Source organism: Artemia sp. Qi Xiang Cuo, chromosome 4 (assembly GCF_049724085.1).
Source record: "Artemia sp. Qi Xiang Cuo chromosome 4, ASM4972408v1, whole genome shotgun sequence".
Lineage (NCBI taxonomy): Eukaryota > Metazoa > Arthropoda > Branchiopoda > Anostraca > Artemiidae > Artemia > Artemia sp. Qi Xiang Cuo.
This window is the reverse complement of record NC_142797.1, coordinates 14,383,917-14,528,095: the sequence shown is the minus strand read 5'-3', so window position 1 is coordinate 14,528,095 and position 144,179 is coordinate 14,383,917. Positions and strand designations below refer to the sequence as shown.

At 35.7% G+C, this 144,179-nt stretch overlaps 1 protein-coding gene, 1 non-coding gene and 1 pseudogene across 2 annotated transcripts; all 3 read right to left on the bottom strand.

The window, feature by feature from the left end:
• Positions 1-21,875: 21,875 nt before the first annotated feature.
• LOC148952802 (casein kinase I pseudogene) lies at positions 21,876-22,853 on the bottom strand (annotated as a pseudogene).
• Positions 22,854-36,811: 13,958 nt separating this feature from the next.
• LOC148952800 (uncharacterized) lies at positions 36,812-142,714 on the bottom strand. Its single transcript, XM_089087427.1, has 2 exons — positions 142,629-142,714; positions 36,812-37,568 (listed from the first exon to the last, which is right to left on the bottom strand). The coding sequence occupies exon 2, from the start codon at positions 37,513-37,515 to the stop codon at positions 37,156-37,158; it is 360 nt and encodes a 119-aa protein (XP_088943553.1). The 5' UTR covers positions 37,516-37,568; positions 142,629-142,714; the 3' UTR covers positions 36,812-37,155.
• On the bottom strand, positions 62,809-62,880 carry TRNAE-UUC (transfer RNA glutamic acid (anticodon UUC)). Its single transcript has one exon. It is a non-coding gene; the product is annotated as a tRNA-Glu (tRNA).
• Positions 142,715-144,179: the final 1,465 nt, after the last annotated feature.

The window sequence follows — 144,179 nt, the reverse complement described above, 5'->3', positions numbered from 1 at the left end:
GACTTGTACTTACTATATTATCTATAGAGTTGTTCGCGATTCAAGTTCTCTTAAAACTCTAAACAAACAAATCTATCCTGGCGATTCCAAATTTTTTCTTTTGGTGTGCAATCAAGCTACTAATAAACCATATGGATACATTTTAATGGATCTGAATCAAAACACACCCGAAGAGTAGCATGTAGTCACTGATATTTTCAAAAATGAAATTACTATTTATCTACCTGTGAATAGTAAAAACGGTCATTAGTCACTATCAAGACGCTGAAAAGGCTAAATAAAAACATACATTTATTGTCTGTGCTAGCCAATTCAAGACCGCGGCTTAGGAAAGCAATACTCAAACACGGGATGGACAAGGATTTCATTGATATTTTGTCAGAACTTTGTTTAAATTTAACGGGAGACAATGTCCAAGTGTCAAATGGTTCTGGCAAACAGACCAAGCAACAACGTTCATCTGTACGTGCTCGAGCTTTCAAAAGAAAACAAATAGTACAACAAGAAGCTTGCAAAAAGAAAACACCTTCACTAACATTAAAGGAAGAAGATGAAGATTTTAAATCGATATTTGAAAATACTAGCACACCTAGTGGAAACATTGATTTGATGACGACGGTGGTCGGTAGACAAAACGAAGGTGTATTGATATCAAATTATTGTCATCATCATCACCCACTAGTACGCAAAAGAGAAGTGGGAGCTTCCCACCAAGATTACTTTCAAAATGGATCAAGTTTTGGAAGGTATTTATGAAAATATTGGAGAACCAGAAAGTTTACGTTCTCCCACTACACTTGCTCAGGTTACCGGAATAAAAAAGAATCTAAAAAAGGAGTGTTTAAAAAAGGAACCCATTTATACACTTCATCAAAATCATACGACAAGAGGGTGTGAATATCGCAAAACTAAAGCCTTTTGTCCTCTGCATATATAACGAGCAAATATTTTGACTCTAGATGCGATTCAAAGACGTCATAATAAACCCTATAAGTATATTTTACTTGCAATAAGTGTTTTTAGTCGCTATGCATATACAGTTCCATTGCAGACAAAAAGACGCTATGATGTTGCTAAGGCCCTTGAATTCATCCTTGAACTAGATTCGTATTACAAAATAAAAGAGATCGTGGAAGTCAATTTTTAATTCACATGTAAAAAGAGATTAATTGAAATATAACAAAGTGATCTATAATAATCATTGTCCTATAAAGGTGGCATGGGCTGGGCTTTTAATACAACAATTCGACTTTTAATTTCAACGTATTGCACATTGAAAGATACTGTTGTATTTATTCAAGATTTAGATAAAAGTATGTTGATTTATACAGTCTTGATTGCGAGTTCAGAGGAGACACTTCTCCTGTGATTCCTTTAATTTCGCAACCGAACCTGTGTACAAAAACGTGATTAATTCAAGTTTTTGATAAGACTTCTCTTGTGAATTATTTATAATCTGGATACCTGCAATTTTGCAACCTAACCTGTGAATAAAACTTGAATAATTCCTGTCTTGGATAAGACTTGTGGATGCTTTGACTTAAGGTGACCCATTAATCTAGTTAACTTTGTTAAAATAGTGAATATTTAAATTTTTGGCAACTGATTAGTAGACACTAAACTAGATTACTGTTACTTTTCTCTTTACTGTTCATTATTTTGAATTTATTGAGAAACAATTTCTATTTAGTTTTTGAATTCGTAATTTCGAGTAGATCAATTGTTCGTAAAAAAGTAGCCTCCTACACAACCTACTCATAGGGATACGAGTAAGTCCCCATTTAAACCATCTTTGATAGCCATTGCTAGAACCCCCCCTACAGCTGCGACCGTACCAGCGACCTCTTTGACAAGTATTCATACTCTCAACATGAATACCACCCAATGTCCATCCCCCCAACAACTGATACTGAAAAAGATGATGAAGGCTTTAAGATAGTAAACTCGGCTAAGCGTAGAAGACAGAGAACAAAAAGTCCACCAGATTCAGCAATAATACATCTAACTGATACCACGAACAACTCTTCAAGAAATTATTCAACTAGTTCCCCAATCTGATAATTGCTTGTTTACCAACCGTGATCTACCAAAGTTGCGAGTTTCCCTCTTCAAGACCATTCGTTGCAACTTTAATATGAATATAAACGGATCAGGATCCCTAGATATCCTTTTGAACGATCCCACATCAGTGAAAAAGGTAATGGAGCTAAAAAGTGTTGAAAATGTTGCTGTCACAGCCCACCTGTGGTCCCCAAGCCCAATAAAAACAAAGATAGTGCTCTACAATATCCCTAAATCATTTCTAAACTCGGACCTGATGGAAGCATTGATGAATGGAAAAGGTGAATGCATTCCGGTCTCTTGTGTTCATACCCTTGGTTGCGAAACCACTGAAACCTCAAACTTTAAAACTGTGTTGTTTGAGCTTCAAGGACAATTTAATATTGACAAAGTGTTCCTCTTTGGCAAACAAAAATCTTTCAAACCTTACAAAGAAAAGCCATTACAGTGAACTAAATGTCTAAAGCTTGGGCACTCAGATAAATACTGTAGAGAGGATTCCAAAATCTGTAAGATTTGCCTTGGTAAGGACCATAATTAGTCAAATTGTCAGGTTGACCCAGTATGTACTAATTGTAAGGGTAAACATCAGTCCTTAGATAAAGGAAACTGTCCCAAATATAAACAAAGGGCACAGATACTAAGAATAGCAAAAGAGCAGCAACTTCCAATCCCTTTTGTAGCAATGCAAGTCCCAAGGACACCAAGAGTCCCCCGTCCCCCAACAGGCCCCAGGCAACCAACAGCCCCTGAACCACCAACAGGCCCCAGGCAACCAGCATCCCCCAGGACACCAAGAGTTCCCAATGCTTCCCCTCGTGTTGAAAGTTTTCAGAATAATCTCATCCGAGACAAAACTAATCTATGGTTCCCCTTGATAGCAAGTGCCCCCCCAAAAAAACCTGAAGAACCCCCTTTCGGAAAACCCTGCGCAAGGAAAGACATCAAGACCGACAAAGCTACCTGGAATTACTCCCCACAGATTTCACACAGTTTCTCCAAATGCTTTGAAAGATGAATCAAACGTGTACTTTAAATTAGCCAGCTTTACAATTACCTCTATGCTCATCTCCCAATTAGAGTTACCCAATCAGTTGAAATGCATTACTCTGAAGAATTTGGCAAAAACCCACTTTGGCGAGACCATAGTTTCCGAAGCAGAAATTCAAATTGAGAGTGTTTTAAGTCAACATAGGCTGATTGAGTCACAATCAGAACGCCTGACGACTATTTAATGTGTGACTTTTCGTTTTTAACTAATTTATCCCTTTCCAATAACATTGTTTTTAATTATCCCGATATAGATGATAATCAGCATGCCAACCCTATAAGCAGCCCCCCTGGTACCTTAATAAATGCTAGTTGTAAATACCTTGATATTTTCGATTTTGCTACTAATGTGAAGCCAAAACTAGTAAATAATAATTCCCTTGATGTTCTTTGTTTCAACATCAGAAGCATCCGGGATAAGTGGCCCAAGTTTAAAGCTTTAATTTCAATTAATGGTGTCTGCCCTTTCGATGTAATAGGATTAACAGAGACATGGCTTTCCGATAATGATGACACTAATGATTTTTTACTCCCTGGTTACCAAATAATCCATATGCCCAGGAGATTGACTAAGTGTTCTGGTGGTATCTCACTTTACATCCGTTCGAATGTAAATTTTGACAGGCTATCAGAGTGCGAATCTATTTTCTCTACACAACTAAATCTCAGATGTATTTATTCAATAATTGTTAACATAGTTATCGGCCAAAATTCCTGTATACTCTCCTTATTTTATAAACCTCCTCCATTTCCGACCTCATGTTTTTGTAATCTGTTGGATGTTTTTTCTAATTTCATTAATCTACCCCATAAAAAGGCAATAGTTCTTGGGGACTTCAATTGCAACCTACTCAATGTTGGTAAAAATATTGAATCTGACACTTTTTTTGAATCGGTAACCGCGAGTGGTCTTCTATCCACAATTTTTTTCCCCAGTAGAGTCGATCCTGTGAGATCAACTTCAACATTAATTGACAACATTTTTGTATCCACTTCCCTGGGAAATGACCTGTCCTCAAATATAGTATTTTCGGATCTGTCAGACCATTTTCCTATTTACTTGTCTCTACCTTCGCAACCACTACCTCTACGGTCTAGAATTAATATCTCAACACCTACTCGAAATTACAGTTCTGCAAATATAAACCATTTCATCGATTGCCTAAGAACCACTGACTGGTCCGATGTCTTAAATTGTCACGAGGTAAATTCTGCCACAAATGGTTTTGCGTCAAGGCTAAGTGAGATTATCCATTCAACTTTTCCTATTCGTAAACCTATCCGGAAAAATATCCCTATTTGCCCCTGGATGTCACATAGCCTCATTCTCTCCTCATATAGTAAAAACAAATTATATAAGTTAGCCTGTAAGACCCGTAATGATATTGACCTATCTAATTATAAACATTATAAAAACTTATACACTAAACTCATCCGTGAAGCGAAGAAAAATTATTATTATACAAAAATTCTCAATTGCAAAGGAAATCTGAAAAAGATATGGTCCACCATTAATGATATACTTTCAGAAAATAGAAAATCAAAGTCTATACCTATTCGCCTTAAAGACACAAATGGTAGATTAATTGACCCTTTACATGCACCTGATGCATTTAATAATTATTTTTTGAATGTTCCTCATACTGACTCCCGCTCCTCCTCACAGGCTGTATTCCTTTGCTTCAATTTTAGATCCATGTTCTTCTGCCCAACTGATAGCAATGAGGTACTTCAAATCATCGGTTCTCTCCCTAAAAGTTTTACTCCTGACTGTCTTGGATTAAGTAATAAGCTCCTGAAGACCATATCTCCTTTTGTCTACGAGCCCATCAAGCATATTGCCAACCTATCTTTAACCCACGGAGTTTTCCCTGATTTACTAAAGTCAGCCATTGTTATTCCAGTTCTTAAAAAGGGCGATCCAACTGAGATAGGTAATTATCGTCCAATCTCAATTCTTCCTGTTATATCCAAAGTGCTCGAGAGAATCATCTTCAGACGGATGTCTCTTTTTCTGTTCGGCAGTCACCACTCCGTTTCCTTGATTTCTTCTCGCTAAAGTAGCTTTAGGATGAAAGTCTCACCTTCCCATGCTCTAATCGACGCCACAGAGTTCATACGCTCACAACTCGACCTTAAAAAACTGTATTGGACTTAGGTTTGCATTTTCTAAGGCCTTTGACACGGTCGATCATAGTATTTTAATAAGTAAATTAAATAGTTACGATATTCGTGGTGTCCCCCTCTCTTGGTTTGATTCTTATCAATCTGGAAGGGTACAGAGTGTGAGCCTGGGTGGAGTATCCTCTCAGCCCTTACCTGTTCGGAGGGGTGTCCCGCAAGGCTCCATTCTAGGCCCTATTTTATTTCTCCTGTATATCAATGATCTTGTTATAGACCTGGGCCCTTCAGTGTATCCTGTATTATTTGCTGATGACAGCAACTTCTTCATCACTGGCACCAATCTACCATTGGCAATAACGTCTGCCCAAGTCCTTCTCAACAGAGTCCAGGTGTGGTGCCTTGCGAATAACATGACCATTAATAGCAAAAAAAAGCCAAATAGTATTATTCAGAACCCCTTACAGCAAAGACGTTATTCAACCTGCTCTTGGTCTCAAGTACTCCTCCGACGTCCTCCCAAAAGTGGAGGTTGCCAAGTTTCTTGGTGTATTTATTGACTCATGCTTGTCATTCTCTAATCATATTTCTTACATAACAGCAATAATTTTGAGACAAGTTGCTATGATTAACCGTGTGAATTATTTTCTTCCTCCTGACATCCTAGTTACCCTCTATTATTCCTTTATTTTTCCTTACCTTTCTTATTGCGGATCAGTTTGGGGAAATACAAAACGGTCCTTCATTAAAAAACTCAAATTTGCCCAAAAACCCGCCATTAAAGCAGTTTTTCGGCTTCCCCGTCTATATCCAACTCGTGATTTGTATTCAGATTTTGGCATAGCTCAACTTGATCAAATCATACAAAAACTAAATTTATCGCTTGCTTACTCTGCTTTCAACAATAATCTTCCACCTCAACTCCTAACCTATTATAATATTAATAATTCGGAAGCCCATTGTCTCCGTTCATCCAATAGAGCCTTTAAAATTCCTAACTGCGTTTCTAGTGCTGCCCAGCAATCTCCCATTTACAAATCTATTATTCAATGGAACAAAATTCCCTCCAGTGTTGAACTAGCCACAAGTTTCTGCAAGTTGTATAAAAATGTAACAAAACTTGATGGTATAATTTAATATTTCCATTTTTAACAAATTTGCGCTAATTAGCCATGTTTTATTCTTCTATTTCTTTTTTCTCTTTCAGTGTTACTTTAATTTTTTTTTCTTGGTCCTTAACAAGTTATCTTCTAGGATCTTTATTGTTATTAATGTTTGTGTTATGTTTTTATTCGAATAAAATTGAAATTGAATAATAATTGAATTGAAAATTGAATTATAACCACCACCATCAATGATCCTTGTCCAATGTTAGCCCTAATGAAGTTCATCTTAATAACAATAAGCTTTTTCTTAAACAATATTCTAATGAAAAGACGGGGAAGAAAAATTTAAATGTTGGTGATACTGTTCGAATCAATCGAACAAGAAATATTTTTGAAAAGGGGAATTACTTGTGGAGCACTGAAATTTTCGAAGTGTCAAAAGTCTTGGACACTAAACCTATAACATATCGACTTCGTGATATAAAAGATGAAGAGACTCTTGGCGGTTTTTATGACTATGAAATGCAAAAAGTTGGAAATAGTGAAATTTTTGAAGTTACTCTTGCAGAGTGTACCCTAAAAAATACATATGATAGCCTAGGAAAAGAGCGTACGTATTATATAAAAACTAGACCATATGATTGGCCGGTCTTAAACGATCAAAATATAATTGAAAAGATCAATTCATATGAATATCCCTTTATCAAGTTATCATATTAGGAGTTTGGGAGTATGAATGATTTGTTGTCGTGCTATCAACAAAAAATTTGCGTATCGTAAAAATGGTGCCTTTCAATTCAACTATTAAATGAATGAGGGCAAGATCTACATTAGTTCACCCATTGAAAACGAAAATGTTATTCTAAATGAGGATTTACGTGTGGTTCTTGGTTTTAAACATAATATTATCGATGGTAAAAGTGCTGGAAGCGCTAGTGACATGAATCGTGTCATTTTCACAGAGTATCCAGCCGCCTTCTCCTCAGACAGTTGTATATTTCTTTACGCACCCTTTGTCGAGAGATCAAGAGTCGGTAATACCAATGTCCCCTCTCCTACGTGTTTTTGAACAAAAAAACTCCAATTACAATATTCACCACTAAAATATAAAGTACCTTCAATACATTCCTTTCAACACTTCGTATTTAGAGCTCGTCAGTTAACATAAAGAAGTGAATAGGATGATCCTCTAGTAATAACAATTGGTATGGCTGTAATTACATGCCATTTTTGACTCATTCAGTGAAATGGCTAGTAGAACTCAATTTATATGTCCTGGTATTGATTGTTATGTTGCTACTCTTGGACCACGACAGTTGGGTCACAGAATGGACTATTACAGGGGTTGTTTGTTAATATCCGGTTAAGGTCTCGGCGATTGGTGTGCTAAGCTGTTTTACTCTGCACTACCCCTGGGTACAAAATATATTGCACCGGTGGCCCGGATTTTGCGTCCTCTACACTAGATGATTGGGGCTCTGGGAAGGATTTACAAGAAAGTGTTTCACAAAATCTCAGATCCAGTGCGCGATTCCTTGGCGAGAGATTAAAAAAGTTGGAACAGGTTTAAAAAAAGTGCGAAAGATCTCATCACTCATCGGTCTCAATTCAGCCCGTAAGCCTAAAGAATCAAAAAAGAAAGTAAAAAGATCGAAAAAAGGTTTATCTTCCTAGAAAAATGACATATCTACCACATAAGGAATCTCATCCTTCAGTCAACATATATGGATTTACATTTTATTGTTAAAAATCCGACAATGAAAAACCAAGAGCAGCCAAGGGGTTATCCTATGAAAATTGTGTACTACAAAATTTATTTAGACAAATACGTGTCCTCATAAATGGAACATTGGTGAACGCGAGCAATAATCTTTCAAACTATGCAATTTATATACAATTCATGTTGATGACTCCAATGTCTCATAAGCTGTTGAGAGGACATGCACTGGGCTATGAATATAAACAGACACCGACACTAGCAATATTCTTAGAGATGCAACAACTAAAATTTTACATTTAGTTGGGAAACTAAATCATGAGATATTTAATATACCTCAATGGTTGCCTCCCAATGTAAATATAGATATTAAGCTTCAACTCGCACCATCCAATTTTATTTTGTGAAAAGTAATTGGAACTGCACCCGATGTAAGAGTCTCTCTCATTTCCGCAATACTTCATGCATAAGAACAGCAAGTTATGATTTCTCTTGCCGCGGCAATTGAAAAGTTAAGAGCCTCTGGAAACAATATCAAATTGCTCGTGCCTCATACAATCACAAATCAACGCCATATTGATACGGGTACACGTACCTATACTCATTGATCCTTGATCAATGGCTTAAATCCTTTAAAATTCCCATTGGCTTTTGTAAAAAGTGCTAGTGAGGATCACGGACAATTCCTCGCCTAAACTTGAACTGTTTGGACTATCATCGCTTGTATTTAAAGTACATAGGATTCCTCTCCACAATTTATACTTTTATAAATCCTATAAAACCCTATATGAATGGACAATGCAATCCCTAGTTCGAGATTAACAATTATTCGAAAGTGGTATAACCGAAGAAATGTTTGCAAAAACTCTGGGTTTCATTGTATTAGATTTGTCCTGTATTCAAGATATGAGTCCGGACGGGTAATGTGCGTTTAGAGTGTACCTTTGCCGGGCCAATGGAGAAAAGTATTGCATTATTCTGGCTAAATAAATTTCGAACCTATTGGGAAATTATCCCTGATGGCTGTGTTTTATTAGATTGGGCACCATTGACACGAATCAAATAATCAGTGTATTTAGTATGGACCCCTACATGTTGAAATACAAATCCTATTGCATACCTTAAATTTTCCTGGAGCATATTCAACATGCAGACAATACTATTATCATTGTTAATAGCAGTCCATCAAGTGTAAAGACGGGGCATTGGCTATGCATCTTTCAAACAAGAAAGAATATAGATTTTTATGCTCCCCTTAGCCTACCGTATACATTCTATACACCTCACATTAAAAATTATCTTGTGCAGAGTGGAAAATCTACTATTAAAAGTTGGAACCGGGTATAAGATCTATCAGCAAAAAGCTGTGGTTTTCATGCACTATCTTATTTTATTTTTCGATGTCTCAGCCATACTTACAGTCAATTCCTCAAGATTTATGGCTATAATCCTCGATTGAATAACTTTCTAGTTGAAAATACTCTTTCCTACCTCTAAAATGTAAATTTCGGTGCCTTAAAAGTGAAATGCTTTAAAAATGTCTGTAAATTTGTTTATTAATAAAATTCGCATATATACAAACACTGTCTCCTTTTTGATTTATTCTAAAGATTTCCTTCGACTATAGAAATCTTTTTTTCTACAGTCGAACATATTCTAGAAAACGATCCAATTTTCAATTCCAACATGGTAAAAGACGTTAGAAATACACGCTTAGCAACGATCAAGCAAACATTACAAACCAAACGTCTTAAAATAGCAACAGCAGAGAAGTTGTTTGTAAGACTCGGCAACTTTTCTTCAAAGACACTAGAGGTACATTCAAATCATCATGCCGACACATAATACGAAAACATTTCGATTATAAGAAAAATATTTGAGGACATTCAAAATCTCAAAATTCCAGAATGTTTGAAAAACTACCTAATTTTCGATGAAGAATTAAATTGACTTTAATGAAAGGATATATTCACAACAAAATGAATATAAATAGACTGAAGAGACTGATGGAGAAATATGCTATCATTTTTGAACCGAGAAGACATGTGAATAAATGACTAAAAGCCGAAAAAACAACTAAATTTCCCGGAAATCATGGAAATTCCATTTAACTTCTAAAGCTTTTGCCAGAGTTGGAGACATACAGATTTAATAAAAATTGCATCATTAAAAAGCGTAAATTTAGTTTTTTATTGATCAGAGCAGGATATCCCGCAAAGATGAGGTTCTTCTGAAAACCTTCTAAGTAATAGTAAAAATATTGATAATATATTTTGATTCCAGTAAAGTGGAAATTATCTTCTGGTCCTCAGAAGGCATGGGGGAGGGGTGTCAGCCCCACTCATTTTAGTTTCTGCCTGTTTTGAGTTTGAATTAGATATTTATTGATTTCTTATTGTATACCATATGCCGTAGCTATATACCGTATTTTACCTTTAGACTCCATGTGCACCTAAAGTACCTTTACAGCTGTAGCATGAAAGTAATATTCACAGGAGGTATAATTATTAGTGAACTACAGGAGTATTCCATCAATGATGGGAAGAAAAAAAAGGTTTCAGCAACTTTAGTTTGAAAATATACGCACTATTTTATAAGCTATATACCAGAATGAAGCCATATTGTTTTGCCATAAACTGTAATTTTTAAGGATAAGAAAAATGTCATGAGAAAATCAATCGCTTTTTGGACAGGCTTTTATGAATATCAAATGCTGAAGTCTCTGAAATTGTCATTCATGTAGCTCCAATTTTTATCTCTGAAATAAATAAAATGTCAAAAAGTATTATTTTCCCTAGCTAAGTGGATATCAACAGACGTCGCAATATTGCAGATACACTTGAACCAAGTCCGTACCCAGGATTTTCGTTCGGTTGTTCAGGGGGGGGGGGGTCAGGGCTCAAAAAGTTCTTCCCGTGGATTTAATATAACGTTCAATCGTGGAAAGTGTCAGTCCGCACCTTGCGAGCGTGGACACGTCCACTAGGCGTAATTTTGTATCTTTAAGGGGCGGTTTTTTTTACAGTATCGCATAACACCAAGAGTTTTTGTCAAGTAAATTAACTACCTACAAAAAGAAATCTAAACGACAATTTTTCTTCCCTGCAAAAATTTATATGACTATTTAGTGGCAGACATCAATGTCTGTATAGATGACAATCAGGGTTAAGCCTTTCAGCCTATCTTGTACAGTTGCATTTCTTAGCCAGGTTCTAAATGTAGAGAATCTGCTAAATGTAGAGAAGATTCTTTTCGGGGTAGTAGTACTGACAGGCAACGTTGCAAAGACAGTTCTAGAGAAGTTCTAGAGTGAGTTAGAAGATCAGGATCGTCAATATGAGATTTTCTTCCACCTCTTGGTCTTGAGTGAGTCATGAGTCGTTGCTTGTCTCCTCAAGAGCTTCGAGAGAACGCAGAATTGGCTGGTAGAGCTAAAAAAAAACGCATTACTGAATCATGGCGCTCGACCCATCTCTACCAAACATCTCATCCCACTCAAATATTAGTCGACAATCTTTTCAAATTTCAACTGCTATACTGGGGACTCTTGTATTCCTATCATCATTGTCAACTCCTAGAGGTTGCAATAGTGTAAATCCACTCATTTTAAATATTAGAACGTTTTCGAACTTGAATCAATGTAAAATAATTAAAATGTCTATTTGGAACTGTAATATTAAGTGACTCTCCAACAAACCTTTATATCAATGATCATGTGATGCTCGCCAAATGGGGATTGTGCGCTTGCATGGTGAGAGTAGTGACCAGATGGAACTGTTATATTATTTCACAACATATATGATTAAGTAACATCAGATACTCGATGGAAAAGGTGCAATGGGGGTGCTATCAATGATCATGTGATGCTCGCCAGATGGGTATTGTGCGCTTGCATGGTGAGAGTAGTGACCGGCTGGAACTGTTTTATTGTTTCACAACTTGGATGATTACGAAATACCAGATGCTCGACAGAACAGATGCAATGGGAGTGCTAGCTGGTAGGAACTGTTTATAGTTTCACAACATGAATGATTACGCAATACCAGATGCTCGACAGACCAGTAAAAACCAGTACTTGCCAGTACTTGCCGGTAAAACTTATCATGGTTCCAAAGGGGTAGTGGACAGTCGAACGCATCTTGGCCCATCTCTATCATTCAAGAATTTATAATCAGTATCATCCAAAGAATCTCTATTATCCATGACCTTTCTAGTATCCTTTCCCCTTAACGACAAAATTTAAGTGGGAAGGCAGGAATATTCCAACTCGTCAGAAAAAAAATCAGATGAGGATTCAATGAATTGTTTTTGGATGAAACACTTGGCCTGTTACCCTTCAACACTACTCTCTTTCTCTCTCAGTTTATTCGGGGAAAGAGAGTAGATTATGCTATTTATTCAGTGCTTGAAGTTTGTTCCTACCAGATTTCCGTTCGGTCTGTTTAAAAATCCTGAAAATTCTGATACCCGATGACAGAGAGTTCGACTTTTTTCAGACACCATACTGGTCCAAAATCCAACAATTTTTTTACTTCAACCGAAAATCTGAAAATATTTCGTCGCTTAAGAATCTTTTTCTATTCACGAGACAAGATTTTTCACTTGTCTTTCCTACAACTCCTCCCTCAATGGTACTATTATCCTTACCATTCAAAAAAACATTTTTTTGCACCTTATTCACACTCACGTTTATTCTTTTTCATTTCAAACATTTCAAAAAATCCATACAAAATCCATTTTTCCTCAAATATAAATCACATTTTAATTTCTCTTTTTTAACTACACTGAACACGCTTGTCTGCCGTCATATTAGCTTTTGCAATTTTAATTAGTTTTGTTAGCGGAGCATCAACCTCTAAATTATAAGACAGATGTCTCTTTGTTTTTATGCCAGACTTGGCCTCAATACTTGAGGCTAGAGTCACACTTTCGAGCGAGTTGCTATGATCTGTTTTAACGACTTTTAAAGATTGAAAAAAATGCTCCACAACAACCTTCAGAAATGGCAAGGTTAGAAGGAACTGTACAATTCCGACTATAAAAGTGAGCCGCTGGTACCATTTGTGTTTTTATAGAAGCCATGTGACGCAAAAAGTCACAGACATCTGCTACATCTCGGAGATTAAACAGCAGTAAACTCCACCATTCTTCTACTATATTTCTTCCATCCCACGATGGTGCATTATATCTTTATAGAAGACCAGTTTCACCTTTGTCTAAAGATTTCTTAGGGTCAAGGATTTCGCACCATGTAAACAGTTGGTCCTCAAACTTGAATCGCTGCTTGATTTGCTTCACCGCATTCGCATAGATGACTTTCATTTCACGTTAATCAACTTTTGTACTCGGATTTGACTGCAAAGTTTCCTCAGCAGTATCTCCACCTGTAATTTTATTTTGTGAAGCAAAGATTTCCATTTTGAAATATTAGATTGAAATCTGTAAACAGCTTCCGCATATAGAGCTGAAACTCAAGTTAAATCCGAAGCAGTGGAATCTTCAGGATTTGCGACACCCTGTCCTTTAAGTGAGTGGTCCTCAGGTGCTGCTCCCTGATTTTAGCTATTAAGCACATTCCAATTATAAAATCGTAGTTCAACGCAGATCCAAAGAGACAGTTATTGTGTCTCACCTTGGGCAATCAAATTCAGGACTGGGGTGTCCGTAAACTTCTGATGCAATTCAAACTCAGAGCGTCTTTAGGCACTCATGCTGAAGTAATTATATACTGTGCGACAAAGATTTTACAATTGCTTTTGCGATTGTTTGCAAGCATAAGAAGCAACCAAATGAACTGAATGGCTGCTGCACTTGACACATATTACTGATGGAAAATTTTCTTTGATTCGTCTCACAACCGAGTTACCAAATTCAAACATAGTATTACACGTGTCCGCACTAAATCAAATCCAATTCTCTGTAGGTAGATTTTTATCTTAGAACATTGCAAATAAGGTTGAAAATAGTCTTTTCTTTCCCATCAAAACACAAAACCATATCTAGGAGGTCTACTTGTATTTCGAACTCTTTATTGCAGATCAAAACTGTAACAGCAAGTTTTGTTTGACAGCCAAATCAGTTATTTCATCAAAAATTAGAGGAAAAGGCGTCACTCTCAACTGATCACATAAAATTTCATGATAGTGCGATCTTGAAGCCTGTCTGATCACATTTGTCACACTCTGCCTGTCCAGCCTGATCTTTTCTACAAAAGCTCTATGCGGCCAACTTTTCACAAAAGGTACACGAGTTTCCACAAATGAGCAATGAAGACTGTTTTCCACAATAAAAGCAGCAAACTTGGCTTTTATACTTTCTTCTTGGTTTTTGTCTGTGGTAAAGAGACGATCAGTTCTTGTGGTGAGCTTTCTCGAAGAAGCCTCTAGTTTCCTTATATTTAAGAGCAGAAAACCTTCTCATTAAAACATTTGTACTAACATTCAGCGACTTGCAGCCAGCTTTGCCTGAATTTGGCATTTTTCCTTAGTGCCTTCTTTTTCGGGAAGGGCCTGTTCTTCTTCCCTTCCATTTTGTTTATCTTCACCAGTAAGATTTTAAATGTCAGTTTCAGAAGATGACAAGCTGTCCAACATGACGGTATTCCCTGCAATCAAACTTAATAAGTAAAACATACTAATTGTATTATAGCAAAGAATCTTAAAGGCAAACTCTAGAATTGGATCTGAAATTCGTGAAAGACCGAGGTCGTGGGAACCTATTACTCAGGTCACTAGCTGATCAAAAAAGAAAAAGTCAAAAAGTATCAAAGATTTGATCAAAAAGTATCTAAAAAGAATATACATTTTGGGTTTTGTTTGTCCAAGCTTGTAATTTACTGGAATTGAAAGAGACGAACCTCAAAGAATCAAGCAGCTAACTCAGCCTAATACATGCAATGCTTTGATCTTTTAATGATAGTCTTTTAATATAATTCACCTATCTCTGCAGCCAAGATACCAGTGAAACTTACATAATTGCCATTTATAATTAATCGATCCTTTATTTAGTATTATTGGCTATAGTTTGTTCTTTAACATAATTCGATTAATCAGATATTTCAATATATTATATATGGTCTAGTTGTTAGGCTAACTGGTTCTAACCTAGTTGGCCCGAGTTTGATTCCTGGTATGGAAAATTTTTACCTATGATAATTTCTTAAGGAAAATTCATCATTTATATAATGATTACTTATAATACTTCAGTTACAATGCACTACAGTATCGTTCTTTAACGTAACACACAGGAAAAAAAAACCTTTGAAGTTTTATCTGTTATGAAATTACAAACAGAAAAAAGCCATACTTGGAATAGTAAGAGACGTCCAGGGTACAACTTACGATTATGACGTCATTGATCAATCTGGTACACAATTACTACAAAAATCAAATATCTTTGAAAAGATGTAGTAGAAGACATATCAAAAATGCATTTTTTTGGGGTAAAAAGTGATCCAATTTTAAAACGTTTTGTTTTTTAATTAAAAAAGCCACCAGAACTTTTAATTTTTGTTCGATGAGCCCTCTCGCAAAATTCTAGGACCACGGGGTCGATACGATCACCCCTGGGGAAAAGAACAAATTAACAAACAAATGAACACGCATCCGTGATCTTACTTCTGGTAAAAAATATATACAAAATTCCGCATTTTTACAGACAGGAGCTTGAAACCTCTACAGTAAGATTCTCTGACACGCGAAGTCTGATGGTGTTATTTTCATTAATATCTATGACTTTTAGGGAGTATTTCCCCTTTTTTCAAAAATAAGGCAAATTTTCTCAGGCTCCTAACTTAGGAAGGGCAAAACTAAACTTGATGAAATCTATACAATCAAAATCAGCTTAAAAATCCAATTCTTTTGATGTATCTTTTCGTATCAAAATTCCGTTTTTTTAGAGTTTCGGTTATTACTATAGAATCGTGTCGTCTCGTACTTACAAATCGTTACCACGAATTTTTAGATTTCTAGTTACTATGCAATGGTTTGTTCTTTACAAGGTTTCAGTTATCTCCACAACCATGATACCGGTGGAACTTATATAAACCCCAGTTTTAATGAACTAGATTGGTCCTTTAACAAGCCCCCTCGTGACATTTTAGGATCACTGGGTCGATACGATTACCCCTGGGAAAAAAATAAACACTCATCCATGATCTTTCTTCTGGCAAAAATACCAAATTCCACATCTTTCTAGATAGGAGCTTGAAACCCCTACAGTAAGGTCTTCTGATACGCTGAATCTGATGGTGAGATTTTCATCAAAATTTTATGACTTTTACTTTTATGACTTTTAGAAAAAAATATTCTTATTTATACACAATAAATATAAATTAAAGGGAAAATGAGCATCTAACAATTTGACTAAAAAGGAACTAAACCTCAAATCCTTTTTAGTCAAATTGTTAGATGCTCATTTTCCCTTTAATTTATATTTATTGTGTATAAATAAGAATATTTTTTTTCTGGCAGTTTAAGCCAAAGCCCCCTTCCCTGACATACTACTCCGCCGGTCATAATATTTGAAGTTTTGAACATTTGTACTTGTCCAGGTAGCAGCGGTAGCTAGCAACCTAGTAAGAGACGATCTCGTCCAATTTTAAGAAATATAAAAACCCATAACTCCTAAAAAAAAGATCAGATCAAAACAAACAGTTTACCATTACAACCGCCTTGTCCGAAACCCCTGTATAGGAAACTTTCTGTTCCTTAGCTTGAACAGCGAGGGAAATATATTGGCTTGAAAGTCAAGAAAAGTGGCGGCTACTACAACATTCTGCCTAAACGGCACATTTTTTTTTCTTTCTTCTTATCCACAGATATTTTGGCACTGGAACATCGTAGAGAGTTTTTCAATGACTCATTTTAGAGGAAATTAATTGGGTTAAAAATTTTTTGTAAGTAAAATAAATTATTTCTAAAAGAGAATAAATATTTCCACTAAAAACTGCATTTTTGATGTCTTTTCATACTGCAGTGTTTTCAAAGATATTTGATTTTTGTACATAAATCATAATCGTATACCAGCAGTAACATTTGAACCCACGCCTCCGAAGAGAGTGGTGGCTAACACCAGCGCCTTGGGCCACTCGGTCTCTCATAACTATATATGTGAATCCGGGTTGCAGCAGTAGCTAGCAACCTAGTAAGAAAAGCTTACGACTTTTTCTTCTTTGAAATAGTAAAAGACGAACCTCAAGCAATCAAGTAGCTAACTAAGTCCAATGTATGCAGTGGTATGTTCTTTAATAACCTATATAGTTTTTAATCCCATTAATTTCCTTTAAAAACAGCCATTGAATAACTCTCTACGATGTTCCAGTGCCAAGCTATCTGTGGAATTACTTACCTATACTATAATTAAGTGGCGTATAAAATTTAGTATAGGCAAGAGGTCGTTCTTTATTATAATAACATTCACTTATTACGTCACATATGATTATCTTTTAATGTATTATTACAAACAGGAAAAAGCCTACGGCTTTTTCTTCTTTGGAATAGTAAGAGACGAACCTCAAAGAATCAGGCAGCTAACTAAGTCCAATATAAGCAATTGTTTGTTCTTCTAATGATCATCTTCTAATTTGGCGTTTCTTACTTGGTTGCTAGCTACAACTTAAACCCAGATTATGTAATAGGTTGCTAGCTACCGCTGCAACCTAGATATTCTTATTTCTGCAACTATGGGCTAAGGTTCGTTCTTTCATGTAAAACTAGCAAAATATTTTTTAAGTCTGATGAAGATTTAACTAATGTGTCAAAAGTAAGATTGCAAGTCGACGATTTTGTTTTGGCCTTATTCTTAAATCATACTTCCTTATGGTCCCATATGTTCTAGTGGCTAGGATATTTAACTTTCACTTAACAGACCCGGGCTCGATTCCCGGTGTGGGAAAATTTTTAACTCTATAATCTTCGAACATTTGAACCTTTTATAATTTATAATGATGTATAATATAAATACTGTAATCTTAACTATAGTGAAGTTGCCTATGAAAGTTAGTATAGGGAAGAGTTCGATCTTTATTATAAAAATGTCCCTTACTTAGTTTCAGCTTAAATTCGATGATCGAGCCTTTATGTAAAACTTCATGAAATTTATATACTTAAAATCAGCATAAAAATCCAATTCTTTTGATGTATCTATTGATACTAAAATTCCATTTTTTAGAGTTTTGGTTGCTATTGAGACGATTCGCTCTTACTATACAATTCCTTACCACGAACTATTTGATTACAATGGACTAGAGGTGGTTCTTTACTGTAAAACCTATATAGATTAAGTGGTATAACAACAAGGATGACGTTAGTTACAACTTGAGTTCGTTTTATGCTATATCATTACAAACTGGAAAAACCCTACGGCTTTTTCTTCTTTGAAATAGTAAGAGACGAACTAAGTCCAAAAGAAGAGTAAGTAAGTCCAATGTATACAGTGGTATGTTATTCCAATGATCGTCTTTTAATCGGTAATCTTTATCATTATCATACCGTTCCTTGCTCTTTTGTCTAGCCTGCTCAATTGTTGCTTCTCTATAAAGTTTATCATTATGATAACGCTCCTTGATCTTTTGTCTAGCCTGCTCAATTCTTGCTTCTCTGTAATATTCATCATTATCATACCGTTCCTTGCTCTTTTGTCTAGCCTGCTCAATTGTTGCTTCTCTGTAATCTTCATCATTACCATACCGTTCCTTGATCTTTTGTTTGGCTGTCTCAATTTTTGCATGTCTATAATCTTCATCATTGTGATTACACATCTTGCTGTTTTGTTTTGCTCTCTCAATTTTTACTTTTCGATACGCCTGGTCGGTTGAATACCTTTGCTTTTCTCTTTTCAAGATACTATCTCTGTTGTTTGTGTAGTACTGTTTTTTTTAACTTGCGTGCAGCTTGCTTGATTGAAACCATTATGTAAATATGAATGAGAACATTTACAGTTCTGACGCTTCTTATATAGTAATTATGACGTCACGGCGTAAGGATTTTATTTCATGCGTCATGGCGAAATGATATTATTTCATGACGTCTTCAGAAACCACAACATAATATCGTGTTTTTCTATTCACGTCATAGCTCTAATATAAAGCTATGACGACATTCATTAATTATCTAGTAGGGTTTAAGACAAGGTTTTCTAATGATGTACTTTTGTTTTGATCTGAGTCTATTTTTAGGAGTTTTGTTATATTTCTTAGCATTGGACTGATCGTCTCTTACTAGGTTGCTAGCTACTGCTGCAACCCAGATTCACAAATAGATTATTTTTGAGAGGCAGCCTAGCCAAGTGGTCCAAGACACTGGTATTAGCCACTAGTCTCTTCAGAGGTGTGGGTTCAAATCTTACCGCTGGTATACGATTATGTTTGAAATACTGCAGTGTGAAAAGACATCAAAAATGCAGTTTTTGGTGGAAAAATTCATTCACTTTTAGAAATAATTTATTTTAGTTACGAAAGGTTATTAACCCAATTACATTTCCTTTAAAATGAGCCATTGAACAACTCTCTACGATGTTCCAGTGCCGAGCTATCTCTGGAAAAGAAAGAAAAAAAGAAAGAAAAAAATATCCCGTTTAGGCAGAATACTGTAATAGCTGCCACTTTTCTTGAATTTCAAGCAAATATATTCCCCTTGCTGTTCAAGCCAAGGGACAAAAAGTTTCATATATAGGGGTTTTGGATAGGGCGGCTCTAATGGTGTCCTTTTTGTTTTGATCTGACTCCTCTGTTAGGAACTATGGGTTTTTATATTTCTTAACATTGGACGTGATCGTCTCTTACTAGGTTGCTAGCTACCGCTGCAACCCGGATTCAACTTGCGTATAGCTTGCTTGATTGAAACCATTATGTAACCATTAGTTGAATGTTTATGTCACGTATCAAGTATCAAAAACTTAACAAAAAATTAAACTAAATTTTAAATTTTCAGGTATTTTTCTAGTCTAAATTAAAAGATTAAAACTATTGTTCAGACACCATAAATATTTTTGCAATTTATAACTTTAGCGATTCTGAACTAAAAACGAAAATAAAATAAAATAAAATTTTTCAATTTTTACGTCACGTCGGTAATTAATTCATATATGGTTATTAGTACACAATAGGTTTTAGATATTACGTCATGTCACTTATTACGTCATATATGGTTATTAGTAGATAATCGGTAAAATGTTCGTTCTTTATTATAATTATTTGTTATTCAAGCCAAAGCGCGGTAAGTTTCCTTTATAGGGGTTTGGGATAAGGCGGTTCCAATGGTGTACTTTTTGTTTTGATCTGACTCCTTTTTTAGAAGTTATGGGTTTTTATATTTCTTAACATTGGACGTGATCGTCTCTTACTAGGTTGCTAGCTACCACTGCAACCCGGATTATTGCTCAGATATCAAAAATATACTTGCAGTTTACATAATAACTTTAGCGATTCTAAACTGAAAAACTAACTCAGTCCAATATATGCAATGGTGTGCTTTTCTAATGATCGTCCTTTAATATAATTTACTGTACTACCGCTGCAACCCGGATAAAATCCAATGTAACCTCGTATGACGTCAAATATACCACATACCTATTTTATTTTCCCTGTTGCAACAGTTATTATGAGATAGACTTGTCTGACAAAAAGTAAACCATTAGAACCGCCTTGGCTGACGGTTCTAATGGTTTACTTTTTGTTTTGATCTGACTCCTTTGTTAGGAACTATGGGTTTTTATATTTCTTAACATTGGACGTGATCGTCTCTTACTAGGTTGCTAGCTACTGTTGCAACCCGGACTATGTTCCAGCGCTAAGCTATCTATGGAATTACTAACCTATACTATAATAAAGCGGCGTATAAAATTTACTATAGGCAAGAGGTCGTTCTTTATTCTAAACTCCATCTCTTCGACTTAGATTTTATTGAGTAGGATCCATTGTTTAGGGATTCAGGATGTATCATTAAATTGTTTCGAATTTTTCAATAGAAGAAGACTGAAGAGTGAATATTGACGGTTGCATGTCAAGAAGTCATAGTGTCCATTGAGGAGTCACACAATGTTCTGTACTGGGACCCTTACTGCATCTAATTTATGTAGACACCATGCGTTTTATATCATTGGGGAATGATTACGTCATTTTCTGATGATACAATCTTTACAGTAGTATCATTTTGCATGAATCTTTACTTTTTATGACTTTTATAGTTATAGCACATGTTATGATGTCATTTATCATTATGTATGCTAAAACGTATTTTTTTTATCAGAACTTTTATTTGAAATCTGTAAATTTGAAATCTTTTATTTGAATTTTTTCTGTAAAATACAAAAGACATTTAATGCAACAATTCCTTTTAAAATAAGATATTAAACATTCCCTCCACCAACTCTAGAGTAAAAGCACGAAAGTGCTCATGGAAAAGACACCCTTTAAGTATCACATAAACTATTTAAAAATTACGTGTTTATAAGTGGGCAGTGTAGTGGATAGTGTGTTAGATGTGCAATATGAAGGGTGCGGGTTCAATTCTCGGCATAGGTATATTTTTGTGCACTGGATAATTTTATTTCAAGACAAATCTCTGTTAATAACTACTACTAAGAACACAGATACGCAATCTTTTTTCTGTTTAGTCCTAGACTATTGGCCGACAAAAACGATTTTTGTAAATCTATCATCCACCTATACCGATCCTTTGTGTAATTACTATTAAATTTTTATTAAAATTTTCACACATAATTATGACATCTTGGACACCACAAGCTGAATAGTATATTTAAATTGGAAGTTGCCACAGTATAGCTGAGAGTAATCTCCTTCGACACTGAATGATTCGAGATCAATGCACTCTGTTGTAACGATCAATCTTAATATTAATCTTTTCCCATTCATAAATGAAATCATACTGAATATTCAGTTTATCAGCAAGATTTCTGAAGATATCAGTTAGATATGAATAATTTGGAGCTTCTGCAAACTTCAAGTTTCGGCAGTAGTTCAAGTACAAACCAAATTCTGTTGGTATGCTTTCACATAGAGTAGATATGCTGGTGGACTTTTTAGATTTGTATATTTTGTCTAATAAGTCTAATTTTGAAGTGGCTTTTAAGTTTTGCCACGGAAGATCACCCTTCACAAAATGTACCAATACATATCCTAGGGATTCAAGATCATCTCGGCGGCTTTGTTCAAGACCTTCATGTGCATTTAAAGAAGCATACTTAAGATTTCCTATTTTATACTTATTGTGCTTCACTTTTATCTTTAAGTTTCCAGAATACTGTCTTGTATAGGAAAAACTAGTAAGGAAAACTTTTTTAACGTCTGTATAGTCTTTTATACCCATAGAAAAACTACTTGGATGAATGTTCCCATGAATAAAAAATTTAGAATGAACATATTTTAGTCTTTCCAGCATTTGATCAGCTAGAATCAAGACTGTCTTGAGGTTAAACTTCCGACTACAAGACGTAAACAGTTCTTGTAGTGAAGGTCCTAAAATATTCATTACCAATACGTTGTACTCATTCTCCTGACGACAACACTTGACTTCAGGTACACCATTTTTAGTGTCTTGAAGTGTCTTGGAATTATCGAAGTCACGAATTAGCTCGTTTTTTTCCTTAGAGCCCAACTTGATAAGTACATCTTCGTTGCTGTCCATGTCTTTTGCATAGTACGTATGACAAACATCGTTGCGTCGAATTTTTACAACTAGACGATATTTCCCTAAAAGAATAGTTTCATGTTCAGGTGCCTCAAAAACTGCAATTTTATCTAATGCTGGCTCTTTTTTCGTCCCTTTCTTTTTACTCATTTTTCGCATTATAAATCAGACGATATCTTGTCAGTACTTAAAATCATTCTCATAAAAAATGTGTCTAGGAGTTAGAACGTAGTAACAAAAAAAAACGATTTTTTTTATTTTCAGGGTTTTTCTAGTTTTAATTAAATAGTTAAAATTATTACTCAGACACCATAAATATTTTTGCAATTTTAATAATAACTTTAGCGATACTGAACTGAGAACTAAAATAAAATAAAATTATCTTATCGAAAGATAAACGTGTAAATATTTTATATTCATTTAATACGTAATATATAATATTTATACACAATCTAATTAAAAGACGATCATTCGAAGAACATACCATTGCATATATCAGACTTAGTTAGCTGCTCGATTCCTTAAAAAAAAATCTCATTTGTCAACTGAAACTAGAATCATTCCTAAAAATTTTAAATAAAATAATTTTATTTAACTGCAGAGTGCAAAATATTTATGGTGTCTGATCACTAATTTCCATTTTTTAATTCAAACCAGAAAAAAACACAAAATTTTAAAATCAGTTTGGTTTTCCTTTTGCTTCATTAACTCGCTACGCCATTTTTTAACGCCATTAATTTTATATCATCTTAGTTCAAAGTTATTAGTGCATCCTGGAAACAAACCTTTTTGGCTTAATTCGTGAAGTACGTATCTCTATATTGTTGTCCTATTGTGGTCCTAATAGTTTAATTCTTGTTTTGATCTGAATCTTTTTTTCAGGAGTTATGGGCTACTTTAGTTTTTACTATGGGGCGTGATCGTCTCTTAATAGTTAGCTAGCTACCGCTACATCCCAGATTATGGGCTGGAAGTTCGTTCTTTACTGTAAACATTGTGATAACACATCTTGCTGTTTTGTTTTGCTCTCTCAATTATTACTTCTCGATACGCCTGGTCGGTTGAATACCTTTGTTTTCCTCTCTCAATTTTTACTTCTCGATACGCCTGGTCGGTTTAATACCTTTGCTTTTCTCTTTTCAAGATACTATCTCTGTTGTTTGTGTAGTACTGTTTTTTCAAATTGTGTATAGCTTGCTTCGATCTAACCATTATTCTAATCAAGAATGAGAGAATTTACATCTTTGTCGTTCTTAAGTAGTAATTATGACGTCACGGCGTAATGATTTTATTGACGTCATGGCGCAATGATATTATTTCATGACGTCATCAGAAACTACAATATAATTTCGTGTTTTTCTATTCATGTCATAGCTCTAATATAAAGCTATGACGACATTCATTATTTATCTAGTAGGGTTTCAGACAAGGTAGTTCTAATGATGTACTTTTGTTTTGATCTTACTCTATTTTTAGGAGTTTTGGGTTTTTATATTTCTTAGCATGGGACTGATCGTCTCTTACTAGGTTGCTAGCTACTCCTGCAACCCAAATTATAAGACGCAGCCTGGCCGAGTGGTCCAAGACACTTTTGTTAGCCACCAGTCTCTTCGGAGGCGTGGGTTCAAATCTTACCGCTGGTATACGATTATGTTTGAAAGACTGCAGTGTGAAAAGACATCAAAAATGCAGTTTTTGGTGGAAAAATTTATTCTCTTTTAGAAATAATTTATTTTAGTTACTATAGATTTTTAACCCAATTAATTTCCTTTAAAATGAGCTATTGAACAACCCAACCCTCTACGATGTTCCAGTGCCAAGCTATCTGTGGAAAAGAAAAAAGAAAAGAGAAAAAAAAATATCCCGTTTGGGGAGAATAACGTGGTTAAAGTCAATTTTCTTGATTTTCAAGCCAATATATTTCCCTTGCTGTTCAAGCCAAGGGACAGAAAGTTTCCTATACAGGGGTTTCGGACAAGGCGGTTCTAATGGTGTACTTTTTGTTTTGATCTGACTCCTTTGTTAGGAACTATGGGTTTTTATATTTCTTAACATTGGACGTGATCGTCTCTTATTAGGTTGCTAGCTACCGCTGCAACCCGGATTTATAAAAAATTAAGTTTTTCGTAAAAAAAATTAATTAAAAAAATGAAGTGCAAAAGGCGCTAGATCTAGAGATTTACTTTAAAATGAGCCATTGAACAACTCTCTCCGATGTTCCAGTGCCAAGGTATCTGTGGAAAAGAAGAAAGAAAGAAAAAAAAATATCCCATTTGTGGAGAATAACGTGGTTGAAGTCAATTTTCATGATTTTCAAGCAAATATATTTTCTTTGTTATTCAAGCCAAAGGGCGGTAAGTTTCCTTTATAGGGGTTTCGGACAAGGCGGTTCTAATGGTGTACTTTTTGTTTTTATCTGACACTTTTTTTAGGAGTTAGGGGTTTTTATATTTCTTAACATTGGACGTGATCGTCTCTTACTAGGTTGCTAGCTACCGCTGCAACCAGGATACACAGCTCGTTATTATGACCCCGAACTGTTTGATTTATTACTTAAGTTACTATGGGTTCAGTTCGTTCCTTATTGTAATTCATTTAAATAGTAAGAGACGAAACTCAAACAATCAAGTAGCTAACTAAGTCCAATGTATGGAATGGTTTGTTATTTCAGTGATCGTCTTTTAATGTAAAAATATAAATACTGTAATCTTAACTATAGTGAAGTTGCTTATGCAAGTTAGTATAGGGAAGAGTTTGATCTTTAATATATTTTGATCTGACTCCTTTGTTAGGAAATATGGGTTTTTATATTTCTTAAAATTGGACGTGATCGTCTCTTACTGGGTTGCTAGCTACCGCTGCAAACCGGATTGCTAGCTACCGCTGCAACCCGGATTTAGGGCAAGGCGGTTCTAATAGTGTACTTCTTATTTTGATCTGAATTTTTTTTGGGAGTTATGGGTTTTTATATTTCTTAATATTGGAGGTGATCGTTTCTTACTAGGTTGCTAGCTACCGCTGCAACCTGGATTACTCTATTACAAACAGGAAAAAGCCTATGGCTTTTTCTTAATTTGAATAGTAAGAGATGACCTGGCTACAACTTAAGATTATGGCATCATTGATCAATCTTTAACATTAATTATAATCTTATTTTAGTTACTATGGGCTGGAAGTTTGTTCTTTACTGTAATCCCGATAAAACATGCGTAAAATGTTTCTCAATTTACAAAGGTCAGCCTGCATTTTTGCCATCTTCTTGTATTTCTGAATGTAATTTTTCCCTTTGTCCTTATGCGTTCTTCGGTACAACCTCGCAGAGAATTTATTTTTTTCATTATAGCTTTTGTCACCCCAGTATCTACCCATTATTCTGGTAGCAACTTTTTTCTTATGTTTGTTTCGGTAATCTTTATCATTATCATACCGTTCTTTGCTCTTTTGTCTAGCCTGCTCAATTGTTGCTTCTCTGTAATCTTCATCATTACCATACCGTTTCTTGATCTTTTGTTTGGCTGTCTCAATTTTTGCATGTCTATAAACTACATCATTGTGATAACACATCTTGCTGTTTTATTTCGCTCTCTCAATTATTACTTCTCGATACGCCTGGTCGGTTGAAAACCTTTGTTTTGCTCTCTCAATTATTATTTCTTCATACGCCTGGTCGGTTGAATACCTTTGTTTTGCTCTCTCAATTATTACTTCTCGATACGCCTGGTCGGTTGAATAAATTTTCTTTTTTATTTTAAAGTTAATATCTCTGTTGTTTTTGTAGTACTGTTTTTTCAACTGCATCATTGATCAATCTTTAACATTAATTATAATCTTATTTTAGTTACTATGGGCTGGAAGTTTGTTCTTTACTGAAAAAAGTTTTTAACCCAATTAATTTCCTTTAAAATGAGCCATTGAACAACTTTCTACGATGTTCCAGTGCCAAGCTAAATCTAGAAACAAAGAAAAGAGAAAAAAATATCCCGTTTAGGCAGAATGTTGTAGTAGCTGCCATTTTTCTTCATTTTCAAGCCAATATATTTCCCTTGCTATTCAAGCCAAGGGAAAGAAATTTTACTATACAGGCGTTTCGGATAAGGCGGTTCTAATGGTGTACTTTTTGTTTTGATCTGACTCCTTTTTTACGAGCTATGGGTTTTTATATTTATTAACAATGGACGTGATCGTCTCTTACTAGGTTGCTAGCTACCGCTGCAACCCAGATAGGTGTCTATCTACCACTAAAACCCGGATTCAGAGAATGAGGCATCAAACTAAACCCAATATGTGCCATAATTTATTCTTTACTAGGTTTTGACCATCTCTACAGCCATGCTATCGATGAAACTTATATAATCCCCATTTATAATTAACCTGACCGATTCCTTATTTAATTTTCTTAGTAAGTTAACCATTTTTTTATCATGTCTTATATGTAACATATTTATCATCTTATATGTAACATATTTATCATGAGTCTCCAATAGTACAATGGTAAACATACCCGCTTGTCACAAGGGCGATCGGGGTTTGATTCCCCGTTGTAGGGAATTTTTAATTTGTTGACTTTAAATGTAAATTTACAAGCCTACACTATAGTTAAGCAACCCATTCCAGTTAGTATAGGCAAGAGTTGGATCTTTATTGTAATCTATTTTTAGGAGTTTTGGGTTTTTATATTTCTTAGCATGGGACTGATCGTCTCTTACTAGGTTGCTAGCTACTGCTGCAACCCAAATTATAAGAGGCAGCCTGGCCGAGTGGTCCAAGACACTGGTGTTAGCCACCAGTCTCTTCGGAGGCGTGGGTTCAAATCTTGGCGCTGGTATACGATTATGTTTGAAATACTGCAGTGTGAAAAGACATCAAAAATGCAGTTTTCGGCGGAAAAATTTATTCTCTTTTAGAAATAATTTATTTTAGTTACTATAGATTTTTAACCCAATTAATTTCCTTTAAAATGAGCTATTGAATAACCCTCTACGATGTTCCAGTGCCAAGCTATCTGTGGAAAAGAAAAAAGAAAAGAGAAAAAAATATCCCGTTTGGGGAGAATAACGTGGTTAAAGTCAATTTTCTTGATTTTCAAGCCAATATATTTCCCTTGCTGTTCAAGCCAAGGGACAGAAAGTTTCCTATACAGGGGTTTCGGACAAGGTGGTTCTAATGGTGTACTTTTTGTTTTGATCTGACTCCTTTGTTAGGAACTATGGGTTTTTATATTTCTTAACATTGGACGTGATCGTCTCTTACTAGGTTGCTAGTTACTGCTGCAACCCGGACAAAGAAAAAAAAAAGAAAAAAAATATGCCATTTGTGGAGAATCCTGGAGTAGCTGCCACTTTTCTTGATTTTCAAGCCAATATATTTCCTTTGCTGTTCAAGCCAAGGGACAGCAATTTTACTATACAGAGGTTTCGGACAAGGCGGTTCTAATGGTGTACATTTTGTTTTGATCTGACTCCCTTTTTAGGAGCTATGGGTATTTATATTTCTTAACATTGGACGTGATTGTTTCTTACTAGGTTGCTATCAATGAAACTCAATGAAACTTTTATAAACACCATTCATAAAGAACTATACGAATGCTTTATGTAACTTAGGTAATTCCAATTTATAATTAACTATACCGAAACTTTGTATAATCCCTTACTATGGGCTATAATTCGCTCTTTAATATAATTTCTTACTAGGTTGCTAGCTACCACTGCAAACCCGGACCTAATTGACAAATACCATTTATGATGAACTATATGGGTCCTTTATGTAAGTTTCTAGCTACCGCTGCAACCCAGATAATGAACTGATCTGGAAAGGAAAAAACCTACGGGTTTTTCTTCTTTGAAATAGTAAGAGATGAGCCTTAAACAATCAAATAGCTAACTAATTAAAATGTATGTAATTGTTATTCCAATGATCGCCTTTTAATGTAATTAATTATAAAAGGTTTTCATATGCAGCAGTTTCCTTTAAAATTAGCCATTACACTCATTATTATGACCAAAAACTGTTTGATTTAATATTTAAGTTACTATGGGTTACAGTTCGCTCCTTATTGTAATGCTATCACCGTAGATGAAGTCTTGACTTATATTACGACAGAGTCTACTTGACACTTCTTCTATATAATGACTTAGTTCCTTGTACGAGCCCTCGACTTTTAGTAGATTAATATGTTGTATAATCTTAGATTTTGATACTGCCTTATATATGCTATTAATGAAACAGGTCAAGACAGGAAAATGTGGAGCTAGTGCCCTTAGAGAACGCAAATAGCTCCGACATCCCTCATTTGGGCTACAGTATAACGAATGCCCATGCTTTCTTGTGTCCCTGTAATTGATTTCACAATAATCCAAGCCGCCAAGGTAGAAATTAACCACTTTGTCAGTTGAAAATTTTAATGCTATATTATTTTCAAGGATATAAAAAAGAATTTGACATAATTCAATATCCGTCGGATAGAGCTTGCAGATATCAGGGTGACATTGCCAAGTAACCTGCTTCCCAATTTTTGGTTTTGAATGTTTACTCAGATTGTTATAGGTGACTTTAGCCATCATAATTTCCTTGTCAGGTCTAGATTCAGAGCATTTTTCAATAGTTGTCTCGTACTTTTCAGGACATTTTGTTCTACTGCACAGAGAATTTTTTGCCAAATATTCAGTAGAACTAAAAGAACTGTTTAAAACACAGTTAGAAATACTTTTTTCTTGAGTCGGTGTTCCAGGAATTTGTTCTAAACCATTAGTCTTACAAACACATATATTAATAACCCTAACAGGCTCGTTTTCGCCATAATTGAAAAACATTGCTTTTCCTTCGCTGTTGATAGGTATGCTTGTATATATATTTTTATTGCTGCTACATAAACTGCAATTGCTCCTTCCAAAATTAATATACGAATTTTCTAAGAAGTACGCCACTGTATATTCACTGTGTTGTCGAACATTTTCCATTGTATCTATAAACTGTTCCGCAGTTTCCAGTCCATACCTTGAAAGCTTTTCATTAAACTGACAACATTTCTTTTGAATATTACTATGAAGCTTTGCCAAAGCAGTTCTAGCCGACTTTTCAACAGCATCCGCTCTTTCAAAGAGAATTTTAATCTGTAATTTTGAATACTTTTCGTGATCCCGATAAAACATGCGTAAAATGTTTCTGAATTTACAAAGATCAGCCTGTTTTTTGCCATCTTCTTGTATTTCTGAATGTAATTTTTCCCTTTGTCCTTGTGTTCTTCGTTAAAACCTCGCAGAGAATTTAATTTTTTCATTATAGCTTTTGTCACCCCAGTATCTACCCATTATTCTTGTAGCAACTTTTTTCTTATGTTTGTTTCGGTAATCTATATCGTTATCATACCGTTCCTTACTCTTTTGTTTGGCTTTCTCAATTTTTGCATGTCTATAAACTACATCATTATAATAACGCTGTTTGTCACTATCAATTATTACTTCTTGATTCGCCTGGTCGGTTGAATACCTTTGCTTTTTTCTTTTCAAGATGCTTTCTCTGTTTTTTGGTAGTACTGTTTTTTTTAACTTGCGTGTAGCTTGCTTGATTGAAACCATTATGTAACCATTAGTTGAATGTTTTTATGTCACGTTTCAAGTATCAAGAACCTAACAAAAAATTAAACTAATTTTTAAATTTTCAGGTATTTTTCTAGTCTAAATTAAAAGATTAAAACTATTGTTCAGACACCATAAATATTTTTGCAGTTTATAACTTTAGCGATTCTGAACTAAAAACGAAAATAAAATAAAAGTTAATTTTTTCAATTTTTACGTCACGTCGCTAATTAAGTCATATATGGTTATTAGTACACAATAGGTTTTAGATATTACGTCATGTCACTTATTAGTCATATATGGTTATTAGTAGATAATCGGTAAAATATTCTTTCTTTATTATAATTTAAAATGATCCATTGAACAACTGTCTACGATGTTCCAGTGCTAAGCTGTCTATGGAATATAAAGTTTAAAATACAACCGTACCACGAACTGTTTGATTGCTTCAAAAACAAAAATCAAATGTCTTTGAAAAGACAGCAGTATGGAAAGACAAAAAAAATACAGTTTTTAGTGGAAAAATTTATCCTGTTTTAATTTGTTTTAGTTACAAAAAGTTTTTAACCCAATTAATTTCCTTTAAAATGAGCCATTGAACAACTTTCTACGATGTTCCAGTGCAAAGCTATCTCTGGATAACAAGAAAGAAAAAAATATCCCGTTTAGGCAGAATGTTGTAGTAGCTGCCACTTTTCTTGATTTTCAAGCCAATATATTTCCCTTGCTATTCAAGCAAATTGACAGAAAGTTTCCTATACAGGGGTTTCGGACAAGGCGGTTCTAATGGTGTACTTTTTGTTTTGATCTGACTCCTTTTTTAGGAACTATGGGTTTTTACATTTCTTAGCATTGGACGTGATCGTCTCTTACTAGGTTGCTAGCTACCGCTGCAACCCGGAAAACACAGGTCTTCATTATGACCACCAACTGTTTGATTCAATACTTCAGTTATTATGGGTTACAGTTCGTTCCTTATTGTAAAAATAACAGAAAGTTTTCTAAATACGGGCCTGGAACAAGGCGGTTCTAATGGTGTACTTTTTTTTGATCTGATCTATTTTTAGGTGTTATGGGTTATTATATTTCTTAACATTGGACGTGATCGTCTCTTACTAGTAATCACAGACAGGAAAAGCCTACGGCTATTTCATCTTCTAAAGAGTAAGAGATTAGCCTCAAACAATCAAGTAGCTAACTAAATCAAATGTATGTAATGGGTTTTTATTCCAATGATCGTCTTTTAATGGAAAACCTTAATATATTGACCTTAAATATAACTGTACTAGTCTATACTCTATAGTTAAGTGGCCTATAAAATTTATTATAGGCAAGATGTCGTTCTTTATTATAACTTCAGAATTAACAACATAATGTCTTGTTTTTTTATTCACTTCATAGCTCTAATAAAACTATGACGAAATTCATAATTTATCTAGTAGGGTTTCAGACAAGGTGGTTCTGAAAAGTAATATTCAGTTATTATAGGCTTTAGTATTCGTTCTTTACTTTAATAGGCAAGAGGTCGTTCTTTACTGTAATTTTTTATTGTACATGTCTATAATCTTCATCATTGTGATAACACATCTTGCTTTTTTCTTTTGCTCTCTCAATTATTACTTCTCAATACGCCTGGTCGGTTGAATACCTTTGTTTTGCTCTCTCAATTTTTACTTCTCGATACGCCTGGTCGGTTGAATACCTTTGCTTTTCTCTTTTCAAGATACTAGCTCTGTTGTTTGTGTAGTACTCTTTCTTCAAATTGCGTATAGCTTGCTTCGATCTAACCATTATTCTAATCAAGAATGAGAGAATTTTCAGTTTTGACTTTCCTTATATACTAATTACGACGTCACTCTATTCACGTCATAGCTCTAATATAAAACTATGATGACGTTCATTATTTATCTAGTAGGGTTTCAGACAAGGTATTTCTAATGATGTACTTTTGTTTTGATCTGACTCTATTTTTAGGAGTTCAGGGTTTTTAATATTTCTTAGCATTGGACTGATCGTCTCTTACTAGGTTGCTAGCTACTGCTGCAACCCGGATTCACATATATAGTTATGAGAGTCAGCATGGCCGAGTGGTCCAAGGCGCTGGTATTAGCCACCAGTCTTTTCAGAGGCGTCGGTTCAATTCTTGCCGCTGGTATACGATTATGATTTATGTACAAAAATGGAATATCTTTGAAAAGACTGCAGTATGAAAAGACGTCAAAAATGCAGTTTCTAGTTGAAAAATTTATTCTCTTTTAGAAATAATTTATTTTAGTTACAAAGGATTTTTAACCCAATTAATTTCCTATAAAATGAGCCATTGAACAACTCTCTACGATGTTCCAGTGCCAAGCTATCTGTGGAAAAGAAGAAAAAAAATATGCCGTTTAGGCAGAATGTTGTAGTAGCCGCCACTTTTCTTGATTTTCAAGCCAATAAATTTTCATTGCTGTTCAAGCCAAGGGACAGAAAGTTTCCTATACAGGGGTTTTGGAAAAGGCGGTTCTAATCGTGTACTTTTTGTTTTGATTTGACTTTTTTTTAGGAGTTATGGGTTTTTATATTTCTTAACATTGGACTTGATCGTCTCTTACTAGGTCGCTAGCTACCGCTGCAACCCGGATGACAGAAAGTTTCCTTCATAGAGGCTTGGGACAAGGCGGATCTAATGGTGTACTTTTTGTTTTGGTCTGACTCAATTTTTAGGAGTTATGGGTTATTATATTTCTTAGCATTGGACTGATCGTCTCTTACTAGGTTGCTAGCTACTGCTGCAACCCGGATTCACATATATAGTTATGAGAGGTATTTTTGCCTAGTGGTCCAAGGGGCTGGTGTGAAACACCAGTCTGTTCGGAGGTGTGGGATCAAATCTTACCACTGGTATACGATTATGATTTATGTACAAAAATCAAATATCTTTGAAAAGACTGCAGTATGAAAAGACATCAAAAATGCAGTTTTTAGTGGAAAAATGTATTCTCTTTTAGATATAATTTATTTTAGTTACAAAAGGTTTTTAACACAATTAATTTCCCTTAAAATGAGTCATTGAACAGCTCTCTACGATGTTCCAGTGCCAAGCTATCTGTGGAAAAGAAGAAAGAAAAAAATATACTGTTTAGGCAGAATGTTGTAGTAGTCACCACTTTTCTTGATTTTCAAGCCAATATATTTCTCTTGCTGTTCAAGCCAAGGGACAGAAAGTTTCCTATACAGGGATATCAGACAAGGTGGTTTTAATGGTGTACTTCTTGTTTTGATCTGAATCTTTTTCAGGAGTTATGGTTTACTTTAGTTTTTACTATGGGACGGGATCGTCTCTTAATAGGTTGCTAGCTACCGCTGCAACCCGGATTACTGTGGGTTACAGTTCGTTCCTTATTGTAAATTATTACAAACAGGATAAAACCTAAGGATTTGTCTTCTTTGAAATAGAAAGAGACGAACTTCAAACAATCAAGTAGATAACTAAATCGAATACAATGATTACAATGATTTGTTATTCCTATGATCGTCTTTTAATGTAACAGGGGTTTCGGACACGGCGGCTCTAATGGTGCATTTTTGTTTTGATCCGACTCTTTTTTTTTAGGATTATGGGTCTTTATATTTCTTAACATTGGACGTGATCTTCTTTTACTAGGTTGCTAGCTACCGCTAGAACCAGGATCTGAATAATTTTTCGGGAGTTATGGGTACAGTTTTTGGGTAAAAAGTCATCCAATTTTAAAAAAGTTTTTTTTTTTAATTAAAAAAGCCACCGGAATTTTTATTTTTCGGTCGATGAGCCCTCTCGCAACATTCTAGGACCACGGGGTCGATCCGATCACCCTTGTGGAAAAGAACAAATTAACAAACAAATGAACACGCATCCGTGATCTTACTTCTGGCAAAAAATATATACAAAATTCCGCATTTTTACAGACAGGAGCTTGAAACCTCTACAGTAAGATTCTTTGACACGCGAAGTCTGATGGTGCTATTTTCATTAATATCTATGACTTTTAAGGAGCGTTTCCCCTTTTTCAAAAAATAAGGAAAATTTTCTCAGGCTCCTAACTTTTGGAGGGTAAAACTAAACTTGATGAAATCTATACATTCAAAATCAGCTGAAAAATCCAATTCTTTTGATGTATCTTTTCGTATCAAAATTCCGTTTTTTTAGAGTTTCGGTTATTACTTTAGAATCGTGTCGTCTCGTACTTACAAATCGTTACCACGAATTTTTAGATTTCTAGTTACTATGCCATGGTTTGTTCTGTACAAGGTTTCAGTTATCTCCACAACCATGATACCGGTGAAACTTATATAAACCCCAGTTTTAATGAACTAGATTGATCCTTTAACTAGCCCCCTCGTGACATTCTAGGACCACTGGGTAGATACGATCACCCCAGGGAAAAAAAATAAACACTCATCCGTGATCTTTCTTCTGGCAAAAATACCCAATTCTACATCTTTCTAGATAGGAGCTTGAAACCCCTACAGTAAGGTCTTCTGATACGCTGAATCTGATGGTGTGATTTTCATCAAAATTTTATGACTTTTAGTGGGTGTTTTCTCCTTTTTGTTAATAGCGCAAATTTTATCAGGCTTGTAACTATTGAAGAGCATAACTAAACTTGATGAAACTTCTATATTTGAAATCAGCGTAAAATACCGTAAGACACCGCATTATTTTGAAGTATCTATTGGTATCAAAACTCTTTCTAGAGTTTCGATTGCAATTGAGACAGGTTGCAATTACTATTCAGTTTGTTACCACGAACTGTTTGAAAGGCTATTGCATTTCTTAGTCTGGGACGTGATTGTCTCTTCTTAGATTGCAAGCGACCACTGTATCCAGGATTTTACATGTAACTGTACCGGTGTTTATGTAAAAATAGCAGTGTTCAGTTCTATTTGTATATCTACCAGTGTTTACTTATATGTGTAATTGTAGCAGTGTTCCGTCCTATACGTAAATATACCAGTATTTAGTTCTATATATAAATTTACCAGTTTTCAGTTCCATATATAAGTTTACCAGCTTTTCAGTTCTATATGTAAATATATGTACACTATATGTAAATGTACCGGTCTTCAGCTCCCTATGTAAATGTGCCAGGTTTAGTTCTATATTTAAATGTACCAGTTTACAGTTCAATATTTTAATTCTTGCGGATAAGACAGTTTTATTAGTGTACTTTTTGTTTTGATCTGACAGTATTTTTAGAAGTTATGGGCTATTATATTTTCCTCTCTCACTAGGTTGTTAGCTACCGGTGTGACCCGGATTACAAACAGGAAATGCCAATAGCTTTTCCTTAGTTGGAATAGTATGAGACAATCCTCAGTGTAGCATGATACTCCAGATAAAAAAAATTTTGAAAGTTGCAATTAGCTAAATCGATCTCTTATGTAAATTGTTCTCTACTATAATTTCAAATAAAATCACAAACAGGAAAAAGCCTATGGCTTTTCTTATTCTGAACAGTAAGAGACGAAAACCAGAGAATCAGGCAGCTTGAGTCTAATAACTGCCAAGGTTTATTCTTTACTAAGTTCCAGCAATCTTTACAGCCATGATACAAATGAAACTTACATAATACTCAGTTATAGTTGACTAGACTGATCCTTTATTATACAGGTCTTTACTATAGGCAACACTATAGCGTTGCCTCTGACAACCTAGTAAAGGACGAACCATAGCCCTTAGTAAAGATTCTAGTTACTATACCATGTTTTTTTCTTTACAAGGCTTCAGCCATCTCTACAACCACAATACGAATGAAACTTATATAATTCCCAGTTTTAATGAACTCGATCGAGCTTTTATTTAATTTTAGTTACTATGAGCCGGCAGTTTGCTCTTTACTGTAATTTTATTCCAATGATCGTCTTTTAATGGAAAATTTTAATATATTGACCTTAAATATAACTGTACTAGCCTATACTATAGTTAAGTGGCCTATAAAATTTATTATAGGCAAGAGGTCGTTCTTTATTTTAAATACAAAAAAAGGTAAGAGAAAAAAATATCCCGTTTGGGGAGAATAACGTGGTTAAAGTCAGTTTTCTTGATTTTCAAGCCAATATATTTCCCTTGTTGTTCAAGCCAAGGGACAGAAAGTTTCCTCTAAAGGGTTTTCGGACAAGGCGGTTCTAATGGTGTACTTTTTGTTTTGATCTGACTCCTTTTTTAGGAGCTATGGGTTTTTATATTTGTTAACATTGGACGTGATCGTCTCTTACTAGGTTGCTAGCTACCGCTGCAACCCGGATGATCATCTCATACTAGGTTGCTAGCTACCACTGCAATCCGGATTAGGAAACCTGCCGATGTGACTGCATGAGGAATGTCTAGACACATCATCAACCCAATAATTACTTCTTTACTATTAGTTGCTGTAGCGCATTGGCTAGTGAGCTCTCTTAGTGACAATGACGACAGAAGTTCGAGTTGCTCTACAGTAACAAGTGAATACTGATTATAAAAAAGCTACAGACAATTAAGTTAAATTGCATGCTACAAGTAAGACAACAAAAAAGTGAGAACAAGCGGGAATGCAATAAGATAAGTGATAAAATGAACTTCATTTGTAAAAAAAATTCAAATGTTATCGCCTCCTGTTTATTCTTCATATTTTTTACATATTTAGCTCCCTGGTCGGCAACCTCATTGTGCCTAACATTCATATGTCCAGGGACCCAGATTAAATGGAGACTTTTGATCCGTTTTGACGCTCTTATAAGGGTATCTTGAAGTCACCTTATCATTTTCTCTTTTAATAGCGCTTTTTTGCTTACTTTAGAATCTAAGAAGCCCTTGGAATCAGTATAAATAACTACTGAATCTCTGGTCCACTCTATTTTAAAAATATCATCTAAAGCAGTTAATAGGCCTTCACATGACGCTTGATAGCTACTTGTATTGTTAGTTCTAACACAAATGACTTCTTCCCGGTGAGGATTGCAACCGCACAGCCACTAGCTCCATTCACACGGTTGAAAGAGCCATCTGTATAGAGGGCAGTATAATTGTTGTAATATGTCTGAATTTGGATTAGAAGTTCCGAGTTCATTGCCAGTTCTGATTTGGTTAATCTCGGACCCAGTAGCTTTTTTATTTCGTTAGCACGTCTTTCAGCCTTTTTTCTTCTCTCTTTTATTTTGGCATTGCCATTTTTGAATTGGTTTTCAAAGTCTGCGTACATCTGACTCAACCTTTCAAATTCATCACACGAACTAAACATGGTTACGTGACATATACGGGACGAATTAAGGTCACGTATTGAGTAGAAAGAACCTAAAAAAGAACAAAACTAATTTTAAAATTCTTTGATATTATTCTAGTTTAAAATAAGAAATCAAAATTATTGATCAGACATCACAAATATTTTCGTAGTTTACATAATAACCTTTACGATTCTGATCTGAAAACTAAAACAAAAGATTAAATTTCATTTCTTCGGAAATAAAGCCCAAAAGATACACATTTTAGAAGTTGAGCCAAAAACAGTTACGGCTTTTAGTTCGTTGAAATAGTAAGAGACTAGCCTGAAACAATCAAGTAGCTAACTAAATAAAATGTATGTAATGGGTTTTTATTCCAATGATCGTCTTTCAATGGAAAATTTTAATACATTGACCTTAAATATAACTGTACTAGCCTATACTATAGTTAAGTGGCCTATAAAATTTAGTATAGGCAAGATGTCCCTCTTTTTATAACTTCAGAAATAACAACATAATGTTGTGTTTTTCTATTCACGTTATAGCTCTATTAAAACTATGAGGAAATTCATTATTTATCTAGTAGGGTTTCAGACAAGGTGGTTTTCATGATGTACTTTTGTTTTGATATGACTCTATTTTTAGGAGTTTTGGGTTTTTATGTTTCTTAGCATTGGACTGATCGTCTCTTACTAGGCTGCTAGCTACTGCTGCGACCCGGATTCACATATATAGTTATGAGAGACCGAGTAGCCCAAGGCACTGGTGTTAGCCACCAGTCTCTTCGGAGGCGTGGGTTCAAATATTACCGCTGGTATACGATTATGATTTATGTACAAAAATCAAATATCTTTGAAAGCACTGCAGTATGAAAAGACATCAAAAATGCAGTTTTTAGTGGAAAAATTTATTCTCTTTTAGAAATAATTTATTTTACTTACAAAAGATTTTTAACCCAATTAATTTCCTTTATAATGAGTCATTGAAAAATTCTCTACGATGTTCCAGTGCCAAAATATCTGTGGAAAAGAAGAAAGAAAGAAAAATATGCCGTTTAGGCAGAATGTTGTTGTAGCCGCCACTTTTCTTGACTTTCAAGCCAATATATTTCCCTTGCTGTTCAAGCCAAGGGACAGAAAGTTTCCTATACAGGGGTTTCGAACAAGGCGGTTCTAATAGTAAACTTTTTGTTTTGATCTGACTTTTTTTTTAGGAGTTATGGGTTTTTATATTTCTTAACATTGGACGTGATCGTCTCTTACTAGGTTGCTAGCTACCGCTGCTACCCGGACAAGTACAAATGTTCAAAACTTCAAATATTATGACCGGCGGAGTAGTATGTCAGGGAAGGGGGCTTTTTCTCAAACTGCCAGAAAAAATATTCTTATTTATACACAACAAATATAAATTAAAGGGAAAATGAGCATCTAACAATTTGACTAAAAGGAACTAAACCCCAAATCCTTTCTTTTTCCTTTAAGTATTTTATTGAACTAATTAAAGAAAAAAAACCGAAAAGGAAGTTTTTCAAAGAACCGTAAAAATCCATATTAAATTAAAGAAAAGGAGAAAAAATTCCCATAAATAATTCAAATTCAAAATGACCAGAAATTACTATTAAAGAATAAATATTATCCAAAACGAACTGAAGTTAAATAAACAACCATAGCAAACATAAAAAATAATAGGTACTAATAGCCTATAGTTAGTGGAAAAATTCATTCTGTTTTAAAAATAATTTGTTTTAGTTTCAAAACGTTTTTAACCCAATTCATTTCCTTTAAAATGAGCCATTGAACAACTCTCTACGATATTCCAGTTTCAAACTATCTGTGGAAAAGAAAGAAGAAAGAAAAAAAGATGCTGTTTAGGGAGAATGCTATAATAGCTGCCACTTTTCTTGATTTTCAAGCCAATATATTTCCCTTGCTGTTCAAGCCAAATGACAGAAAGTGTCCTATACAGGGGTTTCAGAAACGGCGGTTCTATTGGTGTACTTCTTGTTTTGATCTGACCTTTTTTTAGGAGTTAGGGGTTTTTATATATCTTAACATTGGACGTGATTGTCCCTTACGTGGTTTCTAGCTACCGCTGCAACCCAGATTACTATACATATACCCCCTCCCCCAATTTAAGTTACTGGTATTCATTGACGTAGGAAGTTTTTTCAAAGCGCGTATTTCAGCTTTTGGTTAATATGGATTATGGTTCGCCTCAGAAATTGAACAATATACTTCTATGTACTTTTCATCCCCAACAAAGAATTGATATTTTTTGTACTAAATTTAGGAAACCTGCAGATGTGACTGCGTGAGAAATTTCTAGACACATCATCAACCCTATAATTACTTCTTTAATGTCAGTTGCTGTAGCGCAATGGCTAGAGAGCTCTCTTCCTGACAACTAAGATAGAAGTTTGAGTCACTCTACACTAACAAGTGAATCCTGATTATAAAAAAGCTGCAGACAATTAAGCTAAATTACATGCCACAAGTAAGACAACAAAAGAGCAAGAACAAGCGGGAATGTGATAAGATAAGTGATAAAGCGAACATCATTTGTAATAAAAAATCCATATGGCATCACCTCCCGTTTATTCTTCATGCTTTTTGCATATTTTGCTCCCTGGTCAGCAAACTCATTGTGACTAACATTCGTATGTCCAGGGACCCAGATTGAACTGAGACTTGTGAGCCGTTTTGACGCTCTTATAAGAGTATCTTGAAGTCACCTTATCATTTTCTCTTTTAATGGCGCTTTTATGCTTACTATAGAATTTTTACTGTAAAACACAGGTCTTCATTATGACCACGAACTGTTTGATTCAATACAGTTATTATGGTTTACAGCTCGTTCCTTATTGTAAAAATTAAAGAAAGTTTTCTATATAGGGGCTTGGAACAAGGCGGTTCTAATGGTGTACTTTTTGTTTTTATCTGATCTATTTTTAGGAGTTATGGGTTATTATATTTCTTAACATTGGACGTGATCGTCTCTTACTAGTAATCCAATGTGTGCAATAATTTTTTTATTCCAATGATCGTCTTTTAATGTATATGCAACCCGGATTATATTAAAAATTTTCAGTTAGTATAGGCTTGAGCTCGTTCTTTATTGCAAAATCTTCGAACATTTGAACCTTTTATAATTTATAATGATGCATAATATAAATACTGTAATCTTAACTATAGTGAAGTTGCGTATGCAAGTTAGTATAGGGAAGAGTTCGATCTTTATTATAACCATTTACATCTTTGTCGTTCTTAAATAGTACTACCACAGACAATTTTTACTCCTTTGTCAACCTAAAGTGTAAACAAAACTTCAATAGATGGCTACTTGATTAACATCATTTATGATGAACCATTTCGATCCTTAATTTAATTACGATGAACTATATCAGTCCTTTATGTAAGTTGCTAGCTACCGCTGCAACCTGGATAATAAACTGATTACAAACAGGAAAAAGCCTACGGCTTTTTCTTCTTTGAAATAGTAAGAGACGAACCTAAAACAATCAAGTAGGTAACTAATTCCAATGAATGCAATTGCTTGTTATTCCAGTGATCATCTTTTAATGTCATCTAATAATAATTGACAAACACCATTTATGATAAGTTATATCGGTCCTTTATGTAATACCGCTGTAACCCTGATAACAAACAGTAAAATATTACAAACAGGAAAAAGCCTACGGCTTTTTCTTCTTTGAAATTAACATTGGAGGTGATCGTCTCTTACTAGGTTGCTAGCTACCGCTGCAACCCGGATTAATATATCCTATATGGTCTAGAGGTTGGTATAGCTCTCACCCAGTAGGCTTGAGTTCAATTTCTGTATGGGAAATTTTTTACTTATGATGATTTCTTAAGGAACGTATAAAATCTCTTAATGTAATAAAAATAATTTGTTTTAATTACAAATGGTTTTTAACCCCATTAATTTCCTTCAAAATGAGCCATTGAACAACTCTCTACAATGTTGCAGTGCCATGCTATCTGTTGAATTACTAACCTATACCATAATTAAGTTGCGTATAAAATTTAGTATAGGTAAGAGGTCGTTCTTTATTATAATCGACCATGCTGAACAAAATGGCTATCTCAAAATTTTGATCAGGTGATCTTGGGAAAAAAATAAGCGTGGGAGGGGGCCTAGTTGCCCTCCATTTTTTTGGTCACTTAAAAAGGGCACTAGAACTTTTAATTTTCGTTCTAATGAGCCCTCTCACGATATGATAGGACTACTGGATAGATACAATCACCCCTGGGAAAAAAAACAAATAAACACGCATCCGTGATCTTTCTTCTGGCAAAAAATGCAAAATTCCACATTTTTGTAGATAGGAGCTTGAAATCTCTACAGTAGGTTTCTCTGATACGCTGAATATGACAAAATTTACAATAATGAATAATATCAGTCCTTTATGTAAAATTTACAAACCTATACTATAGTTAAGTGGCCTATATAATTTAGTATAGGCAAGAGGTCGTTCTTTATTATAATACTGAATCACTTCAGACGCTGTTGATTTCCCAATAATAGGAGCATCTTCAATCCACAACACACAGTGTACATGAGGCGCACCTCGTTTCTGATACTCGATACGCCAGAAATGATCCTTAATTTTACCAAACAAAGGATTTGTCTTTGAACATATTCTTATTTGAAAGGGATCTTAGACTCTTCAATTGGTATTTTGTCTTTATCTGCTCACAACTGTCACAATGCATTGTGGGGTATACATCCCTAATGTTAGCTACCTTATCAAGGCTCTCACCAAATAATTTTATTATTGTATTTTCATCCACAGAAACTCTAATATTGCCATCACCGTAAATGAAGTCTTGACTATTATTACGACAGAGTCTACTTGACACTTCTTCTATGTGATGACTTAGTTCCTTGTACGAGCCCTCGACTTTTAGTAGATTAATATGTTGTATAATCTTACATTTTGATACTGCCTTATATACGCTATTAATGAAACAGTTCAAGACAGGAAAATGTGGAGCTAGTGCCCTTAGAGAACGCAAATAGCTCTGACATCCCTCATTTGGGCTACAGTATAACGAATGCCCATGCTTTCTTGTGTCCCTGTAATTGATTTCACAATAATCCAAGCCGCCAAGGTAGAAATTAACCACTTTGTCAGTTGAAAATTTTAATGCTATATTGTTTTCAAGGATATCAAAAAGAATTTGACATAATTCAATATCCGTCGGATAGAGCTTGCAGATATCAGGGTGACATTGCCAAGTAACCTGCTGCCCAATTTTTGGTTTTGAATTTTTACTCAGATTGTTATAGGTGACTTCAGCCATCATAATTTCCTTGTCAGATCTAGTTTTAGAGCATTTTTCAATAGTTGTCTCGTACTTTTCAGGACAGTGTGTTCTACTACACAGAGAATTTTTTGCCAAATATTCAGTAGAACTAAACGAACTGTTTAAAACACAGTTAGAAATGCTTTTTTCTTGAGTCGGTGTTCCAGGAATTTGTTCTAAATCATTAGTCTTACAAACACATTTACTAATAACCCTAACAGGCTCGTTTTCGCCATAATTGAAAAACATTGCTTTTCCTTCGCTGTTGATAGGTATGCTTGTATATATATTTTTATTGCTGCTACATAAACTGCAATTGCTCCTTCCAAAATTAATATACGAATTTTCTAAGAAGTACGCCTCCGTATATTCACTGTGTTGTCGAACATTTTCCATTGCATCTATAAACTGTTCCGCAGTTGCCAATCCATACCTTGGAAGCTTTTCGTTAAACTGACAACATTTCTTTTGGATATTGCCATGAAGCTTTGCCAAAGCATTTCTAGCCGACTTTTCAACAGCATCCGCTCTTTCAAAGAGAATTTTAATCTGTAATTTCGAATACTTTTCGTGATCCCGATAAAACATGCGTAAAATGTTTCTCAATTTACAAAGATCAGCCTGCATTTTTGCCATCTTCTTGTATTTCTGAATGTAATTTTTCCCTTTGTCCTTATGCGTTCTTCGGTACAACCTCGCAGAGAATTTAATTTTTTCATTATAGCTTTTGTCACCCCAGTATCTACCCATTATTCTGGTAGCAACTTTTTTCTTATGTTTGTTTCGGTAATCTATATCGTTATCATACCGTTCCTTGCTCTTTTGTTTCGCTGTCTCAATTTTCCCTTCTCGATACCCCTGATCCGTAAGATACCTCTGTTTTGCTCTGTCATATTTCATTTTCTTAAATCCTGGATCACAAGACATCTTAGTAGCAATCCTTACGCGTGCTCGAGCTTTATTGCGTTTGGTGGCATTTTTATCTCTTTTAAATAAACTTTTCTTATATTTCAGGATGTTAGCTTTATTTTTTGTGTAGTAAAGTTTTCTATTAGTAGAAATTTGGATTGTTCTATTTTGATATTGTTTTTGGTTATTCTTTCTTTTTTTCCACTCGCGTGAGACCATATTTTTTCAAGATTTAAAATTATTAAGCACACAAAATCCCGTGTCGAGTATCTAAAACCTAGCATAAAACAAAACTAATTTTAAAATTTTCAGGTATTTATCTTGTTTGAATTACAAAATTAGTATTATTGGTTAGACACCATAAATATTTTTGCAGTTTAAATAATAAGTTTAGTGATTCTGGACTGAAAACTAAAATAATTGCAATTATGAGACAATAATATGGAGATATGTACTTTACGGGTTACAGGATACAATAATAAATTTGAACTGAGATGAAAAAAAAATTTCTTCCAGGAGACAAAAAGCAAAACTAATTTTAGAATTTTCATGTATTTTTGTTGTTTAAATTAAAAAATTACTATTACTGATTAGGCATCATAAATATTTTTGCAGTTTACATAATAATTTTAGCGATTAAGCCAAAAAAGAAAATTTTGGTTCCAGGAGTTTCGGTTACTATTGAGACAAGTAGCTATTATTACTATAGAGTTCATTACATGGACTGTTTTATTGCTTCAAAATTCAAATATCTTTGAAAAGACTGCAGTATGAAAATACATCAAAAATGCAATTTTTTTGACAAAATTGATTCTACTTTAAAAAGTATTTTATTTTTAAATACAAAAGTGACTAGATGTTGCAATTTCCTTTAAAATGAGCTATTATACAGCTCTCTATGATTTTCCAGTGCCCAGCTAGCTGAGCAGAAAGAAAAAGCGGAAAGAAAAAAATATCCCGTTTGTGGAGAATAACGTGGTAAAAGTCAATTTTCTTGATTTTCAAGCCAATATATTTTCTTTGTTCTTCAAGCCAAAGGGTGGTAAGTTTCCTTTATAGAGGATTCGGACAAGGCGGTTCTAATGGTGTACTTTTTGTTTTGATCTGACTCTTTTTTTAGGAGTTGGGGGGTTTTATATTTCTTGACATTGGAGGTGATCGTCTCTTACTAGGTTGCTAGCTACCGCTGCAACCCGGATTGCTAGCTACCGCTGCAACCCGGAGGTTGCTAGCTACCGCTGCAACCCGGATGATCCCGATAAAACATGCGTAAAATGTTTCTCAATTTACAAAGATCAGCCTGCATTTTTGCCATCTTCTTGTATTTCTGAATGTAATTTTTCCCTTTGTCCTTATGCGTTCTTCGGTACAACCTCGCAGAGAATTTTATTTTTTCATTATAGATTTTGTCACCCCAGTAACGCTCCTTGATCTTTTGTTTGGCTGTCTCAATTTTTGCATGTCTATAATCTTCATCATTGTGATAACACATCTTGCTGTTTTGTTTTGCTCTCTCAATTATTACTTCTCGATACGCCTGGTCGGTTGAATACGTTTGTTTTGCTCTCTCAATTATTACTTCTCGATACGCCTGGTCGGTTGAATACCTTTGTTTTGCTCTCTCAATTTTTACTTCTCGATGCGCCTGGTCGGTTGAATACCTTTGCTTTTCTCTTTTCAAGATACTATCTCTGTTGTTTGTGTAGTACTGTTTTTTCAAATTGCGTATAGCTTGCTTCGATCTAACCATTATTCTAATCAAGAATGAGAGAATTTACATCTGTGTCGTTCTTAAGTAGTAATGGACTGAAAACTAAAATAATTGCAATTATGAGACAATAATATGGAATGTACTTTACGGGTTACAAACCAAAAAAAGTTTGGTTCCAGGATACAATAATAAATTTGAACTGAGATGAAAAAAAAATTTCTTCCAGGAGACAAAAAGCAAAACTAATTTTAGAATTTTCATGTATTTTTGTTGTTTAAATTAAAAAATTACTATTACTGATTAGGCATCATAAATATTTTTGCAGTTTACATAATAATTTTAGCGATTAAGCCAAAAAAAAAATTTTGGTTCCAGGAGTTTCGGTTACTATTGAGACAAGTAGCTATTATTACTATAGAGTTCATTACATGGACTGTTTTATTGCTTCAAAATTCAAATATCTTTGAAAAGACTGCAGTATGAAAATACATCAAAAATGCAATTTTTTTGACAAAATTGATTCTACTTTAAAAAGTATTTTATTTTTAAATACAAAAGTGACTAGATGTTGCAATTTCCTTTAAAATGAGCTATTATACAGCTCTCTATGATTTTCCAGTGCCCAGCTAGCTGAGCAGAAAAAAAAAGCGGAAAGAAAAAAATATCCCGTTTGTGGAGAATAACGTGGTAAAAGTCAATTTTCTTGATTTTCAAGCCAATATATTTTCTTTGTTATTCAAGCCAAAGGGCGGTAAGTTTCCTTTATAGAGGATTCGGACAAGGCGGTTCTAATGGTGTACTTTTTGTTTTGATCTGAATCTGTTTTTAGGAGTTGGGGGGTTTTATATTTCTTGACATTGGAGGTGATCGTCTCTTACTAGGTTGCTAGCTACCGCTGCAACCCGGAAAGACATCAAAAATGCAGTTTTTGGTTGAAAAATTTATTCTCTTTTATAAATAATATATTTTAGTTACTATAGATTTTTAACCCAATTAATTTCCTTTAAAATGAGCTATTGAACAACCCTCCACGATGTTCCAGTGCCAAGCTATCTCTGGATACAAAAAAAGAAAAAAAAAAGAAAAAAAAAGAAAAAAATATCCCGTTTAGGCAGAATGTTGTAGTAGCTGCCACTTTTCTTGATTTTCAAGCCAATATATTTCCCTTGCTGTTCAAGCCAAGGGACAGAAATTTTACTATGCAGGGGTTTCGGACAAAGCGGTTCTAATGGTGTACTTTTTGTTTTGATCTGACTCTTTTTTTTAAGAACTATGGGTTTTTATATTTCTTAACATTGGACGTGATCGTCTCTTACTAGGTTGCTAGCTACCGCTGCAACCCGGATTATTGGTTAGACACCATAAATATTTTTGCAGTTTACATAATAAGTTGAGCGATTCTGGACTGAAAACCAAAATAATTGCAATTATAAGACAATAGTATGGAGATACGTACTTTACGGGTTACAAACCAAAAAAAGTTTGGTTCCAGGATACAATAATAACTTTGAACTGAGATGAAAAAAAATTTCTTCCAGGAGACAAAAAGTAAAACTAATTATAAAATTTTCATGTATTTTTGTTGTTTAAATTAAGAAATTACTATTACTGATTAGGCATCATAAATATTTTTGCAGTTTACATAATAATTTTAGCGATTAAGCCAAAAAAGAAAATTTTGGCTCCAGGAGTTTCGGTTACTATTGAGACAAGTAGCTATTATTACTATAGAGTTCATTACCATGAACTGTTTGATTGCTTCAAAATTCAAATATCTTTGAAAAGACTGCAGCATGAAAATATATACATCAAAAATGCAATTTTTTTGACAAAATTGATTCTACTTTAAAAAGTATTTTATTTTTAATTACAAAAGGCACTAGATGTTGCAATTTCCTTTAAAATGAGCTATTATACAGCTCTCTATGATTTTCCAGTGCCCAGCTAGCTGAGAAGGAAAATCAAGCGGAAAGAAAAAAATATCCCGTTTGTGGAGAATAACGTGGAAAAAGTCAATTTGCTTGATTTTCAAGCCAATATATTTTCTTTGTTATTCAGGCCAAAGGGCGGTAAGTTTCCTTTATAGAGGTTTCGGACAAGGCGGTTCTAATGGTGTACTTTTTGTTTTGATCTGACTCTTTTTTTAGGAGCTGGGGGGTTTTATATTTCTTTACATTGGAGGTGATCGTCTCTTACTAGGTTGCTAGCTACCGCTGCAACCCGGATTGCTAGCTACCGCTGCAACCTGGATAATCTTACTAGGTTGCTAGCTACCGCTGCAACCCGGAACCATATATCAGTTACTATGGGCCAGAGATCGTTCTTTACTGTAACTAGCTACCGCTGCAACCCGGATAAATGATAGTCTCTTACTAGGTTGCTAGCTACCGCTGCAACCCGGATTATATTTCTTAATATTGGACGTGATCGTCTCTTACTAGGTTGCTAGCTACCGCTGCAACCCGGAAACAACTCAAAGCACTATGTATCTCATTTTAAAGGTAGAGCTCTTTCTAATTGATTACAAACAGGAAAAAGCCTACTGCTTTTTCTTCTTTGAAATAGTAAGAGACTAGCCTCAAACAATCAAGTAGCTAACTAAATCAAATGTATGTAATGGGTTTTTATTCCAATGATCGTCTTTTAATGGAAAATTTTAATATATTGACCATAAATATAACTGTACTAGCCTATACTATAGTTATAAAATATAGTATAGGCAAGAGGTCGTTCTTTATTATAACTACTTTAAAAAGTATTTTATTTTTAAATACAAAAGTGACTAGATGTTGCAATTTCCTTTAAAATGAGCTATTATACAGCTCTCTATGATTTTCCAGTGCCCAGCTAGCTGAGCAGGAAAAAAAAGCGGAAAGAAAAAAATATCCTGTTTGTGGAGAATAACGTGGTAAAAGTCAATTTTATTGATTTTCAAGCCAATATATTTTCTTTGTTATTCAAGCCAAAGGGCGGTAAGTTTCCTTTATAGAGGATTCGGACAAGGTGGTTCTAATGGTGTACTTTTTGTTTTGATCTGACTCTTTTTTTAGGAGTTGGGGGGTTTTATATTTCTTAACATTGGAGGTGATCGTCTCTTACTAGGTTGCTAGCTACCGCTGCAACCCGGATTTATAATGATGCATAATATAAATACTGTAATCTTAACTATAGTGAAGTTGCGTATGCAAGTTAGTATAGGGAAGAGTTCGATCTTTATTATAACCGCTGCAACCCGGATTCTAATGGTGTACTTTTTGTTTTGATCTGACTCCTCTGTTAGGAACTATGGGTTTTTATATTTCTTAACATTGGATGTGATCGTCTCTTACTAGGTTGCTAGCTACCGCTGCAACCCGGATTTATATTTCTTAACATTGGACGTGATCGTCTCTTACTAGGTTGCTAGCTACCGCTGCAACCCGGAAACAACTCAAAGCACTATGTATCTCATTTTAAAGGTAGAGATCTTTCTAATTGATTACAAACAGGAAAAAGCCTACGGCTTTTTCTTCTTTAAATAGTAAGAGACTAGGCTCAAACAACCAAGAAGCTAACTAAATCAAATGTATGTAATGGGTTTTATTCCAATGATCGTCTTTTAATGGAAACTTTGAATATATTGACCATAAATATAACTCTACTAGCCTATACTATAGTTATAAAATATAGTATAGGCAAGAGGTCGTTCTTTATTATATGCTAGCTACCGCTGCAACCCGGATTTTAATATATTGACTTCAGATACAACTGTACAAGAGTATACTATAGTTAAGTGGCCTATGCAAGTTAGTATAGGCAAGAGTTCGTTCTTTATTATAAATTTGAACTGAGATGAAAAAAAAATTTCTTCCAGGAGACAAAAAGCAAAACTAATTTTAGAATTTTCATGTATTTTTGTTGTTTAAATTAAAAAATTACTATTACTGATTAGGCATCATAAATATTTTTGCAGTTTACATAATAATTTTAGCGATTAAGCCAAAAAAGAAAATTTTGGTTCCAGGAGTTTCGGTTACTATTGAGACAAGTAGCTATTATTACTATAGAGTTCATTACATGGACTGTTTTATTGCTTCAAAATTCAAATATCTTTGAAAAGACTGCAGTATGAAAATACATCAAAAATGCAATTTTTTTGACAAAATTGATTCTACTTTAAAAAGTATTTTATTTTTAAATACAAAAGTGACTAGATGTTGCAATTTCCTTTAAAATGAGCTATTATACAGCTCTCTATGATTTTCCAGTGCCCAGCTAGCTGAGCAGAAAGAAAAAGCGGAAAGAAAAAAATATCCCGTTTGTGGAGAATAACGTGGTAAAAGTCAATTTTCTTGATTTTCAAGCCAATATATTTTCTTTGTTATTCAAGCCAAAGGGAGGTAAGTTTCCTTTATAGAGGATTCGGACAAGGCGGTTCTAATGGTGTACTTTTTGTTTTGATCTGACTCTTTTTTTAGGAGTTGGGGGGTTTTATATTTCTTGACATTGGAGGTGATCGTCTCTTACTAGGTTGCTAGCTACCGCTGCAACCCGGATAATTTAATTACGATGAACTATATCAGTCCTTTATGTAAGTTGCTAGCTACCGCTGCAACCTGGATAATAAACTGATTACAAACAGGAAAAAGCCTACGGCTTTTTCTTCTTTGAAATAGTAAGAGACGAACCTAAAACAATCAAGTAGGTAACTAATTCCAATGAATGCAATTGCTTGTTATTCCAGTGATCATCTTTTAATGTCATCTAATAATAATTGACAAACACCATTTATGATAAGTTATATCGGTCCTTTATGTAATACCGCTGTAACCCTGATAACAAACAGTAAAATATTACAAACAGGAAAAAGCCTACGGCTTTTTCTTCTTTGAAATTAACATTGGAGGTGATCGTCTCTTACTAGGTTGCTAGCTACCGCTGCAACCCGGATTAATATATCCTATATGGTCTAGAGGTTGGTATAGCTCTCACCCAGTAGGCTTGAGTTCAATTTCTGTATGGGAAATTTTTTACTTATGATGATTTCTTAAGGAACGTATAAAATCTCTTAATGTAATAAAAATAATTTGTTTTAATTACAAATGGTTTTTAACCCCATTAATTTCCTTCAAAATGAGCCATTGAACAACTCTCTACAATGTTGCAGTGCCATGCTATCTGTTGAATTACTAACCTATACCATAATTAAGTTGCGTATAAAATTTAGTATAGGTAAGAGGTCGTTCTTTATTATAATCGACTATGCTGAACAAAATGGTTATCTCAAAATTTTGATCAGGTGACCTCGGGAAAAAAATGAGCGTGGGAGGGTGCCTAGTTGCCCTGCAATTTTTTGGTCACTTAAAAAGGACACTAGAACTTTTAATTTTTGTTCGAAAGAGCCCTCTAACTATATGATAGGAATGCTGGATAGATACAATTACCCCTGGGAAAAAAAACAAATAAACACGCATCCGTGATCTTTCTTCTGGCAAAAAATACAAAATTCCACATTTTTGTAGATAGGAGCTTGAAATCACTACAGTAGGTTTCTCTGATACGCTGAATATGACAAAATTTACAATAATGAATAATATCAGTCCTTTATGTAAAATTTACAAACCTATACTATAGTTAAGTGGCCTATATAATTTAGTATAGGCAAGAGGTCGTTCTTTATTATAATACTGAATCACTTCAGACGCTGTTGATTTCCCAATAATAGGAGCATCTTCAATCCACAACACACAGTGTACATGAGGCGCACCTCGTTTCTGATACTCGATACGCCAGAAATGATCCTTAATTTTACCAAACAAAGGATTTGTCTTTGAACATATTCTTATTTGAAAGGGATCTTAGACTCTTCAATTGGTATTTTGTCTTTATCTGCTCACAACTGTCACAATGCATTGTGGGGTATACATCCCTAATGTTAGCTACCTTATCAAGGCTCTCACCAAATAATTTTATTATTGTATTTTCATCCACAGAAACTCTAATATTGCCATCACCGTAAATGAAGTCTTGACTATTATTACGACAGAGTCTACTTGACACTTCTTCTATGTGATGACTTAGTTCCTTGTACGAGCCCTCGACTTTTAGTAGATTAATATGTTGTATAATCTTACATTTTGATACTGCCTTATATACGCTATTAATGAAACAGTTCAAGACAGGAAAATGTGGAGCTAGTGCCCTTAGAGAACGCAAATAGCTCTGACATCCCTCATTTGGGCTACAGTATAACGAATGCCCATGCTTTCTTGTGTCCCTGTAATTGATTTCACAATAATCCAAGCCGCCAAGGTAGAAATTAACCACTTTGTCAGTTGAAAATTTTAATGCTATATTGTTTTCAAGGATATCAAAAAGAATTTGACATAATTCAATATCCGTCGGATAGAGCTTGCAGATATCAGGGTGACATTGCCAAGTAACCTGCTGCCCAATTTTTGGTTTTGAATTTTTACTCAGATTGTTATAGGTGACTTCAGCCATCATAATTTCCTTGTCAGATCTAGTTTTAGAGCATTTTTCAATAGTTGTCTCGTACTTTTCAGGACAGTGTGTTCTACTACACAGAGAATTTTTTGCCAAATATTCAGTAGAACTAAACGAACTGTTTAAAACACAGTTAGAAATGCTTTTTTCTTGAGTCGGTGTTCCAGGAATTTGTTCTAAATCATTAGTCTTACAAACACATTTACTAATAACCCTAACAGGCTCGTTTTCGCCATAATTGAAAAACATTGCTTTTCCTTCGCTGTTGATAGGTATGCTTGTATATATATTTTTATTGCTGCTACATAAACTGCAATTGCTCCTTCCAAAATTAATATACGAATTTTCTAAGAAGTACGCCTCCGTATATTCACTGTGTTGTCGAACATTTTCCATTGCATCTATAAACTGTTCCGCAGTTGCCAATCCATACCTTGGAAGCTTTTCGTTAAACTGACAACATTTCTTTTGGATATTGCCATGAAGCTTTGCCAAAGCATTTCTAGCCGACTTTTCAACAGCATCCGCTCTTTCAAAGAGAATTTTAATCTGTAATTTCGAATACTTTTCGTGATCCCGATAAAACATGCGTAAAATGTTTCTCAATTTACAAAGATCAGCCTGCATTTTTGCCATCTTCTTGTATTTCTGAATGTAATTTTTCCCTTTGTCCTTATGCGTTCTTCGGTACAACCTCGCAGAGAATTTAATTTTTTCATTATAGCTTTTGTCACCCCAGTATCTACCCATTATTCTGGTAGCAACTTTTTTCTTATGTTTGTTTCGGTAATCTATATCGTTATCATACCGTTCCTTGCTCTTTTGTTTCGCTGTCTCAATTTTCCCTTCTCGATACCCCTGATCCGTAAGATACCTCTGTTTTGCTCTGTCATATTTCATTTTCTTAAATCCTGGATCACAAGACATCTTAGTAGCAATCCTTACGCGTGCTCGAGCTTTATTGCGTTTGGTGGCATTTTTATCTCTTTTAAATAAACTTTTCTTATATTTCAGGATGTTAGCTTTATTTTTTGTGTAGTAAAGTTTTCTATTAGTAGAAATTTGGATTGTTCTATTTTGATATTGTTTTTGGTTATTCTTTCTTTTTTTCCACTCGCGTGAGACCATATTTTTTCAAGATTTAAAATTATTAAGCACACAAAATCCCGTGTCGAGTATCTAAAACCTAGCATAAAACAAAACTAATTTTAAAATTTTCAGGTATTTATCTTGTTTGAATTACAAAATTAGTATTATTGGTTAGACACCATAAATATTTTTGCAGTTTAAATAATAAGTTTAGTGATTCTGGACTGAAAACTAAAATAATTGCAATTATGAGACAATAATATGGAGATATGTACTTTACGGGTTACAGGATACAATAATAAATTTGAACTGAGATGAAAAAAAAATTTCTTCCAGGAGACAAAAAGCAAAACTAATTTTAGAATTTTCATGTATTTTTGTTGTTTAAATTAAAAAATTACTATTACTGATTAGGCATCATAAATATTTTTGCAGTTTACATAATAATTTTAGCGATTAAGCCAAAAAAGAAAATTTTGGTTCCAGGAGTTTCGGTTACTATTGAGACAAGTAGCTATTATTACTATAGAGTTCATTACATGGACTGTTTTATTGCTTCAAAATTCAAATATCTTTGAAAAGACTGCAGTATGAAAATACATCAAAAATGCAATTTTTTTGACAAAATTGATTCTACTTTAAAAAGTATTTTATTTTTAAATACAAAAGTGACTAGATGTTGCAATTTCCTTTAAAATGAGCTATTATACAGCTCTCTATGATTTTCCAGTGCCCAGCTAGCTGAGCAGAAAGAAAAAGCGGAAAGAAAAAAATATCCCGTTTGTGGAGAATAACGTGGTAAAAGTCAATTTTCTTGATTTTCAAGCCAATATATTTTCTTTGTTATTCAAGCCAAAGGGAGGTAAGTTTCCTTTATAGAGGATTCGGACAAGGCGGTTCTAATGGTGTACTTTTTGTTTTGATCTGACTCTTTTTTTAGGAGTTGGGGGGTTTTATATTTCTTGACATTGGAGGTGATCGTCTCTTACTAGGTTGCTAGCAACCGCTGCAACCCGGATCCAGTGCCAAGCTCTCTCTGGATACAAAAGAAAAAAAAAGAAAAAAATATCCCGTTTAGGCAGAATGTTGTAGTAGCTTCCATTTTTCTTGATTTTCAAGCCAATATATTTCCGTTGCTGTTCAAGCTAAGGGACAGAACGTTTACTATACAGGGGTTTCGGACAAGGCGGTTCTAATGGTGTACTTTTGAATTTGATCTGACTCCTTTTTTAGGAACTATGGGTTTTTATATGTCTTAACATTGGACGTGATCGTCTCTTACTAGGTTGCTAGCTACCGCTGCAACCCGGATACTATAATTAAGTGGCGTATAAAATTTAGTCTAGGCAAGAGGTCGTTCTTTATTATAACGCGCGTGCGGCCCAGGACATCTAAGGGCATCACAGACCTGTTACTGCCTTTCTCAGGTTTTCACAGTAAAGAACATTTCATGTTAAAGATTGATCAATGATGTCATAACTATAGTTTGTAGCCAGGTCGTTACTGCCTTGCTAGCTACCGCTGCAACCCGGATACCGCTGCAACCTGGATTTGTTATTCCCATGATTGTCTTTTAATGTAATTTTATTACTTCTGTTACTATGGGCTACAGTTCGTTCCTTAATGTAAAAAAATTAACTATAATTAAGTTGAGTATCTAATCTAGTATAGGAAAGAGTTCATTCTTTATTCTAATGCAACCCGGATACCGCTAATATCTGGATAGCTTGCAGCTACCCCTGGAACCACCATACATAAGTTACTATGGGAGAGAGATCGTTCTTTACTGTAAACCAAGGTAGAAATTAACCACTTTGTCAGTTGAAAATTTTAATGCTATATTATTTTCAAGGATATCAAAAAGAATTTGACATAATTCAATATCCGTCGGATAGAGCTTGCAGATATCAGGGTGACATTGCCAAGTAACCTGCTGCCCAATTTTTGGTTTTGAATTTTTACTCAGATTGTTATAGGTGACTTCAGCCATCATAATTTCCTTGTCAGATCTAGTTTTAGAGCATTTTTCAATAGTTGTCTCGTACTTTTCAGGACAGTGTGTTCTACTACACAGAGAATTTTTTGCCAAATATTCAGTAGAACTAAACGAACTGTTTAAAACACAGTTAGAAATGCTTTTTTCTTGAGTCGGTGTTCCAGGAATTTGTTCTAAATCATTAGTCTTACAAACACATTTACTAATAACCCTAACAGGCTCGTTTTCGCCATAATTGAAAAACATTGCTTTTCCTTCGCTGTTGATAGGTATGCTTGTATATATATTTTTATTGCTGCTACATAAACTGCAATTGCTCCTTCCAAAATTAATATACGAATTTTCTAAGAAGTACGCCTCCGTATATTCACTGTGTTGTCGAACATTTTCCATTGCATCTATAAACTGTTCCGCAGTTGCCAATCCATACCTTGGAAGCTTTTCGTTAAACTGACAACATTTCTTTTGGATATTGCCATGAAGCTTTGCCAAAGCATTTCTAGCCGACTTTTCAACAGCATCCGCTCTTTCAAAGAGAATTTTAATCTGTAATTTCGAATACTTTTCGTGATCCCGATAAAACATGCGTAAAATGTTTCTCAATTTACAAAGATCAGCCTGCATTTTTGCCATCTTCTTGTATTTCTGAATGTAATTTTTCCCTTTGTCCTTATGCGTTCTTCGGTACAACCTCGCAGAGAATTTAATTTTTTCATTATAGCTTTTGTCACCCCAGTATCTACCCATTATTCTGGTAGCAACTTTTTTCTTATGTTTGTTTCGGTAATCTATATCGTTATCATACCGTTCCTTGCTCTTTTGTTTCGCTGTCTCAATTTTCCCTTCTCGATACCCCTGATCCGTAAGATACCTCTGTTTTGCTCTGTCATATTTCATTTTCTTAAATCCTGGATCACAAGACATCTTAGTAGCAATCCTTACGCGTGCTCGAGCTTTATTGCGTTTGGTGGCATTTTTATCTCTTTTAAATAAACTTTTCTTATATTTCAGGATGTTAGCTTTATTTTTTGTGTAGTAAAGTTTTCTATTAGTAGAAATTTGGATTGTTCTATTTTGATATTGTTTTTGGTTATTCTTTCTTTTTTTCCACTCGCGTGAGACCATATTTTTTCAAGATTTAAAATTATTAAGCACACAAAATCCCGTGTCGAGTATCTAAAACCTAGCATAAAACAAAACTAATTTTAAAATTTTCAGGTATTTATCTTGTTTGAATTACAAAATTAGTATTATTGGTTAGATACCATAAATATTTTTGCAGTTTAAATAATAAGTTTAGTGATTCTGGACTGAAAACTAAAATAATTGCAATTATGAGACAATAATATGGAGATATGTACTTTACGGGTTACAGGATACAATAATAAATTTGAACTGAGATGAAAAAAAATTTCTTCCAGGAGACAAAAAGCAAAACTAATTTTAGAATTTTCATGTATTTTTGTTGTTTAAATTAAAAAATTACTATTACTGATTAGGCATCATAAATATTTTTGCAGTTTACATAATAATTTTAGCGATTAAGCCAAAAAAGAAAATTTTGGTTCCAGGAGTTTCGGTTACTATTGAGACAAGTAGCTATTATTACTATAGAGTTCATTACATGGACTGTTTTATTGCTTCAAAATTCAAATATCTTTGAAAAGACTGCAGTATGAAAATACATCAAAAATGCAATTTTTTTGACAAAATTGATTCTACTTTAAAAAGTATTTTATTTTTAAATACAAAAGTGACTAGATGTTGCAATTTCCTTTAAAATGAGCTATTATACAGCTCTCTATGATTTTCCAGTGCCCAGCTAGCTGAGCAGAAAGAAAAAGCGGAAAGAAAAAAATATCCCGTTTGTGGAGAATAACGTGGTAAAAGTCAATTTTCTTGATTTTCAAGCCAATATATTTTCTTTGTTATTCAAGCCAAAGGGAGGTAAGTTTCCTTTATAGAGGATTCGGACAAGGCGGTTCTAATGGTGTACTTTTTGTTTTGATCTGACTCTTTTTTTAGGAGTTGGGGGGTTTTATATTTCTTGACATTGGAGGTGATCGTCTCTTACTAGGTTGCTAGCTACCGCTGCAACCCGGACAGGAAAAAGCCTACGGCTTTTTCTTCTTTTAAATAGTAAGAGACGAAACTCAAACAATCAAGTATCTAACTAAGTCCAATGTATGGAATGGTTTGTTATTTCAGTGATCGTCTTTTAATGTAAAAAATTTTCAGGTATTTTGTTAGTTTGAATGAAAAGATTAAAATTATTGCTCAGACATCATAAATATTTTTGCAGTTTACATAATAACTTTAGCGATTCTAAACTGAAATACTAACTCAGTCCAATATATGCAATGGTGTGCTTTTCTAATGATCGTCCTTTAATATATGTTTTAATTACAAAAGGTTATTAACCCCATTAATTTTCTTTAAAATGAGTCATTGAACAAGTCTCTACGATATCCCAGTGCCAAGCTATTTGTGGAAATACTAACCTATACTATAATTAAGTGGCGTATAAAATTTAGTATAGGCAAGAGGTCGTTCTTTATTATAATCCTTTAAAATGAGCCATTGAACAATTTTCTACGATGTTCCAGTTTTTACTGTAACTATAATCTTCATCATTGTGATAACACATCTTGCTGTTTTGTTTTGCTCTCTCAATTTTCACTTCTCGATACGCCTGGTCGGTTGAATACCTTTGCTTTTCTCTTTTCAAGATGCTATCTCTGTTTTTTTGGTAGTACTATTTTTTTTAACTTGCGTGTAGCTTGCTTTGATCTAACCATTATGTAATTCACGAATGAGACCATTTACATCTTTGTCGTTCTTAAGTAGTAAAACCACGTCGATCCTTTATGTAGTAATATCCAATATTTAGTATAGGCAAGAGGTCGTTCTTTATTATAAAACTCAAACAATCAAGTAGCTAACTAAGTCCAATGTATGGAATGGTTTGTTATTTCAGTGATCGTCTTTTAATGTAAAAATATAAATACTGTAATCTTAACTATAGTGAAGTTGCGTATGCAAGTTAGTATAGAGAAGAGTTTGATCTTTATTATATTTAAATTAAAAAATTACTATTACTGATTAGGCATCATAAATATTTTTGCAGTTTACATAATAATTTTAGCGATTAAGCCAAAAAAGAAAATTTTGGTTCCAGGAGTTTCGGTTACTATTGAGACAAGTAGCTATTATTACTATAGAGTTCATTACATGGACTGTTTTATTGCTTCAAAATTCAAATATCTTTGAAAAGACTGCAGTATGAAAATACATCAAAAATGCAATTTTTTTGACAAAATTGATTCTACTTTAAAAAGTATTTTATTTTTAAATACAAAAGTGACTAGATGTTGCAATTTCCTTTAAAATGAGCTATTATACAGCTCTCTATGATTTTCCAGTGCCCAGCTAGCTGAGCAGAAAGAAAAAGCGGAAAGAAAAAAATATCCCGTTTGTGGAGAATAACGTGGTAAAAGTCAATTTTCTTGATTTTCAAGCCAATATATTTTCTTTGTTATTCAAGCCAAAGGGAGGTAAGTTTCCTTTATAGAGGATTCGGACAAGGCGGTTCTAATGGTGTACTTTTTGTTTTGATCTGACTCTTTTTTTAGGAGTTGGGGGGTTTTATATTTCTTGACATTGGAGGTGATCGTCTCTTACTAGGTTGCTAGCTACCGCTGCAACCCGGATGCTTTGATCTAACCATTATTCTAATCAAGAATGAGAGAATTTTCAGTTTTGACTTTCCTTATATACTAATTATTACGTCACTCTATTCACGTCATAACTCTAATATAAAACTATGATGACGTTCATTATTTATCTAGTAGGGTTTCAGACAAGGTATTTCTAATGATGTACTTTTGTTTTGATCTGACTCTATTTTTAGGAGTTTTGGGTTTTTATATTTCTTAGCATTGGACTGATCGTCTCTTACTAGGTTGCTAGCTACTGCTGCAGCCCAAATTCACATATATATTTATTTATGAGAGGCAGCCTGGCCGAGTGGTCCAAGGCACTGGTGTTAGCCACCAGTCTCTTCAGAGGCGTGGGTTCAATTCTTACCGCTGGTATACGATTATGTTTGAAAGACTGCAGTGTGAAAAGACATCAAAATGCAGTTTGGGTGGAAAAATTTATTCTCTTTTAGAAATAATTTATTTTAGTTACTATAGATTTTTAACCCAATTAATTTCCTTTAAAATGAGCTATTGAACAACCCTCTACGATGTTCCAGTGCCAAGCTATCTCTGGATACAAAAGAAAAAAAAAAGAAAAAAAAGAAAAAAATATCCCGTTTAGGCAGAATGTTGTAGTAGCTGCCACTTTTCTTGATTTTCAAGCCAATATATTTCCCTTGCTGTTCAAGCCAAGGGACAGAAATTTTACTATGCAGGGGTTTCGGACAAGGCGGTTCTAATGGTGTACTTTTTGTTTTGATCTGACTCTTTTTTTAAGAACTATGGGTTTTTATATTTCTTAACATTGGACGTGATCGTCTCTTACTAGGTTGCTAGCTACCGCTGCAACCCGGATCATAGACAGGAAAAAGCCTACGGCTATTTCATCTTTTAAAGAGTAAGAGATTAGCCTCAAACAATCAAGTAGCTAACTAAATCAAATGTATGTAATGGGTTTTTATTCCAATGATCGTCTTTTAATGGAAAATTTTAATATATTGACCTTAAATATAACTGTTCTAATCTATACTCTATAGTTAACTGACCTAAAAAATGTATTATAGGCAAGATGTCGTTCTTTATTATAACTTCAGAATTAACAACATAATGTCGTGTTTTTTTTATTCACGTCATACCTCTAATAAAATTATGACGACATTCATTATTTATCTAGTAGGGTTTCAGACAAGGTGGTTCTAATGATGTACTTTTGTTTTGATCTGACTCTATATTTAGGAGTTCAGGGTTTTTAATCCGAGTTGCAGCGGTAGCTAGCAACCTAGTAAGAGACGATCACGTCCAATGTTAAGAAATATAAAAACCCCTAACTCCTAAAAAAGGAGTCAGATCAAAACAAAAAGTACACCATTAGAACCGCCTTGTCCGAAACCCCTGTATAGCAAAATTTCTGTCCCTTGACTTGAACAGCAAGGGAAATATATTGGCTTGAAAATCAAGAAAAGTGGCAGCTACTACAACATTCTGCCTAAACGGGATATTTTTTTCTCTTTTCTTTGATTCCAGAGATAGCTTGGCACTGGAACATCGTAGAGGGTTGTTCAATAGCTCATTTTAAAGGAAATTAATTGGGTTAAAAACCTTTTGTAACTAAAATAAATTATTTCTAAAAGAGAATAAATTTTTCCACCAAAAACTGCATTTTTGATGTCTTTTCACACTGCAGTCTTTCAAACATCCGGGTTGCAGCGGTTGCTATCAACCTAATAAGAGACGATCACGTCCAATGTTAAGAAATATAAAAACCCATAGTTCCTAACAAAGGAGTCAGATCAAAACAAAAAGTACACCATTAGAACCGCCTTGTCCGAAACCCCTGTATAGGAAACTTTCTGTCCCTTGGCTTGAACAGAAAGGGAAATATATTGGCTTGAAAATCAAGAAAATTTACTTTAACCACGTTATTCTCCCCAAACGGGATATTTTTTTCTCTTTTCTTTTTTTGTATCCAGAGATAGCTTGGCACTGGAACATCGTAGAGGGTTGTTCAATAGCTCATTTTAAAGGAAATTAATTAGGTTAAAAACCTTTTGTAACTAAAATAAATTATTTCTAAAAGAGAATAAATTTTTCCACCAAAAACTGCATTTTCGATGTCTTTTCACACTGCAGTCTTTCAAACATAATCGTATACCAGCGGTAAGATTTGAACCCACGCCTCCGAAGAGACTGGTGGCTAACACCAGTGCCTTGGACCACTCGGCCAGGCTGCCTCTCATAAATAAATATATATGTGAATTTGGGTTGCAGCAGTAGCTAGCAACCTAGTAAGAGACGATCAGTCCAATGCTAAGAAATATAACAAAACTCCTAAAAATAGAGTCAGATCAAAACAAAAGTACATCATTAGAATTACCTTGTCTGAAACCCTACTAGATAAATAATGAATGTCATCATAGTTTTATATTAGAGCTATGACGTGAATAGAAAAACACGAAATTATATTGTTGTTTCTGATGAAGTCATGAAGTAATATCATTGCGCTATGACGTCAATAAAATCATTACGCCGTGACGTCATAATTACTATATAAGAAGCGTCAGAACTGTAAATGTTCTCATTCATAATTACATAATGGTTTCAATCAAGCAAGCTGCACGCAAGGTGAAAAAACAGTACTACACAAACAACAGAGATAGTATCTTGAAAAGAAAAAAGCAAAGGTATTCAACCGACCAGGCGTATCGAGAAGTAATAATTGAGACAGAAAAACAAAGGTATTCAACCGACCAGGCGTATCGAGAAGTAATAATTGAGAGAGCAAAACAAAACAGCAAGATGTGTTATCACAATGATGAAGATTATAGACATGCAAAAATTGAGACAGCCAAGCAAAAGTTCAAGGAGAGTTATCACAATGATGAAGATTACCGCATCAAATATAAGAAAAACCAAAAGCATAGGTATTCAACCGTCCAGGTGTATCGATTACAATAAGGAACGAAATGAACCCATAGTAACTTAAGTGTTAAATCAAACAGTTCGTGGTCATAATAAAGAGTTGTGTAATGATTATTTTAAAGCAAACTGCGTTATATAAAAAAATTTTTTAATTAAAAAAATTAATTATTATTATATAAAAAATTGTTACGATATGTTAAAAAAATAATTAAAATAAAGAACGACATTATAATAAAGAACAAATATTTTACCGATTATCTACTAATAACCATATATGACGTAATAAGTGACATGACGTAATATCTAAAATTTACAATAAATGACGATCACTGGTTATTACATTAAATACATAAAGGACCGATACAGTTCAGTATAAATGGGGAATATGTAAGTTTCATCGGATATAGCTGAAATCCGGGTTGCAGCGGTAGCTAGCAACCTAGTAAGAGACGATCACGTCCAATGTTAAGAAATATAAAATCCGGGTTGCAGCGGTAGCTAGCAACCTCTTAAGAAACGATCACGTCCAATGTTAAGAAATATAAAAACCCATAGCTCCTAAAAAAGGATTCAGATCAAAACAAAAAGTACACCATTAGAACCGCTTTATCCGAACCCCTGTATAGTAAAATTTCTGTCCCTTGGCTTGAACAGCAAGGGAAATATATTGGCTTGAAAATCAAGAAAAGTGGCAGCTACTACAACATTCTGCCTAATTGGGATATTTTTTTTTATAATAAAGGACGACCTCTTACCTATACTAAATTTTATACGACACTTAATTATAGTATAGATTAGTAATTCAACAGATACCATGGCACTGGAACATTGTAGAGAGTTGTTCAATGGCTCATTTTGAAGGAAATTAATGGGGTTAAAAACTTTTTGTAATTAAAATAATTATTTTTATTACATTAAGAAATTTTATATGTTCCTTAAGAAATCATCATAAGTAAAAATTTCCCATACAGAAATTGAACTCAAGTCTACTGGGTGAGAACTATTCCAGCCTCTAGACCATATAGGATATATTAAAATATCCGATTAATGAAATTTATATTCAAGTTTTAACTTCCCTATACAACTTGCATAGGCAACTTTACTATAGTTAAGATTACAGTATTTATATTATACATCATTATAAATTATAAAAGGTTCAAATGTTCGAAGAAATCTTCCCACACCGGGAATCGAACCCGGGCCTGTTAATTGAAAGTTAACTATCCTAGCCACTAGACCATATGGGACCATAAAGAAGTATGATTTAAGAGCCATATGCATATCCGGGTTGCAGCGGTAGCTAGCAACCTAGTAAGAGACGATCACCTCCAATTTTAAGAAATGTAAAAACCCATAGTTCCTAACAAAGGAGTCAGATCAAAACAAAAAGTACACCATTAGAACCGCCTTGTCCGAAACCCCTGTATAGGAAACCTTCTGTCCCTTGGCTTGAACAGCAAAGGAAATATATTGGCTTGAAAATCAAGAAAAGTGGCGGCTACTTCAACATTCTGCCTAAACAGGATATTTTTTTCCTTCTTTTTTTCTTTTTTTCTTTTCCACAGATAGCTTGGCACTGGAACATCGTAGAGGGTTGTTCAATAGCTCATTTTAAAGGAAATTAATTGGGTTAAAAACCTTTTGTAACTAAAATAAATTATTTCTAAAAGAGAATAAATTTTTCCACCAAAAACTGCATTTTCGATGTCTTTTCACACTGCAGTCTTTCAAACATAATCGTATACCAGCGGTAAGATTTGAACCCACGCCTCCGAAGAGACTGGTGGCTAACACCAGTGCCTTGGACCACTCGGCCAGGTTGCCTCTCATAAATACCTATATATGTGAATCTGGGTTGCAGCAGTAGCTAGCAATCTAGTAAGAGACGATCAGTCCAATGCTAAGAAATATAACAAAACTCCTAAAAATAGAGTAAAATCAAAACAAAAGTACATCATTAGAATTACCTTGTCTGAAACCCTACTAGATAAATATTGAATGTTGTCATAGTTTTATATTAGAGCTATGACGTGAATAGAAAAACACGAAATTATATTGTTGTTTCTGAAGACGTCATGAAATAATATCATTGCGCTATGACGTCAATAAAATCATTACGCTGTGACGTCATAAATACTATATAAGAAGCGTCAGAACTGTAAATGTTCACATTCATAATTACATAATGGTTTCAATCAAGCAAGCTGCACGCAAATTGAAAAAACAGTACTACACAAACAACAGAGATAGTATCTTAAAAAGAGAAAAGTAAAGGTATTCAACCGACCAGGCGTATCGAGAAGTAAAAATTGAGAGATCCAAACAAAAGATCAAGGAGCGTTATCACAATGATAAACTTTATAGAGAAGCAACAATTGAGCAGGCTAGACAAAAGAGCAAGGAACGGTATGGTAATGATGAAGATTACAGAGAAGCAAGAATTGAGCAGGCTAGACGAAAGATCAAGGAACGTTATCAAAATGATGAAGATTATAGAGAAGCAACAATTGAGCAGGCTAGACAAAAGAGCAAGGAATATGCAAGGAAAATGTGTATATGCGTTTATTCCCCCCCCCCTCCCTTTTTTTATGTCTGTTATAATTCTTTTTCCGATTCGTATTTGTGTAAGTTTAGTTTGATCAGTTTTTATCTTTTTAATTGACTTTTTACAGTTTTAATTATTGACTGTTAAATGATTGTTCATTATGATTTTTCTATTTTGTTGTTGTTGTTTCATTTTTGCCAGTTTTAGTGCAATCATTTATATTGTCGACTCCGAAGTCTGAATTCGGCCCTTTGTGGGCTTGTGATAGTGATCTTTTTGAAATAAATATCTTACCTTATCTTAAGGGAGAGGACTCCAGAGGGGGAGAGGGTCTGGGGTTGGAGGAGCCTCGTTTTTCCGTCACCAGCTCAGCACAGTCCTTTTTTTCAATTAATTTTTCTAGTTACGCAAACTGGTAATTTTCAAGGTTTTTCTTAATGTCTTCCTATATATCGTTAGCCCGAAGAGGGCCTCCGTCCACTAAGGTACCGGCCTGCTCGCTGGTAGCCTCCAAGGGAGTATCTAGCCCACCGAGTGGGTTTTTTCAGTCCTTAAACAACCCCGGGCTCATTTTTCAGCAAAAATAACAAAACACGCAAAAGTGGGAGAATTCTATTTCGAGAAATTCTTGCTCCCACCTATCCAGCGCACTGCGGGGAAGTTTGGTCAGTGCCTACTCATTTCCGGGACCATATTAGGGCTTCAGCTAGGCGATAAAGGAGGTTAAAAAATGGTCTTGCTCGAGATAATTTAAAAAGTAGTAATAATAGGGATATTATCATTGAGTTTCTACGACAATCCTTTAACGTCACATCATCCCTGTTGCTAGAGTTCAGCATGCAAGATTCCCATCCCTGACAAGATTCGCACCCTTGCAAGATTCCAGCCACAGTAAGTTTCCCATCCTTGGCAGACCACCCGGTATTCCACACAGTCTAATATTTTTTCTATATTGCCAAGCTTCCTAGCGATTTTGGTGCATTTTTGGAAGATTCCCAGGATTTCTGTGACCAAGTCTAATATGAATAAAGCTGGTGTTTTTCGTAAACTAGACTAAAAGGACCCCATGGGGCTCCAGCACGGCAACACATACGCGTGCTGCGTATTAACTGTGATGTATTTCTTAAGCAAAGATACCTAATGGGAGAGCTTGGAAGATCATATTACGAGAAGGGTAGATACCTAAACCATTAAAAAGTATACTTATGGCCTAGAGAGGAATGGCACTACGACACTGTTTTTGCACTAGCACCAGCCCTCTTCTTGACACCATCCCTCATCCCCTAGGTTATTTTCAACCTATTTCACCCCGAAAAGAAACTTCAGGAATCACATTAAACACTATATTTTTGAAAACAGAGAAGCCCCCCTTTTTCTACTACTGTTTGATATTCTAAGCATTTCACCACACAATGTTACACTTTTACTGCCCCTGTGACATACCTTTGTCATCGCCCCATATCCCCCAGAACATTTTTCAGACATTTCTTGTCAAAGTTTTACTTCAAGTTATTCATTTGGGTTTTTGCAGACAATTCACGCCACAGAATATTTAAAACACTTCTTGGGCTTTCCTTGTCTTGGTAATGATTTTACAGGTTGACTGCGATTTCTACACTATAGTTTGCTCTTGTTTCTTATGAAATTGTCAGGGTCACAGTTTTTTGCTAATGTTTGCATAAGACTTTACCATGTATTCTACACTTTGATCACAATTTCGATGGTTTGGTCTTGATTTCTATTACTCCGTCTGTAGCTCTAGGGTTGTATATGTCATGTAGATTAGTACCATACGATTTTTCTTGGAAAGCACTGCCTTTCTCGGCTTTAATATTATCATGGCGATAAGAAACATTAGTTTCTCACTTGATGCTTTGTAAGAACGTAAGCAAATATGATTTTATTTTACTTGGGACACCAAGCATTCTTGGGCTTAATTTTTTCGACAATAAGCAATAATCACGTTTTGCTACCCCACGTAACCAGTCATCATCAATATAAAAGTTTTCTAACATTTGAAAACACACACACACATTACGGGATTTAAAGGCATAGTTTTTTATTAGGAAATGCCTGAAAGATGTTTTGGGGGAGAAGTAGCGATGTCAGGGGGGTGTTTAATATCATCCATAATTTACCAAGGTGGTATGCATTGTCATTGACTAGTACACACTAGAGCTTGAAGATTATGTGGGAGGGGATAAATGGATTTTTCACTAGAGGGGGAGTGAAATCTAACAATACTCAATGAAACAGTGCATTTCGTTAAAAGTCTTTCAATAACACCTCTTAATATGGTTTAAATATACCACTAATATCAGTTCACCCAGGAGGTGGGGGGTCGTTTTCAAATGGGTGAAATGCCATGGCGGTGTCGAGTACTTTGGCGGGCATTATGATTGGCTTGGGTTGCAAAAACTTGAATAACGGGATTTAAAGACATAATTTTTAATAGGAAATGCCTGAAAAATGTCTTGGTGGAAATGATGTCTTGTCAGTGTCGCGGGGGGGAGGGTCATGTAATGTCATTTTGGGATGAACTACAGCTTGAAAGTTAGCTTGGAGACATTAAGGAAATTTTCCCATGGAACAGGTGAAAATCTATAAGGTACTAAAAGTAATGGATATTTTCCTTAAAAGCTCTTAATATGTCTTAAATTTACATCTAATATCACCGTTATTCCTCCAGTATTGCATGCTAGAGGCGGGGGGGCGTAGTGTCGCGATAGTGTGAAATTTAATGTCCCACGTAAAGAAACGATACAGTTTCGTTTTACCGTTATTAATAGCTTGAGAGCAAATGTCTCCTAGAAATAGATGTTTTCCGAGTGCGTGCCAAATTTTGGTTGTAAACACATCATTCTAACGATTGCCAAAAAATGGGGATCTTAGCTGTCATGCAATAGGTTATTTTTAGAATATGGTTCCAGATTCAAAATACTGGAAATGATATCATGGACGACTTGCTTGGGGCCAAGAACCATTGGAGTCCTGGTGGGCTCAAGAACTCTAGAAAAACAAAAATATGAAAGGTGTTTCCAGCGAAAAAATGAAACGCGGAAAAAAAGAAAATGTCTTGAGGCTTTTGGGCACAAAATGTCAAAGTGCTATTATCTGGCAGGGATGAATGTGCCATTTATGCGTAAGATGCGCTGGCCTTACACAAAGTGCGTACAGCCATTAAGTTAATGAAAATAAACTTTGGGGGTTTCGGGTGAAAAAAAGTACCACATAACAGTGTTACACAATAATTACGTAAGGTGTGAGCTTTGATTTTGTTACAAGCGGGGATTCCCCCATGGTTTCCTGTCGCAACTTTAGGCATATTAGACCAGTCCGTTTGAAACGGGTAAGTCGTATGACGTCGTTTGAGTCCAAAGGGGTGAGTCATGGAGTCTTGCCAAGTGTGTTCCCTTTAATCAAACCGGTAACCGCATTGCGTAGGTGTGGTCAGAGGGCTTGTCATTGAAAAACAAAGGGGTGTGTCCCTTGAAGAAACATGCGCTTGGGATCTTGCCTAGAAACAGGGGCGAGGGGCTCCCCGTATTATTCCGTATTATACCGACCACATTCTAAGTAATTATTTCTGGACTCTTGCCATGGATGGGAATATCGCCAACTAGAAACAGGTGTGAGGGGCTAGGAACAGCTGACCGCATTGTACAGGTGCGAAGGTGTGTCACATAATATCAGAGGGCTCCGGTAGATCTCCAATGTTATTTTCTCTATAGTTGCCGTAACGACAGATCGCTGTTCTAGAAATCAAATTCTATTTCCCTATGCCTGCCGTGGAGTCAGAGGGCTCCGGTAGAAATACACAGTTATTTTCCCTATTTTTGCCGTGACGTCAGAGAGCTATTGTAGAAATCTGGGATGGGCTCAGTTTGAAATCTGGGGTAGGGTCCGTTTGAACCTTTTACGCCCCTACTCCTAGCGGCAGCTAGCAACCTAGTAGGAGACAATCACAGCCAATACTAAGAAATATAATAACCCATGACTCCTAATAATAGAGTAAAATAAAATCAAGAACTACAACTTTATAGGAAATTTACCGTCCCTGGGCTTGAATAACAAGGAAAATATATTGACATGAAAATCAAGAAAAGGGGCTGGAACCAGGATATTCTACATATACGGCATCTGATTTCTTTCTTTTTTTCTTTTCCTCCTCAGATGGCTTGGCACTGGAAAATCCTAGAGAGGTGTATAATGACTCATTTTAAAGAACATTGATGGGGTTAAAAACTTTTGTAATTGGAGAAAATATATTTTTAAGTATAATCAATGTCTTATGAAAATATTACAAGAAGACCGATGTGCCATAATATCTTGTTTATGAAGGTATACTTTATGTCAAAACTTTTATTGAGTTTTCAATTTGACTTATCCTAACTGAAAAAAACACTAAATACTGCCATTTACTTTCAAATGAGCCCCTTCCTAACTTTTTACGAACACTCTTTCGGTGGGATCATTTCTGAGATATAAAATAAAGAAAGGGACACATTATTGCTTCCTATGCGAAAGTAGTAACACATCACTGCTTTTTGTGACTGCCCAATCCCTTTTCCTATGACAGCCCTCTGACGTCACAACACACCCTCACTGCTTTCTTTGACATACCCTTCTTTTTCGCATAATTTTCTTGTGACATACCTTCTGACGTCACGACACACATAGGAAAAATATCATATGATTTCTGTGATAGCCATAGAAAAATTAACAGAGGATTTTGAATTCAGCCCTGTTTCCAGGTGGCAGACTTCCCAGGTGTTTCAGGATAATTAATTGGAATGTGGTTGGAAATAATAGACAAGTAGCAATAATAGGAAAATAAACGTGGGATTTTAAAGGCATCCATAGGGAAACTAACATGGGATTTTAAAGCAGCCACAGGGAAATTAGCATGGGATTTAAAAGGCAGCCATAGGAAAATTAACATGAAGGTTCCAGACTTAAAAGCATCCCTAGGAAATTAACATGATATTTCCATGACATGCCCTCCCTTTTTCCATAGAATATCTGTGACATGCCCTATGACGTCATGTCGCACCCTCACGGTTTTCTGGAACGCCCATAGCAGATTAACATGGGGATTCCGACAGCAGCCAGAGGAAAATTAACTTGGGCTTTTAAAGTCATCCCTGTCCTTTTTTCCAAAGAATTTTAAACGCATCCCTATATTTTTTTCCATAGGATTCCGAGCGCATCCCTGTTTCCAGGTTGCAGACTTCCCATGTGTTCTATTATTTTTGCTTTTCTACTACCCCATATATGAGTCAAGACGGCTACTGTGGAAGATGTCCAGGTGTTCTATTATTTATCCTATTGATTTCCCTGGAATATGTCCTAGTGTGTTTATTTCCCCATGGCAACGGCTATTGTTTTCTATTATCCCATATATGAGTCTAGACGGGATTTCCGGAATATGTCCAGGTGTTTCATCTAAATAGAAGTCCCTGCATGTTTGGGGAATTGCATAAATGCCCAGGGGAAAGACAAAACAATAACAATACTCATTTGGATCTCAAAAGTGCTACAACTATTTCTAAAAATCAGATATGTCTCATTCATACCAAAAAGTAAGTCTTTTCTCTCTATTAGAACTTTTCTTGTCACAATGTTTTTAGCAATCAAAGCGAGCCTCCTTTTCTGTATTACCTAGCCCCACATTAAGATGACCATATTCCCTTTTCGTGAATTATAATTCCATGCATGAAACTTGCATTTAAAAGCCAATCTTCCCCTCTCCTATCAAGGATAAAATTTATCTAATTTATTGCGTCAAATATGTACTTTTTCTCGTTTGCTTTTCAATGTACCTTTTCCCCTATTTTAAAATGCTTGCTACGCAATTAACAGTCGTCAGATATTACCGTAATCTCTAATAATACCCAACCCGTCAGGTAGAGGGATTGGTTTCCGTAAGCACATATCATCTGGCATAGGGCAAGGGATGAAAAGACTTGGATTATAACATCTGCTTTGTTTGCTAAACTTTATAAAAAAAACTAATTATGAAAAAGGAAAGATTTTTTCAAAGGAAAAAGCGTATTTATTTTCACTAAAATTAGGAGATAAGAAATAAATGTTTCAAGAATAAGGCTTGTTTTCAAGGCGTCCTTCTAATACATTTCTAAATCAAGTGTAAAGGATTTTTTTTACCATTGCTTATTATAGAAAGAATAAAGGCAAAAATACTCATTTAGAGCAAAGTTTTCTATCAAAATATTCCATTGTTTCTCCATACACACATCTACTTAGCTTTATTATTTGATTAGTTGAATTCTAGCCTCTTAGCTTTGATGTTATTCCAATAAATTTCTAAATCAAGTGTGACAAATTTTTTTACTGTTACTTATTATAGAGAGAATTGAGGCAAAAAATACTAATTCAGAACAAAGCTTTCTATCAAAATATTCCATTTTTACTCCATAAACACATCCACTTAGCTATAATATTTGATTAGTTGAATTCTGGCCTCTTAGCTTTGATGTTAGGTCATTACAGAGGGTTTCTTGGCAATGATGGTTGTGTTTTCGCGCTATTTTCCAATAGTTGTTTTCTCTAATATTTTTATAAGAAATTCTAGTTTTGCTTTCCAGGAAGGAAGGGCTGGCTATTTTGAGCTTGAGATTTTTAAGATATTGAAATTTATTATCTCTTAGACGAATAAGGCTTGTTTTATTTACGGAAATGGCACGGACCAAGTCCTCTTAAGCAAGACCGTATCCAGCTTTGATCCATATCTTTTATCATTACATGGGGTTCCCAAAATAGTTTTAAGGATTTATAGTAAATTTGGTTTTCTTCTGTAGAAGCAAGAACTAATTTATACTAAATTTTCTCTTCTAGAATCTCCCCCCCCCCTCCCCCCCCCCTCTGAGAAAGAGGGCAAGAGGGAACGACGCCACACCTGTACAAGGAATAGAGATGGCTGGGGCATTCAACTATTCAAGGCCATTAGTTATCAAATATGTCGGCCCTACCATGATCCCCCATCTTGTGATGGCAGGGACATCCGGAGCCCCCCACGTCCCTTCAAGACCGGCAATGCTATCGCAAGCCCCATTACAACATATGAGGAAGCTAAAAAGAAAATGGGTGGGTGCCTACAAGATGGCGAGCACCACTCTCCCATCTAGTCAAGCCACTACCACGTCTGCCCTACGTGCGAAAGGCCCTAACACCCCCCCCGGTCAAGCTGCTGGCTGACTGGCACTAACTGCGAAAAGCTGTGACGCAACCTCCAGTGTAGCCACCACTCCGTCTCTGCTGCCTGCGCATGCCCTCGCATCCGCATAACCCCCATCTGCATAAGGCCGTGATGCTACTGGCTTAGGTACACAAGACCCCCCCCCCCCAATTGATGCATCGGCAGAATTTGAAGATGTGAGTAATCTTATTTGATCCAATAAAAGCAATCTTTTCGCTAATTTTTCAACTTAATAATGAAGTTTTTTAAAATTCTCTGCCTACTAAAGGCATTTATCGTTATTTTTACTACTCGAAGACGTTAAAAATTTTCCAGGCTTCTTGCTATTTTTTTGTGTCCTGAATATTGAAGCTCCAATTTATATGCCCCCCTTAGTTTTAAAACCCTAAGAGCTATCTAAAAATAAAATTGTTTTGCAACCTAAGTTCTTAACCTACTACAGACATTTCCACCAATTTTTAGTCTACTTGTCTTTTCAGGTTAGTTGCCCCCCTTCCCCACTTAGTTTTGAAAGACTCAGCCCCCCTAAAAAATATGTAAAATAAGGCTGTTTTCACCACTTTCAGGCTTTGAAGGGAATTTTTAACCTAATAAGTGCTTACTCGCTAGTTTTTAGGGAGAGCCTTCCGTGCCCCTCTAAGGATCAAATCCCCTGTTTGTTCCATCTACCCTTCGTACCTAAATTTTATGTTTCTTTTTTTGGCCGATAATGAGATCAATCGGCTCATGGCCAAATTCATTTGGGGAGGACCCGCATCCTCAGAGGAAGCCTCCAACGAATTAATGGCATGGGCCGAGAAGTTTCCTGCCAAATGGCCACGGAAAAATACTCCCTCGGTAAGTTTTCCATGACTATATTTTAAAACGTTATACATTCAAAAGGGTTTTCTTATACCAGTAGTATGGGTATGATTAGTAGTAAGGGGGTACTATAGTGCCAAGGATACCCTTCTATGCCTCATAATACAATGATGTATTTCAACGAGTAGTATAGAGTCTATGAGTACAAGGGTTCATAGCACGCTTCATAGTTCACTCAGCAAGATTCGGGCACTTCTCGAAAACCATATGCGGGAGGTGTGAGGGCGGAACAGCATAAAATCATCAATTGCACTTAAAATAATTTTTTTCAAATGGAAGTACGCGTGTTTTGTGTGAATATCACATAAAAACAAAGATGCAGACGCTTCACCCGACTTACATAATTTTGAAGGTGTGTTTCGGATTGGCTGGGTGAAATTTTTAATACGATGGAGGGGTATAATAAAAACGCGAGTGGGTTGACGGTTTTGTTTATAGAAAAATTAGAGGTGAAGATAAACATATTTAAAAAAGAATTTGTTTTAAGAGGTGGAAGGGGGAGTGTGAAGCTTAGCAAATTTGAGAGGGTGTTATGGTGTACAAGATTTTCGTTTTGATAAGGGCTTAGAGTGTTTCAAATATTCAGTCCATTCAACTCACTGGGCATAAGAACCCCCAAGGAAAAGAGTGTTAGTTAGACATGATTGGGCTGTTAATAGAGGTGAGGAAGGGTTTGACGTTGTTCAAAAGGGCATTATCCAGTGACGCTGGAGGGGATTGACATTTTTTAGAGGGCCCATGAACATTTAAAGATTGGGGTTACAGTGTTGCAATTTGATGAAGAATATGAAGAAGTAGAACTAAGTAATAAAAAAGGGGTAATATATTCTGTCAGGGCTCCGTCCATTGAATCAGTGAAACACTGGGTATGGATCCTCTACGAGCCTTCCAAGGATCCTGAGTCAATTAGACATTTCTTTCCTATTCCAAATGTTAGTCAGTTTTAAATGAGAGTAAAGCGGGGAATGGGGCAAACTATTACTGTCAAAACGTGTCTGTCTAGATTCCGTAGTGAATTAAAATTGAAAAATCATTTAAACACTGCAAGAACCAAGGCTACCCGTCCGTGGAGGCGGTTTCAGGAAACAATGCCATCTTGCGGTTCAAAAGTTTTCAGAACACGCTGTTGTAGAGCAACAAGGTGTCATTGGACATTGAGGCTGCACTCACGGATTCGTACGATCCGTCAAATTTGAAACTAAAATAAATGGATATTTTCCTTAAGGCTCTTAATATGTCTTAAATTTGTATCCAATATCAACCATATTCCTCCGTTATTGTGTGCTAGAGGGGGGGCGTATTGTCGCGTTAGTGTGTAATCTAATGTCCCACTTAAAGAAACGATACATTTTCGTTTTATCGTTATTAATATCTTGAGAGCAAATGTCTCCTGGAAATAGATGTTTTCCAATTGCGTGCCAAATTTTGGCTGCAAACACATCATTCTAACGATTGCCAAAAAATGGGGGATCTTAGCTGTCACGCAATAGGTTATTTTTAGAATATGGTTCCAGATACAAAATAATGGAAATGATTTCATGGACGACTTGCTTGGGGTGCCTTACCATTGGAAGAGAATCACCTTTCTAGTCCTGGCGGGGTCAAGAACTCTAGAAAAAGAAAAAAATATGAAAGGTGTTTGGAGCGAAAAAATGAAACGCCGAAAACAAAAGAAAATGTCTTGAGGCTTTTGGACGAAAAATGTCAAAATGCTACTATCTGGCAGTATGGATGCGCCGTACATGCGTAAGATGTGCTGGCCTTACATAAAGTGTGTACTGCCATTAAGTTAATGAAAAAATACGCTTTGGAGGTTTCGGGCAAAAAGAAGTACCACAAGACAGTGTTACACAATAATTACGTAAGGCGTGAGCTGTCATTACGTTACAAGCAGGAATTCCCCCATGGGTTCCTGTAGCAAAGTTAGGCATATTAGACCTGTCCGTTTGAAACGGGGTGAGTCGTATGACGTCATTGGAGACCAGAGGGATATGTCATGGAGCCTTGCCAAGTGTTTTACCTTTAATAGAACCGGTAACCGCATTGCTTAGGTGTGATGTCAGAGGGATTGTCATTGAAAAAACAAAGGGGCTTGACATAGAAAAACCAAGGGGTGTGTCACATGACAAAACATTCGCTTAAAATCTTGCATAAAATCAGGGGCGAGGGGCTCCCCGTATTATTCCGAATTATACCGACCACATTCTAAGTAATCATGTCTGAACTCTTGCCATGGATGGGAATATCGCCAACTAGAAACAGGTGCTAGGGGCTATGAACAGCTGACCGCATTGTACAGGTGCGAGAGTGTAATAAATGACGTCAGAGGGCTTTGGTAGAAATCCAATGTTATTTTTCCTATGGTTGCCGTGACGTCAGAGGGCTGTTATAGATCTCCAATACTATTTCCCTGAGCCTACTGTGACGTCAGAGGGTGCCGGTAGGAATAAACCTGTTATTTTCCCTATGGTTGCCGTGACGTCAGAGGGCTGTTGTAGAAATCTGGGATGGGCTCCGTTTGAAAGCTGGGTGGGCTCCGTTTGAACTTTTTACACCCCTACTACTACCGCTGCAACCCGAATGAAGATGACTCCACAGAGAAAGTGGTCGTAGAATGTTGGGAGGGGGCTCATTTCAAGGTAAATTGCCCTTTTTAGTGCTTTTTGAATTAAGAAAAGTCAACTTTTAAGCTAAATAAAATTTTTACATGCATTGCACCTTCATAAACAAAATAAAATGGCACATGGATCTTTTTATAATATGATATAGCACAAATATTTTCTGAAAAGTTGCGTCTCGAGGTATAATGTAATATTTAGATGACTCCGTTAAGTGATTCCCTGAAAAGCCGGTACGTTCCTTGAAACTTTGTCATAAACTGGTTTTCAGAGTACTCCTCAAGTTTTAAATTGAATCAAAAAATTTGTTTACTTTGCAATTCAAGTAATCAGAGGCAACGCTATAGCATTGCCTATAGTAAAGGCCATACGGCTCCAATGTTTTATTATTATTTTTTTCCCCCAGAGGCACTTCATACGGAAGGGGTTGTCGTATAAACTTCAAAGGGGGCTCATTCGATTGAAAATCAAGAGTTCTAGTGCCCTTTTTTAGGGTCAAAAGAGATTGGAGGGCAACTAGCCCCTCCACGCCCATCATTCCCCCAAACACATCCAATCAAAATTTTGAGATAGTCATTTTGTTCAGCGTAGTTGAACTCCAGATAGAAAATATATTTTTGAGGAGGAAACTCCCCCACAACCCTTAGGGCAAGGGTTTTAGGTTATACCCTAGGGGCATATAAGGTTTTTATAGAAGGCGCTGTCGTAGAAACTTCAAAAAAGGCTCATTCGTTTGGAAATTCAAAGGGCTAGTACTCTTTTTAATAGTCAAAAGTGATTTTAGGGCAACTAGCCCCCCCCCCCCCCCCAACGCCCATCATTCCCACAAACACATCCAATCAAAATTTTGAGAAAGCCATTTTCTTCAGCGTAGTTGATTTTCAGATAGAAAATATGTTTTTGAGGAGGACAATCCCCCACAACCCCCAGGGCAAGGGTTTTAAGTTAAGCCCCGGGGGCATGTAAGGTTCTTATAGAAGGCGTTGTCGTATAAACTTCAAAAAAGGCTCATTCGATAGCAAATTCAAAGGGTTAGTGTCCTTTTTAATCGTCGAAAGTGATTGGAGAGCTACTAGCCCCCTCCCCAACGCCTATCCTTCACCAAAACACATCCAATCAAAATTTTAAGATAAACATTTTGTTCAACGTAGTTGATTTCCAGATACAAAATATATTTTTGAGTAGGACACTCCCCCACAACCCTCAAGGCAAGGGTTTTAAGTTATACCCTGGGGGCATATAAGGTTTTCAATAGAAGGAGTTGTCGTAGAAACTTCAAAAAGGCTTATTCGATTGGAAATTCAGAGGGTTTGTGCCCTTTCTAATAGTCGAAAGGGATTTGAGGACAACTAACCCCCTATCACGCCCACCTTTTCCCCAAACACATCCAATCAAAATATTGAGACCGTCATTTTATTAAACATGGTTTTAAGTTCTGTAAATTAGGTCTTTGAGGATGACAACTCGCCCACAGCCCTCAGGGCAAGGGTTGTAAGTTATGCCCTGGGGGCATAAAAGGTTTTGTATAGACAACGTTGTCGTAGAAACTTCAGAAAGGGCTCATTCAATTGGAAATTTAAATGACTAGTTTCCTTTTTAATAGTCAAAAGTGATTCTAAGGCAACTGACACCCCTTCCACGCCCACCGTTTCCCCAAACACATCATATCAACATTTTTATTTAGCCATTTTTTTCAACGTATTTGAAATATACGGAAATTATATGCTTAAGCAGGACACTCCCCCCACAGTCTTCAGGGGAAAGGGCTATAAGCTATGCCCTGGGAGCATATATGGTTCTTATGGAAGGAATGCTCGTATAAACTTCAGAGAGGGCTCATTTGATTGGAAATTGAAAGTTCTAGTTCACTTTTAAGCGTCAAAAGATATTGGAGGGTAACCAGCTGCACCCCCCCCCCCAACCCTTTTTTACCAAATGTATCCAATAAAAATTTTAAGATAGCTATTTTATTAAATAGAATTCAAAGGTCATATAAAAAAATTCCGGTGTTGACAAAACCCCCGAGGGCCCGGGGGCAGGCGTTGTAAGTTAGGCCCTGGGGGCTTATGGAAGAGGTGCTCGTATTAATTCAAAGAGGGATCATTTGATTGGAAATTGAAAGCTCTAGTTCACTTTTTAAGAGTCAAAAGAGGTTGGAGGGCACCTATCCCCCCCTCCACTCCTTTTTTTCCTCAAACACATCCGATAAGAACTTTGAGATGGTTTTTTTTAAATACTTCAATGACCATATGACGAAAACTCAGGGGTCAACACAGCCCCCCAGGGCCCGAGGACATGTGTTATAAGTTGGGGAATATATGGTTCTTTTTGAAGGGATGCTCGTAAAAAATTCAGAGATGGCTCATTTGATTGGAAATTGAAATTTCTAGTTAATTTTTAAGAGTCAAAAGAGATTGGAGGGCAACTCGCCCCCCTCCCCACACCCCTTTTTCCCCAAATGCATCCAATAAGATTTTTGAGATAGCCATTAAGTTAAAAAATTCTAAGAAGTCAGATAACAAAAAGTCAGGTGTCGTCACAACCCCCCAGGGCCTCTGGGCAGGCGTTGTAAGTTATGCCCTAGGGCATATATTGTTATTGTTCCTAAGAAAGGGATACTCGTATAAACTTCAGAGAGGGCTCATTTGATTGGATATTAAAAGTTCGAGCTCACTTTTTAATAGTCAAAAGAGATCCGAGGGCAGCTAGCCCCCCCCCCCCCACGCCTTATTTTTCAAAACCCATCTGATGAAAATCTTGAGATAGACATCTTGTTAAAAATAGTTTAAAGGTTGGATAAGAAAAAATCCAATGTCAATAGAACCCCCCAGGGCACAGGGGAATGCGTTCTAAGTTATGCCCTAAGGGCATGCATGGTTCTTATGAAACGGATGCTCGTATAAACTTCATAGAGGGCCCATTTGATTGGAAACTGAAAGTTCTAGTTCACTTTTTAAGAGTCAAGAGAGTTAAACTAGCCCCCCAAGCTCTTTTTTCCCCAAACCCGTCCGCTACATATTCTGAGATAGCCAGTGTTTTAGAAATTGTTCAAAAATTAGATAACCAAAACGCCCCCAAGAGCCCGTGGGGATAGGCGTTATAAGTGTTGTCCTGGCTCGTATATGATTCTTATGAAAGGGTTGCTCGTATAAACTTCAGAGAGGGCTCATTTGATAGGAAATTGAAAGTTCTAGTTAAATTTTTAAGAGTCAAAAGATATCCGAGGGCAACTAGCCCCCCCCCCCCTCCCCCCATATACCCTTTTCTCCCAAGCCCATCCGATAAAATTTTTATAGTAGCCATTTCATTAAAATAGTTCAAAGGTCAGATAAGAAAAATTCCTGTGCTGACGGAACCTGCCAGGGCCCGGAGGCAGGCGTTATGAGTAATGCTCTAAGGGCATATATAGTTCTTATGGAAGGGATGCTCGTATAAACTTCGGAGAGGGCTCATTTGATTTGAAATTGAAAGTTCTTGTTCACCTTTTAAGAGTCAAAAGAGATCAAACAGGGCAAAAAGCTACCCCCCTCCCTCCTCCAAGCCTTAAATGCATCAGATAAAAATTTGGAGATATAAATTTTGTTAAAAATATTTCGAAGTTCTGTTAACAAGAAACTCTGGTGTCGACGCAGCCCCCCAGGGCCCGGGGGTAGGCATTGTAAGTTATGTCCTGGGGGCAAATATGGTTGTTATGGAAGGGATGCTCGTATAAAATTCTTAGAAGGCTCATTTGATTGGAAATTGAAAGTTGTAATTCACTTTTTAAGAGTCAAAAGTGATTGGAGGGCAGCTATCCTCCCCCCCCCCACACTTCATTTATTTTTTCCCAGAGGCACTTCAGATAGAAGGGGTCGTCGTATAAACTTCAAACCCAGTTTTTCACTTTGATATTGTTGCTTTGATACCAGTTTTGATTTTTTGATGAATATTTGATTTTTTTTTAAGTTTGATTTTGAAATAAGGAATTTTTATGACACAGTAGGTTTTAGACTTTTACTGTGAGAGAAGGAGGTCATACTCAAACTCTTGTTTGTAGTGATTTTTGTTCGTTTCAAGCTTGATTCGTATATTCAAATTCAGTTTTACTCGTTTTAAGATTTTTTTTTCATTTATAATAGTATCTATTGTGTGTTTATTTCATTGATTGTTTATTTAATTTCTGTTCGTTTTAAGTTTCATTTATACTTCAATAGAAAAATATTTTTTTCGTTTTAAGCTTGATTTTCATATTCAATCTAAGCATTACTCGCTTTAAGGTCTATTTATTCATTTATATTATTACTTGTTTTACGGTTTTGCTATGATTATTTATTTAATTTCTGTTCGTTTTGGGTTTCATTTATTCTTTAATAGTAATTTCTGGTCGTTTTGAATTTGAATTTTAAAAGGTATTTGTATCTGCTGAGCTTAAGTTTAAAATGGCCTTTACTTTTCTTTGAAAAACTTATTTTTCGGAAAGTTTTTTTTTATTAATATCGAAAAAATATTGAAATGGAACCAGTTTATCAACAAAACATAAGTCAACCAGCTAACTTCTAATAAAACACTATTTTTCACAAAAGCGGAATTTTGCCGGCACAGTCATTATTGACAAAGTAGCTCGTTCTTTACTAGGTTCCAGGTAAGAAATAGCCGAAGGCTTATTCCTGTGTTAAATTATAAATTACGTAATAAGACCTTTTTATTAACGAGTTACCGACTTCCAGGATATTTTGGATTACGCATGTGTTATGAAAGGGTCTTGCAAATGTAGGGAAAGCCATCATTAAATATCTGGAGAATGGAGGGTATATCGGCTTGAAGTTTTCAATAGATAATAGAGGGGAAGGAAGGGGTGATTTTCAGCTAAACCAATAGATTATATTCAGCTAAGATTTCCGAACAAAAGTAAAGAGCAATATGTCCAGCTTGAGCTAGGCTTACGAAACAAGTCATTGCTAAGAAATATTATAGGCTATATTCAAGCCTATAATTTTGACCATAGGTCTAAAAAAAGGTCAATGGAAATACACGGTCCTTTATCAAGTCTGCAGAACTGAATAATATTTGGAACAGGCTTTTGAAATATGCCGATAGATAAGCATTTTCCTGATTCAAACTTGCTTCAAGTGTGCAACATCAAAGTTACTTTAAACAAGTTTTCAAAGCAGGAAAATGGTAAGAAAATATTTCACTCAAGCTTGCGACTTCGAACATATGCTTGAAAGAAGTCAACACCAAGACGAGTATCTTATTCAAGTCTGCAAAGTTGAAAAATATTTAAAGCAATAATGTCTTGCGTAAGTAAAATCATATATTCAAGGCTATAACTTTGACCATAGGCCTGAAAAAGGTCAATGGAAAGACAAAGCCCTTAATCAAGTCAGCAGAATTGAATAATACTTGAAGCAGGCTTTTTAAACCTGCCAATGGCAAGGCGTTTTCCCATTCAAACTTGTTTAAGGTGTGCAATATCGAAAAATAATTTAAAGAAGCTTTCAAAACAGGCAAGTGGTAAGAAAATATTTCATTCAAGCTTGCAACTTTGAATATATACTTGAAAGAAGTCAACATCTAGACGAGTATCTTATCAAAGTCTGCAAAGTTGAAAAATACTTGAAACAAGAATGTCTTGGGTATAGAAAATATATTGGGTACAGGGAATGTCTTTGATATAGCATAGACCTCCGTAAACCCAAATATTTCTCTTTCACCTTTATAGTGTAGTCTTGAGCATAAATAAAACTCTGGTATCAAGAAAGCCTTGGGCATAGGGAATGCCTTGGGTATAGGGAATGCCTTGGGTATAGGGAGCCTTAGGTCTACAGAAGGTCTTGGCGTGAAGTGGGTAATGTATTATTTTTATTATTTTTTTTATTATTCTTTTTTTCACCAAGACACTTCGTATAGAAGGAGTTGTCGCAGAAACTTTTGAAGGAGCTTATTCGATTGGAAAAACCTTTAATGAGAAAGTACCTATACTATTAGAAAGTACCCTTTCTAATAGCTAATAGTTAAATGGGATTAGAGGGTAACCAGCCCCCCTCCCAAGCCCATCAATTTCCCAAAAACGTCGAATAAAAATTTTGAGACAGTTATTTTGTTCATCATAGTTGAAAAGTCCGGTAGCTATGTCTCTAGGATGTCACCCCCCCCCCCCCCCAGCCTTTGGTGCAAGAGCAATAAGCTACGCCCATTGATTACATTTGGTATTTGTTATTGAGACAGGTGGGTATGTTTGACCTTTAGGGTTCAAAAAGACAAAGGGCATTCAAGTGAACCTATCAGAGAGTGTTGAGGGGAGTGCTGAACCAAATCAAAACGCGTTATTTGCTTAGTTTTACCCATAAAAGGCTAAGAAACTGTGAAAATTTGCCTGATTTTTGAAAGAGGGGGGGAAACACCCAATAAAAGTGAAAGAATTTTAATTAAAATAAAACCTTGAGATGCGGTGTATCAGAGAAACCTACTATAGAGGTATCAAGCCCCCATCTGCAAAAGTGTTGAATTTAGCACTATTTGCCAGAAGAAAAATGACGAATACATCTTAATTTCTTGATTTGTCAGGGGTGATCGTATCTAACCAACGGCTCTAGAACCTCGGGGGAGGACTCATTTGAAATGAAATTAAAATTTCTGGTGTCCCTTTTATTTCACCAAAAAGATCTGACGGCTACTAGCCTCCCTCTCAAGTCGTTTTTTACCCAAAAAATGTTCGATGAAAAGTTTGAGATAGCCATTTTGTTTAGCATAGTTGAAAGGTTCCAAAACTATACCTTCAGATTTAACATGACCCGCGCAGCCCCTAAGGACAAATCTGGGGATGAAAGTATGCTTAGGATAATTTGCTAAGGATAATGTATGAACTATCAAAACCAGTTTCAATGCCACAAAGACAAATAACAGGTGACAGAATGCATTGGACTTGTATAACTTGGCCTATATATTTGCACATTAGGGGGGTGGGGTAAGGCTCGCTTAGGTTAATTTACCCCCATATCCCGCTAATGTGCAAATATATAGCCCAAATTGTATTATTACATAAACTAAAGTATTATGTTCTCATCATATTTTGGCATATTTCATTAGGATTAACATAACTACGTCTTGGGTGTGTTCCGCATAATTAAAATAGCCTCTTTATTTTTAAGAAGCAACAAGACCAATGCTTATCGAAATTTGTGAAAAATCGGACACATTTTTTCCATTGAACTATAAAAAGACGATTTTCAAAATTGTCGCTGGTATCCCAGTATTTAAACTAGCTAAACTAGAGTTAAAAAAAAATAGTTTCTATATTTTTGGGGAAGAAACTGGGGTTTTGGATCGACAAAGAAAAAACAAATATTTCGATTAGATCACTGATAACCAATTTTCAGTGATCGGGGTATAAGCCAAGGGTACCAATTTGGGAACAGGGAAGAGGCAAGGATTTTGTTCCATTCTCTGCATAAAGATGCAAAAGGCTTTTCTCAAAATTTCAAGGGTAATTTTTGCTTGAGAAAAAACAAAACATCAATCTAAAGGTATTTTTCCACATCTAGGGGGTAATTTTACCGCCTGTATAGAACATGCCTTTAAAGAAACAAAACAATTGTTAATTACAATGATAAAGAGAATTGTAATTCTAGTTATTTCTAGGGATTTTTGGTCAGTAATCTAGTGATTTATGTGCTTTTAATTGTAATCCTGTGAATTGTAATTCTAGTGATTTCTAGGGATTTTTGGTCAGTAATCTAGTGATTTATGTGCTGATTTACTGATTTTTTTTTCAAAAGTCTAGTGATTTTTTTCTCATCGGGTGGCAACCCTGGTTACACACCTCAGTTGTCATTAATTATACTGTATTCACTCTCAAAAGGTAAGAACAAATGCTGCCCTAAAAAGCTTATAATACAAGAAAGGAGCTAAAACTACACTCTGTTCTGCACTTATAATAGCAAAATTGTGCATAAATTTTATTTATTCACAGCCTTGGAACCAAATTAATAATAAATAATTTATTGTTATTATTAGTAATAACTGGGTTCTGGTACATAACCATAGTTGACTCTTATTTTTGTAATTTCATAGGGCTCTGCCAAGAAAACAAAGAATTTTTTGGGGAAGGGGAGGGTATAATCAAATAAAGAAATACATATAATCGTTAGAATTATAAGTGCCCAGAAGTTCAAGAAAATTAACACTTTTGTGGGGGGTCTGGGGCGGACACCAGGGGTGGATCTATGGCAAAATATTGGGGGGGGGGGGGGCAATGTGACAGGGCACCAATAAACAAAATCTTCGGGGGGGGGGGGGGGAAAAGTGACAAGGGCACCTATAATTGACCAAATCGACAAATTTATTTAAAAAAAGTGAAAAATAGAAAAAAACAAAGAACGAGGACGCCAGAAAAATCTTGGGGTTGCCCAGGGTACCCCCGGCCTCCCAAGATCTGCCAGTGTTTGACGCCTTTCCGTTCATACTTCCCTGATGTGTGTGTCGGTTTTATTGACGGATCCTGAAGTTTTCTTTTTAGCTGCTACCTATTCTGATATTAATCTTTTATTAGCTAGTTGAAGTACAATTTATGCGAAAAAATACCCGCATAGTTCAGTTGCAAATGTAGTGTGCAGTTTATTGACCGATTTGAAATCACGGAAATGGGCCAATTGGGTCATCTTGCGGCGAAAAAAAATACTGTTTTGCTATTATTATATGTGATAGATAATGACAGTACATCCTAGAGATGGCTAAGAAAGCAGTCCCAATTAGTTAGGTGTGGTAGTTCGCAGTTGCAATAATTAAAACAGAAGTGTAGGCTTATTTTTAAATTTAGTTTCAATAGAATTTCTAAAAGTAAATAAAAATCAATTCGTCATTACAAAACTAATTGATAAATAATTTCGTTTCTATTTCAAAATAGTGTATCTTTAGCTATTGCGACTTTCTTACTTATATAAATTCTATTCTCCAACATATTTATGCTCACCAAAAAATTAACCCCTAAAAGTTTGTCTCCGTCTACTTCAAAAGTCAAGTTGGTTCCGTTACTATTTAGATCCGTATGAAAACCATACGAAACCACACGGTTCATACGTAATTAAACTAAATGGTCCATATTGTTATTAAACAAAAAACTAGTTTTTCACGCTAAAATTCGAATTTTATTTCAATTTCTTAAGAATGACCCCTGAATCACAAAGGCCGTTTATTTAGAATAAATAGCTCTTTTGAAAATACTAAAGAAAAATTTCGCGTCAAGAACGAGGAATATGTAATAATTTCTGTTCGTTTAAGGTTTTAATGTCGCTCCTTACTTTCAGCTGAAAAAAACTTGTTTTTATCATTTAATTTCTGATCGTTTTTTAAATAATACTGGGTAATCCGGCACCCCCTTCATGATAAAACTCCTTCCCCTATTCAATTTTCCTCCATGGACAAATCCTCCCACGTAACCTCCTCTCCCCGAGCCCCCCACCAAAAAATCCCCCCCTAAAACGTATGTATGCTTCACAATAACCTATACTATATATAACAATGGGCAATTATTACTTTCCCTTGGATATGTGGGGGATTAAGTCATACTTAAAGACATAATTATTAGATTTTTCGACTATGCTGGAAAAAAATGGCTATCTCAAAGTTTTGATTGGGTGACTTTCGGAAAAAATAAGCATAGGGGAGGGCCTAGTTGCCCTCCAGTTTTTTGGTCACTTAAAAGGGACAGAAGAACTTTTAATTTATGTTGAAATGAGCCCTCTTGCGACATTCTAGGACCACTGAGTCAATACGACCACCCCTGGAAAAAAAAATAAACGCACATCCGTGATCTCCCTTCTGGCAAAAAAAAAGAAATACAAAAGTCCACATTTTTGCAGATAGGAGCTTGTAACTTCTAAAGTAGGGTTTTTTGATACGCTGAATCTGATGGTGTGGTTTTCATTAAGATTCTATAACTCTTAAGGGTTGTTTCCTTTTTTTTCTAAAATGAGCCAAATATTCACGGATCGTAACTTTTGATAAGTAGGATTAAACTTAATGAAACATATATATTTGAAATCAGCATAAAAATTCAGTTCTTTTGATGTATCTATTGGTTTCAAAATTCCGTTTTTTTAGAGTTTTGGTTACTATTGAGTCGGGTCGCACCTTAGCTACAGTTCGTTACCACTAATTGTTTGATCTGCATGAAACCATGTGTGATATAATATTTCCCAACAATAGAGCCACGTGGGTTATGGCATACAAAAAGGACCATGAAAAGAAAACACAAAAAAAGTCACGAAAAACAGCAAAGCAACAACTGCAGTCCCACTATTCAAATACTTGGTTTCACATTCATCTTCCCTTGTCATGTTGATCTTTCACTCTCCAAAAAATCAGTGGTATGCCTATATGAAATAATCTGTATAATATACGTTATCAATATAGTTACCTATCTTGGAAAATACATTTTTGTGCAAAGAATTCATAGAAACAACATTGACCTGGTAGAGAACAATGTTTCTCCTATGTTCGTTTTTCTCGTCTGTCTTGAATAAAACAATTATATTCTATATTAAAAAATTACGACAAAAACACAAAAAATAAAATTAATAAAAGAAGCCGTCCTAGCCTTGTGATTGGTCCACTAAACTTGAAATCCTTTGCACGTGAGGACATCAGGTCGAGTCCTTGTTTCAATGGTTATTTGGTTTTGAAGAGGAGTCAGTGGCATGACTCTTTAAGCTCAGCCGGGAGTCAGAACCACCTCTAAATGGGTACATGGAAAAATATGGGGTAGGTAAATATAAAGGGTTTGGAAAGCACAGGATGGCTGCCCCCTAACCCCAATCACATTTCCTGACAGAAGAACCATGAATCGGAGATCGGCACCGCCGGTGGGGATTATAGGGTCCTTTCCGAGCATTTGAAGATATCCAACTCAACATTTCCTTAAATGTTCACCATTTTCCTTTTATTTGATCCTGCATGGTCCAGAATAAAACAGAATCAGACATCCTCTTTTTTTATTGAAAAACCTTATGTGATAACAATGAGCAACTTGTGTAGTTTGCCGACCTTGCACCTTAGATTGAGCTTAGGGGGGATGTCAACTCTGGAGGCATGGTTATTTAATCTTTGGACTAGTTTGAATAAAATGGCTATCTCAAAATATTGATTCTATGTATTCGGGTGAAAAAGGGAGTATGGGATCACTTTTTACTACTAAAAAGTGCACTAGCCCTTATAATTTCTAATTGAATGATCCGCTTTCTAAGTTTTTACGACAACTCCTTTTATACGAAGTGCCCTATATATATAAATATATATATATATATATATATATATATATATATATATATATATATATATATATATATATATATATATATATATATATATATATATCTCACATCGCTTTTTATTTATTTCAGGAGTCGCTCAAATAAAATAGAGACAAACAGTCAAACTTTCGCATAAGGAGCAAGGTATTGAAGAGAGGGGCAACTACTTTGCATACGGAATAATTTCCGTTCTTTTTGAATTTTTATGTTGCTCCTTACTTTCAGTTGAAAAAACTTCCTTTTTTAGTTAATTTCTGGGACACTCCTCCATGAAAAGTTCCTCCCATGTGAAATACACCCCCCGCAAAATTATTCCTTCCTCGCTGAAAATTTCCCTCCCTCCTCCGTAAAGTTCCTAGCGGGTAAATTAGCCTGAAAAAAATTCTTCTTATTATCCTTTTATTTGAAGAAGACTTTAGATTCCAATCATTTTTCTGATCACTCCAGAAATGCCCCTTTCCGTGGAAATTTTTTTCCTGGAAATCCAAACCGGCAGAAAATTTCCCAAGGACAATTCTCCCTGAACATTTATACATGCAAAATTGTGCATGCAAAGATGAAATAAGACAAATATAAAGAACTTCATCTCGAAATTCAGTAAAATTTCCCAGTAAAACATTTTCTTGGAAATCATACCGCGGAAAAATTTCCCTCCCCATGTAAAAGTTCTTCCCGTGGAAACAACCCCAAGAACAACCCCCCCCCCCCCTAGAAAAGTCTGTATTTCCCAATAACAAATGCAGTACGCATACAATGGGCAAAATGTATAGCCTAAGGCCTTTTTCCCACGGGCTATGGGGGTCAGGTTACCCCTAAAGGCATGTTTTTGGATTTTTTGACTAAGTTGAAAAAAATGGCTACATCTGAATTTTTATTGGGTGACTTCAGGGAAAAAAGGGTGTGGGAGGGGGATTAGTGGCCCTAGATCTCTTTCGTCACTTAAAAAGGGCACTAGAACTTGTAATATCAGTTCGAATCCACGCTCTTCAAATCTTCTAGGACCATTAGTTCGATACGAACACCCCTGGGAAAAACTAAAAAATAAACATGTATCCGTAATCTTTCTTCTGAAAAAATAATGTAACATTCCATATTTTTGTATATAGGAGCTTGAAACTTCTACAGTAGAGTTACAGTAGGTACAGTAACGGTCTGATACATTTAATCTGATGTTGTGATTCCCATTAAGATTCATTGACTTTTAGGGGATTATTCCCTCTTTTTGGAAATTCAGGCAGGTTTTCTCAGGCTCGTAGACCTCTCCGACCCTTTTTTATTAACTAAATAAAAAATCAAATAATTTTTTCAAAATTATTCTGATTATTTCAAGAATCAAAATTACTTTTGATTTTTTCAGAATCAAAAGTAAAGAGTGAAAATATGTATTCAGCACAGTAAAAACTAATTGACATTATAATGAATAATCAACTAAAAGTTAAAAGAAACATTTTAATGAAAATGAAACCAATAATAAACTTATAAGTTACAAAATATAAAACTAATATTCAAATCAAACTCAAAACGAACACAAATTACAAAATAATTGAACTTGGAAGTTGTCTGTTTTGTATGCCAATTATATATATATATATATATATATATATATATATATATATATATATATATATATATATATATATATATATATATATATATATATATATATATATATATGTATATATATGTATATATATATATATATATATATATATATATATATATATATATATATATATATATATATATATATATATGTATATATATGTATATGTATGTATATATGTATGTATAAATTTATTTCCCATCATAAATTTAAAGTAAAACACTTATGTATTATAAGGAAAAAAAAATGGAAAAAAAAAAACAAAAAAAAAACAAATAAATTCTGACAAAAAAAAACAGAAAAAAAAAATCGCCAAAACTGACCGAAACAAAAAAAAAAAAAAAAAAAAAATAAAAATAGGGGCAATTATAAAACAGTAAAAAAAAAAAAAAATTTATTTACCCAAAAACACACATTATGTAAAATCGGAGTAAAACTTTAGACGGTAACAAATTACATAAAGGCACTAAACAAGGTATTCGTCGGATCCAGCGACTTCTCAAATCGCAGTCTCCGTTCCGCGATTGCTTTAAGAGGATCTGTGACCCCATATACAGAAACCAGGCACCGGTTTCTGGCCCAAAGAGGTATGCCAAGGAGGAACTTGGCATACCGAAAAAAACAACGTTCGTAGCGTCTTCTTATCCGAGATAGTTAATATACTCCAAAAGGGTGAAAAAGCAAGCAAAAGGGGCATAGCAAATGCATTGTAAATTTTTGATAATATACTTCTTTTGTATCGAGCTTTACAGGGAACAAGCATACCATATGTCTTACGAAGCTTCGAACCAACAAATTCTAGCAAAAGCGATCGGGTATGCCTCAGATCACTCCCAATCGGAAGTCCAAGGTAACTGATACTTGGCGATAGAGGTATCGGATGACCATCTAGACAAACATTATTCGGGGAGGGCCGGTTACGCGATTTACCAAATGCGACAACCTCACTCTTCTCAGCATTAAACTTCAATCCGATTTTCCTATACTCAATACATAAAATATCAAAATTTTCCTCTATACCCGAGACAGTCCTGCTGAGATTCAATATATCGTCAGCGTAGTTCAGAAGCGACACATCAAGGCCTCGGTAGATAAATGTCGTGCGAACTTTCTTCTGGGCCTCCAGGACACTGTTATTATATAGTGGGGGTGAAGATACACCCCCCTGCCTAATACCTTTCCATACACGTATTACACACTTCGAAATTGCAAAACCATCTCGTGTCGGCACTTTAATAACAACATACAGTTTGCTGTACATATTCCTGTAAACACGTAAAATTGAGCGATCAAGACCACGATCCTTAGCGCTGATTAAAAGCTGAGGATGAATTCCCGAGTCAAACGCACGCGAAACGTCGTGACCGGCCATAAGAAGAATATCGTCTTTCTCTTCAACATCAACTAAAACATTAGCAATAACTCTGTTTACATGTTCACGACTGTAACCATTTTTAAAACCGAACTGATTTTCTGGTGTCGAACAGACTTCTGTTATCTCATCAATAACTATCAGCTCTAACAATTTACACATTACCGAGGAAACCGTGATTGGCCGATATGAACTGCATTTACTTTTATCCTGTCCTTTCTTAACCACCGGGGTTACAACACCAGCACAGAACACCTCGGGGACTAACCCACAGTTGAATATAGTTTGGAATAGTAGACCCAAATGGTGCAACAGATTTATACTTCCGTGCACGAGGTGCATACCGCATAACTGATCGATTCCACATGACAATTTCTTTTTCAGTTTTAGAATGCACTGTTTAATTTTTTCCAGACTAACCGTAAAACTGGGACCCGAAACACAATCACCCAGAGTCGCAACAAGCTGCGTAGAGAAATCTTCTTCCAAAACGGTATCTGGGGGTGAAAATTCACTAGTATAATATTTAACCCATTCTTGCTCTGATGGTATCTTTTGATCACTTGACTCGCAATCACCTTTCTTCTTTGAAATGAACTTCCATATTTCATTGGGATTTCCTGACAATCTTTCACTATATCCATCAATCACAGCTCTTTTGTGTTTAGTAAGAATTTTAGAAAACTGATGCTTGGTGTAGAGTCTTACATCATTCACAGCGCCAGAACGGGGTCTACCACAGCTATTCCACAAACGGTACCAAAATTTGGAAGACTCGCACGCGTGAGCCAGCTCTGGATTAAGAGACCACTTAGGAACTTCAGACCCCACGCGCACTTTGCGTTTGGGTACAGCAGCTGTTTCGGCACACCGCATCGCATGGGTAAGCTCAGAGCAATATATGTTTAGAAGAATCTGCTTTTCACTGACTGATATTTTAGCGTTCTGCTGTAGTAACTGGACCGGTATCTTGATTTTCGCCAACACGCTATCAAGAACACTAGAATATGCACTAGGGTTGACTTTATTCCATTCAGATTTAAAATACCACTTCCTTTTCCTTGGGTAGCTGATTTCAGGCATAGCAATTTCAAATGAGCAGGTTATAGGGAAATGATCGGATACCGATAAGCCAGTATCGACACGGCTAACACTAAGTGATTTCACACTGTTCGAGCAGACGAAGAAATCCAAAGAGCTTGTTGAGCCTGAATTGTGCACATATGTGAAACAGCAGTCATTTGGTACGGGGTGCATGTCGGCAAGAGCGGGCAACAGGATTTGAGACCTTGCGCTATTACTATCGTTTAAGTCACAGTTGAAATCTCCCACAACAATCACCTGCCCATGCTTATCATGACAGTCCTGAACGGAACGCACCAGTTGGGAGCATGCAGCACTGAATCTCTCCTCTGAAGCAATGTCGCGGTAATCGGTTGGGAGATAAACAGAGAATACGTAAGCTTCACCGATTTTTACAGCCACAAAACATTCATTTTGACTAAACAGCTGGACAGCCAGGTGAGAATTAACGAGTATGGCAACGCCACCTGATGGCCTTCCTCGACCCGAAGCCACAGCAGGCACCGAAAATACTTGAATATTGTCACTGAACTTCAGAAGAGAAACCGAGGATGTCGACAGGAAGTGCTCCTGCAAACAGAGCACATCGTTGCAACATAGCGCACTTTCGAGAAACGGTAGCTTTTCAATAACATGTCCGTTAATGTTCCACGAGCAAACCTTTAGTTGGGGAGCAATCATTTACTAGCCATGATTTTCATTGCTACTGGGCATTTGATACTAAAGCAAGGATGGTCCGCAGAACTGCATAGTGCGCATTTCACATCATGATTGCAAGGGTCCTCTTTCGAATTTTTATGACAAGCAGCACAGCGAGAGCACTTGGTATCATTTTTGCACGTTTGAGCTGCATGTCCAAACTGTTGACAGTTATAGCAACGCATGGGCAGGAATTTATACTCCTGAATTCGGTGTTTCTCATAGCCAAAGGTCACAGGGTTTTCCATTGCTTTGAGTAAGTGCATCTTACTGTCGAAAAGCAGCTTGAACGATCGAGTTTTTCGTATCCTTTCTGCTTTAACACAGTTCTGAATCAAACCACATAGATCAATGTCCTCGATATCATCTGGGATATGACGTATAATACCAAAGCATGAAGGCGACTTCAATTTAGCATCCTTAACTGCATTAGCAAGTGTAGTCGCGGCGTCCTTATCGTCAAGGACAATCCGCCACTCTTTCTGAAGAGGTTTCAGGTCCATAATATGAGAACAACAAGCGGCATCCGCGAGGCTCTCAATATAGACTTTGCGGTCATCCGGCTTTACAAGACCTTTCGCTGGTTGTTTCAGGATAACCGAGTACGTAGGTTTCGGCTGAGAAGTGACACTGGGGACCTGAGGCACAAAGCTAGGCTGAGACTTTAGAGTGGTTATATGTTGTTTAAGGTCTTCAACACTGCTGCAGACTTCGTTCAGTTTCCTGGTGAGAGTAGCAGTAACCTCACCAGGAATTATCGGCACTTCATCCGGTTCATATATGACAAACTTAGGAAGAGCTATTTTCTTTTCGTCACACTGCCGAACAGCTCCGATCAGATCAGTCACAATATCAAGCGCCTTGACACGCTCTGACACACGAGTAGTCTTTCCAGCCATCGGCCAGATAATTTCCTTGGCTTTCAACAGTATATCAGGCTTATAATATTGTGTCGCTTTCGAGATAATATCTACACTTGCGTTTCCCGCCTTATTCGCACGATAAACAAAGTTCAGGACAGGATTATAGATCATTTTTATCTCTCTCGAATCAGTCCCCATTTCACCCGCGGAATGAAATAGCAGAGCGTCCAAAAATCACAGTCGGTGGGCAGGAATGAATGCTCGGAGCGTACGTCGATCACCGGGAGCAAGGGAAGCGTCGAGACCTGCTCACCTGTTCCCTGCAATTTAAGGCTAATTAACCGGCAGGTACCAATACGGCGCTTCCGGCAGGTTCTCACCCCTCTTCTGCTTGGTCCCAAGCGATCCAATCAGTCCACAGGACTTCACTTATTAAGAAGAAACATACACATATACACACGCCGATTTTGACCTTTTTTTCGCGCCCGAAAACCAAACTCATAAACACGAATGGCAACGCTGCGCGGCCAAAAATCACGCAATCAGCGCGTGCGCATCCAATAAACACACCGGATTCCTAAAAAATGGCTCTTCTTAACTGGAAAAAAAGTAATCACTTACTTGGAAAAACACAATTATAAAACTGGTTTCAAAATTATCCCAAAAAAATACCAAAATCCTATTCAAAACTAGTGAAATGACAAAATATATATATTTTCCTTGTTTGTTTCACCAGGGTTGCCACTCCTTTATCATATATATATATATATATATATATATATATATATATATATATATATATATATATATATATATATATATATATATATATATATATATATATATATATATATATATATATATATATATATATATATATATATATATATATATATATATATATATATATATGTATGTATATATGTATATATATATATATATATATATATATATATATATATATATATATATATATATATATATATATATATATATATATATATATATATATATATATATATATATATATATATATATATATATATATATATATATATATATATATATATATATATATATATATATATATATATATATATATATATATATATATATATATATATATATATATATATATATATATATTGAACAGTTCTTATAAGAGTTAAACAGTTAAAACTGTACAAGAGATAAAATTGCAAAAAGAAACGGATATTACACTTAATAAAAAAGAATAAAACCAATAATTAACTAAGAATGTACCCAAAATAAAATTGATATCCTAATCAAACTGAAAACGAAGAGAAATTACTATACATATGAAGTGGGAAATTCTCTCCTTTGCACTCCAATCATAGTGCGACTGTCATGCACGCTTTACTAAAAGCAATATATATTTTAAATAATTTGTCTTTTATTATTATTGATTAAAAAAATACTTTTTTCCACAAAATAAGTTTTTCAAAGAAAAGTAAAGAACTCAACTAAACCAAATATGAGCAAAAATAAAATAATCTACCAAGCGTAACACTACCACAAATGAGGATAAATAAATAAATGAAACCCAAAACGAACAGAAATTACAATAAATAATCGTGTCAAACTCAAAACGAGAAGAAATTAACATGAGTAGGGATCAAAAACCCCTATGTCTTCCCAAAGCCAGAACATATTTTGCACTTTACTGAAAATATATAAATGTTTTTATTTTTATAACTTTAATAAATCAAATAATATTAACATTTTGATTACTAAATATCAGTATATGTATGTTAAACTGACAATGCACATTCATTTGTATTTTTTCAATAAATTGCAAATTATGTTGTGGCCTTGGGAAGGCATAGGGGTTTAAAGCCCTACTCATGTTAATTTCTGCTCGTTTTGAGTTTGACTCGGTTATTTATTTTAATTTCTGTTCGTTTCGGGTTTCATTTATTTATCGATACTGATTTGTGGTAGTTTCACGCTTGGTAGATTGTTTTATTTTATTTTTGCTCATATTTGGTTTAGTGGAGTTCTTTACTTTTTTTTGAAAAAATTATTTTGTGAAAAAAGTTTTTTTAATTACTTTCTGTTCGTTTTATATTGACATAGTTTTTTTCTGAAAAAAAAATAATTCTTTAAAGCTTTTCGTTTTCTTAAGACTTTATAGTTTGGCCTGCTATTTGTATGCTGGAGAAAATTTTTCAGCAAATTTGAATACCATACACCCTTCTAAAAATCTGGACACAAATAGTAGTGTTAAATTTAGTTTTATACCTCCTCTAGTTGACCTGAAATAGAAAACTTGATACCATTCGCAAAAAAAAATCTGTTTACTTTCTTTGATAGCTTGAATACACTTACGCTATTTTGATTTGGTTAAATTTTAAGAGCAGAAGTAGCCCCGAAAGTTTGAACATAATACCCTCAATCGCTCTTGGAATACTGCTGAGATGCCTTATTGGGAATTAGTATTAACACAGTGCATTTTGATTTAATGTTAAGGCGACATTTAATTTTTAAACATAATGGGCAAATGGGAGGGTGGGTGTGTGAGGGGACTAGTTGCCCTCCAATCACTTTCGACTATTAAAAAGGGAATTAGTCCTTTCTATTTTCAATCGATTGAGCCCTTTTCGAAGTTCCTAAGACAAGTTCTTCGATGCGAAGTTCCCTGGTCTAAGCAAAAAAAAAAAAAAATAATAATACATTGTACCCGCATCCATCTTTAGGCTACTATAAAAATATCAAGCCTTCCAATCACTTTCGACTATCAAAAAGGGCACTAGCCCTCTCAATTTCCAATCCAATGAGCCCTTTTTGAGTTTCTACGACAACACTTTCTATAAACACCTTATATGCCCCCAGGGCATACATTACAATCCTTGTCCTGAGGGCTGTGAGGGGGTTGTCATCCTCAAAGACCTAATGTCCAAAAGTTTCAACTACGTTAAACAAAATGTCCATCTCAAAACTTTGATTGGATGTGTTTGGGGAAATGGTGGGCGTAAGAGGGGCGTTAGTTGCTCTCTAGTCACTTTCAACTATTAAAAACGGCACTAGCTCTTTCAATTTCCAATAGAATGAGCCCTTTCGCAAAATTTACGACAACGCTTTCAATAAAAACCTTATATGCCCTAAGGGCATAACTTACGACCCTTGTCCTGAAGGCTAGAGGGGGGGGGGTTGTCATGCTCAAAGACCTATTTTCCAGAATTTTCAACTACGTTTAAGAAAATTTCTATCTAAAAATTTTGATTGATTGTGTTTGGGCGAATGATGGGCATGAGACACAACTTTCCATATAAACCTTATATGCCCCCAGGGCATAACTTACAACCCTTGCACTAAGGGCTCTGAGGGGATTATCATCCTAAAAGACCTCATTTCCAGAACTTTCGACCACGTTGAACAAAAGTGATATCTCAAAATTTTGATTGGATGCGTTTGGGGAAATGGTGGGCGTGAGAGGGGGGTTAGTTGCTCTTCAATCGCTTTTGACTATTAAAAGGGCACTAGCCCGTTCAATTTTCAATTGAATGAGCCATTTTTGATGTTTTACAACATCGCTTTCTATAAAAACCTCCAATCACTTTCGACTATTCAAAAGGGAATTAGCCCTTTCTATTTTCAATCGATTATGCCCTTTTCGAAGTTCCTAAGACAACTCCTTCAATACGAAGTTCCTTGGTCTAAACAAAAAAAAGAAGAAAAAATTATAATACATTGTATCCACATCCATCTTAACTATAAAAATATCAAGCCTTCCAATCACTTTCGACTATCAAAAAGGGCACTAGACCTGTCAATTTCCACTCGAATGAGCCCTTTTTGAGTTTCTAAGACAACACTTTGTATAAAAACCTTATATGCCCCCAGGGCATAAATTACAACCCTTGCCCTGGGGGCTGTGAGGGGGTTCTCATCGTCAAAGACCTAATTTCCAGAACTTTCAACTACGTTAGACAAAATGGCTATCTCAAAACTTTTATTGGATGTGTTTGGGGATATGATGGGCGTAAAAGGGGCGTTAGTTGCTCTCCAATCACTTTCATCTATTAAAAACGGCACTAGCCCTTTCAATTTCCAATTGAATGAGCCGTTTTGCAGATTTTACGACAACGCTTTCAATAAAAACCTTATATGCCCAAGGGCATAACTTACAAACCTTGCAATGAGGGATAGGGGGGGTGTCATCCTCAAAGACCTATTTTCCTGAATTTTCAACTACGTTTAAGAAAATTGCTATCTCAAAATTTTGATTGAATGTGTTTGGGCAAATGATGGGCGTGAGACACAACTTTCTATATAAACCTTATATACCCCCAGGGCATAACTTACAACCCTTGCACTAAGTGCTCTGAGGGGATTATCATCCTGAAAAACCTAATATACAGAACTTTCGACCACGTTGAACAAAATGGATATCTCAAAACTTTGATTGGATGTGTTTGGGGAAATGGTGGGCGTGAGAGGGGGGTTAGTTCACTTTCAGTCGCTTTCAACTATTAAAAGGGCACTAGCTCTTTCGAGCTCAAATGTAATGATCTGTTTTTTATGTTTTTACAACATCTCTTTCTATAAGAACCTTACATACACCCGGGGGATAATTTAAAGCTCTTGTCCTGAGGGTCGTGGGGGGATGTGTTTTCAATCTTAAAGATCTCTTTTCCAAAATTTTAAACTTCGTTGAATAAAAGGGCTATCTAAAAATTTTGATTGGATGTGTTTGGGGAATAAATGGGCGTTAGAGGGGGGTTAGTTGCCCTCAAATCACTCTCGACTATTAAAAAGGGCACTATCCCTTTGAATTTCCAATCGAATGAGCTCTCTTTCAATTTTTTACGACTAATATTTCAATAAAACCTTATATGCCCCCAGGGCATAGCTTATAACCCTTGCCCTGAAAACTTTGGGGGCATTGTCCTTCTCAAAGGTATAATATCTGAACTTTAAACTGCGTGGAACAAAAGGGCTATCTCAAAATTTTAATTGGATAAGTTTGGGGAAATTGTGGGCGAGGAAAGTGTGTTAGTTGCCTCCAAATCACTTTCGACTATTAAAAAGGGCACTAGCCATTTCAATTTCCAATCGAATGAGCCCTTTTTGAAGTTTCTACGACAACGCGTTCTATAAAAACTTATATGCCCCTAGGGCATAATTTACTACCCTTGCCCTAAGTGCTGTGGGGGAGCGTCCTCCTCAAAAACATAATTTCTATCTGGAAATAAACAACGCTGAACAAAATGGCTATCTAAAAATTTTTATTGGATGTGTTTGGAGAAAAGGTGAGCGAGAGATGGGGATTAGTTGACCTCAAATTACTTTCGACTATTAAAAAGGGCATTAGACCTTTGAATTTCCAATGGAATGAGCTCTTTTTCAAGTTTCTACGACAAAGACTTCAATAAAAACTTATATGCCCCAGGGCATAACTTATAACCCTTGCCCTGAAGACTATGGGGGGAAAGTGTCCTGCTTAAAGGTACAATTCCGTGAACTTTGAACTGCGTGGAACAAAATGGCCATCTCAAAATTTTGATTGGATGTGCTTGGGGAAATTGTGGGCGTGAAAGGGGTGTTAGTTGCCTTATTACTTTCGACTATTAAAAAGGACCCTTTTTGAAGTTTCTACGACAACGCGTTCTATAAAACCTTATATGCCCCCAGGGCATAACTTACAACCCTTGCACTGAGGGCAGTGGGGGAGTGTCCTCCTCCAAAACATAAATTCTATCTGGAAATAAACTACGCTGAACAAAATGGCTATCTCAAAATTTTAATTGGATGTGTTTAGGGAAATAGTGGGCGTGGAAGGGGTGATAGTTGTCTTCTAATCACTTTCAACTATTGAAAAAGACACAAGCCACTCCAATTTCCAATTGAATGAGCCCTTTTTGAAGTTTCTACGACAGCTTCTTCGATACGAAGTGCCCTGCTTTAAAGGAAAAAAAATAATAGATAATACATTGTGCCAACATCGTTCTTATATGCCCTCAGGGCATAACTTAAAACCCTTGCTCCGAGGGTTGTGGCGAAGTGTCCTCTTCAAAAACATATTTTCTATCTGGACATCAACTACGCTGAACAAAATGGCTATCTCAAAATTTTGATTGGATGTGTTTGGGGGAATGATGGGCGTGGGGGGCTGGTTTTTTAGTTTTTCCCAGGGGTGTTCTTATCGAACTAATGGTCCTAGAGGATTTGGAGAGGTTGGATTCGAACGGATATTACAAGTTTTAGTACCCTTTTTAAGTGACGAAAGAGATCTAGAGCCACTAGTCCCCCTTCCACACCCTTTTTTTCTGAAGTCACAGGATCAAAATTCAGAGATAGCCATGTTGTTCAACATAGTGAAGAGATCCAAAAACTATGCCTTTAGGGTTAACATGACCCCCCATAGCCCGTGGGAAAAAGGCCGTAGGTTATACAATTTGCTCATTGTATGCGTAGAGTATTTGTTATTGGGAAATACGAACTTTTGTATGGGGGGGGGGGTTGTGCGTGGGGTTGTTTCCCCGGGAAAGAATTTCCATGTGGAGGAAAATTTTTGCGTGGTATAATTTCCAAGCAAAGTTTTTACTGGGAAATTTAACTGAATTCCGAGATGGAGTTCTTTTTATTTGTCTTATTTTATCTTTGCCAGCACAATTTTGAATGTATAAATGTTTAGAGAGAATTGTCCCTGGGAAATTTTCTGACGGTTTGGATTTCCGAAAAAAAATTTCCACGGAAGGGGGGATTTCCGGAGTGATCAGAGAAACGATTGAAATTTTTAACTAGAAATGGCTGAAAAGAGTTTTGGGGGAGATGGGGCGATAACAGAGGGGTGTCTTAGCATAGTTATAGTGTGATAGTGGGGGTGAATTGCTAGCTTAAAATCTGAGCTAATAACTATTTTTGACCGTAAACTCTAGTTTTTTTTTGTAAGAAAATTATGAAAAATACAATTCTCTGGTTCAAATTTGAAACTTAAGTCCATTTTTGGATCGAATAATAAAACTATTTCCGTAAAATCTGAGTTAATAAGGGTTTTCGACCGTAAACTCTAGTTTTTTTTAAGACAATTATGGAAAATACAATTCTCTGGTTCAAATATGAAACTTAAGTCCATTTTGGATCGAAAAATAAAACTACTTCCGTAAAATCTGAGCTAATAAGGGTTTTTGACCGTAAACTCTAGTTTTTTGTAAGAAAATTATGGAAAATACAATTCGTTGGCTCATAGGTGAAACTTTTGTCCAGTTTTGGATCTAAAAATAAACTATTTCTATAAAATCTGAGCTATTAAGGGTTTTTGACCGTAAACTCTAGTTTTTTGTAAGAAAATTATGGAAAATACAATTCCCTGGTTCAAAGGTGAAACTTATGTCCATTTTGGATCAAAAAATAAAACTATTTCCGTAAAATCTGAGCTAATAAGGGTTTTTGACCATAAAATCTAGTCTTTTGTAAGAAAATTATGGAAAATACAATTCGTTGGCTCATAGGTTTAACTTAAGTCCAGTTTTGGATCGACAAATAAACTATTTCTGTAAAATCTGAGCTAATAAGGGTTTTTGACCGTAAACTCTAGTTTTTTGTCAGAAAATTGTGGAAAATACAATTTTCTGGTTCAAATGTGAAACTTAAGTCCTTTTTTGGATCGAAAAATAAAACTATTTCCATAAAACCTGAGCTAAAAAGGGTTTTTGACCGTAAACTCTAGTCTTTTGGTAAAAAATTATTGAAAATACAAGCCTCTTGTTCAAATGCAAAACTTAGGTTCAATTTTAGATCAAAGAATAAAACTATGTCTGTAAAATCTTAGCTAATAAGGGTATTTAATCGTAAATTGTAGTTTTTTGCAAGAATATTGTGGATAATACAAGTCTCTGCTTCAAACGTGAAACTTAGGTCCAATTTTGGATCGAAGAAAAAAACTATTTCCGTAAAATCTGAGCTAATAAGGGTTTTCGACCGTAAACTCTAGTCTTTTGTAAGAAAATTATGGAAGATACAATTCGTTGGCTCATAGGTGAAACTTAAGTCCAGTTATGGATTGAAAAATAAACTGTTTCTGTAGAATCTGAGCTAATAAGGGTTATTGATCGTAAACTCTAGTTTTTTGTAAGAAAATTATGGAAAATACAATTAACTGGTTCAAATGTGAAACTTAAGTCAATTCTTGGATCGAAAAAAAACTGTTTCTGTAAAATAGGATCTAATAAGGATTTTTAACCGCAAACTTTAGTCTTTTGTAAGAAAAAAATGGAAAATACAATCCTCTGGTTCAAATGTGAAACTTAGATCCATTTTTGGATCAAAAAATAAAACTATTTCCGTAAAATCTGAGCTAACGTGCGCGTTAACGTGCGCGATGCGTGAGGATACATGCGCGCACGTAACCTTGTCTAAATTAACCTTAAAAAATGAAATAAAGCTATGTCGACTTTGCATATTTTATTTAAGATATCCGACAAAGGATGCTGAAAAAGCATTTATTCACTTTGATATTTAGATTTTGTTAATTATAATTGTTGTAGCTGATAAAAGATGTCGATAAAAAATAAATTATTCACTCTGATGCTTAGATTTTGTTAATTTTATCCCATGTACCCGAGAAAGGGATGCTTATATAGAATTTAATCAATCTGATGCTTAGATTTTGCTAATTTTATCCCCATGTGCCTGAGAAAGGGATGTTGATATATAATTTAATCAATCTGATACTTAGATTTTGTCAATTTTATCCGATATTTTATCCTCTGTATCCGAGAAAAGGATGCTGATACAAAATTTAGCCACTCTGATACTTAGATTTTGTCAATTTTATCCGACATATCCGATAAAGGATGTTGTTAAAGCATTTATTCATTCTGAAATTTAGATTTTGTCAATTTTATTTAATATATCTAACAAAGGATGTTGATAAAAAAAATTTATTCACTCTGAAACTTAGATTCTGTCAATTTTATCCGATGTATCTGACAAAAGATGTTGATAAATAAAATTTATTCACTCTAAAACTTAGATTTTGTCAAGTTTTTACTATATATCCGAGAAATGGATGTTGATATAGAATTTAATCACTCTTATGCTTAGATTTTGTGAAATTGCTGTATTGTCTGTCTAGGAAGCGACTTCAATCGATAATGAATGTTAATAAAGATTTTGTTCAATTTTTTTCATAATTTCCTGAATAAAATTTCTGTATTCTGTATCCAAGAGGTGAATTCAAGAAAGAGTTTGTTACTTACTTACTTACTTACTTACTTACAATTTTTTCATAATGACATAATGACATATCCAACAACGGATGTTGATAAAGAATTTATTCATTCTGATACCTAGATTTTGCCAATGTTATCCCATGTGTCTGACAATAGATGTAAGCAAATTCCTTTTCTTACATCTCCGATGTTTAAATAGGCATTCTAAATGTTTGATATGCTAGCTTACTCTAAAAATAATGAACACATAACAATGTAATGCATAATATATTTTTAATGAAATAATGCTATGTAGAATATTAATACATAAATATATTATGATACATTATTAATATCAATGACTAACTTTGGACATTTTGAATTTGTTCCATAAAATAGTTCACCATGTTCTCTCTTGATATTGTAGCTATTGTCTTCTCTTAGTTCGCAATCAGTAGAATAATCATTATTCCATTTTGAGTCATACACAATTTTTACTGGTGTGTCATCAACAGGCTCAATATGCTTTTCGTTTTTAGTATTATTTGGTTCATTGACGGTTTGATCAATAGCAGTAACGTTTGCTGGTGCTTTGTTTTTCATTGATTCATCTTTATATTCCATAGTGATATTTTCTGCCAATGCCCTTTTTACTTTTCTGGCAATTTCACTGTCTATTATCACATTATTTTTACTCAGGTAACAGTTTCGGCCCATACACAAGATATGGTTTACGATATTAGTAGAAGAGTAGGCCTTTCTTTTTTTTATCTTCCGTTAAATGCTAATACCCGAAAGCTGACGATTGGATGTATCAGTAGGTAATGTGTTACCTGCAACAGTAGCAATGAGTTGTCCTCTATCATCAACGATTATTTTTATGTTGGCCATCTCTTTGAGTGCAATCGTCTCTGGAGATCTCAATCTCGCATAACCACCAACATAAGAGTTGAATTTTTTCGGTATTCCAAAGAAATTGAATTCCTTACTGTCATGACAATGCATGCATATATTTCCAATAGTGCTACCACTTGTACTTGTTTCATAGTTTAAATACTTCTCCTTGTCGGCATTCAATGCTACAATAACATTGTCATGTGAACAAACTTTATTAAAATGCTCCATCTTCACTTTTTTTTAAAGATATGACTTATGTGTTTATCGTTCCACTGCGTACAAAATACTGATTTAATACATGCAATAGACTAGGTAGTGTAAATAACCGGACATAGAATACCAGTGGGAAAGCCACATCGTGTCTCTGAGCAATCATAGAGTACAATTGTTAGAGCCGTAAGTATATTTTGTCATTTTAAGATACGTATACAAAAAAAATAAATAGAAAAATAAATAAAGTTGAATAATTTCGAACTCTAAAAAAAATAGTTTGTTTTTATGAAAAAAATATTGAATTAGAAACATCAGTCCTCGTCGTTATGAGTATTCTAAACTGGACTTAAGTTTCAAATTTGAACTAGTTACTTGTATTTTCCATAATTTTCTTACAAAAAAAAACTAGATTTTACGATCAAAAACCCTTATTAGCTCAGATTTTACGGAAATGGTTTTATTTTTCGATCCAAAAATGGACTTAAATTTCACATTTGAACCAGAGTATTGTATTTTCCATAATTTTCTTACAAAAGACTAGAGTTTACTTTCAAAAACCCTTATTAGCTCAGATTTTACGGAAATGGTTTTATTTTTCGATCCAAAAATGAACTTAAGTTTCACATTTGAACCAGGGAATTGTATTTTCCATCATTTGCTTACAAAAAACCAGAGTTTACGGTCAAAAACCCTTATTAGCTCAGATTTTACAGAAATAGTTTATTTTTCGATCCAAAACTTGACTTAAGTCTCACCTATGAGCCAACAAATTGTATTTTCCATAATTTTCTTACAAAAAACTAGAGTTTACTGTCAAAAACCCTTATTAGTTCAGATTTTACGGAAATACTTTAATTTTTCCATCAAAAAATGGACTTAAGTTTTACATTTAAACCAAAGGATTTTATTTTCTATAATTTTCTTACAAAAAACTAGAGTTTACGGTCAAAAACCCTTATTAGCTCAGATTTTACGGAAATAGTTTTATTTTTCGATCCAAAAATGGACTTAAGTTTCACATTTGAACCAGAGAATTGTATTTTCCATAATTTTCTTACAAAAAACTAGAGTTTATGATCAAAAACCCTTATTAGCTCAGACTTTACATAAATAGTTTATTTTTCGATCCAAAACTGGACTTAAGTTTCAACTATGAGCCAACGAATTGTATTTTCCATAATTTTCTTACAAAAGACTAGAGTTTACGGTTAAAAACCCTTATTAGCTCAGATTTTTTAGAAATAGTTTTATTTTTCGATCCAAAATGGACCTAAGTTTCACATTTGTAAACTTAGGGTTTTTTGTAAGCAATACGCCCCCAAACTATCACACTATAACTACTCTATGACAGCCGGCCGCCATCGCACTATCTCCCCCAAAAATATTTTTTCTGAGATTTCTAGTTAAAAATGATATTTCAACTCATTCATTTGGGTTTTTCGCTAGCAATTCGCCCCTCACTATCACACTATAACTATGCTAAGACACCCCTCTGTCATTAACCCATCTCCCCCAAACCACTTTTCAGCCATTTCTAGTTAAAAATTTTGTTTCAACTTATTCATTCGGGTTTTTTCGCAAGCAATTCACCCCCGACTATCACACTATAACTACGCTAAGACACCCCTCTGTCATCGACTCATCCCCCCAAAACACTTTTCAGCCATTTCTAGTTAAAAATTTTATTTCAACTCCTTCATTCTGGTTTTTTCACAAGAAGTTTAGCCCAGAGTACAGCACTTTAAGTAATCTAAGACATCCCGCTGCCATCACCCCTCTACTTATGTATTATACAGAACACATAAAATAAGTAAAGTTATCCTTTATTAAAATTATTTTCTTGCCATCTACATCTCTCTTAGTATCAACTTTTTAGTGTACAATAACGTTAAACTCTATTTTAAATTGACAACACTGTTCAAACGCCACTTGTGTATTATACAGAACACATCGAAGAAGTAAGGCTAGGGCAACTCATAAGACCATTTTATCATCGTTAACCATTTTTATTGATTGATATTGTTCCAAATTTACGATAAATAAGCTATGAGTTAACAACCCCGAGGGGTTACCTTAACTGATAATCACCAATTTGCAAATGCTATACCCTTTTTTCTCCACCTTCATACGATCCAATTCGCATATGTTATCTCGCTCTGTTTTTTCCCTATTATTCAATTAATATCGTTCGTATAGTCCAATTCGCAAATGCTAAACCCTTTTTTTTATCACCTTCATAGGATCCACTTTGCAAATGCTATCTACCGAAACAGTAATAAACATCTATTCTTGGCTAAAGGCAATTGTCCAAAAAAATCAGAAACCAGTCTTGATAGCACAAACTGCAAAGAAATGGACCAGTGGAAAATGCATGGGTTATACACAGTAATTCCAACAAAATCAGTCTTGAATACACAATTTGACAACTTCTAGTTTTCGATTAAAAAAAAACAATTATACTCTCAAAACGTGTTTGACCACTTTATAGGTTTTGCTCACTTTTTAAAATTTGCACGTGAAACTGTACTGCCTCAAGCGCAGGTTTTCTTGTATGGTTGAAAGTACTAGATAGCTTACTACTGTTGATAACGTATATTATACAGATTATTTCATATAGGCATACCACGGATTTTTTTTTAGAGTGAAACATCAACATGACAAGGGAAGATGTGCGTGAAACTAAGTATTTGAATAGTGGGACAGCAGTTGTTGCTCTGCTTGTCGTGAGTTTTTTGTTTTCTTTTCATAGTCCTTTTTGTAAGCCATAACCCAAGTGGCTCTATTGTTGGGAAATATTATATCCCACATGGTTTCATGCAGATCAAACAATTAGTGGTAACGAACTGTAACTAAGGAGTGACCCGACTCAATAGTAACCAAAACTGTAACAGAATTTTGAAACCAATAGATACATCAAAAGAATTTAATTTTTATGCTGATTTCAAATATACAAGTTTAATCCTTTTTATCAAAAGTTACGAGTCTTTGTATGTTTGGCTCATTTTAGAAAAAAGGGAAACAACCCCTAAGAGCTATAGAATCTTAATGAAAACCACACTATCAGATTCAGCGTATCAGAGAACCCTACTTTAGAAGTTTCAAGCTCCTATTTGCAAAAATGTGGAATTTTGTATTTCTTTTTTTTTGCCAGAAGGAAGATCACGGATGTGTGTTTTTTTTTTCCAGGGGTGGTCGTATCGACTCAGTGGTCCTAGAATTTCGCAAAAGGGCTCATTTCAACATAAATTAAAAGTTCTACTGTCCCTTTTAGGTATTGGGTACAGGGAATGTCTTGGATATAGCATTGACCTACGTATACCAAAAGATTTCCCTTTCACCTTTATATTGAAAGTCTTGAGTATAAATAAAACATTGGTATCAAGAAAACCTTAGGCATATGGAATGCCTTGGGTATAGGGAGCCTTAGGTCTACAGAAGGTCTTGGCGTGAAGTGGGTAATGTTGTATTTTTATTGTTTTTTTTTATTATTATTTGTTTTTTCACCAAGACACTTCGTATAGAAGGAGTTGTCACAGAAGCTTTTGAAGGAGCTTATTCGATTGGGAATAGAAAGTTCTAGTACCCTTTCTAATAGTCAAAAGGGATTAGAGGGCAACCAGCCCCCCGCCCACGCCCATCAATTCCCCAAGAATGTCGAATAAAAATTTTGAGATATTTATTTTGTTTACCATAGTTGAAACGTCCGGTAGCTATGTCTCTAGGATGTCAGCCCCCCCCCCCCCCAGCCTTTGGTGCAAGAGCAATAAACTACGCCCATTGTTTTCATTTGGTATTTATTAGTGAGACGGGTGGGTATGTTTGACCTTTAGGGTTCAAAAAGACAAAGGGTATACAAGTGAACCTATCAGAGAGTGTTGAGGGGAGTGCTGAACCAAATCAAAACGCATTATTTGCTTAGTTTTACCCATAAAAGGCTTAGAAACTGTGAAAATTTGCCTGATTTTTGAAAGAGGGAGGAAACACCCAATAAAAGAGAAAGAATTTTAATTAAAATAAAACCTTGAGATGCGGCGTATCAGAGAACCCTACTACAGAGGTTTCAAGCCCCCATCTGAAAAAGTGCTGTATTTTGCATTATTTGCCAGAAGAAAAATCACGAATACGTCTTAATTTCTTTTTTTGCCAGGGGTAATCCTATCTACTCAACGGCTCTAGAACATCGGGGGAGGACTCATTTGAAAGGAAATTAAAATTTCTGGTGTCCCTTTTATTTCACCAAAAAGATCTGACGGCTACTAGCCTCCCTCTCAAGTCGTTTTTTTCCCAAAAAATTGTTCGATAAAAAGTTTGAGATAGCCATTTTGTTTAGCATAGTTGAAAGGTTCCAAAACTATACCTTTAGATCTAACATGACCCACGCAGCCCCTGAAGATAAATCTTGGGATGAAAGTATGCTTAGGATAATTTGCTAAGGATAATGTATGAACTATGAAAACCAGTTTCATAGCCACAAAGACAAATAACGGGTGACAGAATGCATTGGACTTGCATAACTTGGCCTATATATTTGCAAATTAGGGGGGTAGGGTAAGGTTAGCTTAGGTTAATTTATCCCCACATCCCCATAATGTGCAACTATATAGCCCAAATTGTATTATTGCATAAACTAAAGTATTATTTTCTCATCCTATTTTGGCATATTTCATTAGGATTAACATAACTACGTCTTGGGTGTGTTCCGTATTGTTAAAATTGCCTCTTCATTTTTAAGAGGCAACAAGACCAATGCTTATCGAAATTTGTGAAAAATAGGACACATTTTTTCCATGGAACTATAAAAAGACGATTTTCAAAATTGTCGCTGGTATCCCAGTTATTAAACTAGCTAAACTAGAGTAAAAAAAAAATAGTTTCTATATTTTTGGGGAAAGAAATTGGGGTTTTGAATCGACAAGGGAAAAAAACTAAAAAGAAAAAGCAAATATTTCGATTAGATCACCGACAACCAATTTTCAGTGATCAGGGTATAAGCCAAGGGTACCGATTTGGGAACAGGGAGAAAGCAAGGATTTTATTCCATTCTCTGCATAAAGATGCAAAAGGCTTTTCTCAAAATTTCAAGGGTAATTTTTGCTTGAGAAAAAATTAAACATCAATCTAAAGGTATTTTTCCACATCTAGGGGGTAATTTTACCGCCTGTATAGAACATGCGAAAGAAACAAAACAATTTTTAATTACAATGATAAAGAGAATTGTAATTCCAGTTATTTCTAGGGATTTTTGGTCAGTAATCTAGTGATTTATGTGCTGATTTACTAATTTTTCTCAAACATCTAGGGATTTTTTTCTCATCGGGTGGCAACCCTGGTTGCACACCTCGGTTGTCATTGATTTTACTCTATCCACTCTCAAAAGGTAAGAACTAATGCTGCCCTAAAAAGCTGATAATACAAGAAAGGAACTAAAACTATAGTCTGTTCTGCACTTATAATAGCAAAATTGTGCATAAATTTTATTTATTCATAGCATTGGAACCAAATTAATAATAAATAATTTATTGTTATTATTAGTAATAACTGGGTTCTGGTACATAACATTAGTTAACTCTTATTTTTGTAATTTCATAGGGCTCTGCCAAGAAAACAAGGAATTTTTTGGGGAAGGGGAGGGTATAATCAAAAAAAGAATTACATATAATCGTTAGAATTATAAGTGCCCAGAAGTTCAAGAAAATTAACACTTTTGTGGGGATCTGGGGCCGGACACCAGGGGTGGATCTATAGAAAAATATTGGGGGGGGGGGGGCAATGTCAAAGGGAACCAATAAATAAAATCTTCGGGAGGGGGGGGGGCTAAATGGACAAGGGCACCTATAATTAACCAAATTGACAAATTTATTTTAAAAAAAGTGAAAAATAGAAAAAAAAGAACTAGGACGCCAGAAAAATCTTGGGGTTGCCCAGGGTACCCCTGGCCGCCCAAGATCTGCCAGTGTCTGACGCTTTTCCGTTCATACTTCCCTGATGTGTGTCGGTTTTATTGAAGGATCCTGAAGTTTTCTTTTTAGCTGCTACCTATTCTGATATTAATCTTTTATTAGCTAGTGGAAGTACCATTTATGCGAAAAAAACCCGCATAGTTCAGTTGCAAATGTAGTGTGCAATTTATTTACCGATTTGAAATCACAGAATTGGGCCAATTGGGTCATCTTGCGGCGAAAAAAATACCGTTTTGCCATATTATATGTTCTAGATTATGAAAGTACATGCTAGAGATGGCTAAGAACGCAGTCCCAATTAGTTAGGTCTAGTAGTTTTCAGTTGCAATAACTAAAACAGAAGTGCAGGCTTATTTTTAAATTTAGTTTCAATAGAATTTCTAAAAATAAGTAAGAATCAATTGGTCATTACAAAAATAATTGATAAATAATTTCGTTTCTATTTCAAGATAGTGTATCTGTAGCCATTGCGCTTTCTTACTTATATAAATTCTATTCTCCAACATATTTATGCTCACCAAAAAATGAACCCCTAAAAGTTTGTTTCCGTCTACTTCAGAAGTAAAGTTGGTTCCGTTACTATTTAGATCCGTATGAAAACCATATGGGGAATGAAACCATACAAAACCACAACGGTTCATACGTAATTAAACTAAATGGTCCATATTGTTATTAAATAAAAAAAAATAGTTTTTCACGCTAAAATTCGAATTTTATTTCAATTCCTAAAGAATGACCCCTGAATCATAAAGGCCGTTTAATTAGAATAAAGAGCTCATTTGAAAATACTAAAAAAAAAAAATTCGCGCAAAGAACAAGGAATTGACGAGGGGGTGAGCAACCTCATATACGTAATAATTTCTGTTCGTTAAAGGTTTTAATATCGCTCCTTACTGTCAGTTGAAAAAACTTGTGTTTATTATTTAATTTCTGATCGTTTTTTAAATAATACTGGGTGATCCGGCACCCCCTTCATGATAAATGTCCTTCCCCCATTCAAAATTCCTCCATGGAAAAATACTCCCACGTAACCCCCTCTCCCCGAGCCCCCCACCAAAAATAACCCCCTAAAACGTATGTTTGCTTCACAATAACCTATACTATATATAAACAATGGGCAATTATTACTTTCGACTTACCCCGTTTCAAACGGACAGATATGTACTTTACGTAGGGAACCCATGGGGGAACCCCCGCTTGTAACGTAACGACAGCTCACACCTTATGTAATTATTGTACAACACTGTCTTGTGGTACTTTTTTCGTCCGCAAACACCAAAACGTTTTTTTTTCAGTAACTTATTGCCGGCACGCACTTTATGTAAGGTCAGCGTATCTTACGCATGTATGGCGCATCCATGGGCTCCTGACGTAAAGTATATATCTGTCCGTTTGAAAGGAGGTAAGTCGTATGACGTCACCGGAGACCAGAGGTTTGTGTCACGGAGTCTTGGCAACTGTGTTGTCTTTAGAACCGGTAACCGCATTTCGTGTGCGTGACGGCATGAGGGGTTGGTAGCTCCACTTATCTGACCCTTTAAAGTCGATGGTGTGTCGTGTGGTATAACATGCGCTTGAAATGGGGGTGTGTACCGTGACGTCAGAGGACTGTCGGAGAAGTTCAAAGGGGTGTGTCACATGACGACACATGCGTTAGAAATCTTGCCAGGGACATTGAACTCTTCCCAAAAATGCGACTCTTGCCACGGGTGGGAATTTTGGATAGTAACAGGGCACTCACGGGAATTCCGCCAGGGCTCTCATAGGAATCTTGCCAGGGTTTTTGTGACGTCAGAGGGCTCTCATAGGAAAAGGGATATGGTAGAAACTGTAAGGTAATTTCCTATGGGTGTTGTAGAAAGCCTAGCTATGGGCGTTGCAGAATCAATACAGGGGATACTACTGTCTCTCTCTTCAATACCTTGCTCTTTATGCAAAATTTTAACTGTTTGTCTCAATTTTTTTTTTTTTTTTTTTTTTTGAGCGAGTCCAGAAATAAATAAAAAGCGATGTGAGCACAATATACTTTTTTGTTATTATTATTTTTTACCAGGCCACTTCGTATAGAAGAAGTTGTCGTAAAAACCTCAAGAAGGGATCATTCAATTGGAAATTAAAACGGCTAGTGCCCTTTTTAATAGTCAAAAGTTATTGGAGGGCAACCAGCCCCCCCCCATGCCCTTTTTTACCCGATTGCATACGATCAATATTTTTAGATAGCCATTTTATTCAAACTAGTCCAAATATTCAATAACCATGCCTCCAGAGTTGACATCCCCCCCAAGCTCGATCTCCGGTGCAAGGTCGCCAAACTACACAAACTGCTCATATTTATCACATCAGGTTTTTCAATAAAAAAAAGAGGATATGTTGGATTCTGGACCATCCAGGATCAAATTTAAGGAAAATGGTGAATATTTAAGGAAATGTTGATATGGACATCTTCAAATCCTTGGAAAGGACCTCACAGTCCATACCGGCAGTGCCAATCTCCGTTTCATAGCCCTTCAGTCAGGAAATGCGATGGGGTTAGGGGCAAGCCATCCTTTGCTTTCCAAATCCTTTCTATTTACCTACCCCCTATTTTTCCATGTACCCATTTAGAGCTGGTTCGATTCTGGCTGAGCTTAAAGAGCCATGCCACTGACTCCCCTTCAAAACCAAATAACCAGCAACACCGGGACTCGAGCCAATATTCTCACATGCAAAGGATTTCAAGTCTAGTGAGTCAATCACTCATCTAGGACGGCTTCTTTTATTTTATTTTTTTTTGTCATAATTTGTTTATATAAAATATAATTGGTCTATACGAGAAAGACGAGAAAAACAAACATAGGAGATACATTGTTCTCTACCAGGTCAATGTCATTTCTAAGAATTCTATGCACAAAAATGCATTTTCCAGATAGGTAACTATATCAATAACGTACATTATACAAATTATATCATATGGGCATATCATTGACATTTTGGATAGTGAAGGATCAACATGACAAGGGAAGATGAGCGTGAAACCAAGTATTTGAATAGTGGGACTCCAGTTGTTGCTTTGCTGTTTTTCCTAACTTTTTTATATTTTCTTTTCTTAGTCCTTTTTTGTAAATCATAACCCAAGTGGCTCTATTGTTGGGAAATATTATATCACACATGGTTTCATGCAGATCAAACAGTTAGTGATAACGAACTGTAAGTAAGAAGCGACCCGACTCAATAGCAACCAAAACTCTAGGAAATGGAATTTTGAAATCAATAGATGCTTCAAAAGAAGCATATTTTTATGCTGATTTCAAATAAATAAATTTGATCAAGTTTAACCCTACTCATGCAAAGTTACGAGCCTGTGAATATTTGTCTCTTTTTCGAAAAAAAGGGGGAAAATTCATAAAAAAAAATATAGAATCTTAATTAAAACCACGCCATTAGATTCAGCGTATCAGAGAACCCTACTTTAGAAGTTTCAAGCTCCTATCTGCAAAAATGTGGAATTTTTTTTTTTTTTTTTTTTTTTGCCAGAATGAAGATCACGGATGCGTGTTTATTTTTTTTCCAGAGGTCATCGAATCGACTCAGTGGTCCTAGAATATCACAAGAGGGCTCATTCGAACAGAAATAAAAGTTCTGGTGCCAATTTTAAGTCACCAAATAGTTGGAAGGCAACTAGACCCCCTGCTACGCTCATTTTTTCCAAAAGTCACCCAATCTAAATTTTGAGATAGCCATTTTTTCAGCATCGGCAAAAAATCTAATATTTATGTCTTTAAGTATGACTTAATCCCCCACATCCCCCAGGGAATTTTTTTTGGGGGGGATTTCTTTTGGTGGGGGGTGCTCGGGGAGAGGGGGTTACGCGGGAGGATCTTTCCATGGAGGAACTTTGAATGGGGGAAGGAGATGTATCATGAAGGGGGAGCCGAATTTCCTAGTATTATTTAAAACAAGATCAGAAACTAAATAATAACAACAAGTTTTTTCAACTGAAAGTAAGGAGCAACATTACAACTTAAAACGAACAGAAATTATTAAGTATATGAGGTGGTTCACTCCCTCGTCAATACCTCGCTCTTTGCGCTTAAGTTTATTTAGTATTTTCAAAAGAGCTATTTATTCTAATTAAAAGGCCTTTGGGATTCAGGGGTGATTCTTAAGGAATTGAACCAAAATTTGAACTTTAGCGTAAAGAGAAAGGTATTGTCGAAGGGGTGAACCCCCTCATATACGTGATAATTTCTGCTCGTTTTAAGTTTTAATGTTGGTCCCTACTTTCAGTTGAAAAAACTTGTTGTTTTTTTTATTTAATAACAATATGGACCATTTAGTTTAATTACGTATGAACCATGTGGTTGTGTATCGTTTCATTCCCCATATGGTTTTCATACGGAACCGACTTGACTTTTTAAGTTGACGGAGACAATTAATTAGGGGTTAATTTTTTGGCGAGCATAAATTTGTTGGGGAATAAAGTTTATATAAGTAAGAAAGTTGTAATAGCTACAGATACACTATTTTGAAATACAACGAAATTATTTACCAATTAGTTATGTAAAGACGAATTGATCCTTACTTATTTTTAGAAATTCTATTGAAACTAAATTTAAAAATAAGCCTACACTTCTGTTTTAATTATTGCAACTGAGAACTACTACACCTAACTTATTGGGACTGCTTTCTTAGCCATCTCTAGAACATACTGTCATAATGTAGCACAAACAATAATAGCAAAACGGTATTTTCTTCGCCGCAAGATGACCCAATTGGCCCAATTCCGTGATTTCAAATCGGTCAATAAACTGCACACTATATTTGCAACTGAACTATGCGGGTATTTTTTCGCATAAATGGTACTTCCACTAGCTAATAAAAGATTACTAGCAGAATAGGTAGCAGCTAAAAAGAAAACTTCAGGATCCTTCAATAGAACCCACACACATCAGGGAAGTATCCACGGAGAGGCGTCAAACATTGGCGGATCTTGAGGGACCGGGGGTATCCTGGGCACCCCCAAGCTTTTTCTGCCGTCCTTGTTCCTTGTTATTTCCTGTTTTTCCTTTCTTTTTTTTAATAAGTTTGTCAATTGTGGTCAATTATTGGTGCTCTTGTCCCATTTATCCCTCCTCCGAAGGTTTGTTGATTGGTGCCCTGTCACATTGCCCCCCCCCCCCCACAAAATTTGAATTTTCATGAACTTCTGGGCACTTATAATTCTAACGATTATTTCTAATTCTTTTTTGATTATACCCCCCCCTTTCAAAAAAAAATTCTACGTACGTTCCTGGCACACATAATATATATAGTCGTTTTACTTGCACATTCAATATTAATACTGCTTATTAAATTGAATTGCATCTTATATTCACTATTATACTGAAACATGTTTTTGCTGATAAAGATACATAATAGTTTTGAAACGGTAGTGATTAGAAACGCGACAAGAATTACAGAAGAAAGGTCGGAAAGAGATAAAAATAGACTATTTTGCTTCGGCATATCCTTAAGAATTATTCAAAGTCATATTCTTATAAAACACAAATTAGGTTTACAAGCCCGTGCTCACCGTCCACAGCAACATTCATCAAAGAATGAGTCAAAGAAAGAATCAAAGAAGATCAAGCTTCCATCTGCAAAAATGTGGAATTTTGTTTTTTTGTCAGAAGAAAGATCGCGGATGTGTGTTTATTGTTTTTTTTTTTTTTTTTTTGTGGGATATATATATATATATATATATATATATATATATATATATATATATATATATATATATATATATATATATATATGAATTTTTTTGTGGTAGATTTTTTTTTGTGTTCCAGGGATGATCGCATCGAACTAATAGTCCTAGAATATCGAGAAAGGGCACACTCGAACTAAAATTAAAAGTTGTAGTGCACTTTTTAGTAATCAAAAATATTTGAGGGCAACTGGCCCCCTCCAATCCACTTTTCCCTAAAAGTCGAACGATCAAAATTCCGAGATAACCATTTTATTCAGCATAATCTAAAAGCGCATGTCGACTTTCAAAAAGATGATAAAGTAATATCTGAAAAAAAACTTGTATTATTTAGTTAGACCTTTAAGGGTAAGTTGTGGGGATTTTGAACTAGCCAGAAGACACTATGTGTATACTTTTAATATTACCACGACAATTACTGTAACTGATGACGCTAAGAGTATTGAAGTGAAACTTTTAGGGAACGTTTAGAAAGAGTCTCAATTAAACGAAAAAACTGTATGCATGCAGGCAAAAGGGGATATATTGCTAGAAATATCATTAACACTTTTAAAGGAGCTAATTCGATTCAAAATTGAAAGTTCTGGTGCTCTTTTTAAGGATAAAAAGAGATATGAGGGCAAGCAGCCCTTCTCTTTTTGAGACACCTATTTTGTTCAGCATTGTAGTACGGTCCAGCAACTATATAAGAAAAGATACGATTTTATTCATTATCAATACACATACAATAACACGCTATGCTCGTCACCCCAAAGGCTCCTTGACCTGTATTATCCTTAAGGATATTGGGCATGTCCATCCCCACATCTATACAATTGCACCATTATGTTTTAAAACTAAATGTTGCTTTTAACTAAATGAGATGGCATTTTGTTTTTGGTTGCAAATAAGACACCTCAGCAATATATCAAGAACGACTGGGGGATTAAGCTGAAACTTTGGAAGCTACTAATATTACTACTTCTACTCTTACAACTTAAATAAGTAAAAAGAACATAAGTGTATCCAGGTTATCAAAGAGCATAGATGGAATCTTTTGTGAATGATGTTAAGTACTATTTTTTATTGCAACTTCCAGATTTCTAAAATCAAATTAAAATTACTCTTTGTGTCAGGAGTAAAAATGGTTTAAAAAGTTTCTCCAACACACAATTAGCAACCCAAGCTATGGATTCTTACTGAAAAAAATCGAAAAGATATAAAAAACTAAAAATATGAAAAATACTATATAAAAAAAGACGAACAGAAATTAATTTAAAAACCTTTTTCCACAAAACAAGGTTTTCAAAGAAAAGTAAAGAGTTATTTTAAGCCGAAAATGAGCAGAAATAAAGTCAAATAATCTTCCAATCGTAAAACTACCACAGACCACTATCAATAAATAAATGAAACACAAAACAAACAAAAATTACAATAAATAGCCGAGTCAAACTCAAAACGAGCAAAAATTAAACATGAGTAGGCCTGATAACCCCCATGCCTTCTCATGACCAGAAAATAATTGGCACTTTACTGAAAAAAAAACACGTTTTAAATGTCTTCACTTTTTTTACTTTCATAAAAGAATTATCCGAACTTTAAGGAATAAATATCCATATATGTCAATTAAACTGAAAATCGACAATCATTTGTTTTTTGTTGTTGTTGTTTTTTTTGTCAGTAAAGCGCAAATTACGTTCTGGTCTTGAGAAGGCATGGAGGTTATCAGCTTTACTCCTGTTAATTTTTTCTCATTTTGAGTCTGACTCGGCTATTTATCATAATTTCCGTTCGTTTTGAGTTTCGTCTATTTATTGATAGTGATTGGTGGTAGTTTTACGCTTGGAAGATTATTTGGCTTTATTTCTGCTCATTTTTGGCGTAATGGAGCCCTTTAATTTTCTTCGAAAAAGTCATTTTCTGGAAAAAGTTTTTAAATTAATTAAATAAAAAAACTGGTTTTTTAAGTGAAAGTAAGGAGTAATATTAAAACTAAAAACGAACAGAAAATATTCTGTATATGAGGGGGATACCCCTTCCTCAACCTTCACTCTTTACACTAGTGCTTGACTTTTTGCCCTGCTTCTTTTGGAAAGACGACTCAAACACAAGGACCTTTGATTTTGAATGTGATGTATTTTTAAGAGCTTCAAGACTTTGAGCGGGGGGTTGAGGAAGGGGTAGCCTCCCTCATAAACAGTATAATATATGTTCATTTTAACTTTTAACGTTTAACTTTTAACGTTTTAACTCATGTCTTTTAATATAGAAGATGTTTTTAGTATACGCTTAAAATTGATTGACAATAAGTAGTGACTATTTTGGAATTTGTCAAGTTTGCTTAAAAAAATTTTAATATTTGATAACGGAGTCATTTCCTGTCAGAGCGTTCGTAGCTGCGTTTTCCTCAGGTGGCTTAATTATGCAATGAGTTATTATTAGTAATAGTAGTAGTAGTAGTAGTAGTAGTAGTGGTAGTAGTAGTAGTAGTATTATCGTTTGCATTACACCTTGATTTCTTGGCATATCCCTGTGAAATTACAAAAATAAGAGTTAATTAAGGTTATGTACCAGAACCCAGTTATTACTAATAATAACAATAAATTATTTATTATTAATTTGGTTCCAATGCTTTGAACAAATGAAATTTATGCACATTTTTGCTGTTATAAGTGCAGAACAGACTATAGTTTTAGCTCCTTTCTTGTATTATAAGCTTTTTAGGGCAGCATTTGTTCTTACCTTTTGAGAGTGGATAGAGTATAATTAATGACAGCTGAGGTGTGGAAGTGGAACACAACCAATGCATTTTGACAATAATAAAAAATTTGCTTGGGCGCTTATCTAAAAATCGTTAAAATGTCAAAAGTAGACTAAACTAATTTTATTTTTGAGCGTCTCAAGTTATGAACTGTCTGAGAAACATCCAACCTTTACCTTGCAATCAGCGAAATATTAATATTGGCTTCACATCTAGGGCTGTTGAGAATTGTAGCATCAAGCTATTTTTTGATGTGAAAACTCAAGCTACAAGTTTTTTTTGCTACAATTTATGATCAAAACATATTCTTTCATAATTTTCTCAAATTTCTTTTTCTGTCGATTAAAACTGAAATCAGAACAGATTTGTTATAGAAGAATGTTTGAGAAAACATAAATTAGCAACAGTACTAAAAGGATTAAAAGGCTCCAGGTGCTGATAGGGGGGTAAATGAGTTTCTTAAATAATGGTGGCTCTGATGTTAGAAATAAGTTACTGCAGATTATGAATATGATTTTTGAAAAAGGGGAAGTACCTAACGACTTCAGGAAAACCTTAATTAAGCCACTTTATGAGAAAGGTGATAAAAGTGAGTGTGGTAATTATCGAGGCATTAGGCTGGTCTCTGTAGGTAGTAAATTACTTAGTAATATGATACTTTTTAGACTGAGAGATGCCGTAGACAAAGTTTTAAGAGAAGAGAAGTGCGGTTTTAGAAAAGGTAGAGGATGTGTCGACCAAATTTTCACTCTTAGGCTAATAATTGAGAAGTGCCTGAGTTTTCAAACACCTTTGGTCCTCAGTCTTATAGATTATGAGCAAGCGTTCGATTCTGTTGATAGAAGAGCTTTAGTAAAGGTTTTATCCTGGTATGGCATACCAGACAAATACATTAAAGTGATTAGTGCTATGTACGAGAATAACACTGCTGCGGTTAAGGTACAAAATGAGGTTAGCAGCTGGTTTTGTATTAAATCAGGAGTTAAGCAGGGTTGTGTTCTATCCCCCTTTATATGGATTATTTTAATGGACTTTGTTTTAAGGAGCACAGGAAAGGCAATGGGAGACCACGGAATCAAATGGGGAGGAAAAAGTCTCCTGTACTTGGATTATGCTGAGGATTTAAGCATCCTAGATGAAGGTGACAGCAAAATGAATGAAGTTTTAGAGGTTTTCCGAGTTCCGGGTGCTAGAATTGGTTTGAAAATTAATGTTAAGAAGACTAAGTCACTAAGGCTAGGAATAAGTGAAGATGAAAAGGTGACGTTGGGAAATGAAAAGATTGATCCGGTGGGCAGCTTCACTTACCTTGGTAGTATTATTAGTAAAGATGGTGGGAGCAGTGAAGATGTTAAAAATAGAATAGCCAAGGCTCAGGGTGTTTTTTAACAGTTTAAAAAAGTCTGGAAGAATGGGAAGATAAGTCTGAAAACCAAAATTAGAATATTAGAAGCTACAGTGATGACAGTGGTCAAATATGGCTCCGAAACATGGACGCTCCGAAAAGCGGATGAAGATTTGCTAGATGTTTTCCAGAGAAATTGCTTAAGGATTGTTCGGGGTACCCGGCTGACTGACCGCATTTCAAACAATAGGCTATACGAAAAATGTGGTTCAATACCGCTCTCTAGGGCTATATGAAAGAAAGGTTGAGGTGGCTAGGGCACGTTCTGCGGATGAAGGATGACAGATTGCCGAAGATTGTTCTTTTCAGCCCACCATCTAGAGCTACACGGAAAGCAGATCGTTGGGGAGGAGGAGGATGTCATAAAGAAAGATTTAATGGAAATGGGAACTTATTCGGAGGGTATAAAAAGGGAGGCTGTGAATATATTGGGCGGGAGGAGGAACGTGCGTAGCTCCGTTGGCCTCAGGCGGCTTGGTGCTGCGGTGAGTTGTTAGTAGTAGTAGTAGTAGTAATGTTTGAGAAAAATTTCGATTTTCTTACGCAAATCGAAAATAACTGAAGAAGATTGCCAGAGGCATGCTGCCTGCAGTTCTTCGCTTCCATGAACTTCCGCTATGATCTGTCATGTTTATTTTGTATTGAGACTGTGTTGCTTAAATAGAGTAGATGGGAGGAGTAGGACACGAAAATATTAGTTTTTTGGGCCCAGTCTTGGCTCACTTCAGCCCCTCTATGTTGTCAGTTGTTAAACCTACTAAATCAAGCCTGTCGCTATCATAAGTTATTCAAATTGAACAACCTATAGCAAACTGAAAGATTTAATAAATAAATGATGCAAACAATAGTAGAAGGGGGGGTCCGACTCTGGAACGAACCACGTGGTTTATGGTTTTCTCACTGAGAATGAAAAAACAGGAATTTTCTCACTTGGAAAAACAGGAACTTTGTCACATTTATGGTTGTTTTCATGGACGGTTATGTGTGTTGATCGATTTATTTGATGTTTTTATGGATTTTGTCAGTGAGAATTGGAAAAACAGAAACTTTCTCACTTTCATGGATTATTGAGTCTAATGGGGGCAGGTCAATGACACTTCCTTCTTGTTGTTGTTTGAGGCGAATGTTATTATCCAGAAATAGTATTTGTTGTTGTGGATAAAATTGTTCAATGTTATGAGTTTCCCGGAAACAGTTAGATCACGTGTTTCCTTCTCAGCCAATCAGAGGGCTTTGTTTACATAACAATTTGACCTTGAGATTTCATATATAACGGGCATGCAATGTGATTTAATTATCAGAAAGTATTGTGAGACAATGAATAGAACAATTAACATAATTGATGAGCTTGAGGCCTTGGCAGCCGCAATTAGCAATGTAAGTGCATTTTTATTTTCAAACGAATTTTCCTTGGACATCCTCCAGTATAATCAGCTAAAACGTAAATATATTCCTTTATCCCCAATCGGATATCTTTCGGTGGGGGGGAGGGGGTATTTTTCCATGTCTTGTCTCAGGGAAATTTTCCGTGGGGATTATTGTCCGCGGGCGGATTTTTCTGGGGGTGGGGTAAATACCAGCTACCGAAAAAGGATAAGGAAAGATAAAAAAAACCGCTAATACTTTAAATGCATCAAACAAGGCATGCTCAATGCAGATTAAAACCAGAACAGAACAGAAAAACCTAAAAATAATAAATTAGGCTGAATTATATAGATTGAATTTTGAACGGCTCAGTGAGCCGTAATTCTTCTTTCTCAGATTCAAAAGGATGTAACTAGTATATTTCACGAATTATTTTTACATTGTGCTTTGATAGTGATAAATGCCTTTCTAAACAAAATTATGGTTAATAACTTTCTTTCTTTAAAAAGGGAGAAATTATTTTAATACTAATTTTTTTCTCTTCTTTAAGGCCAATTATGAAGAATTTGTGGACCCTACATCAATGAGACCTATGACTGGCGCAAAAAGCGAAGAATGCTTGTCGCCGCCACCCGCTAAGAAAGCGAGTGCCAATAATGTGCCCCCTGCGAAGGCGACAGTTTTCCAATATGGTAGCTGACCGAAGCCTCCTACACCAGTGGTGCATGCCCAAGTGCAGCCATCCATGCAAGCCCCTGTTAATCAAGCCTCAATGTTGTCTCGTCAAGGTGCAGCCTCAGCTGCACGAGCCCAGTATATCACTAGCGCGGCTGCGAATGATAGTGATGGACATGATATGATCCATTTGAACCCCAGTCATACAGCAGGGCTTTCAGGACAAGATACAATGCCTGGTCCTTCAGGCACCCAAGCCCAGACGGATTATGCAAATGTAAGCATTTTTTCCTACCTATCTATTTCTTCCAATGTTTTTTTAGTCTTTTCTTTTTCACTATTTTTCAACACTGTAAAAGTTTGTCTCAGAGATATTAAAAAAATGTTATTTTCTCTATAATCCCACACCCATTGTTTTAAATTTCTCTGCTCCCCCCTCCCTCGGAGATATCTAAATATAATGTAATTTTTTGCATGTCAAAGAAACCGCTCTTTTTCTAATCTTTCCAATTTTCCATTGTAGACATCTTCGCTTTCTCATAATAATATTTTTAGCTAATTTTCTAGTTTACTGTTAGTGAACCTTTTTATCACAAAATGCAATTTTTGCTAGAATATTATAGTTTTAAGTGGCCTAGAAGTAAACCTTTTATTTCATCACAGTAAAATTATGTCAGAGATATTAAATGACATTGTTCCCCCTTTTAAATCAGGTCGCTGTTATCGCATACATTCAGCAGTCTGCTGAATAGGCTCGTAGTGAAGCCGAAAAGGGGTACTATGCCCCGGATATAATTTCATCATAGAAAACTGCCTTTGCGTTATAAACTGCCGTTTGATTTAAACACAATTTTCTATGAGGAGGCTATCAAGTAAAGACCACGTTTTTTTCAAAAGCTGATAGGTTTCTACCCATTTCTTCCATCTTTTCGCTTTTCGCTTTTTTTTTCAACACTGTAAAATTAAATTTCATAGATTTTAAAAGATGTTTTTCCCCCACTCAATTTGTGTTGGACAGAGATTATAGCATTGCAATCTCTTACACATAGGCGTAATTCTAATTTGCGTAACGATTGTCTTGATCAACTTGCCAAGATCTTGCATGGAGAGACATTCCTGAAAAAGAATTAACGGTTCTCGAATTTAATTGTACTGTTTCCCAGAGAATACGCTTGGAAACAGAACAGGTACGAGATTAAAAATAATCTAGGCTCATTTGGAGTCATAGACAACCTGTACGGGAAGTAGGCGAAACGACTTATGCCAGCTAAAAATCCGGTTTTTTGAGACATTATGTATACGATTGGGGGCTACGGAGCCCGGAATGTGCCGATGGGTCTGGGAAGCGCTGTGGGGCAAGGTTAGGGAAGCACCGGGGGAAGTACTACGGGCTCGAGAAGTACCACAGAGACGCGCCACGAGTCTGGGAAGCGCCGCAAGATGCGCTGTGGGCCAGAAAAGCACCAGAGGGATGCGCTATGACTCCGAAAAGCACCGAAAAAAAAAAATAAAAAAATAAAATTAGTAGGGGTGATTTGAACACTGAAAATAAGTAATTTTTTTTTTTGAACCAACACAAACTGCAGCATTTCATGTAAAGTGTTGTGTTAAATTTTATTTATCGTATAGTACTTTTTATTTTATTTAAGTTTAATTAACAAATTATGACTATGCTCATACTGCTACTACTACTACTACGCGCTGACTTTAAATAATAATTCAAATTTTAAAAGCAGTAGGGGATGATTTGAATACTTTAAAAATAAGCTATTTTTTTCATTTATAGGTTGGACGACCTTTGGTCCAATATTCATCTTCGTCCAGTGAAGAAGAGGAAGAACCAATTCTAACACCGACAGTGGAGATTCAGGACAACGAAATCATTAACTCTATTGAAGTACCTTTCGATATTGATGAGTTTTTAGCTGAATTTTTTAATGTAGAAGCTAGCACAGTTGAGCTGGTAGACTTGAGCCCGAACACTTTGCAGCCTTTAAATGATTTCACTGGGAACCCTTCTCCTCCAGCCTTCAATACCCTAACGAATCAACTTCAAACACCTTATGTGGAGCATTCGCCAGTTATTATTGAACAACTTGGGGGAGGGGGTAATATACACGAGGGGGAGGGGGGTACAACTTTCCCCGATTTTCAATTGTCCAACAGAATTTTAAATTCAATAGGTGTGTACACTGAGACGTTTGGTGACTCTTTTAATACACTTATGGGGGGGAAATTTGTTTTTGACCCTGTAGAAATTGTGCCCGACTATGTAGATAAAATTTGTGCAGTTCTGGAGAACCAAATTAAATTGTGGGGGAGGGAATCAATTAAGGTCTCTATTGTTTTAAAAGTGTTCTATTTAAATGAGGGAAAAAGTGAAGTTTACTATCATTATGTACATTCCGAGATGCGTTTGGTTTATTCGAATTTAGAAAATTTTGAAGGTGCTTTCATAGATTGGGTAGATCAAATTATAACTCATCTTGAGAACTTTAATGAAAATGGTAGTGGCTCTCGTAGTTTTATCTATTAAAAATTAAAGCGTAAATATATGCAAATTTAATAAAGATTTTATTTTAAGCGGGGGGGCAGGGTCTTAGGGATCAGTAGTTTTAAAATATAATCCAGATCTAGTAGGTTGTCAAGGTGTCCAGCGGATTTGTTTTGAAACAGGTCAAAAGTGTTTCAAATATGCTTTCCACATATCAGCATTCGAGCCTCTAGCTCGGGACGCTAGCAAGACGAATTTAGACAATTGGGCTGTACATGGGAAGGAAGGGTCCGATTTTCCCATTGTAGATTTTTCTTGTTTAGAGGGGAAATACCCAGAAACGCTTCGAGCCATTGACATGTTTGAAAGGGCTAATACCCACTTAAATATCGGCGTTACTGTGGTTCAGTATGAAACTGAATTTGAAGATGGGGTTCACTCTAAAAAAAAGGGGGTGGTTTTCCCTGTAAGGGGCCCGTCAATTAATTTGGTCAGACATTGGGTTTGGTTGCTATACACACCACCTAGTGATCCTGCCAATTCAATTGGCCATTTTAATCCTATTACCAACATCAGTAGAGTTCGGGGGGAGGGTAAGAAAAGGGGGAACGTTTCTATTGTCCATCAGGCTTGTCAAAATTCCGTAGTGATATGAAACTACGGGATCATATGAAGCATTGTAAACGGCATGGCTACCAGACAGTGGAAACGGTTTTAGGGGATAGGGCCATTCTACGATTCAAAAATTTCCAAAACACCCTTCTCCAGTGAATCAAAATATCTTTAGATAGTGAAGCTAAGCTTGTGCAGGTGAATGACCCACAATTCCCAAACCAAGTCAAAGAACATCAGGCCATTGCTGTGTCATATGCTCATGCACAAAGAGACAATTCTAACACCATGCAGTTGGTAGAAATAGTAGAAACATTGGATGAGGGGCTCGAGTGCATGGTCAAGGCACTGACTAAACTGATTGGCACGGTTAATGGTGCTATTTATCGTTTGAGAAATACACATTATCCTATAGGGTTGTCTGCAGAGGATCGTCTCGCGATTAAAAATCAAAAAAGATGTGGGGTTTGTAAGGGGGAGTTTGCAGAGGAGTGGGATAAGAGGACTAAAGGGAAAAGAGGGGGGAGGGGGAAAGTCAGAGACCATGACCATTTGTGGCAGGAAATATCCTCGGGGGGTAGTAATTTTAGGGGGGTTGCGCATCAATCATGTAATTTAAATGTTAGCCAGCAGTTTTTTATCCCTGTTTTTATTCACAACTCTAATTAGGATTTGAAATTTATTGTACAGGCACTGGCACGTATGCATAGGGAGGGAAGGGGAGTAGATTGTCCATGGGTAAATGGTTCTTTTATCTACAACATCATTCCCAAATCGGCCGAGAAGTTATTGCTTCTCGAACTGAAATGGCAGGCAGTGGATAATGAGCGTACGTGCTGGAATAAAATTAGGTTTTTAGATTCCTTTAGTTTTTTCCCCAAGGCATTGAGTCAATTGATTCAAGTGCAAAAAAGCGACAATGTTGATAGCTTTCCTTTGCTTAAACAGCACTTTCCCGACAGTGAAATGTATGATCTGTTGACATGCAAAGGTATATACGCAGACGACTATTACTGTTCGGGCGCTCGCTTAAGTGAGGTGAAACTACCTCCAATTGAAGCTTTTCACAATTCACTGACCAACAGTGAATGCACAGCCAAGGAGTATGAGTTTTCCAAGAAGGTGTGGTCCAAGGGGGATTGTAAAAATGGGTGGGATTATTGTAGACTGTACTTGGCCAGTGACGTTCTAACTCTGTTGGATATAGTCTGTAAGAACACAGACCAAATCTATTCAGAGTTCGGTTTATATAATCGCTTCTTTTTTACCAAACGTATTTTTTTATGTTACTTATTTTAAAAATATTGAAGGGAATACAATGATAAAATCCCCTTCGGAGATCAACACATGGAAGTATAACGGTAAATTCGGGGAGGTGCCATTTGTCATTGGGATAATAACTAGTAGCACGCTCCGAATGGACAAAATAGCGGTGTAAAGTCAAATGCAGTGTTCTTGGACATGAACTCATTGTACCCCTCGGCAATGTCCCACTACTCTTTGCCGTGTGGGAAATATCAATGGCATGAGAATCCTTGTGAGTTCCCCGACATTACCACCGTCAAGGACAATGGGCCACAAGGATGGTTCTTTGAAATTGACGGTCACATTCCGCTGGCGCTTCACGACTCAGTCAAAGATTTGGTTTTTCCTGGATCAATCGACCCGTGAGCAGGGACTCTCTGAGCCCCTATAATCGCTCATTGGTTGAGGATATGAGGATGCACTGGACTCCCTCCAAACAGAAACTGATTGCTGATTTGGATCCTAAAGAGAATATTGTTGTTCATCATGTGATTTTGCATTAGATGGTGAGCAACGGTTTCCAGATCACCAAAATACACAGGGTCCTGCAGTTCAATCATCGACCATATTTGAAAACGTTTATCGATACTTTTGTCGATAAACGCTCTAGGGCAAATTCAAAGGTGGAGAAGGAAATGTATAAGCTCATTCTAAATTCAGCGTTTGGCAAAATGTGTGAAAGCGTACGTAATAGATCTCGCTGCGACGTCGTGACTGACCCTCTAGAGTGTGCACGAATTATTGCCGACCCCAATTTTACATCGTTCACGAGCATAGAGACTGGCATGGTTCTTCTACACAGGCGAAAGCGAAATGTAGTACTGAACAAGAATATAGCAGGCGGTAGTTAAGTACTAGATATTACCAAGAATTTCATGTTGTCGTTCTTTTACAAATTTTGCAAGGTTCCCAGATCACAAGCGGGGGAGGGTAAAGTTCTATATGTTGGTAAAGTTATATGCGCTGGAATGTAAATGAGACTGATGATGTATTGAGTGATCTGAAAAATGGGGTGCACATCAGCTCGCGGATGGATTTCACCAACTGGAATCCATCCCTCTACCCCGAGTTGGTGAAACGTCAAGCGCCCAACCAACTATTAAAATTAAAATCAGAGACTGGGAGTGATTTGATATACAGGGGGGTGTTCCCGGGCCCCAAAGTCTATTGCGTTGAAACTCATAGTGGGGAAGAAAAGAAGGCGTGTAAAGGGGTGCCTACACATTTTGTAAAGAGCAATTTTAACATGAGCGTGTACAGAGACTGTGTAGAAAGTAGCCTAGTGCCAAGAGCACAAGTGCTTGCAATTCGCTCTCTACAGTATAGAAATTATACTATGAGAGTGGAAAAGAATACAATGTCGTGTATATCTGACAAGGTCTATGTGCTCGAGAATGGTGTGAGTGTCCTACCTCACGGCCACTACCGTATTTCAGACCGAGTTGAATGCGTAGACTATCGCAATCAACTTGGTCTGGATAAATTAACCTAACCAACTAACCACCACCACTCAACCTCTCATAAATTAACCTAACCCAACTAATCTAACCCAAGCACTAACCACCACCACTAACCCGTAGCAGTGACGACAACTATTGTTTTTCCACCACGGTTCCCGGGGGGGGGTCCCTGCCCGTGACCGCCCAGGGGGGTGGGGGGTCCCACCCGCGGCCGGTCGGCCTGCGTCCCCGTATTCCTCGGGGTGGGGGGATCTCCCTCCTTTAAATTCACTGTAATGTTCAACTGTGCTATTGTTCCAAATGTATTTTGTTGTACAAAAAGTGTTGTATAGAAAAGTGTTTAAAGACAATAAGTGCTGATATTGTACAGAAAAGTGTTGATGATGGATAAAAAGTGTTTTTGTAAAGACATTAAGTGTTGCTCTTCATGGACAAAAGTGTTTATATTGTACATAGAGTGTTATCATTGCAGTTCATGTTGAACAAATAGAGTTTTCATGTTGACCATGAAATTTTGTCAATTGTTCTTGTTGAACAAGTGTTATTTTTATCGTTGCAGTTCACGTTGAACAAATATTTGTTTTCATGCAGTGCCGAAATAAATGCTGCCATGAAATATTGTTTTGTTGTTGTTCTTGAATAGATAGATCTATGGGGAAATTACTACTTATTCATTGGACACGTATGATTTACAGTTAGTTGTAGTCCGAATGCTGTCAACAGCATGTATCAATTTAAAACACCCTTCAGATCGTTTCTGTGTGGTCCCTCAATGTCGGGGAAAACAACACTTTTAGCTAAAATAATTCAAAATTGCGATAAAATGTTTTTGAAGAAGCCTAAAAAAATCTACTATTGCTATAGTATTTGGCAGGAGTCCTATGATAAAATAAAAGCTATTGCCACAACCATACCAATACAATTCATACGGGGACTTGATGTTTTCAATAGTATTGAATCGAACTCGTGGTTGATTATTGATGATTGGGCTGAATCCATTGAACAGTTCTCACAGGAAATGCTACAACTGTTCACTGTTCGCTCCCATCATGAACTAAGGTCAGTAACCCTATCTCTAAATAATCAGTTTCATCTAAGAAAATTTGAGCAAGCAGATGCTTTGAATAGTACTATTTAATTCATATTTCAATTTAGTCATTAATCTCTCTAGATACTTGATATAAAAAAGACGCAAATAACTCGCACCACAAAAATTATGATTTAGGCGGAACCACAGGTAACAATCAGGGCCTATGGTGAAAATTTGTTTGATCTTAATAATAGCACGGCCGATGACCTACGTGTAGTCACCGACATTTTCGACAATAAAATTACAGTGTATCTTCCGGTGAATAGTAGAAAAGGCGATTAGTCGCTATCATGACACTGAAGAAACTACATGAACAACGGTATTTATCTTTCGTTTTAAGAACTTCAAAACCATTGCTTAGGAAGGCCATACTCAAACATGGTGTCGACAATGATTTCATTAATCTAATATCTGAACTTTGTTAAAAATTAACTGAGGGTAATGTTCAACTACCAGAAGGTGTTAGACAACAGACAAAGCAACATCGTTCCATTGTACGTGCCTTGGCTTGTAAAAACAAAGGAAAAAAATTTAAAATAAAACGGCTCCTTCAGGCGGGCGTTAGCTTTTTCACACTTTTACTGCCAATAATTGCAGGACTTGTAAACAGTTTTCTCTAGAGAATGACTAAACCATATAAATTGACACCATTTGAACTTGTCCTCTCGCCCGTCGAACATTTTGAAGACAATCTAAGCAAATTCATTAATGATGAGAGTATTGCCGATGATAAAAAACTGCTTTTACTTCAAGATGCATTGCGACGTATGGAAAAACATAAACCTTATCGTGAGAGACCCGTTGCCGATCCCTCTAAACAGGAAACATCTCAAGATTCTGCTGTACAATCAAAGGAGAAGGAATTGAATTCGATTGTATTAAAAATTGGAAACCTATTGCCACTGTCCTATCGAGAACAGACTAAAAGAGTATTATCTTATCTCATGTTGGAAACTGGCGATCAAGTTCAAGTCGAGAGCACAGGCAAACGAATTATAATTCAGGGAAAAAGTTATAATCTAGTTGATTTAATTTGTGATATGGTGACGAATCGTAAAGGACTTTTATCCTTTGACGATAATCTATACACCTTTCTGTGTGTATCAAACTTTCCCAAGAGTCTTATTGGCAATAAGCAAATTCTAAAGAAACTAAGAGAATATAGTCCACCAACAACACCATTCAAAAAAGAAGAAAATTCAGTATTTGAAAATACTATCAGCACCTCTGATTTTGCAACACCTGTGGCTGCTAGTCAAACGCGAAGACAAATTGATTCGCCCGCCAGTTCGCACAAGTGGAGTGGTCATTACACTGCATGTTTACGTTCAAAATGGATGAAGCTCTCAAAGGTGTCTATGAAAATATTGGTGAAGCGGGAAGTTTAAGTTCTCCCAAAACCTTTTCTAAAGTTGCCTCTGGCACCACATTGAAAAAAGCAAAAGAGTATCTAGAAAATTAAGCGAGTTAAACACTGCGTCGGAATCACATGCTTCGCAGTAAACAATTTTAAAAAACTAAAGCCTTTTCTCCTCTGCATATAATATAAATGGATCTTTTAACTTTATACACAATTCGACTGCGTCACAATACACCCTACAAATAAATTCTGGTGGCAATCACTGTATTTAGTCGCTAAGACTATGTCATTCCATTGCAATCAAAGGGAGGCGTTGAAGTTGATCGGGTCCTTGAAAGTATTCTTGAACGGGATTCGTATAGAAAAATTCAATCGGATCGTGGCAGTGAATTTGTTAATCCACCTTTGCAAAAGGTTCTTTTGAAATATAATACAACACTTGATCATAGTCACAGTCCGATAAAGGCTGCATTTGCTGAACGATTAATATGAACGATTCGTCTTTTAATTTCAAGATCTTGCAAATTTAAAAATACTCCGGATTTTATTCACGATTTAGATAAAATCATGCTTATTTATAATAAACGACCCCATTGATCTTTGTCCAAATCGACACCAACGGATGTTCCTTATAATGAGTATACATTTGATGCTTTTCTAAAGCAATACTTAAATTGCAATGTGAATAAGAAAAAGAAGAAATTCAATGTTGGTGATACTGTTTTAATTACTAGAACCACCAATATTTTCGGAAAGGGAACTTATTTATGGAGCACCGAACTTTTTAAAGTGTCTAAAATTCTAGACACCGAACCCACAACATATTGACTACAAAACACCAAAGATGATGAGATTCTCGGCAGCTTTTATGAATATGAACTGAAAAAAATTAGAAACATTAGTAAAAGTTATCAAAATGAAAAGAGATTAAAGAGTCGTACTCGTACGGGCAAAAATCGATTGTTGGTTCGCTGGCTAAGATACAACTCTGATTTTGATTCTTGGGTCAGTGCTGAAGACATTGACAATGCCCAATGATTTGTATGTGACTTTCATGTCCAATGTTTCAGATCCTCTCTACAATGATCTGAACAGAACAAGTGATTTTTGGACGAAACTCTCCCCCACCATCAAATTCGACGGAAAGTATGAAGTGGCTTTTGTCGATTGTATTCTCAAAAATACCTATGACATCCTGAGAAAGGATCGTAAATATGAAATAAAAATTCGACCCTATGATTGGCCTCCGCCACCAGGTGATCAAGAACAAATTCAAAAAATCAATTGGTTGGATTATCCATATATTGAATTACCCTAAGAGGAACTCACCTGTATGAACAATTTACGTCGTTCTATTAATAAAAGAATTTCCACTCGTAAAAAAGGAGCTTTTCATTTCAACTATTCAAAGCAGGAGGGCAAGGTATACATTAGTTCACCTATTGCCAACGAAAAGGTTATTCTTAATGATAATCTAAAGGATGTTCTTAGCTTTAAGCTCAATATAATCAATGGTAACAGTGCCGAAAACACTAATTTCGTTTTTGCTGACTACCCGCCTGCCTTCACCACAGACACTTGTATATTTCTCTATGCTTCATTTGTGGAAACATCTCGGGTTGGTAATTAAAATGTTCCCCTCCTACGAGTCCTTGAACGAAAAACCAATCAGGAACATATTCATCACTACAATATAAAGCATCTTCAGTATATTCCCGTAAACACTTCCTATTTGGAACTCTGTCAGTTAACACTAAGAACCGAATTGGGTGATCCCATAGCAATTTCAAAGGGTTTGGCTGTGATTAAATGCCATTTTCGTCCTATCGTTCAACAGCAAGATGTCTAATAAAAAAGTGGTATTCACTTGTCCTGATATTGACTGCTATGTTAATACTCTTGGCCCAAGACAACAGGGAAATGGAATGGACTATTACAAGGGTCGCTCGTCAATGTCTGGCTATAGTCTTGGCAGTTGGTTTGCTAAGCTGTTTCGCTCTTCACTACCACTGGCTAGAAAATATCTTGTACCGGCTGCGACAGACTTTCCATCCTCTACAGTATACAGTTGGGTTTCTGGCAAGGATTTAAAAAAAAGTGCTTCGGAAAATCTTAGGTCTAGTGCACGAACCCTTGGCGAGAAACTAAAACAGAATGGTAAAGTATTAAAAAGGTCAAGAAACAACGAATCACTCGTCAGTCTCTACTCAGGACGAAAACGAAAGACATCCCTTTTGTCAAAGAAAAGAAGGAACAAGCCGATACGTAGTGTAAACAGAAGGCCCAAGAAGAAAATTGTTAGATCGAAACTCGATTTCTTCTCCTAAGATGTCATACCTACCACATAAGGATTCTCACCTTCAATATCCGCCTCATTGAATCTATTCAATGCCGAAAATGTTGACCTGAGTGTCAAGCACGGATACTATGAACAATTTTATCAACAACAACCCCTCTCCGATAATACCTACTTACAAATTTATTCCAAGGAAGACTACTTCATAGATTTATCGTCCACATTTATAGATTTACAAATGAAAGTCCAGAAATCCGATAATACAATGTCAATTTGAGCCGATGGGATATCCTATGAAAACTGTATATTAAATAATTTATTTCATCAAATTAGTGTCTAAATCAATGGCACGCTGGTGAGCACAAGCAACAATCTCTCCAACTATGCAAGCTATATGCAGTTCATGCTGATGACACCCAAGTCATACAAGGAATTGAGAGGCGCCTCCAATGGATATGAAGACATTACTAATACTGATAGTACAGATGCGCTTAAAAATGCTTCAACTAGTGAATTACATCTAGTCGGAAAAATATATCATGAAATATTTAATATACCCCAATGGCTGCCACCCAATGTTAAGGTGGATATAAAATTGACGCTTGTACCATCCAATTTCATTTTAAGAAAAGAACTTGCTGGTAATCCCGATGTAAGTCTCTCCCTCACCTCAGCAATACTACATGTACGCAAACAACAGGTTATGAGTTCTGTTGCTTTGGCCGTGGAAAAACTGAGAGCCAATGGCAACAATATTAAACTACTTGTTCCTCATACAATCACCAATCAACGTCATATTGCCATGGGGTCACGCACCTTCACCGATTCATCCTTTATCAATGGCGAAATCCCCTCGAAATTGGCCTTGGCATTTGTAAAGAGCGCCAGTGCAATAGGATCATGGACTGAATGTCCACATAAATTCGAGATGTTTGGACTTTCATCTCTTGTGTGCAAAGTAAACGGTATCCCACTCTACAATCTATCTTTTGATAAATCTTATAGAACATTGTATAAGTTGACCATGCAAACCCTAGATCATGATTCGCAACTATTTGAAAATGGTAAAACCGAAGATATGTTTGCTAAAACACATGGTATCCTTTTATTGGATTTTTCTGGCACACAGGATATGAGTATAGTACGTACGGGGACTGTACGTTTAGAGTGTACATTTGCCGACCCATTGGCTGAGAGTGTTGCCCTAATCTCACTAAATCAATATGAAACCTATTGGGAAATCACTCCCGAAGGCAGTGTTCTACTAGACTTGGCGCCATGAACACCAGTCAAATAATCAATGTATTTAATATGGATCCCTACATGTCCCATTACAAATCCTATTGTCTGCCCTCAGACTATCTTGGAAAAATTCATAGTGCGAATAATACCTTGATTATTGTTAATAGCAGTCCATCGACTGTGCTGACGGGTCATTGGCTGTGCATCTATCAAACAATGAAGACGATTGAATTTTTTGATTCTATTGGTCTACCCTATACATTCTACACACCCCACATCAGCAACTATATTGAGAGCAGTGGGAAAACTATTATTCAAAATCGAAAGAGGCTGAAGGATCTAACCACTAAAAGCTGTGGCTTCCATGCACTACTATATTTTGTTTTCTGATGTCGTGGCTATACTTACAAGCAGTTTCTCCACATCTATGGTGACAATCTACGTCTGAACGACTTTCTAGTGGAAAATATCCTCTCAGACCTATACAGTATTGGTTTCAGTGCCCTAAGAGTAAAGTGCTTAAAAAATGTTTGTGAATTTGCTTATTAATAAAATGTATATATACAACAATGTCTTTAAATCTTCACTTTTAGATTTCTTCATCGGTATATAGGCAACTGTCGTGAACCACTAATGTTGGTAAATCATTTGGATTCACTGTATATTGATCTTGATTGACTGCAAAGTCAGGGTGACATTTTCTACAGTACAATGTAACTTCACTCTTGTCATATCTCTTTGTATAGTCAATGATACTATTTGCATTCATATTATGAAATTCACGAGTTTCAATCTGTCTATTTGAACCAATATCACATACAGTGTTTTCAAGTGGTGAATCACATTCGGTAACTGCCAAATAAAAATCACTTGGTTTATAGTCATAATAGGCAGTGTCGTCACAGCGATGACGTAGAAACCAAATTGTCTTGTTACCCCAACAGTAGAATCGTAGACCCGATTCTTCTTCCCAGAATAATTTAAATCCCCGACGATACCAATTTCCTAGAAATAAACTAGAATGACGTTTAAGATTCTTTATAGTCATATCAGGTTAAGTATTCTCCTACTGATCACATTTATCATTGAGACAATCAGAGCATAGGTTCCCTCTAGGGTGAGTCACACACCTCTTCAAGACATGAATTACATCCTTTAATTTGCACTGTATAGCCTCCATGTAATTTACAAGGATTACAAAATTTACACTTTTCACTAGAGTCATCAATAACTGTACAATTCTCACACTGAGTCCAACTGCCAAGAGTGTACAAGCACAATGGACATATATAGAACATTTTTTTGGTTTCCGATGTCAACTCACTCAAGGGTAAAACGAAACTGATCATCCTCGCTCGATAAATTAAAGGTGGAGGAAAGGTGGAGAGGAGTAACTCTGTGACGTTACCTGTTTCGAATGAGGGAGGAGCCATCTACATGTAATCTGTTGGCAATGTTTTCAAAAGTATATCCACAATATGATTCTGCCATGTTCCAATTAATATATCAATAAATTGACTATAAGCATTTGAATCACATTTTAAAAGTTTCATACAATAGTCCAATGGTGGATAATCAGTTTTCAATATATTGTCAAGGGTTTCATGAGAGAATATCCCGCGTTTAAGAGATAACTCGAGAAAATCGTCATCCAAAATCCAATGTTTTTACATGAACACTAGATTTTATGTAATTCTCTCTTTCTCAAATTTATTCATTTTTCAGTCCTTTCACTCTGACTGCTGACTCTAGACTGACCCTGATTCGTTAGCTCTACCAGAAAAGAAAGAGATCATTTTCGATTTCGAAAAAATTTTATTGAATAATTACAACATCATCAATAATACTATGCATGTACAATTAACGATACTGTTTATTGTCTTCAATATCTTTCACTAATGCACTTAAAGCACATTGAAGTCTATTCACATGTGCTATATCAACTTTTGCTGTAAAACATAATTGATCCTCCATTTTAAATTTGCTCAAGGATATCACATGTCTTGCATATACTGCATCCCATTCCAGACAAAGTCGCGATCCCATCATTATTTCCACCGCAATGCTTGGTGCTCTTGTACTATTATCATCAACTCCATTATCAACTTCTAATAGGGTAAACATTGCATTCATTATTACAAATATATATCCAAATGAGTAAAGTCAAACTGTTCTTCTTCTCACTCCTTGAATTCTATTCACAGACTAATAAAACTATAGCAAAAAACCCTTTCCTTATATTCCCTCCACCGCTAATATGTAAACAAGCCCTCTGATTGGCTGAGAAGGAAACACGTGATCTAACTGTTTCCGGAAAACTCATAACATTGAACAATTTTATCCACAACAACAAATACTATTTCTGGATCATAACATTCGCCTCAAACAACAACAAGAAGGAAGTGTCATTGACCTGCCCCCATTAGACTCAATAATCCATGAAAGTGAGAAAGTTTCTGTTTTTCAAATTCTCACTGACAAATCCCTAAAAACATCAAATAAATCGATCAACACACATAACCATCCATGAAAACAACCATAAATGTGACAAAGTTCCTGTTTTTCCAAGTGAGAAAATTCCTGTTTTTTAATTCTCAGTGAGAAAACCATAAACCACGTGGTTCGTTCTGGCGTCGGACCCCCCCCCCCCCCTTCTACTAACAATAGCTCATCATACAAAATAAACCTTTATCTCCAATGGACACTGTGCGCTTTTTATCCATGATTGTAATGCACTTTGACATAAGTATGTTTATGATTTTTGTCTTTATGAAGAAAATCGGACAGAAGTATGCGAACATTATCATGGTTTGGTTGGTGTGAACGGTGTGAACCTGTGTTGATTATCAAAGGGATAATGAATAGAAACCTCCCTTTCTGGGCTGGGTCGTCTGTCAACCCTTCTACGTCACCTATTTGGATATCCTTGACCTATTTGGATTATCCTTGAGTTGCAGGCACATAGTTTGGTCGGGAGATGGGAGGTGTTGCATCCGGTGATGTATATGGTGAATAAGGACTAACAAATCGGAACTGAGGTGCTAGGTAATATGGATATGGCATTGGATAATATCTGGGATACGTTGGTTCAAAAGAGGATAGCTGTCTCCCATTTCTTTCTGACTTTTCTTCACTATTTACGGTTGGGTTTTTAACCCCGGCTGTTTCAACCCCCCAGCTGTGGCATTGAATAATGTCTGGGGTACGTTGGTGCAAAAGAGGGTAGCTGTCCCATTTCTTTCTTACCTTTCTTCACTATTAACGGTAGTGTTTTCAATCCAAGCTGTTTCTACAGTTTCACCTTTGTCTTTATCAGCGTAGGATATGCTCAGAAGAACAGAAAATACAAAGATACACTTCATTTTGAATTGTCCCTATCACTACTGACTAGCCAAGTAATCGTAACTATTTATATATACGTTTCCAATATCGTCAAGTATTTTGTTATTAGCTGCAAACTTGAGTTGTTAGTCAAAATTTTGAGAGGAATTTTGATGGAGTTCCTTTTAGAAATTCCATGAGCACCTTTCTCAACAATTCCAAAATTCGTAAGCGAAATTCTGCACATCCATTAGTACCTACGCGCTTTTGAGTGGGTTATTCTGCTCTACTCAGAAAGTCATTCTATTCAGTGACAGGAGTTACGAAGGGTAAATGTCCTGAAGCTTCCTGTAATTTAACTATAATCAACTAGAATCCAAGGTCCAGCGCAATCGAGCTTTGAGAACTATGAGTTCGAGTCATCATTAGTTGAGAAACCATCTGCTAGAAATAAAATGGGACCGTGCCCCTGCATGGCACATAATTTTCTGAAAATTCTTAGAAAGGTATAAAGTTTTTTCCCTCGGTAAGATTTTTACACCAACTATATCGTCACAGGTAGAAACACCAACTACTGCATCTAAGGGCTCTTCGTGCCTCACCGACGGAGAGGGGATTCAATAGAGTCCCAAATCCCTAAGACTTTTCAAAGTGGATTGATATGGTCTTTCTTATTTTTTCTGATAATAATTTTCTAAAAATATGTCATGTTTTACATTACTATTTCTTCATTCAGTGACTATTTTTTTTATTACAAAATTATAAGGCCATAGACTGACAGTTGAAAACAAAAAGTATTCACCAACTAAAGCTTGAAAGATATCGTAAAATAAAAAGATTGTTCAACAAAGATTCAATAAAAAGACTATCAACAAAACTTTACGCATTGAAAATTCACCCTTCTTTGGGGGATTTGTGGTCTTTTGGGGGAATACATCCCTCTTTGAGGGTTTTTTGGTACTTACTTTCTGAATTGCATAAGAAACCTACTTCAAGACACAACAAACTTGAAATTTACAACAAAAAAGCAGCACTTTTTTAACAGAGCTTTCTGAAGAAAATGTACCTTATCATATTTATATACGTATTGTTTCAGAAGCTGAAGGGGGGAGGAGGGCCGTGGGCTCTGATTCACTGAAAGGACTTGACTTTAAAAACCTTCCGAGGGCCTATCCGCAATACAGCCCTGGTGATGTTTCGAAATATTTACCGTAACTTTGAGGACTGAAGCTCCTTTACGGATTGGTCCTGCAACATCTAAGAATATATCTATCACTCTCCATAAATGTTAACGAGTGATTGATAACTCATTAAGAATTACAAAAAAATATCTTACAATTAGTATCGTTATATGACCACAAGAGAAACTACTTGAAATCCATATAAAAGTAGGTTAGTTAAATATATAGCCTCCTGAGTCCTGGGTATGTTCCTGAGTAGGGGCGAATATGGAATTTGGAATTTACCGATAAAAAAATAGCACCAGACGATGGAATGAAAGTTTAATTTTTTTTTAACGTTCTGAGGGTCCGGGGGGGATGTACAACCCGTTGGACATTGGAACTCAACTTCATGTAATTTTCAAACACAAGTTACAAAATGCCATGAGAAAACATACGATCAATAACACACAAAAACATCCTTTATCATTTATGGAAATCTGAAAAACATTCTCCGACTTGCTTGCCAACCTGAAAGCAGAGATAGACCTGACACGCTTCGCAGAACACTTTCGTTCATATTTTGCATCCAGGCATTCGGTATCGAGCCGAATTCCTCAACGTCACGTCGTAGTGATATAGATGCTTTGCATTCAATTTCTTCTCTGGTCCGGATGGCCAAGGGCATCTTTTTCTTCTTCTAGCTGACTGCTCCAGTTTATCTTCATCATTATCGTCTTCACATTCGCTGAAGGTACCCTCGGTTGATCGCCGAAGATCTTCAACTACATATTCAGCTACCTCAAATCTGAAGTGGATCAGCTGATCGTAGGGTGTGTTCCTGTTGATTGAATCCTGCCTTTAGAGTAGACAGGCATTTGAAAGTGCCAAATCAATGAAATGATGAAGAACACAAACTGGCCACTTCTTTGTCCTGCTGCTGAATCTGTAATAGCTCACCATGCGGTCACAGAGATCAACTCCGCCCATGTACTTGTTGTTCTGTCTTACCACAAGAGGACTGGGAATATCTACATACTTTCTTTCAGACTTGTTGTATCTTGACACAGGTAGCTCAGGTTCTTTGGCATGACAGCTTTAAGCTAGAAAAGTGGACTTGTTGCCATACCACTGCCTAACGGCTACAACTCGATCTTCTCGCGTGAACTTAAGGGACGTTCAACGTCCAGTTCTCTTTAGTCCACGACTGGTCTTCGCTGGTAGACCTTCAAGTCGATTTTTCATGGAAGTGCCAGTTACATTTATGCACTTTTCGGATAATTTTTCAAGCAAAGACATGCTAGTGAAGTACCTATCGAAGAAAAGGTATGAACATTCACTTAGATCTTGGCATAGGTGTGGCACAGTGGCACTGCCCAGACCTTTAGCTTGTAGTTCTGGCAGAAAGGTTGTCTTTCCTTGATAGATTACGAAATCATACACCAGACCTGATGAACCTGCTAAAACAAGCTTCTTCAAGCCAAGAGGATTTGGCTTATTTGGTACGTACTGCTTCAGGCTGCATTGCCCAGCCAAGGGAATCATTTTCTCGTCAATACAAATGAATTGTTCTTGCTCAAGCTTTAGACACTCAACTCGCACCAAATTCAGCAAGGGATGCACTTTCCAAAGACGATTATTTCTTTTGGTATCCTCGTAACCTCGTCATACAAAAGGAACTTCACATTCTGTCTAAGCTTGAAAACCGACCTCGAGGCATTTTCTCGCAGATGACAGGGACTCAAAATTTCTTACTCCAAAACATTTGAAGACGAGAAAGCTTCAGATTACTCATGACGATTGAAATGCCAAAGAATACTGCCAGTTCGGAGACACTAGCGAGCAAAGATTTGTTTGTGGCCTTCTGGTAATGACAATTCATTGCAAAAGCCATTGTCTAAAAAAATGAGTCAGGAAAGTGCTTCAAAAAAGTATTCATGTGGCTTCCAGCTTTCCCGTTGACTTGATCTGAGTACAAGGGAAGGTATGAATGATGCTCGTTCAAGGTATCTGAATTGGTCCACATTTGTTTGGGCGGCGAATTTTTCCTGAGCGACTTGCTGGTACGGAATCAGTTTTGAATGCTGGAATATAATGCGCTAGTGGAATATCGTCCTCTTTTTCATCAAATAGGACTGAGAAGTCATTGAGATTAGTCCGATCTAGAAAGCCTTGAGACTCTTCTTCACTATCAGAGGACACTTAGTCTTCATCTGTTGCCGGTTAAACACCACTCAGGGTTGGTTTTGTCTCCGCTACCTTCCATGTCGCTGATATCGATGTTTTCAACCAAGGACAAGGCTTTTTCCAAGGACATTGCAAAAGAAAGGAACTGTTGGCGTTTTATACCTCACAGAAGGAAACTTTAGACATACGTCAACTCCATTTAAATAGCCTCGCTGAAGAAAAAAAAAATGTTAGGCCTAACCAGAAAAAAACTTAGCTCCAAAAATACAATCTTCCAACCCGTTGGACTTCTAAGGTAAGACCGAATGTACAACCCATTGTACAAGACTGAAAGTCCTTCTGTTAGATGGCAGCAATAACAGTAAATGCGTTGAAAATCAAACCTGTCAATACTTTGGTCTTAGAATATATCGCCTGATTTTTTTATATTGTCTAGCCTATCTCTTTATATTTTTTATCTATTTTCTTACTTTTTGACCTTTTTCGTAAGTTGATTTTCTTTATTTCACTTGCTCCTGGTTCGGCCTCCATTACTGTTACTGGACTGAAAAAAATCACAGATGGCAGCAAGCGCCTCTTGCATAAAAGAAGACAATCTTTAAGTCCAGATTTGCAGTAGGTTGAACGATAAGAATTCGTAAACGAATATACAACCGGTTGGACATCAGGTCCCAGGAGGATAGGGCCAAATTGGAATTGCCGAGGTTATTTGTGCTATTAGATATTAAAGACAAGATGTAAAGGCAACGTAGGATAAGTTTTATGAATCGCTTTATCTCAATATTGTTCCATATTACATGTATTGCTAGCGATACCTACATAGCCCAATTTCTAGAAGAAAGTGAAAAGAAATAAATCTATTGTGAAAAACTCGATAATTTAATAGATACAGCATAAATATAAATTTTTCAATAGCTCATTATTAAATTGCGAATAAAAGCCATGCTTTTTTGTGAACGTTGTCCTAACATTAAGGTAACCTCCCCATTGCTGCTCAAAATCTCTATTACCGTGTCTGACCTGAGCAAGATTGTCCCATAGCTCGAAAACCCATCCCAAGAAAGAGCGGAAAAGATCAAGGAAAATAGCAAATCAGTTTCTTATGGAAAATTACCCTCTTGGGTCACGCGTGTCTTTGAGCCAAATCAACGTTTCCAAAATGATTTGTGTTATGGTGATGATGTGTTTCTGCCGCATTGCCTGTCAACTTTATTTGATTTTACTTATTGATAATCCAGGCCAAGTTGAGGAGATTTACGGGTAATACGGTAATGCTTTGGTTTATGGTGCTGTTAGCACGGCCGTGCAATCTTAATTAGTGTTTTATAATAAGGATATGAGTTTGAATAATACTTAAGGATATGCCGATTCAAAATATTCTAACTATTCTTTATGTCTTTCCGGCCTTTCTTCTGTATTTGTTCTCAGGCTTTAAACAATTACCGTTTTGAATGCATTATGTGTCTTTATGAGCCAAAAAACATTTCAGTATATCATTCAATATAAATTAGAATTCAATTTGATTATTAGTATTCAAAGTGAAGGTAAAACAACAATATACGTTAAGTATGCCAGGCATATATGTATAATTTTTTCGGGGGGCAGGGTTCATAATAAAAAGAGAATTTATTTGATCGTTAGAATTATGAGTTCCCAGAATTGCAGGAGAATTAGCACTCTGGGAAGGGGGGTGGAGCTGTGTCCTAACGCCTCTCCCTGCATGCGTCCCTGACCTGTGTCGATTTTATTTACGGATTCCGAAATTTTCTTTTTAGCTGCTATTTATTCTGCTAGTATTTTTCTATGAGCTCGTGTGAGTACCATTTATGTAAAAAAATACCCGCATGGAATTAGGCTAATTTTTCATCTTGCGGCAAAGAAAATACCGTTTGGGTAGCCTATTATTGTTTCTGTCATATTTTGACAGTATTTTCTAGAGACTGCTGGGAAAGCAGTCCCAATGAGCTATGTGTAGTAATTGTAATAATTAAACAGAGATACATAGGCTTACTGTAATATTTAGTTTCAATAGAATTTCTAGTAAAAATAAAGAAGAACCAATTGGTCATTAAAAAACTACTTGGTAAATAATTTCACCCCTATTTCAAAATAGTGTATCTGCAGCCATTGCAACTTTCATAGTTATATAAATTATATTCCCCAGCATATTGATGCTTTTGTGCTTCGGAGAGTTAGCACTAGTCACTCCTCAAAGAATGATATGTTCCCCCCAAAGACCCCAAGTACCCCACATAAGGGGTAATTTTCAATGCCTTAAGTTTTGTTAATAGTCTATTTATTGAATCTTTGTTGAAGAATCTTTCTATTTTACGATATCGTTCAAGTTTTGGATGGTAAATACTTTCTGTTTTTCACCTTCAATCTATGGCCTTATCATTTTGTAATAGAAAAATGACAAAAGAATTCCCAAGAATATACAAACGATTAAATTTCCGAAGAAGCTTATAATCTCTGAATCAAGAAAAATTTTATAGTCAGTGAACGAAGAAAAATTAACGCAAAATAAGATGTATTTTTGGGAAGTTATTTTCAGAAAAAAAGTATTAAGACCGTATTAATCCATTGTGAGAAGTCGTAGAGATTTGAGATTCTGTCGAATCCTATCCCGTCGGTGGGGTACAAAAAAACCCTCAGATGCAGTAGTTGGCATTTTTACCTGTGACGATTTAATTAGTTTCAAAATCTTACCTAGGGAAAATAAGACATATCAGACATTTATGTGCCTTACAGGGGCATGGTCCCATTTAATTTCTAGCAAATGGTGTCTCAACTTATAATGACTTGAATTCATAGTTCTCTAAGCTAGAATGTGTTAGACTATGGACTTTAGTTGATTATAGTTGAATTACGGTCGCTTCAGGCACTTTACCCTCCGTAGTCACAACTACTCTGGTTGTTTTATCCTTGAACTCTAGATGATCTTTGTAACTCCTGTCTCTGAGTAGAGTGACTCACTGACCAGAGTAGACTATCAAACAGTTCGTGGTAAGGAACTGTAAGTAAGGAGCGATGCGGCTCAATAGAAACCAAAACTCTAAAAAACAGAGTCCTGATAGTAATAGATACATTAAAAGAATGCAATTTTGATGCTTATTCAGAATATGTAAGATTCATCAAATTTAACGTTACCCTTCAAGTTACAGGCTTGAGAAAATTTGGCTAATTTTTGAAAAAGGGGGATAACAGCCCCAAAACATCAAGTGATCTTAATGAAAATAACACCATCAGATTTAGCATACAAGAAAACCTGACTTTAGAGGTTTGTAGCTCCTATGTACAAAAATTTGGATTTTTTTTTTTTTTTTTTTTTTTTTTTTTTTGCCAGAAGGAAGATCACGGATGCGTGTTTATTTGTCGTTTTTTTTCCAGGGGTGATCGTATCGAGCCAGTAATCGTATAAAATCGGGACAGGGCTTATTTGGTCGAAAATCAAAAGTTCTAGTGCCCTTCTTAAGTGACCAAAAATATTGGAGGGCAGCTAGCCCCCTTCCCACACTCATTTTTCCCCAAAGTCGACCGATCAAAATTTGAGATGACCATTTTTTCGGTGTAGTCAAAAAATCTAATAACTATATCTTTGAGGATGACTTGACCCCCCACAGTGCTGGGGGCTTTATGAGCTTTGCCTATTGTTTACACACAGAATTGGTTATTGGGAAGTATAAAGACGTTTGCATGGGGAATTTTTCTTGTGGAGGGGGGATACGTGGGAGTATATTTACATGGAGGTATTTTTTGTGCTGGAAGGGGATTTTCCATGGAGCGGGAGCCGAATTTCCCAGCATTATTTAAAAATCGATCAGAAATTAAATAAATAAAAAAACAAGTTTTTCAACTGAAACTAAGGAGCAACATCAAGACTTAAACCGACCAGAAATTATTATATCAATTAGGGGGGTTGCTTTCTCCTAAATACCTCGCTCTTTACTCTAAATTTTCTTAGAACTTGTAAAAGAGCTGATTATTCTAATTAAAAAGCATTTGTGATTCAGGAATCATTATTAGATAACTGGAACAAAAAAAAATCAATCAAACTTTAGCGTAAAGAGCGAGGTATTGAGGAGAGGGCAAGCCCCCTTACTGATATAATAATTTCTGTTCATTGACGTGACGTTATTCAAGTCAAATACAGTCAACTACCATAGTTCAGGGTCCAAATGTACTCCTAGTTACACGTAACTCTTACAGAGGTGTTAACACTAGCCGATAAGAAAAAGTAGCACAACGACTATGATAGAAATGTATTGCGAAACAGGTATTATGGTTAACAACTACAAGTATAGTTCTTGGCTAATAAGGAAAAACGTGACTATCTTTTTATATTAGAAACGAATATATAAATAGTTACGTTTACTTGGCTACTCAGTAGTTACAGTGATCATTCAAAATGAAGTGTATCTTTGTATTTACTGTGATTCTTAGCATTTCCTATGCTGATAAAGACATAAGTGAAACTCTAGACACAGTCGAGGGTGAAAACCCTACCATAAATAGTGAACTAAGGTCAGAAAGAAATGGGAAACAGATGTTATATTTTGCACCAACATATCCCAGATATTATTCAGCGCCATATCCATATTACCAAGCACCTCAGTTCCGATTTGCTAGTCCTTATTCACCATATACATCACCTGATGCAACACCGTCCATTTCCCGACCAAACTATGTGCCTGCAACTCAACAGGTCAAAAATATCCAAAAAGGTGACGCAGAAGAGTTGACAGACGACCCGACCCAGAAAGGAAGGTTTCTATTTATTATCCCTTTGTTTATTGACAGTGGTTCGCACCACTCACACCACCCAAACCATGAAAATGTTCACATAATTACGGGCGGAGATTCTCATAAAGGACATTCCTATATCAAAGTGCCCGATCGCCATCATCACGACGGGGGAAGTAACTACATTCTGGCCCCAAGTAGCCACTGGGGATAAAAATTTATTTGTATGATAATCTATTGTATGCATCTTTTATTTATTAAATCCTTCAGTTTACTTTAGGTGTTCAGCTTTTATAACTTATGATAGCGACAGACTTAATTTAGTAGGTTTAATCTTGGGCCAAGGAACAAACTTCTTTGTGTCCTACTCCTTACATCTGTTCTTTTTAAGCAATACGGTCTCAATTCGAATAAACAAGGCAAATCATAGCGAAAGTTCATGGAAGCGAAGAACTGTAGGCAGCATGGCTCTGGCAATCTTCAATAATTTTTTGTTTATATAATAAAAAAAAATCCCAAATATTCTGCTACAAAAAAATCCCTTCTGATTTCGGTTTTAGTCGACGGAAAAAGAAATTTGAGAAAACAATGAAAAATTATGTATTCATCATAAATTGAAAACAAAAAACTTGGAGCTTGAGTTTTCAGAACAGAAAAAGGCACGATGCTACATATTCTCAGCAGGCCTAGATATGAAACCTTATCAATATTTCATTGATTACAGGGTAAAGGTAGGTTATATCTCAGTAAGTTTATCACTCTAGTCGATCAAATACAAAATAAGTTCAGTCCACTTTTGATACTTTTAAGATTTTAAGATAAGCGCAAAAGCAAAATTTTGATTAGTGTCAAAATAAATGGGTTGTGTTCCACATCTCATTTGTCATTAATTGTTCACTATTAACCTTCAACAGGAACTAAAAAATTCTATCCTAAAACGCTTATAACACAATCGAAAACCCCCCCTCC

What these genes read in the sequence shown, in the direction of transcription:
- LOC148952800 (XM_089087427.1), bottom strand. Translation starts at nt 37,515, where the DNA reads ATGTTTAGTTCGTGTGATGAATTTGAAAGGTTGAGTCAGATGTACGCA.